Below are 121,896 nucleotides of genomic sequence, written 5' to 3'. Positions count from 1 at the left end.
CTTTAAAATGTCCTGCTCTGCTATGAACACAGTTTAAGACTGAAGATTGACGTATTACTTTCTTTTTTTCCCTTTTTTTTTGACCACCTTTTTATTTATTTTGACAGCCTTTACAGGTGAATATCATCCAATACATTCATTAGGTAGTAATTCATGCATCCATTTCATTGTCATAATTACAATGAAAAAAATAAAATAAATTATAAAAGAAGAGGATGACAACACAACCCTGCAAACCTGGAGTTTTCACAGCCCCCCCCCCCCCCCTCCCACCCCTCCCATGGGTCATGTATTTTAAATAAACATAGAGGCATTTACAGTAAGTCTAAAAAAATAAATTATTATTTAAAAAAATATATAGAGAGAGGTAGCTTTCTAATGAGCAACATGCCTCCCTTTGGTTTCAGGTGAACTACCTAAGGATCAAAATACTTTTCAACCATTCTGAACAGGCCTTCATCATCAGACCATTTCTAAACCTGCACATTGACTCCCTTCCTTGTAAAGCAAACAGCTGTTTCTTTGCACTTGTTGCTTCTTTTATATGAAGGACTCATTTCCTCCTCTCCTCTGCCTGCTAACAGCTGTCGCTGCAGTGAGACAGCTGAACCGACAACAGCTGTGACATACAATTCAGGGCATCAGCTACAATCAGTTGGGGGGTTTTCTCATTTATTATGGTGTTGTGACAAAGTGGCTTAATTTTCATGTGAATTATAGCAAAAAAAAGTGTGATGCACAGAAGGAATAAAGCTATTAAATTGAGAAATGCTTTGTTGGAAACTTTCCCATTGAGCTATTTTCCTGTAACTTATATGGGGTTTTCTTTGACATATTTTGAATTAAACCTTACGGAAAAAAGGGCTGTAGTTGTTTCCAGTCATAAATCTGTAATCAGTCTCTCCAAAACTTGTCTTTGCATATCTAAAGTGGCCTGATGGTTGTAGATTCATCTCAGGAACAACAAATGTGATTCTCATTTGTTGAATGTTCTTCATATAGTGAAATCATTTCCGTGTGTAAATGCTAACAGTAGTTCAAAGTAGACCATTTATTGTGCTAATGGCTCACTTGTTTTTATAAACCAGTAATACATCACAAAGACATTTTCTTTTTTTTTTTGCATATTGCATGTGAAATCCAAGCAATTTTATTAAATTCATGAAATGTTTTAAATTTAATGGACACAAAACAAAATCAATCAAAAGCTGTAGCCTTAAATGTAACAATTTGATTGCTCGGAAGAATTGTACCACTTTGTGGCTTCTGTAACAGGAAGCTTACGTACAAAATGCAAAAACAATTCTGATGTTAGCACAAAAATGTTGTATTTTTCACCCTCATACTATCTCCTTTCTAAACCTAAAAAAGAACTCTCTTCATTCGTATTCATTTTCAGGATCTCATCAATGTTCTGTTAATCCTTTAAGACAATTCATAGTTGTATAATGTTGACATCTTAAACTAAATACTAAACAGGACTGTGAAAGCCTTTGTACTGAGCTGAAATAAATAGGTACAAGTGAATATACATCACAAATAATTTAACAGGTTGAAAGTTGACTTGAGTTGCTGGGAGAAGAGAAACGTGTGGCGTTCCATCTGCCTCGTCATGCGGTTCTCCTGGTTCCCACTGTGGTCATGATGTACACTCAAAGTCCAGCATTTAACCATGACAAAAGTCAGCGTTATGATCCTGCTTTTTTTTTCCTCTCATAAAACCAATCTGAAAAATAATAATCATGAGTGAGACAAGTTTTACAAATATGTCAAATTCATAAATGATGTTCTTGTCTTAAAAAGTAGAAATGCTATTTCAATCTTAGCATGTACTCACACCAGATACTTTAAATAAATCCAACTCACCAAATTAGCTGACCCTATCTCACCACAAAAGCACTGTCCTGGACCCTGGAATTAGAAAACTGTGAAGAAGAGAGTCAGAAACCATGAAGGTCAAAATACAGTTCATAGAACAACCAAACTCAGATGTTCAACAATGACACTTACGCCCAGTTCTCTGGGAGACTTCTTCAGCTCCAGCTCCTTACAGCAGAGCACTGAGAAGGGTCTTTCTTTGGTCTGTGAGTTCTCCTTGAAGCACAGACTGAATACCTTTGCAGGCAGGTAAACGTCCCAGTCAGGAGCGTGCTCTTCTATTAGCTCATTGACCATCCTTAAAAAAAAAAAGAGCATGAGGAGTTAAAGCATTATTTGTGAAAAAGTGTCCTTGATCACTTTAAAAAGGATAGAAAATACAGGCTACACTTGACAAGAGCTACTGTACACATTTGATCCCACTTGTTGATGTAACGTACTTGTCATTTCCTCTGCCATTAGATCTATTAATAAAATACAGATATATAGTTACATGGAAGTTATTAATGTGTGGAATTTTCTGTGGTGACAAAGCTTAAATATGTCTTTTACTGGGTTAGACGTCTGCAACTTCTTAAACATCACATTCCAAAAAAGACTGATGGCCAATCATCTCAACCACACATTTAACACCAGAATCATTTGCATTCTAATGACTGCAAACAGCTATAAATATTGGAACTGTTTCACTATTTTTTTTTTTTTTTTTTTTTTTTTTTTTTAAATCACTTTAAGGACAGACCTGTCAATCAGCTGCTCTGTGATCACATCTGCGGTGCCGGTCTGCTGATGATGGACGACAAGAGCAATGGTGATCTTCAGCTGCTCCTTCAGTTCTTTGTTGATCTAGAATGGAGACACAGTAAGTCGAGACGTTAGCTGATGAGGTGATAATAAAACACAGATGTTTAGTTCTACAAAAAAGGTTCTGATGTCAATTCAGTAAAAGTTGTTTGCAGTCAAAAACAACAGATTGTCAGTCTATCCACATCATTTTGGATAAATGGTAGAGATAGGGGAGCATCTCATGCAAACAAATAGTCAGCACTTATGTGATCAGGTAATTATCCGGTAACATTGTTTGCGATGCTTCAATTGAACCGACCAATGACAGACTTTGGCTGATGTAAGGCATCTTAGTTTGTTTGTTTTCAAAGAACCTCCAAGTGAAAAAGCAGGCGGTTTATGTTGAACTCAGATTCACTCGTTCAAAACTGATACGACAATTAGGAGGACAGTTTTCCAAAAAAGCAGCACTTCAGTCTTTAATGCACTCACTTTTTGGACCATGTCATGCGGCAGTCTGGAGAGGATCCTGAGCGGGTATCCAAAGTGGGCGATGATTTCCACGATGTGCTTCGCTACATGTTCTGGGAGGAAGGCCTCCAAAGGTACAGCTTCTACCCACTTAGAGAAGAAGTCTGTCACAGTCAACATGTATTTGTGTCCGTTTAGAGTCTCTGGCAGCTCTCCTCTGACATCCAGACCGAGCCACTGCCACGGCTCTGTCACCTGCAGACAAAACATTACATCATGTGGAAATACTATGTGAATGAAGAAACTACGTCAAGCCTTTCAAGCTTGTTAAGTCCCTTTAAGTGAGACGTAACACTGCTTGTTGCACTGGCAGCTACTTTTACTCATTACAAGCAATTCAGGCCTCTTTTTTTTTTTTGCTTGCAAATATACGCTCAGTAAAATATTAGATTTTAGGGGCGCTGGTGGTGCAGTTGTTAGTGTGCACGCCCCATGTATGGAGGCTGTCGTCTCACGCGGGCGGCCCAGGTTCACATCCCACCTGTAGCTTCTTTCCTTCATGTCATTCCCCACTCTCTCTCCCTGATTCCCTCCATAAAAAGCCCCAAAATATCTTGAAAATCTTAAAAATAAAATTAAAAAAAGATTAGATTTTAAAGTCTTACCTCGATCATCTTTTCAGGATCTTTACATTCTGCCTGTGGAAGTTGCAATAAAGTATGGAATTAAAACACTTTGTTTGGATAGAAGTTATTTTATAAAATACAATTTGATGTCATTTAGAATCAACAGGATTACTTACACTTAAATCATCGTCTGGAGCCCACTGAACATCCTGCTGGTGCATTCAGAGAGATACAGAAAACATGATTTAAATATAACAGTGACAGATAATCAACCGCAAAACAGAAGCTAAAAATATGGCCGACAAAGGATTTCAATATGATGTGTGTCACGCTGCATGTAAATAAAAAGAAGCAACTGTTATACTGTTTAGATCAGGGGTGTCCAAAGTGCGGCCCGAGGGCCATTTGCGGCCCTTGAGGGGATTTTTTTTTGCGGCCCGTGACTTCAAATGAAGAATCAGAAGATTTTGACCCGAGGCCTTGGTTAAGATTGGCACATTATCTTATTTTTCTTTTTCATGTTAACACGGGCTGAACAATATTCCTCAAATGGAAAATGTTCAGTAACATGTATGTTGTTGAGTTTTTAAATCTACAGCTTTTTACTATTTTCCACATTTTTTTGTAAACTATGAAAAAAACATATGCAAAGTTTTTTCAAACGAGCAGACTTTAGTACTTTAACCATTTAATGACCTGAGCTAAATGCAGAAAGCTTTTCCAAAAAAATGAACCACGTTACAGGCTTGATCCTGAGAAAAAAAACAGTAAGTAGAACGAAGAAATCAAAATATTTGATTTCCTTTTCTTAAAGGGTTTCTTTCATGAGCCTTTCGATTCTGATCTACAAAGCCTTACTACTTTTCCAACTATATTTTAAAAAAACAAAACCTGTGGCCAGCGAGCGATTCTAACACGACAATTTTGGCCCGCAAGAAAAAAAAGTTTGGACCCCGCTGGTTTAGATCATAAAACACCAAACACCTGTGGCACGCAGTAATCTCCATGGAAGAAATGTGGAAATGACTCAATCTTCATGAGTCCTTCGTCGACTATAATCCTCCATCTTTCAGGCCTGTTCTGCTCTTCGTCTCTGCAATCAATAAAAGGTTAACTCAATATAGAGGCAACACATTTCAAACAGGTGAGATCAAAATACAAAAGGACTTATTATCAGTATTTAGCCTCCTGCTTTTTCTGATTCAGTCGTTTTTTCCCCCCCTTGATTTCTCTTTCAGGATGAAATTATGTTTGGGAATGACTCAGGGAAATCCACATATGAAACTTACTTCTTTTTACTCTAGCTTGTGTTTCAACATACCGGGAAGGCTCTTCTGTCTGGCTGGCCTCTTTGTTCTGGATGTCGGGCTTTGATGTGGAGCGAGTGGTTGTTGGACACTGAGCTGAACTCGCCTTTGAGGCTTTCACAGCAGGCGGCTGGGTTTACAAAAAAGGAGAAGCAGAACTGGTCGAACAGCTTGAATAATAACAGAACTGTCTGTGAACTTCAGTGTTTTAGAAGTTTAGTAAACAACAAGCTTTTCTAAAATGACAGCCGAGTCACAGCTGGTGGCAGTTTGGGTTTGTATGCAATATGCTCTGACCTTGTTTTGCTTTCTTCTCGGGTTGATGGGAGCCTGAATCAGAGGAAAGAGGACAGCACAACATGTGGCATCATCATTGGAGAGAATCAAAACTACTTCTTCCACTTCGCTAATGTTCTGTTTTCACAGCATGACTTACACACCTTGGTTTTCTGTGTGTCAACAGAAGGAGAAAATATGGTGGGGATGGCATCGTCTCTTAGTGTCACACATTTCCCTGTTCTGTCGATGTGCTGCTCCTCAAAATGATGACTGCACAGCACCGAGAAACGAGACGGAGTCCAGTCATCCCACTTCATGTTGTTCAGCCATTTCTTCAGTTTTCGGGGGTTGTATAGTGGAAACCTACAGCGACAAATATAACTCATTAAAACAGCACTAACATCGATGTTTTTTTTTTTAATGTGACGCATAACTCAATTTAAAACTGTCCATAAATCTGGTTCTTCACAGAAATATAATAATTAAATGTTTTTAAAAACGCTGATATATTATTATAATATATAAAACCACATAAACAACAAAAACTGCACAGCTCTAAAGATAACTACGTTTACACAAAACAGCTGATGTTGTGAATGCTGACTGACTAGTGTTAGTATTCTGCAAGCTGTACTCACTTTATTCATTTAACAACAAACAATACTTACTTAAAAAACTTAACAGCTGATTCGTGGGAGTTTTCGCAGTTGTATGCACATTTATATCTCCCCATTTCGTTCACAATTAAGATAAACTTACGACCAAACCGAGGGATTTTGTTTCTGGAGTTATCGGAAACAAGCAAGTAGCAATTCCACGTCAATGTCCGGTAACCTTTCAGAATAAGAGCCTCACACTGGTGTTATTTAAAGTGAAGCAGCATGAACAAAATCCTGCAACAGGGTAGTATTTAGCTCAAGATATATTTTCCTTTATTGAATCTTGTCTTTAACCTGGTTTATGTAATTAATTCACAGCACTAGTGCATCATTTTTTTTACTGACAGTGAATGATCATTTCCGGTAGTAGTCTATACAATCTGGAGGCCTTGACCACACTTTTCTTTTTGTTCTTCTTCGTGAGTTGTTGGTTGCAAATAAATGCGCAACACCTCCCCCTTGTGGAAATAAGACAGAACAGCGAATGCAAAAAAAATAAAAAAATCCAACAATAATAAAATGTAAAATTATAAAATTGAAGAATATTCAATGAGTTATACGCTAAATAAACCACCTGTATATCAATGTCATTTTTAACTCATACAGAATCAAACAAGAATTGCATGAAAATATCAATATTTATTAAAAATGTTGGGGAAAAAAATGAAATATTAACATTTTCAAATGGTATTAGATGTTCTTGCTCAGTTGCTTTTAGTTTTCCATTCGACCCTCCACTCATCCCAGTCCAACAGATTTCTCTTTGTGTCCCATCCCGCTGCTTCCACTCCTGGAAATAACACGATGTTAAGTAACTGTGAGTATACGCTATGTTTCTGTTGGTAACTTATGATTTAGAAAGGAAAAAAAAGATAAGATGCTGATTTGTAGTTTTAAAAAATGTTTGTCAGTGTGTGTTTACCTTTGAGAAAAGGACTGAAAACAGTGTCCATCACCTTGTGACTCTCGTGCACCATTTCCCAGTGACCTTTAAAAAAAGTGTATAATGAATAAAGGATGATAGAAGCTTTTTAACATGATTTAATAAATTAAAAACACAAGTAAAGACTCACTTTGCTTTGGTTGTTTCAGGGTTTCTCTTGAAGTTGAAGTGATCAACTTGCTGCTGAGCCAAACAGCTTGGCACACTGCTCTGATTTCATCATGTACTGACGCTTCTGGCCGCAAACAAACACAAACACAACCTGGCGGGAAGACAGATTTTAAAAGAAGTAAAATTATGTCACATTCCTATTCATTAATCACACAGTTTTTGCCTGAAGGAAGATGACATACCATTTTGAACTCCTAACAGGTAAGGCATGTTGTTTTGCTCCAACGCTAGATTAAGTTCCTCTGGCCTACAAAACAGGGAAAATTATATGAAATATGTTAACATTTTTATTGTTTGCATGAATGTATTTATTTGTCATAAAAGCCAAAAATAGAGCACATAATTACCTCTGTAGAACCTCCTGAAGCCTCACTCCAAGTTTGATAGGCACAGTGTTTCTGAACTCTAGTGAAAAACAGGAGAATCAATCATATTCAATGCACATTTCATAGCTTTGGGTCAAATGTGTCACAAACTAACAGCACAATCAGAAAATGTATGACTCATACCGATGAAAACTGGTTCCCTTTGATTGGCCTCTCGTGGGCTCAGGATCCGTTTGTCTCTCAGGTACTGCCGCAGAACGATTGAAAGCCGCGCCTCGTTGAAGGTTTCCATGACGACCGACCGCACGGCCTTGTAGTTGGCAAAGAGATGGAGGACGGTGAAGAGAAAGAAGAGGCTGAGAGTCAGTCTGAGAGAGGAGAGAAAGACAGAAGAGGAACATGAGCAGATAATGTAAATGACTCTTCAAGTAAGGCATTGTGTAAGATTCAAATATTCAACATGACAGTGCTTACATTGGATTATCAGTGACCAGGGGAATGAGTATCAAACTAACCAGCAGTCCAGCCAGATTGACTAGAGTCTCCTGTGGAATTTAAAAACACAAATATTAGACACACTGCCTTCTCAGAAAACCTGTTTTGGGAAACATGGGAAAATGGCCAAAACAGTGTACATTACTTCAGTAAGTAACCACGCTGTTCAATGTGGTTTGCTCCACACTAAGAAACAAACACAGGTCACAGAAAAGTCCCAAAAAAAAATATCAACCTGACTGCCGTCTTTTGCCGAGATGTCAGCCATGTTGTCTCTGCGAGCCTGATGAACAGTCAGAGCAGCTCTGGTTGCACCGCCTGCCACTCCAACGATGGACTTGTGAGGAAAAACAGAAATAAATTCACTAAGTCAGCTTATATTTATCTGCAATGCTTACATTTACATTTGATCAAAATGATTATTTCACAAGAGGGTCCTGGCAAAGACCGACAGCAGCACATTTTAACAAAGTTACAGACGTAAAACTCGGCGCTATTACAAACACAGACCAACATATCCTGAGTCACCGAGCAGAAGCTCATCATTCAAAGCATCTACAGCCTGACGCACGTTTCTCCAGTGCCTTTAATCGACTATTAAAAAGATTATTTTTTCTACCCAGCTGAATGAAACTATTGACAGTTTTCCTACCTTGAATATCCCAGCTGTGCACACAATCAGAATGAAGAAAGCAGGAAAGTATGGAGCCAATATCTCCATGAACATGGCAATGTCGTTGAGAACGTCAGCAAAAAGTCTGACAGGAAATCGAAGAAAAGCTCTTTAAATGGCTTCTGGAATAGGAATCTAAATCACTTCATTTTGAATCAGTCACACACACCTCCATTTTTTGGCCTCTGAGTCCAGTTTATTTCTAAAAGAACAAAGACACAAAGGAACAGATCGTGAAGAGAAAAAGTGCAAATAAAGAGTCATTTGTTTCCTAAAACTGGAAACTATAAACCTACCCTTTCTGCCAAGCAAAGAGGATTCTTCCCAACATGCCAGTTCCATCTATAGAGGACACAATAAGTGAACAGGTTTTTTGATTTTTGTATTAATTGCACAAAAAAAAAAAACATAAACATAATAGATCAATGGAAAAACAGACAGTACATAATGATTAGTTAATTAACAAACTATACATTTTGAAAGAAATGTGCTGGAGGAGCCAAAATGAACCCAGAGGGGCTTGTCGAGTGGCCCTCCTAAAGAGAAACATGTAACACAGAGACATATTATTAATGTAGTCCAAGCAAAAACAATACAGCTAACAAGAACACATACTCAGTAAGGTGTAAAAGAAAGCAAAACAAGAAAGAGACAAATTAAAGAAGAGGTGGGGAAAAGGAAAATAAGCTCTTATGGCAGAGAAAGATTATGATGGCGCTTTGGTTAATTGGCCAAGCAGGAAATGAATGGTTGTGCTTTTTAAATAAGTTGAGGCTGGTTCACCTATGAAGATGTAAATGTAAATGTTTGATATATTGTTAGTGATCACCTCTAAGTAGCCATGTGACTGTGGCTGCAGCTACTGTTGCCTCTTGGTTTCCAACCCCGACACCTTTGAGAGAGGCCTGAGTGGCCAGAGTCCCTGACAGCGAGCTGGAGAAAGCCTGACAAACAGAGAAGGAGTGTGCAGGAAGAGTTTCAATCTGCCGGTTAAAGATTCCAATAGTTTAATCAAACAGTGTGTCGTTGACTTTACCTGCACAGTGTCCCAAAACTGGTACTGCAGGTAATCGTTACTGACACTCTCTGGGTAGCCTTGAGGCAGAAAAACACTCTGCAGAAAAGAGTGAGTCAAACGGGAGTCAAGAGGAGGAGCCAAAGTAAAACAAGTTAAGGTGTATGGAAATGTTGGTTACTTTTAAAACTCCAACAAAGGTGTTTCCTCTGGATTCACTTTCACCACCATCTCTTCTCCTCTCCATCACTCCATCCTTGGCTGAATACTTCCAGGACTCTGCACTGCCATACCTCTCTGTCGCCAGAACCACATCAGTGTCTTTCTCCATAATGACGATATGTTTGGAGCGAAAGCAGAGCGGTGCTGAAAATGTATACAAACCGAACAATTCTCGCAGCCTGGAATAAACCGAAGTGTGTTTAACTGAAGCGCATTTTGTGCTCTGCAGAAAGTGAGACAGGCAATACGTGTCTCCTATCCTGTTTTCATTGCAGCACTTCCGTGTTTTTTTTTTTCTTTCTCCGCCCTCATTGTGGGGGCGATTCATCATTGGTTCATTTAGAGTGGAAGGCGTGGCTCCAATTTTAGTGTTTTTTTATTTATTTATTATTATTATTTTATTTAAAGGAACATCACAGTAATATGTTTAGAACAAGAAAACTTGACGTCATTAAGGTACAAGTGCCAAATCAAACATGTAATAAATCAACACGTCGACCTTGAAGATAAGATTTTAAAAAAAAGGTAACAAATCGAAAGGATGAAGTTCCAACTCACTTTATTTAATGATTGTTTTTTTTTTGTTTTTTGGAAAGCCTCATTATTATAGTTTTATTTTTTATTTTTTATTTTTTAACATTTACGTTTTTGTTTTTATGCAGTTTGCATTAATGTAAATAACAATGGGTCATTTAAAAAAAAAATTACAGGTGAATTTCAGGTGAAGAAGCACTTCTTGAGAATGGATGTGTGAGTCAGGACAGATACCATCTGACTGATGGTATGACTCAATAACTCACCTTGATGACATCACCTTTAGCTTCCTGTTATTTGAGCCAATGCATTTAGACTAGAGATTTACTCCAGTCTCGTTTTCACAAGCCCTCTTTTCCCAATAAGGGTAGATCTGACTGTCTGTCATGCTGGCAGAGTTCACAGTGAGTGGCGTCATTTCTGGAAAAATGCAGCCAGGTCGTCATCAACTGTTGAGCAAAAGGGGAGGAAATATTTCTTATCTCTGGGTCATAGATCAGAGGGATGACAGATGATAGATACTACAAAAAGAGGGCTGATGGGGCCAAGAAAATAATGTATAAAATGGCAGAGATTCACCAAAACAGCTCCAGTTTGTTTTTGTTTTTTTTAAAAAAAGGAGGAAAACTTAGGTTTAGAAAAGAATGAGGCACACTGGCATCTGTGACTGTTTCACCCCTGAGGCAAGACAAGTGCCGACACACCTTTCCCAAGTCCATAGGAATGCAGTATGGGAAAGAAGTGAGGGAAAGGTTGTAACATTTTACAGAATGTGAAAATGTGCCTGAAGGGGAGAGAGGAAGTCTATAACCTCCAATGTACAAGGAACAGAACATGAGAGCTAATGAGTGAAGGAAGGGTTCGACAAGTGTATGTGTGGGAGGGAAGGAATAGCAGAAGAAGGAAAGAACCTGCACAGAAAATGGGCGTGGAAGTTTCACACAAGAGAGAGAGTTTCACTCCCAGCTCTCCATTCGGTTTGTCATTTAACAACTTATACGACTCCGGGCTTTCATAGGGACAGGGCGGCTTCAGAGCTGATGTGGTTTTGAGCTTCGACTACAATGACAGGAGTGGTGTTTGGATGAGCACGTGCGGGAAAACGTCCCTGAAGCTTTCATTACTAAAAGGACTTACACTGTGGGGCAGCTGAATTTTATTCTGATACAAGAAGACAATACACCTGCTTCTATCTCATTAAGATCTCTACACTTGACAAGAGAAGAATTGGCTTGATTTACAAAAGGAGTGTTTTGAGACTGAAGAGATTCTATTGGACATTGAACAGGTTTGTAACTTTCTGTGGGATTTGAATTATTTTATGACTTTTGATTGTGTTTGAAAAGTACATTTTTTTTAACACTCTTTGTAAGAACCCCTGCTTGGTTTATTTAAGAGACAGAAACTCAATTTATCAGCATAACTTAAGAACTCCAACACGGGAGGGCAGTGTACAGAATCATTACCTCTCTCTTACCAATGATTCACAGGTCTGTGCAACATTACACGATGAAACTATTATTAACTCCTTGCTGATGTCTTTTCTCGGGGTCCAAACACGCAGAGCATGCTGCTGTGACGCTGTTTGATCAAATTTAAGATTAGATATCATTCTTTTGTTTTTTTGTTTTCATTTGTCATGACAAGCTGACGACCAAGCGGGATGTTTTGACATCTTTGTAAATGTGATCGTACAAGTTTTTCAAGCTTTTTTTTTTTTTTTTTTTTTTTATGTAAATTTTCCCAGGGAACACTTGATGCTGATCCTATTGTTGGACAGTTCAGTGGGGACTTTCTGTTCCTTTATGGAAATAATACTCAATCGAGACAAATTCCCATGCTCCAAAGGGAGGACACACTGTCTGATTGTTTACAAGAACATGTTGAGACTTGTAATAAGACATTTATTTTACATTCTTGTTGCCTAGGAGACAGGTGAGTGTAGTGGTAAACAGAGGTCAAAAGGTTCAATCAGGGAACCCACAATTCTGTTTTTATCATTGAAATATGAAAAACATTTGCAGACTGGGTAGAGAAAAGGAAGTAAAGGCATTCAATATTATGGAGTAATTTAAAATGTTGGCACCCAATTCATACTTTTATTGATTCTGGAGGTAGCCTACATTCTAAAGTAATCTCTAACTTTGGGAATCCACAACAAACATTGTGGGCTAACAGCAGGGTTTTGGTGAAATGCATGCAGGGTAATTCCAGTCGTATTCAAGTTCAATGGAGGGAGACTCTGACATTCAGACACAATAGAGATGACGTCTGGATTCATGTTATGACAGTCATAACGAAAGCAAGAATAAAAATAGAGCAGAAGAGATTACATGTGCTTGTGTCACTCTGTGATTCAAAATGTTACACATCAGTCTACTGCGTATGAGAAATAGTCTTAAAAAACACACAGGAGTTCCTCTGAGACCAAAGGCCATCGGGTAGACACATTTTAATAAACATTTACTTTGAGAAGTTCACAGAGTTGAAACAGTTCCTGTAACGTCTCTTATCTATCACGCTGTTATCGAACATGCACAGACCATAAAGCTGTTCTTTAATGTATAGCTCTCGTTTGCACATCACTCAAAATATGAAGAGTGTTAAGGTAATATGACATCTTAATCTTTCCTCAACATGCTCTTTTGTTTTGCAGAAATGCCTGATTCACCTCAGACATGTATAACGGTGGCTGAAGAGGTGCCACTGAATCTCATCGCAGGGTCAGGCAACACACAAAATAATGACAATAATACCCATGAAGCAAGCAGCAGCACTGGACAGCGCACTGCCTCCTTCTGTGACGACACACACCACAGGAAACTCGCCATCTGCAGCATCATCTGTGGGATCTCCTGCATCGGGATCACGGCTCTTATAAACTCAGTGAAGGTATCTTATTGTTCGGCTCATTTACGTGTCACCTGTCGGTCAAAATGTCAGAGCCTAAAGCTGCACATTCCACATTCTTTTCTTGTTGCTCCAAGCTACAGCTGAGTGACACATTTGACAAATGGAAAGTTACTTACAAGTTTATGGTGTCAGTGAACTTATCACTGACTTTACTCATTTTATCCCATCCAGAACATCTTAAATCCATGCTAACATGCCCAAATGCACATAGAAGAAATGATTACTTACCGTAAATGTTGCAAAGAGTTTCCTTCCAAAAGATATTTCAGCAAAAGAGGTGAAATATCTCCTTTAGTGTCATATTACCTGTAAAGTACAGCTGAAGCAGAAATAAACATTTCATTTATAGAGTTTTGGTCTTTTAGGTAAAATAATTCCCGCTTTGTGGTTCAACAGAAAGGATTTGAGGACCTTAAGAGACTCCCTCTTCATGATGTGAAATGAGTCCTACTGACTTGCTTTGTTTGGTTGAAAAAAAGATGAAAGACTTCTAAACAAAAGGAGAATTAAATCAAATGTCATTCCCAAATACATTCAAATATTGAGCACTATAATTAGTTCCCTTAAAAGGGAGATCAATTCAATTCAATTCAATTCAAAAAACTTTATTTGTCCCCGGGGGGCAATTCAAAGGCACACAGAGCAGTAAATTAACAACAATGCAAGTAAACAAAACATTTTAACCTAAATAGAAAGTGTCAATTTAAATACAACTTAAAGCTTAAACTTAACTTAAAATACAAAATATAAAAGAGTAGATATAAGTGGACAGTGATCAGACTAACAGATGTAAACAGATGTAACCAGAACTATGTGCAGTAAACGAGAAATAAATATATATATACAGAGCTATGTGCAGATGTCTGATTTTGCACATATACACATATTTTGGTCTAAGGCATTTACAAACATTGAAGATTATTGATAAAAAAACAGCTATAATAGTGAATTTAAATGGCCGAACAAGACTTAAGTGTAATTGATTTTGTCAGTTGTGTTTGTGTCATTATGTCTTACTTTCCCTGATTTGTTTCTATTTATTTTTTAAATACTGACTTTGCCAATCCTGAACAGGCCGAGAAGACAAAAGACCCCGAGGTGGCTGCAGAGCATTTACGAAAGGCGAAGAAGTTTGGCATCATCTCCATCATTATATGGGTTTCCATTCTGGCTTTAACTCCCATTCTGATGGCACTGATCTCATATCTCCTCTCTCTGCGAGACTGATCACCTGTGATCAACCTCTGCAGAGGATGAGGAGTGGGATTGACTGTGCAGAGACACTGACTGCTGACAGGACTTCCTTCTGAAAGCCACAAAGACATGAAGAAACTGGCACTTACAAGAAGCAGAAAAACACTGCCCAGTTTACACGTTTCTACTCCACTTTCTTTCTATTTTTTTTTTTTTTACATATAAAATAGTAGTAAAACCATTGACATGTTTTTTTAGATGCTGTAATATTTATTTAACAATGTATAAACATATGGACAATGCAAAAAATGAGTATATAAAATCCAGCATTAGCTAAAGTATGAGACATGACACTACAGGACATTTACATGTTATATTAAAGAGTAATACTATTACTCCCCAGTAATGACCGTCTCATCCATATGTTTGCACCTTAAAATACAAAAGTTGCTAAATAAGTGAATCTGTCAATATACAGAGTATCAACATAAACGTGATCATGGAGGATTGGGTCATTACTGGGAACAAAACGGCAAGGCAGTGCTCCATCATAACATCATGAGGTCTTGCTCTGGTTTCCAAACTGTTCTTGGCATTATTGCATTGTTACCATGTTCATTTTATAAGTGTCAGATGTATTCATATGTTGTACTTTTATACAAACATAAAATAACAATTTTATAACAAAAAAAACTGTTGTGCTTGGAGTAGCTTGAAGCATTATTGACATGCCCTAAAAAAAACAAAAAAAACAGTCACATTCACAAATACACCTTCAAAACATCCATTTAGAAACCAAAGAAGTTTACAGTTAAGGCAACCTGATGGGGAAAAAAATTGGCAAAAAAAAATAATTTAAAATCTTGTTTAGGCAGTCAAGTCAAGAAGTTGTATTTGCAATCATATAAAGAGAGACACCACAAAATAACCCAGAGACAACCAGCGTGGAATCTAGGAATCTCCCATCTTGATTAAAAATGCTCTGTGGAGTGCTGAAATGTTTCAAACATAAAATCTACAAACAACAAAACACCACATCAGCGATGACACAAATAAATGACCGATAAAACAGGGTCTGCCCTGAGCTCAGCAAAATCAGTCCTTGGACAGAAACGTGGTTTTGAAATCAGTTGCAGCAGATACAAATCTCTCTACGGCTTTTTGTTTGTTTTTTTACGAGTTCTAGTCTGCATTCAATAGAAAATAGCTGCCTTTCAAAATAACTTAAAATGCTGCGAGGTCACTACTACTTACATCATGTAATGCTGTCTTTCAGATGAGAGTGCAAAAGAGAAAGAAAAATCTGTAGTCTGCTTTATCATCCTTTAAAAGACAAATCAACCAGAGAGAAAGTTAGATTTCTAACATGCTGGGAACGTCTGAGACTTATAGCGATAAATAGAGTTTGATTGTAGTCAGTTTCAGGTATGGCAGAGAGAAAGAGGCCAGTTGAAGTATGGGCGGCAACAGTTTGAGGGCAGCGACAACAACAAAAAGAGTCACTGTATAATGCATTGAATAACTATGTTTACAACCAATGAGGAAAAACATGTTTGGTGCTATGATGTGTTTCTTTAACTTGCCAGCTACAGACGCTACAGACTGAGAATTAATTTCTTCAATGATTACTTGTCACCACAACACAGACATTATACGCTGATTGTGCATATAAAAAAAAAAGCTGGAAGACTCGTAAGAATCTTCATATTGGAAAAACTGTTAGTCATAGGAACAGCATTATCTCTTGCACTGTGTTCTTTAATGGCAGCCATTATTCAAACTTTGAATAGAAGTCTGTCAGCTGTCTTTCTGATCGTGCATCAACCACAAATTCAGCTGATCGAGCTTGGCACAGAGAAGCGAGTCCACATCCTGCACGCTGAAGGACGGTTCGTCTTTAGGGAAGCCCCCTCGTCGAGTCCTGGAGGATGAGTTACCGGACTTTAAAACACCAACAAGAGGCTTCTTTGGTCTCCTGGTCTCTCCTACCTCCAGAAACTCCAAAAATCGTTTGAAACGCCTCTGGCCGAACAAGGACTCTGAGCCATTCCGGCGATTGAGAGGCATCTCAAATATAGTCTCCAGGCGGCTAAAAGACAAATGATGAATCCTGATCAATAGGTGAACATAGGAAGTTACCAGCTATGTGTAAGTTATCTCTTATATTATGAGGAAAGTCAACAATAGAGGCTACAAAACCGGCTACCAAAATTGCTGCACCTCAATTACTTGGTGCATAAACTAACTAGTTTAGAAGTAAGGTCATAACAAAGAGACGATGCAAGTCATGGATTAAAGAAAGAGTTTCATTGTCCTGCTAAAAGATGATATCATTTAATTAATAAATTAGATCTCTACCGGATTCCTGTAAAGCTAAATGGTATGCAAAAAATGCAAATAAACACGGTTGTAAAATAACTGCTGTTTGACCTCCCAGTATAGTTGTATGAAATGTCATTATTTACACCTCCTCATGGGGCACGTCTTCTTATGGTGAAGTGGTTACCTAGATAAACCTCTGTGGTGCAAACATTATTATTTTAGAAATGCAAAAATCCAACTAATAACCAAGTTATAAATATATTATACAAAGGCTAAATTTGAACTGAGAGTTGATGCAGCAGGCTGCAGAATCCTTCAGTACTGCAGCTGATTGGCTTAATAAAATGATCATTCCTTTAGTGCCACCCTCTGGTCAAACATGTGACAGTGTGTGGAAAGTGAAGCTTGAGCTGTTTCACCTCCAAACTGCACACTTATTTTAAGCACGTTTTCAGCGTCATGTGTGTTGAAACTGGAAAAGTGACTGAATTAAGTAACCCGACAATTATCACACGTGCTACGCATGAGGAACAAAAAAAAGGAGCTCCTGACATCTGGAGAAAATGGAAATACTTTTTACAAACAGAAACTTTACAAATTATTTGTTAACCTTTATGATGCACAAGCATGTCTTTGTGTTTATGTGCATCGTTCAACATACATTAGTGTAATGTTGACCTTACCTTTCAGGTGGTTTGCTGAAATTCTTATTGGTGTAAATTTCCTCCAAACTGAACTCCTTCTTTTTCAGCCTGTTTGAACATACATAAAAAAACACATGCTGTAATAATCTGCCTGATTATTGATCAAAGAGTGTTCAATAGTAAACAAACATACTGACAATGACATACATTAACGCTCGATAGTTTTCAATGAAGGGACAGATTGTGACTCAGTACAAGCTGTCCTACTTTCAATCGTGATAGAGGAATTGTATCAAAGTTTACACTGATTATTGGACATCAAGTCAATAACATTCATCAAACTACAGCTTCAATATTTAGAGTCAGAAGAGAATTTCTTTAACAACAAGACTGCATCCATATAGATCTGAAGTACCCTGACATTTAATACCAGCTAGAAAACTGTTGTTTAAGATTGCTCTTTGAACTTGTCACTATTCACCATTAACTTGAATAATGTTTAATTAAGGGTTGAAAATTATGGATGAAAAAAAAAAGTGCTTAATTTTTCAACTGAGGAACCCGTGCAGAATTCCCCTTCTCTTTGTCTACCTGAACTTGCTAATGTTACTTATGGGTGTCTAAGAAAGTGTGGTAGAATTGTTGAAACATGACTGACCCACAGCTAAGCTACTGGTTAAAAGTACCAAAGACATTAATGTGTGCATCTTTGAGTTTGGATGTTTCTGTCACACATACAGAACCCTTGATCTACAGATTACACAGACACCCACTCATGTCAACAGGGTACTTGCCTGATGGGTTTGGGCAGGCCCATGGGTGTCAGGTTGTTCTGAGGTTTGGGTAATGTTTTTCGAATTCTTATAGATGACACCTTCCCTCGTTCCTCAAGTTTCTGCACCACCTGTGATGAGGAAAAAAATAGTATCCTTTTGAAAGCATTCCACAATGGAGTTGTGACAAAAGCAAAGTGATGTCAGGGAAAAATAAGTAGAACAGGACAATGACAACTCGCTCCAAGATTACCATCAAATGTTCTGGTAAAGAATGTCTGCAGAAAAGAAAGCAAAGAGAAACAAAGCACAGCAGAGTTGCTGAAGTGCAATTATGATTTCTATGAGCCAAAACATCAAGTGGTACTTAATGTGTCACCACTATTTGATTTCTTGCACTAAACACCGACTGATAGTTAATATTTAATGACTTTTAAATACTTTACAAATGTTGTGCATTTGACCAAAATAAATAGTAAATAGTTTCAACAAAACTCAAATAATAATTGGATGAATGGCACGACTGTTGTAATAGACTAGGTTTAAAGTCATCCAATATGACTTACTAAACTGGAAATAAGGTCGATATCAGGACAAACACATAAAACACACTAATGACATGCTGGTGTCATGTCTGTTAGAGGACATTTGGCATAAAAAGTCCCCCCAAAAAAATGTGGGAAATAATGCATACCTTGATTTCAGAATCAGAGAAAGCCTTTTCCTCCCTCAGTGCTACATCTTCAAACTCCTGACTGGATGAGCTTGTGTCTTCACCGTCATCCTCTTCTTCACTCTGTCCTCTTCTCTCAATTTCACACTCCATGGGATTCCCACTGCAGAGAAACCAAGAGTTAGACTCAATAATGTGCTGAACACTTGGTACTATCATGAAACATAGTTTTACAGATTTTACCTGCTACTAGAGTCCATGGTAGCACTGGAGGAATCAGTTCTTTGGAGGAATCCCGGGAGGCGCCATGTGAAGGGGCTCTGCGGGTAAATCAAAGAGGACAAAGGAGAGGAACCATGGGAGGAAGTGCTTGGGCTGACTGCAGCTCCTCTGCTGTCTGCCTTCTTGGAGAGGAAAGCCAGGGGGCTTGAGAGGAAAAATGATGCAAGTGCTGTGAGGGAAGTGGAGGGAGAATGTGCAAGACTTGGAGACAGGTGCTGGGTGGACGAGTCGTACGGGACAGATCTTCTGGATGGGTACACCTCCTTACGGAGGCAGAGAGGGGCGATCTCCCTCTCCACTTCTAGACTGCAGACCGTGTGTCGACGAGCCCTCCGCAGGGATTTGTGGGAGTGATGGACAAAGGGTGATTGTGAGGACTGATGCTGGTGTGGTGTGTAAATCCTCCTGTAATGAGGCGAATTCAGAGCGGAGGTCCAGGTCGTGTCATGGTGACGGATAGAAGGGATCTCTGGGCAGGAGTAGCTGCGTAACAGGCTCCTTGAGGGGCTGCTCTCTGATGAGCGTGTAGCCAGGTCTGCGTCTTCCATAGTGATCGAGTTGGTCACCTCTGCACCTTTTTGTTTTCTACTCTGGAAAACCCTACACCTTCTACTTTTCTTATCTGCTCTCCTGGGCCTGGAGGTAACCCCTCTTGCTGTAGACCTTAGACTAGAGAGGATGGTGTTGCTGCTGAAACTGGCTTCAGCATCTGTGGGAAAAACTTCATCTGCCACGGTAGAGCTCTTTTCTTTTTCATCCACAACAGGCTCGACAATATAATCTAATTTTACATAACAGTCTAACTGATTCTGGGGAGGCGCAGAAACGGGTTGAAGTGAACTTTCTGAAGGTGTCATTTCAAAATACACCGGGTCCACTGCCATTTTAGCTTTGCTTTCCTCACAATGGTTTTCTTTGGTTGTCAAACGAACATTTTGGATACATTGCTTTGACTCACCATTCCCAGCCGACCCAGATGATTTCACAGCACTTCTTAAACCTTTATTTGGTCTCTTGGACGGCTTGTAAGGCTCCGTTTTCCTGCTCTCTTCCTTCCGAGAGGCATTCAAATCTCTGGGTGTGAGTTCAAACGGCGTCGCTAAAAGTGTTAAAGAGGAGGTAGAATCTGTTGTGCCATCTGATTCTGTGGTTGAACCCGCTTGGTTTGGTGATTTCCTTTTTAGTGGTTTCTTTTTTATAAGCCTGCTCCTGCTTGGGCTCTGGAAATGCTTTATATCAGGACGGAAAAGGACTTCTGACAGAAGGTCCTGCTTGGGTTGGGTGATAGCAACAGTTGTTTCAAGATCCATTCTATTATCTGTGTTTCTATCAGATTTACAAAGATCTGTAGTTGTCTTCAGCCTTTTGCTTAAACCACAGGGCGTCGTCTTTCTTTTTATGCCCTTTTGGATGTTTTTTGCCACACCACTTTTATCCACTGAACAATCCATCATCGCATCAGGGGAATTTTTACTCTGTGCATTTAGCACTTCTTCATTTATTGCAGAAAGTATTTCTTGTGCACCTTTCCCTTTTGAATTTGCTCTTGTTGTAACAGCGGGTCTTTTTCTAGCTGGCTTTAGGGTAGCTTCAATATCCACACAGTTATTTGTACAATCATCTTCCGTTCTTGGTGATATAACCCCTGTCAGCATGCCACCGTCCGGAGCCACAGTCGATAACTCTTGTGTTTTGGGAGCCTTTGTATCTGCAGTCGTTCTTTTTCTCTTAAAGCCCTGGTAATTCAAGTTTTGTTTCCGCTCTCTCTTCCCTCTCCCCAGATCTGCAGCTGAAGTGGTTTCAGGTTCAAGCTTAGACTTCAGCTGCAGAGTTTCCAAAGTAGGCTTCAAAGTCCGTCCTTTGGTACAGTCATTTATATTTTTTCGGATGGTAGGACGAACTAGACCGCAACTTTCTATTTTTCTGTCGTCGTTGTCTTCCCCATTAAGGTGAGGAGAGTCCTTCTCAGGCTGAGAATAAGAGCCTGAAGAAGATAATGACGGGGACTTGTCATCATTTGATTTTACTAAATTAATGTGAGAAAGCTGCTCATTGATAACCTCTGAGTGAGTCTCCTCTCTGACTTCAGATGCTACAGGCTTAGAGGCAATTCTTCTTCCTGTACGTTTCCTTGGCTGTGGTTTCCGTCGGACAGCTAGGTTGTCCTTCTGGTCCTCCACAGATCTGGTTATCTCCACCGCTGAATCGTGTGAGGCACTTCCATGGACAGAGGGTTGTAGAATTCCAGAATCTGAAACTTCCTCAGACATAAAGTGGGGTAAGGGACTGTGTTGCAAAGGCACAGGGTCAGGGAAGTCTCTTTCATTCTCAGTCATTAAACATTCATCTTGCAGTTCAGGCCTTGTGGACCACTCCACTTCAAATGATAACCTTTTAGAACATTTTACAGTTTCTGTGTTTTGTGCATCTTCCCCTTCAACAACGTCCGGATTCCCATTCTCTCTTTGTGGGAGAAGACGAAAAATGTCATTCTGCTTTGAGAGATCCCCATCAGATGTCCCACAAGGCTGTAGCTCACACTCATCAAACTTTTCTGGATGGTCTGCGGACGGGGGAGGACTATTCGCTCGGAAGAGTTTCACAGGACTCATGACGATCTCTGTGAAACTGGCCATCTTTGACTTGAATGACTGAATCAAGGGGCCAATCACCCATCCTTTTGGGACGGACGCATTTATAACACTGTGTCCAACTGACAGTCCAGCACACGTGTCCATGGCGGCATGGTTCTGTATGGTACTATCAGCAAACTGCTCTTCTATAGTTCCTGCAGCAGGGACATTTGGTTTATTCTGTGAACTCCCTTGGTCCGTTGACTGCCTATGATGAAAACAAGAGAGTGAAATGAGACTTTAAAGACAAAAGACAAGCACAAACAAAGTTATAATGCTCATTTGATCAGAGACATGACAGCGCTTTAACTCAAACGCTTCTTTTTAAGTGAACCATACTTTGTAATTGATACTCTCTTCATTACTTAAGTCTTTTAATTTAATGAATATTTATTTACAGTGGAATCAAATTTATGTTTGAATCTGCTTTGGATTTGAAGTTTTTACATAATCAGAGATTAAAAATAAACAGAGATTAAAAATTGAATCTGTAGGAGTCTGGGACTACAGGATCAGGGACCAAAGTGAAAAGTATTCTGGGATATAATTAAAGAGAAAGGAAACTTAAGGATATGTTGTTTCATTCTGATAGGACTAGAATTAGAAAAGGAAAATTATTGAAATTAAGTATCTGCACCAAATTCAGGGTCTGGGACAAATTAAGAGAAAAGTTCCAGAAACTAATCAGTATGGAGTCTGAGACTCCAGGATCTGGTACCCAAGACAAAATAATTTTGAGGAATTCTAAACACTAAGTTAAATTATGACTTCCAAATGTAAACTTAAGTGAGAGGAGACTGAAGCTAATGTCTTATTTTTGCTTAATAATATTCTGAATGTTCTGCATGTAACCGTGTAAAGCACTTTGAAATGCTCTATGTATGAATGGTACTCTTTAAATTAACCTGCCTTTTACTATATTAGTTACCTTTCAAAAAAACAATACATGACAAAGTACACGAGTAGAAACTGAGGACCTGTTTGAGCAGTTCTCTCAATTAAACACCAATCTGAACATTTATGCTTCCAACTGACCCACTTCATGAGTATCAAGCACCACAAGCTGAGACATATTAGCTCAATCACTTACCTGTTGTTCTGCTCTGCTGTAAAACTGAAGTCACACCCTTCCTAAAAAATAAAAAAAGAGAAAGACATTCTTTTAGAGAAGGTTGAGGAATAATAATCATGATTGACTGAGCACTGATAACACTTTGTCTGTTCACATGGAAACTTGTCTGGTGTCTTGCACCCAAAATCCACAGAATGACATACTACAACACTGAAGACAATCTGCAGGGAAAATACAAACATGTGTGGATGAAGAGCAACTTCCCCTGCAAACAAAACCCCGCACACTTAAGGGTGTTTCACTCTCTTCATGTTCTGTCTAGGTCACTCTAACACCTCTGCTATCTCTTGCTCGTTCATGTCATGTTTTGGTTAATATTCTGATTGCATATCAGTTCTGTAAACAAAGCTTTGGTTTTTCTATTTACTAAAGGTGTCTCATTTATTATCAAACACTAAAGAGTTTTAAGAGGTTCTCTTCATACCAATAACTGCCATATTACTTTATTTAATAGTAATTCATTGGTGTTTGTTCCTTAACACTGGTATTAGCTCATCTCATTTTGACTAGACAAGAGAAAAAGTCATTAATTAAAGATGTACAGACACTGTAATGTCTGTGACCCTCACGTTTGTGAGTCACATTAGACACACGACTGTCTTTCTGCGTGGATGCAGCAGACCGTGAAGGAGGATTAAGTCGCTCAATTAACCCTCACACCCGTACACTGTACAGATCTCAAATGCTGACATACACAGACCTACAGTAAAGCTCCTGCAACAGATTAGACGCCGAAAGCTCTAAGACAAGGACATGTCTATGAAGCGCACGCAGACAGGCTGTAACGTAGGGACTGAGAGACTGAAAGAGACACCGAGAAATAAGAGGATCCAGCATGACAAGATGAAAGAACAAACTGACCTCTTTTTGTTCCTCATGTTCATGTGTGCTTTCAGCTCTTGGCTGCTCAAAGTGGGGCACTTGTACCTGCAAATTAGAAATACACACAAGCTCTGCATCAGCATTTTGTTGTTTGTTTGCGAAGAAACTGAACAACATTTAGGTGAAACTCCTACCATGCTGCCTGTGTCCCTCTGTCTCTTTGAGGGTGACGGATTCTCTCTTGATGGTCTCTGCGTTGCTTCACCGCCTGTATTGCTCTGCTTATTAGGGCTTTGTGCTTGAATACGACAACTCCTTCTGTGTCCTGATATTCCATCATTTGCACAGCTGCTGAGTTTACAAAAAGTCAAAAGTCAATTCATCCAGAAGTCAGCATTGTTTGTTTCAAATGCATTGTGAGAAGAAGACATTGCAATTCTGCACAATGCAAACGTCTGTAATCAGAATGTCCCTTACTCTTTTACTATTGTGTACTGCCTGATTGAGTCAATTTTTTGTGCCTGAATCTGGATTACAAATTAATCCAACAAAAACAACAGTTCTAGCATTAAACATCCCCATGCATTATTTTTCACAAGCTTTGTTTTAAAAACACAAAATGTCCAGTATCCCAACCATTAGGTCAGTAAGCTGATATATTATTGTTAACATGGATGAAAGTCTAACTAAAGAAAATGAATCAACCAGTAAAAGAGGTATCTGTGTAAGGACTTGGGCTTCTTATCTGATAAATAATATTTGGATGAATGCAGAAACCAGCTGATGATAGCTCACAAACCCAACAAGATCAATGTGTTATTTGGTTTTCCATTAAGTTACAAACATAAAAAAAACAGCTCATGTGACCTGACACCTGCTACTGGAAACTCTTACTTCATAAAACAAATGTAACAGACTTTTAAATTCAGATGAAGAGGTTTATGCTGCTTTCCTCCTCAGATTTCTCCTCAGAGACAATCCAAATGTGTGATAATCAGGTATACTCAGTCCTTGGTTAAGTCCTAACTCTTATAAGTCTTAAATCATAAAGTCTATCAAGATGACAAATGTGTAAAACAGCAAGGCAAGGGAAATACAGCTCCAGCAAAAGAAACCAAAAAAGGTGCAAGGGCAACTATACCTGGGAGTGATGGAGGAAAGGGGGAGGAGAGGTGGTGGAGGTTCACTGTGGGGAGGTGTACTAAAAAAACTGTTTGGGGGAATAGCATCTTCATCCATTGGACAAACTATCTGGGGGAGCGGGTCAGAGGAACAAGTCAACATCCCTTTGCTCTGTCTCTTTCTCTTCCTTGTCCCTCTGTAAATAACATAAGTGGAAGAAAGAAAACATGCCGGGTATCATATCAACAAGAAAGAAAATCAAAATAGGTCTCAACATGGGGCTCCACTTACTTCTCTGGTCTCTGGGAGACAGGTTTTAATCTAAAATGGAAAAACAAATAACATTGACATAAAACAAGTAGGGGCTGCAACGAATTATAATTATTTTTAATTAACCCATCAAATCCTTACAATGCAGTGGATGGATTTATAAATAAAACAAGAGAAATAGTGAAGGATTATGATCACTGTTTTTAACAGCACATGGGGCCTTTTCAATAAATCCTATTGTGTCAGTGTTTCCCTAAATATTTTTTTTATAAATGATCAAATTAGTGGGCTTTTTTTTCTGTAGACAACTAATTAAGTCATCTCGATTTGTTCTGGCTTTTTAAACATCACAGAGATAAACTTAGAGATTTAATAAAGTGGTTAAAAAGGGGGGAAAAAAACAAGAATAAATAAGTAAAGATAAAGCAATAGCCTTTATTTACATTTACGTGCATTCAGTTTTGTAACACTAGAAAATGTTTATTGTGCAAAAGACAGTTATAATCTGTATTTTACAAGGAATAGCTTATGATAATGAATAAGGCACTTTGCAGCAGCACTGAGGTTTGGGTAAAAAAAACACACAACACCAGTGTTTTGAATTTGGTGCTCTGTCTTTGCCAGTCATCGTCGTTGGCACTTCACACGTTAACGAAAGGTTTGCTTCACGATGAAAAACCAGCCGAACTTTTAGTTTAGCTTTTCTGAGAGTAGAAACAAACCAACGACGCAAAGCAAACTAAAAACAAAGTCATTACAGTGAACGTTATCAATCAAAGCAAAGCGGCGGCTAGATCAAAAACGAGCAACGTCTACTTACTGGAACGAACATCATTTAAAAAAAACTTTCACATTTGTGATGATGCGGTTTCTTTTTTACGTTATCTGTCTCTGTTATATCTACGTTAACTATCATTAAAAAAACATACGAGCTAAACATTTTGAGTCATACCTAAGCTGAGTTTTATTGCAACTCCCGTCGGCATGGTTTGGTCTATAACGCTGATATTGGTGTGCAACATACAGTTTCTGAACCAGGCAATAGCCGTGGCCCGGGAGCTGTCATCTCCTCTTAACCTTCAGTGCGTTTAACGCGGGGTAGCTGGACACATCCCCAATCTTGTAATTTAGTCGCATATTGCTATAAAAGCGAAATAACATTACAATAACATACCTGACACGTTTAGCTGAACCACAGCGTAGTATTCCAACCTCACCGTAAACAACACATGCCGGACGGACTGCGCCCCTACACAGCAGCAGCAGCAGCAGCAGCAGCGACTCGCAGAAGTATCCGTTTTTTTTTTTTTTTTCAACAACAACCAGACATACGGATCAACCAATCACAGCACGAGTTATTTTTCCGCCCGGCAGGCCCCAGTTGAAATCTTGGACCAATTAGATGCGATTTTGAGGCGTCGACGATGATGAGCAGCCAATGGGAAAAGCATAAATGGTTTGTAAGATTTACGATCTTCTTTTATGTCCTCGGGTGACCTAGAATCTTAATACACAATTAATTCCTAAATGAAGGCGCTGAAATTATAGTAAATTTAAATAAGAGCGACTCAACCATTTGAAAAAAAAAAGGTAATGCAAAACGCTTCTTTGAGCATATCAGACCTGAGAGTCAATTATTTTTTTTTTAAGATTAATCAGCCATTCTTTTCCACACACTGAACATTTTGCATAAAAGTTTATTTATTTTACAGCCTGTAGCCTAAAAACAACACATCTGCAGTAGCAAAGGGTCACATTAAACACTTTTGAATCACTAAACTTTAGGTTTTTTTTCTTTAAACACTATCATTTTCTTTTGATCAACTCAATCTGACCCTAAAATTTAACAAATTAGCATACAAATAAGGCATTTATTTCAGCTATGATACCATAGTGTATGGGATATTCTGCTGGTATAAAAAATATATATATATATACTGTATATTTCATCAGATTAAAAAAAAAATCTAGGCAGTAATATTAGTGATCCCATTAAAAGTGGATATTGTATATCCACTTTTAAGTGATACTAGTACTACTTCTGAATATTTCTTAACATGTGTGCAGTCTAATTTTGTCCTGAACATCTTAAAATGTAATTCCCTGAGAAATTTAAATTTTTCTGATGTACCTGCTTAACTGAAGAGTATTCAAACTAATATAATTATCCCAATTACGCCGTAGTGAAGTTAGCATGGCAAATGGAAAGGCTATGGAAAGTTCACCAAATGATCACAGTTAAATCAGTGATCTATGAGTCTGAAAACAAACACACGTGATTTGGTTCTCAGGAAAACAAATGGTTGACAGCAATACCACATATATGAGTTATTTATTTAAAAGCAATGTACAGAAAACAAAGCCCCAGTTAAAATGATGAATTGTCCACCCTTTGAAGTCAATTAATGAAAAGATTGAAGGGCAACTTTATTGCTGAGAGTGAAGGTAGTGAGTTTGCCACTGCTTGACATGAATCATGTGTAGAGTTCAAAGTCTAGTCTCTTGGAGTTGTAGAACTGAGATCCCTCCTGGTCCTTCCTCCTGCAGTAAACACCACTGCTAAAATAGCCATCATCCACCCAATCCTGCAAAACAGACAATAAGAAGATTATAACCCACCTGTCCAGATTTAGGTTAAAGGTGACAACAAACCTGCAGCCAAAGAATGCAGCAAACAACATAATGGGATTTGTTAATTTGTTCCATACATACGTCATCAAAAGAAAAAAAAAAGTTAATGTCACTTAAACTGTGACTCATTTTAACTTTGAAAAATCAAAAACTAGCAAATCATGATCCGATTCTTAATAATGTATCACATCATCTATATTTGTTCACTACAGGCTTACACATTGCTGCCATTCCAATAATAATAATAACACACAACACAGCGATCATTTAGCGGATGATGTGTGTGTGTCAGACAAACAAGGAATTCATTCAGGATCTATACCTTCAGTCTTTGGAGTGTACAAAGCGCTCTGTAATGGAGTGTGGCTCAGTTTACAGCAACAGACTGCGGCAGGCTGTAACATTACTGTTATAGACTTTTAATCAAACTCAAAATAATTAATCGATTAACAAAATAGTTTTTGGATTAATTGAATATTTGCCAACTAATGGATTTGTTGTTGCAGCGTTTAATTAAAAAAGGCAATATACATTTTTTTTCACCCAATCAATAAAATTTGCCACCACCATCAGGTGTCGCCCTGATGTTGCATGAATTTACCTCCAAGTTTGTTCATATCATTTTTACACTTTCCTACAAAACCAGAAGAATTCATCTAAAACAAAGAATAAAATTTGTCGCTGGTTCCACTGCCTTTTGCATGATAAGTACCGTGTTTACTATTCATAATGTAAAGTCAATGTAACAGAGAAAGAATATCTTTGAGAAGCCCACTGGTGAACAATATCACCCAAAAACTAAAGTTCTGCTTTTCTATTAGAAATTGGGATAGGACATCACCTGCATCTGCTGACTGGTGAAGGGGCCGTAAACTTCTGAATTGTCCTCATTTTCCCATCTGTACTCCCACAATATTTCATCAGTCACTGAGGAGACAAAACCTGATTAAACAAAAGATCATTTGTGATATTGAAATGAAAGTTATTCAAGTAAACTGTAATCACCTATTTTGTCTTCTTCCTCCTGTTTATCCTCCGAGTTGCCAAGTGTCTCGTCAAATTTATCTGCAAACATGTCAAGTTCATCACCTTCTTCATCATCACCATCTCCGCTGGCTCTTTGCCTAACAGCTGGTTGCTTGCTGCTCATGCTCTTCATCAAATAAGCCAGTTTCTCGTAAGTCTGCTGATAGATCTCAAACATCCCAGATCCCACCAATCTGTCAGCTAGAGCAGTGAGCCTGTCGAGCTTCTCTGCATCCCTTTTAGTCTCCTCTGTGGGTTCACTCTCTTCCCTCAGCTTCCCCTTTTTCCGTCCTTTAAGGCCTCCTAGCCGCCGGAGAGCAGCAGCGACCGTCTCCCCAGGATGCATCAGTGCCACCACAGCTTCAGTGAGCTGGTGCTGTGTGTAAGAAGCCAGCGGGTCCTCAGCAGGCTCTGCCTCTTCGTCCTCTTCATTTTCTTTGTCCACCTGCTGCTCTTCTCTCTTTTTCTCCTCCTCAGCCTCATCTTCATCACCAACTCTGCGTGTCCGTTTGGCACCGAGGCCTTTCTTCTTTTTTTGGAAAGGCTGTTCCTTTACTTTAACCTGGAAGAAGTAACTCGTATTATTGCACGCTGCTGGTTTAGTTTCTTAACATGAAGCAAAAGTCCTTAAAATGCAATTACCCAGTCAATGTTGTCAAGCCAGTTGTCTCTAATCTGTTCTTCCTTTTTGACAAAATAGTTTCCCTCGGAATCAAAGTACCCTTCCTGCATCTCCTCATCCAGGTTGAACGGTGTAATAGAAACTCCCTCGTCAAAGTCAATTGTTGCTCCCTCTTGGCCTGAAAACAGTTAGTATGGTCAGGGGTGAGATGTTTACAAATACTCCATACACAAAACATCATCTTTCCAACCTTGTGGCACTTGGATGAACCAGAAATGAACTAAATCGATACAAAGAAAACAGTTTGTGTGAAGTTTGCTTCTTTATCACTTTATTCAAAATTGTATTATTGAAAAACACTGAAGAGAAATTAGAGTTGCTCGTAAAATATAAACATGTCCTAAAATGTGTACTTAATTACATGGCACAACAAAGTAATTAAAAACCAATTACCCCACGATAACCACAGCTGAAGTGATTAAACATACCTTCAACATCATCACTGGCAAGAACATCATATTTGCTGCTCTTTGTGTCGTCCCCTTCGTCCTCTTCATCACTGTCAAGGGAATGTTTGACATTAAACCTGGAGCCTGGTCCACTCACAGCCTCGCAGGTCTAGTGCAAAAGTTAATGAAAGACAGGAAACATTATGAATAACATTATCTACTAGGAAGGTAATACAAGAATCTCTTCATAGCAGCTTAAGCATTTGGTGGGTGTAGGGAGGGGGGCGGCCTTGAAATCTAGCTGGCCATCCAAGAAATCCTAAACAATGATTGGCTTTTTTAAATTGTCAACGGTGGGACTAAAGTTCAAATAAACTTTTTTTGTGTATCAAAAGGCTGCTAGTAGTTTATTTCTACTTTTAAATGAAGCCCCCTTTTCGAGATTAATTGTGGAAAAACAGTCCTCACGTCTATTTTATTCCACACATGCACAGGAGAGGAAAGAGTCCATCATTTCTGTGCAACAAAAAAAAAAATGTTGCTATTAAAATGTATTTCGGACATTTTTTAATCGTGAGTTAAGCTAAGAATACCTTTATGTTGCATCTCTATCGTGTCACTTTTTTTAAAGTTAAAAAATACATGCCACCTCTGCAAAGGTCCCGTGGCCACCCCGGTCCAAAAAAAAAGAAAAGCACGAACACGCCCCTGCCATACATGGATAATATTGTTAGCCTTAAGTCTTATTTACAGTATTTCTTCGGACTTTTAGTGTCGTGTAACGAGCTCATTTGAACGATTACACCTGTGATAAATGAATCATATGATAATCATAGGCAATGACGTTACCGGGACTTGTGCTACCTTTTTGTTTGGGAGGTCGTCATCCAGGTCGATCTCCCCGTTCCCGTCCTCAAATGTCACTTTCCTCTTCGGCATGGTGCTGCAGAGGGCGAGACGGAGGCTATTTGATTACACAAACGCAGCTGTGGTGAGTCGTTTTTTTTATTACACTTTCAAAAGAGACAAAAGATTCTTGTGACGTTTGTAAAATACGCGCGGTTATAACAGGACTCGTGTTAGCTCGGTGGCTAAAATGTTAGCCTCCAGCTTTAAGTCGTGCACACATGCAAAGCGAGCGTGTTGCGCAGGGCCAGAGCTCATGTTTACACAGCTAGAGTTATATGACTTGTGTCATCTGTCGGGGTGAAAGACAAGTAAACGAGGCAGTAAACCGTTATTTAGGGAGTAAATGTGGTCAAACCTGGCGAAAGTAATTCAAGCGACGTTCGCGTTTGTTTCTTCTTCTTTGGTTTCTACTTCATTTTCATGTTTTCTGTAGCGTTTGGTAAACATGGTACGACTTATTACCGCCCCCTTCTGGTGAGGAGGGCATGTCAGATGTCAAGCGTAGGTCCTAAAGGAGTGCTTTTAATAGAAAAAAGAACTGACACTTAATTTAACATGTTTAATGATTAAAGTAAATCCCCAAAATAACTAAATCTAACAAACAAAGTCAGCCTGACATCTTTCTTACATTAATAAAACTCTTTGATCGTGCGAGGCTATTTGAAAGAAACTCTTTTGGGCTCTTGGGATTATTTTGACACTTGATTCAAACCGTGAAGACATGGTGTACTGACCCCACATTTTAATCTTGGGACTCTTTTTAGATTTTGAATTCTTTGAGGTCCATGAGGATTTAAAGGATGAGTGTGTGTCCAAAATAGTTCAGCATCAAAGGAATTACACACTATAAAGGTCAACGTTTTTCCTTCCCTTTTTTTTTATAGTTACAAAAATAATAGCGGAAAAGAAAGAGCCACACAACAGAGGCGATAAGTTGAGACTCCTGACCCTCAACAAGCAACAATTAGTTGTATTTTTTTAACTTGTGCAACCACTCTACCAAAGGAAATCTTCTCTAAACCCTGTTAGATTAAAATAAAACGAACAGCTGTAATTTTCAAATAGTAACTCAACTGCAGAAGTGAAAGCGCTGAGGCAAATATACTTCAGACCGCAAACTCCCCTTCAACATTGAGCATCTCACTTCCAGGTAGCAGCTCTTGTCAGAGAGGTTGGTTCCCACTACTGGTTTGGGCCAATCCAGGAGCGTAAGGTAGACGCAGGCGTAAGGGAGAGAGAATATAATGTGTCAGGATTTTGTTACAAGGAAGTGGGTCGAGTTATTTATATTTCAACACTCGTCCTGTCGTACCCGTGGGAGAACCAGTGTTAGTAACCTGAAACTATACTTTCAAACATTGTCCGGTTCTGGATGCATCAAACTGATAGAGAGCAATTGGCTTTATGTTTAGGAACACTACGGAGCAGGAGAACAATATCTGTAGATGTAAATAATGTAAAGACTGTGTGGGAGAGTGAAGTGACCCTGCGGGGCATTCAGCATTGGCAGAGGTAAGTCTGACTCACTCTTTCCTATTCTGTCCCTTCTGTCTGTCTGAGTCAATATACAGCAAGACAAAACATTTATCTATCTATCTATCTATCTATCTATCTCTCTATCTATCTGTCTGTCTGTCTTCAAGATTTTGGATTGTAAGTCGAGTTACAATCCTTATCTGTGTTGTAGTTTAACTACAAACATCTCAAAATTGTTCATATATACGGCACATGAGGGATTATATCAGGTGTGCTAAAGGTATGATGGACTGTCCGCTGCTCTCAAGCCTTAAGGATTTCAATCATACACTGAAATAAACTAAAATGAAAGGTGAACTTTTTATTTTCAGCATCAACGTTTTCTTGGAGATCTTCTTCTTCGATCTACTTCAGGTTTGAGATGTTTTTTTTCAGAGTAGTTTTTGAATGTTAAAGCCGTTTCTCTGCTGCAGGTGTTGGGATGAAGCTCCATGAGAAGATTTTGACACATTACCTCTCGTGCACCTCTCCAGTGGATAAGGAGGGATATCTCTACAAAAAGGTCGGGTTAAAGAAAACATGTACACAACATGAATTAACATAATGCACAGGTATGTACTAATACCATAATCATGCTTTACTTTGACGTCCTTCTCCATAGAAAGAGAGAACAGCAACCTACCATCGGCGCTGGTTTGTCCTAAAGGCAAACCTGCTTTTCTACCAGGAGCGCCCGGCTGACAGACACCTGCTGGGTGTCATTGTTCTGGAGGGGTGTTCAGTGAGGCCCTCTGAGTCTGAGGGACAGTTTGCCTTCTCCCTGGTGTTTGAAGGTCTGAAAACGTACAGATTTTCTGCAGGTGATCGACAGATTCTGGAGAGCTGGGTGAAAGCTTTGCTCTCAGCCAGTCACTGTTACCTCTCCCTGCTGCTGAGAGACCTGCGAGTGCAGTATGAAGGTGGGGCATGTTCCTGTGAATAAACACTGAGGGCTTTGGTGCCTTTTAATTAAAGCGCCTGTGAGAAGTTTTTAATTAGTTAGTACAGATTGAAATGAATAATTGGCAATAGTCAACTGACTTGTTCTTGTATAGTGCTTTTGGTCTTGAATACTACTGGCTGCATTTTATTTTACTCATTTTCATTACTGTTACTTTCTAAAAAAAAAGTTATAGTAGAGAACAAAGTTAGAAGATTGGTACAACTATATGTCCATCAAAAAAAGAAGGCTGCTTAGGCGTTGTAGCATAAAGAAAAAAAGGGGAAATGGCTACTCTGGCTGAAGGTAAATCCACCTCGCATCACGGGGTTGTTTCCTTCCGAGAGGAAGCCAACAAATTTGGGCCTGAAAAAAAACCTCTAAATATAGAGAAAATTCAAATGTAAGTGGAAAATGAGCAAAAGTGTGATGCTAACAGACCATTTTATTATTATTATTTTCTTAAGATAAATTTATTTGAAGGCAAGTTTGCCCATATCCTTTTATTTGTTGGTATCAATCGTACTTTCTTGTTGGCAAAGTTGCTGTAATGTGTTTATTTCTCCATACAGGAGCTCTTGTTGTTGTTGTTGTTGCTGCTTTACTTTACAATTGTTTTGATTGATTCATTTTTTTCCAACTAGACCTTTGCCAAAGGAGCTTTATTAACAGTGATATATACTGGTAATAATGAGTTCTTCCTGTTTTCCATGTGCAGAAGCTAAACAGCAACAAGGCCCTGGTGACTCCCATCGCAGCTCATCCGTCAGTGGCCTCAAACAGTCCCAGCTCTTCCTCCCTGTGCAGGGCTCAGCAGCAGAGGTCAGAGAGGGAAGAAGCTTCAGTGCTGGCATGGTTTTAAATGCACCTTCAGGACCCTCCAAGGTGGTCACTAAAAAGTCCCCTAAACTGTGGCACAGGAGAAACGCTCACGTCACACCACTTAATGGACCGGCACCTTTGTACGGAGAATGGCCTTTGGTGGGCTTCGATCCTCTTGAGGAGTTCAGCAAACTTCATGACTATTACGGGCAGGAGGTGAAGAGAGCGAGAGAGGAGTGGCTGAGGAGTCGACAAGCGAAGGAGGAGCGCAGTGAAGAAGATCTCATCGACCTGGGGTGAAAAAATAAACAGACAGTTTAGAGACATTTCAGGAGGAAGTTACAATGTGTGTTAAAAAAAAGGAACTGAACCTAAAGTGTAAATTATTCTGTTACCATGACAACATATTTAGAGCCAGATATATCTGCGAATATGCTAAATGTTTTAGATTATATGTTTAAATCATGTTTTTGTTAGATTTGTTTTTAGAAAGTTGTAATTTCCTGAAACATGGTGGCCTTAAAGTGTCCATGGAACAAGATGGGATGGGGATCACTACCTTTTGGACCAGAAACAGTGTTCTGATAGGCTTTTTATTTACAGCATTCTGATGAATATCACAATAATGTTAACAGTGTCTCTTTTCTATTTACTTGATTACTTGTCACAGTAAGCTGCGATGGTGTCGAGAGAACTAGCACGCACCAAATCCAGAAACTCAAGCAGCTAAACGGAATGAAGCCATCATTAATTTGCACACAAGCTTTTCCTGCGTTGGCACGGCATCATGTCCTTCATGATGCCTCGTCCCTGTTTGTGCCCTTTTTCTCATTTCATTGTAAACACATGCTATTTCCTGAGCAGTGTATTCTCATGTGCTGCAATATGCTAATTCATCAGTGGTACGAAAAGGCCCTTTGAAGCAGTATTAAGCTTACAATTCATATATTTTTCATCTTTACGTTGAAACCTGTGCACTTGCTTTAAAGATATATTTACATTTTTTTTGAGCAGTTATGTATTCACATGTTAGGCATTTATAAATCACACCCTATAGTGTATGAAGGCTGTCTGATGTATTATATATTATTGACTGCATGGAAAATAAAGTACAGCCATTGACTTAAATATATCATCATTAATTTGTTGTTATATGCAGCCAAAGGTGAAGATAAACTGATGCATGAAAACATGTGGTTTAATAGGTAACATTAAAAGAAATGGGGTTTTGTAAAGGTAGGATTTTGTTGAGTAGAATCCTTGAAGATGGCGTTGAATATATACTACATTTCGAGCGACTTGAAGAGAAATGTGTGCAAAGCAAAGCCAAACTTGCCGTTTATGTTACTGTGAAAAACTTTATTTATTCAGAGGCAGAGATTGTGACTGGGGGATGTTAACAGCAGAGGGCGCTGCTGGCACAGTTTATGGATTCTGGGCTGGACTGATTCAAGGAGGTTTGTTGTCTTTCCTTAGCATAGGAGTAACATTAACTATACTAGAAATATAATACTCAGGTCCCGTTTCTTTAATAAAATAATAAAAGCATGAAAAGCAAAAAAACAAAAAAATTGTAATATTAAACAACAGAAGGCTACTAATTTAGAATACAACAGCAGGCTATAAATATGATGGAAAGAAATACAACTGCAGAGTGAAAAAGAACTATTAACTGTGCAAAAAAAGGGACTTTCCAATAAATGAAACTTTTGATTTATTATATGGTTGTAAAATTTTGCTTAGGCAGAAATATTTATGAAAGCATGTCTATAAGAAATGCACAGCCGACTTTAACAGTTCATTCAATTGGATCATTACAACACATCTGTCTGAAATGTCCTGATTACCTGTGAGTCTGTGTTAATGAGACAACTGCTTTAGAGGCAAAAACAAATAAAGCACCAGTGTGTAAATGTTAACAAGCTTTGAAATGAAGTCCATCACTCAGCTGCCATGTCTCCTCCATGTCACCAGAGTGGACAAAAAGCAAAAGGTGACTCTTACTTATTTAGTTCTCAAATTTAAATATATGACAATTCATTTCATGCATATTAAATGGGCTTGAATAGCAAAGCAGGGTTACCTGAGGCTGGCAGGTAATCAAACGCTCTCCTGTCACTGCGCTTCTTTATGGTGGTCTTCAACTAAAGAAAACAACCCGGCAGCTTCTTCACATTCCGGATCCTGACAGACAGACATACCAGTCACCTTAAAAATGATGGATGGCTTCAGAGGAGCGTGCCAATACGTGTCACGTTACAGCAAAGGCCCCCAGAAATGCACACACATCTGGATGGAAACGCGTCGTCAGGATAGCAGCGCGTAAACACATTGTGATGGGACCATTCTGTTATTTTACAGCCGCGTCGAAAAGGTCAGTGACCGGCAACAGCTGACACACCTGCGAAAAGTTTCACATGCAACAGCTCATTCGTATAATTGAGGAATCAGGATTCATTAAATGTAGAAATAAGCTCACCATATCTGCCAGTCAATAACCTAATGGCAATGGATCCAATATTAAGGCTTCTTAAAAACATAATCATACGTTTTATAACTAGAAACAATGAAGATTTGAATGTTAAAGCGTCAAATAAAACAAGGCTGGTCTATGCTTCATACTAACTTTCCTTTTTTAAATGCAAAAACGTGTTGTTTTTTTTGCAAAGACATTTTTGGGGATTTTATTCCTAAGTAATTTCTGGTTAAAAAAAAAAAGAAGAAAAAAATAGTAATTTTCTTCTGTATACACAAATTCTTCATGTGATTTTAAATGCTGAATGATATAAAGTTTCCCTTCATTTGCATACTAATGTTTTTTTTATTAGTTCATTATAAAAAGGTACTGAAACATGTGGGACCAGACTAAGGACAAGTGCTGAGACATATTTCATTCTTGCAACAAGGTGGTGATACACAGGTGACCCCGGGTTGAAGGTCAAGTGGAGGCCTGACAGCTTGGGTCAGGTCTAGGTGTCAGGACGGCCTCTTAGTCAAACGAGCTTCTGTCTTATCCATGTTAACGTTGGTAAAGAGCAAAGGAGTGACTCGTCTTTGACCATCTGACTGCAAAGAGATCGGAAAGACAAACAGCTCCGGGCAGAGGGCATCGGGGGCGAGGGGGGGGGGGGGATAAATTCCACTAAGGGCATTAACAAAGTTGCTAATGAAATGAGAATGGATTATCTGTGAGGTAAATTTGGATATAAAAACATGAAAACACTAATTAAGGGGAGCATTTCGCTCTGTGAGGGCCCGCCGCATTTGCAGACTGCCAAGTTTATTTAGCTATTTTGGTCCCGCTCAGCTGTTCCTTTTCTGTTCTCTGGGAATGTGTGCTGCCATCAGCCTGCGGAGTAATCCCCTTATATTTAAGGGAGGGTGGCCTCTGCAAGAAGGGAGGCAAACAGGTGGGAAAGTGTTCATATGTGTGGTCAATTACCATATACACACACAAACACACACACTTTTGTTGTGGTGTGGTGAGCGAGAGGCTAATGGTGCATTCACTGACTGTGACATGTTCCGAGTTCAAACCACTTTCCTGTTCTCGGAATAAAAACAAACACAAGAAATCTGAAACACAAGGTGATGTTTTGATATCTGAGCAACTTCTGGTGGTTATAAATGTAAAATATCACTGCGCCATCCTTGTCACAGTAGTAGAAAGTATCATATTTGAGTATCACAATATAATTTTTATTCATCTTCTTACAAGTCTGCTTCATTTAAGAGGCAGTTATTGTAATGAGTTCTACTCCACATCTGTCTGAACATTAATGTGTAACAAATTACGTCTTATATGAAAAATGACAAACATGTAAATTATATCTCACAGCCAATATATAAAAAGAAGTTTCTGGTTTGAACTCCATGTCACATGTCAGATGTGTCCGATGATGTGATTCCCCATTTAAACTTCTCTTATAAGTTAATTGAAAACATTCGGAGGCCCTGAGTGAGAAAAAGTTTTTTGCCCATCATACACTGGTGCAATGTTTAATGTTGTCTCATTAAATACTGGAATGGATGAGTATTTTTTTATTGCTGTATTATTGCTGTAATTATTAATAAAGGCCTCATTTCTCCACAATTTACATCTTTAAGCACCAAAGAAATCCACCTCTTATTTTGTGTATTTCTAATTGATCTTTTTGTTGTTTATCTGTGTTGTTTTTATGAATTTTGGATTTTTCTTCACAATCAAGCAAACGGTGTCAATGATCACTTCAGGCAGTAACTCTTTTTTCAATATTTTTAAAGTGAATTGATTACAGTCGTCATAAAGTAAAATTTCCATGGACTGCATGTGAGAGAAAATAAGACAGATCTAAAAAATACAACGACATAAATAAAGAAAAAGTGTAGTGGATGAATACAGGTGTATTTAATCAAATGAAGTACTTATTCTTTTATATTTATACAAAAGATGAAATACACAGTGTGTAAAACATACACTCTCAAATACACACCTATTTCCAAGGATAACAATGAACCTCACTTAACCTTTTTACCTCAGTTATTTCAAACGTTGGCTCCTGCAGCAAACATTAAAATACTCGCTCGTCCATTTTGCTTGTTGTGTAAAAAGATCTTTTCAATTAATCTTGGGAACGAGTTGGATGCTGTCATGCAATCATAACTACATGTTTGGAATGAGTAATCCCGAATGCGACCTTATCGTCATTACTTTGTAACTATTTAAAAAAAGAAAGCCGACCTGTGCACATACAGGGTAAAAGCAGCATCAGTTGCTGAGGGTATAGAATGCTTGAATCCCAGCCTGTGATATAGCAATGGACATCACAAACCAAAAATAAAGTCAGCGAGTGGCTGATGGGTCTCTGCAGATCGAAGAGATCAGAAGGAGGGTGGAGGGACATAGTCCTCTGGTCCAACGGACATTTATGTCCCGAATGTCCTTATTAGTCCACGTGGGACTGCAAACTTATAGCAGGGTCCCTCCACTATCAGGTTTACTTAATTCCAAGACTCCTGGGTCTATTTCTGATCTCCTGTAAGGTGATACGCTGTCCCACCAATCTGTCTCCTTCACATCAGTTTATCATAGACCATCCTCTCTCTCTCTTTTTATCCCCATCCAAACTTGAGGCTGTGGCTAAAGTTAGATTGGCCTGTGTAGGGGTATATAAGCCCCCCGGGATGGACGAATAACGCGGCTTCACCCTGTCTTCTCCCTGTTGATCATCCATACCTCAGCTCTTACCGTCTCAAGATGGTGAGTACCACAGTTCCCTCATCCCTGCTGCCTGTGCTGCTGGATATATCTACAAGGGAATCTCAGCAGCCCTTTGGAATAAACTCAACTTTTTGAATTTCTTTTCATTTTTGTTGAAGCTTGAAATTATATTAATGTTAAAGATGGGATCGTTGTCATCATAGACCAACCGATTAGTGTGGATTTTTGCAGTTCTTGTGATGCATTGTTAAGGATGCTTTAACTTTGTGTCGCTGAATTCAGATTGCATGCCAAGTCTTAACATCCACAGGGCCAGATTTAAAGCCCCTTCTTAAACCACATGCATGTGATATTGTCATGTCTGATAAAATACATCTTTGCTAATTTGAGGTCCTAACAGTGGGGTCAAGGCCTTTTTAAGATGTTGAGACATGATTGACTGACTGATTGGGAGAGAAGGAAAAAGGTTGTTCAGCATCACAAAATTAATTCAAATCCTTTAGCCTTTTCTCCCATCTTTGTTTTTTTTTGTAGTTTATCATTGAAGGTGTCTTAAAATTCTTTATATATATTTAACAAGTTTAAAGGGAAATCATCCTCTTATACATTCTGTAGTATACACTCCTCATTTTAAGGGGTTAAAAGCCTGTACAGAAGTCAGTATCATTTCTGTGTTTTAGCCAGGAGTTGTCTCACCTGAAGATTCTTTCTTGTATTTGTCCTCCAGGCACCAAAGAAGGCTAAGAGGAGGGCAGGAGGAGGAGACAGCGGCTCCTCCAATGTGTTCTCTATGTTTGAGCAGAGCCAGATTCAGGAGTACAAAGAGGTGAGGATTGTCCGGCCAAACAGCAAAACTCCATCCCTGCAGGACCCTCTTTTCCTTATTGTGCTGCATCAATCTTGGCAGCAGTAAAGAAGAATTAGACATGAGTGAATGACAAATATGACAGACAGTTTCTGAATGGATTCTAGTGTAATTTCAGATAACTTTCTTGGAGATGGTGACCAAATTTAGAGTTTGGTTAAGCAGCCTTTGGATCCATTTTCACAGCAGTTGCTATTTTGTGCCCCCCCCCCCCCCCCCATCTCCCCTGACAGTTTAATAAGCGCGAGAATGTCATTAGGAGGGAGCTCTGAAATTTCTGACACCATCTGAAGCTCTCCTCCAGCTGTCAGTCAGACGTCTCCTTAAAGCTTGTGGTGAAGGCTGGGAGGCTCCGGAGAACAGCTGGACTTGAAAAAGTGTTTGTTTAATGCAGGACAGAAACATTAAGAGAGAGAGAGAGAGAGAGAGATAAGGACACATTTTTAAAATGTATTTGTCTTAATTTCCCAAACAACTTTTGATTCAGTGAGTAGAGAAAGAAAGATCAATGAGTGTGAAAGTGAGGTTTTACTGGTGAGTGTTACAGCTAAGTAAGGTCCGGGGATTTTATAAGGATGGGCTGTCAAGACATCGGATAATGATGGCGTTTTTGGCGGAGGGATATGTGCTGCGAATAGAAGGAACATTCCTGCTGCGATAAGTGATACGGGTACTTGAGTGCCACTCGGGGAATGTATGACTTGATGATGAGGATGATCTAAGCGCCTCACGCAGACGGAAAGATACCAGCCAGGGGTTGATTTTATATCTGTAGGAGGCTCTGCGTATGTGTGTGTGTCTGTGTGTGTGTCTGTGTGTGTGTGTGTGTGTGTGTGAGATGAGAGAGGCTGTGTTCAAGTTCAAGTCCAAGGGGTTATCTTAAATTTCATCAACGTAAGTTGCACTGAGTGAGCAGATCAGACAGCTGTTTGAGAAATGATACTTCCCCAGATTAACATGTAAGGAAAAACTTGGGGCCACCTCAAGCAACCCCACCCCCACCCCCCACCCCATCCTCCAAAGGCGCCAAGTCTATTCTCACAGTTTACATGCCCCCCCCCCCCTTTCCCCTCCCCATGTGTCCTCTGTGCTTCTTTTAAGGAAAACGTTGCTTCTCTTCTCTTTAGGCTTTCACAATCATTGACCAGAACAGAGATGGTATCATCAGCAAAGATGATTTGAGGGACGTGCTGGCTTCCATGGGTGAGCTGGATAAATCTAAACCGGAGAAACATGCGTGTGGTGATGTGTGTTTAAAAGGTATAATGTAGTAATCTGATTGTTTTGGGTGGGTGGGGGCTTTTCAGGCCAGCTGAACGTGAAGAATGAGGAGCTGGAGGCCATGATCAAGGAGGCCAGCGGCCCCATCAACTTCACTGTCTTCCTCACCATGTTCGGAGAGAAGCTGAAGGGTGAGCGTCTAATTTTACAAACTGTCCCTCACACACACACATTGATGTGACAGTGACATGTTAGTGTTCACATCAACATGTCATCCCTCTGTAGCATATTACATTTGTTATACTCATACACTTAATCAAATCTTTTCATCATTTTACACAATGGAATATTTAAATTACTTTCTAACCTCTTCCCATCTCTGACCAGGTGCTGACCCCGAGGACGTCATTCTTACAGCCTTCAAGGTCCTGGACCCCGAAGCTACTGGATCCATCAAGAAGGAATTGTGAGCATGCTGAATGATGTTGTTTATGACGCACTTCCAAATGGGGAGAATTCAAATGTAATGCCTCTCTGTTTGTCCATTCCAGCCTTGAGGAGCTCCTGACCACTCAGTGCGACAGGTTCAGCAAGGAGGAGGTAAAACCCCGCCCACCTTTAAGAAGGATACTGCATGTTCCTGTAGACTGGCTCATTAGTCTCATAGCCTTTATGTTAAACAGTAAACGCTACAGTTTTCATTTTCTTTCATGAGTTAGTTTAAAAATCAACATATTATCTCATCAGTCTGTGCAACAAACCTATTTTATGACACTTTTCAGTTGATTTTAGAAAAAGAAGGCCGATTTAAGTGAGGCCCTTATGGACATACTGTTATGGAATTAACTAAATAAAGACGACACAGGTATAATAGGGGTATTATGGTTTTCAAAAGATGGAGATTCACCCAATTTTCAAAGGGGAAACTGTCAGTTTTCAATCACATTTCAATCCATCGATTAAGAGTAAGAGTTTCTTCTGATAGACTAGTTCAAATGTAGAACTTCATAGGTCAATAGGTTTTATATTACTGTACATTAGTTTGATTTTCAGGGTGGGGTATATTTTGAAATAGGTCCTGAGGAGACATTCCTAGTGTGAGACTTCAGATTCCTCATTTAAAGTGATTTTTCAGATGAAATTGTCGAAATTGTCGCTTTAAACTCAATCACATGCATGGTGAATCCCGTCATGCTTCATTTCCAACCCTCTTATTTTCTCCCTCAGATTAAGAACATGTGGTCCGCCTTCCCCCCAGATGTTGCTGGCAACGTAGACTACAAGAACATCTGCTACGTCATCACACACGGAGAGGAGAAGGAGGAGTAAAGAGAGAGCTAGAAGACAAATAAAGACAGCAATCCCTTTGCTATTCTGCTTCCCTGCCCTTTTCTTTCCTCCTCTCCCTTCACCCTCACCTTTTTGTGTAAACCCATGGGCTCACCTGTTCATGTTCATACCAAAGACTTTGTCACACTGACACATGAAAGGGTCGATGCCTATGAGGTGTCTATGTTTGCTTATGGGGAATAGGGGTGATTTTCAATAAAATTATCCTGTAACATCATTTCCATCCACAAGCTTTTCTCACAAACCTTTTCTTTCATTGCAACCATTCTTCTTTCCTCTCACTTCTTCATGTCTGCCTGCCCTTCATCACTTCATCCTGAGGTGTTTGTGTGAATGAAACGTGTTCCTCTGCTCCTCCTCGGTATCTGAGGAGAGGGGAGGTTTACAAAACTTGAGGACTTCATTCCATATTCTGAAGATGTCCTCTTGGGTGGAGGAGGTGGGAGGAGGGGAGAGCTTTTTGCAGGTTGGAGAGGACAAAAGTTGCCTCCTTAAAGCGACGGCAACTTTTGTCCTTGAGAAATGAAAGAAATGAATGAAGGAGAGGAGAGAAAGGATCGAAAGAAAACATTCAAATCTTCGATGTCTTTCCCTCCACTCCTTCATGCGTCCATTAAATCCTCTTCCTTTTCATAAGCTGTCTCAACTTCAGGAACTGGAATCTTCCTCACCTTTCCTCTGTAATGAATAAAAGGGACAAACTGTGAATAAAATCTCTTTCCTTTTGTAAAATAGTGTCTCTGTTGTGGCTCTGGGGGACAGGGTTCAGGGGAGGATATAAGTCTAGTGAAATGGATCCCTCATTAATACATATTATTTAGTGACCTCTAGTGGAGCTTCTTTACACCTGCAGGTACAAACACAGGCCAGAGGGATACATCTGATCAATACAGATCAGCCCCAGATTAAATAGAGGGCCACTTCTGCCAAATATCTGTGCAGAAAAGAAATAACTGGCTATTAAACAAACTTTAAGTGAAATCTAAGAGGCAATACATGATAACGACCATATTCAAATGAACCAATAAAAATAAATAAATAAATAGGATTTATTGGATGCAAATTAATAAGATGAAAAATACATTAGGATATAAATGCCCATTAAAATAAATAAATGAGGAATTAATAATTACAGGTCATTTAAAGAAACATAGTTTGTCTTCTCCTACATCACTGCAGGATTTAGTTTAAGTAATATGAACTTCATTCTTACACATTTGGTTATTTATATTATAGTGATAGAAATAACATTGTGTATTTTTAAGGCAGTGGCAGCTGACTGTCCATGGTTAAAAATAGATGAAGGTTATTTAATCTACCCAGATTCATAATGTTTCCAGGAACATGACCAACAGTTGCATAAACACACACACACACACACAGTAGTCTCAGGGTTGAATTCTTTGCTACTAGTTTAATAGTAATACACAAAGAGAACATCCTCCTCCAAGAAACACAAACACACCCTGATGATTTAATATATTATGGTTTATTACTCATCACAAATGTCATTATCATCAATTAAATACATCAGTTGTAGATCTGAAGGAATGAATTCAATTATCTATGGATTTTATTTCACTTTCGCTGAGAGAGAGAGAGAGAGAGAGAGAGTGACGTGTAAACTTAAAAACATGAAGAAAAGACATAACGGCGTGGGGAGGATAAAACAGCTGTAACGGTGTTGTTTTTCTTTTTCAAATATTTGCATCCTTGGGGTCATTCCCCAAATAAATGTAACCATAGATACGGTTTTAAGACCGATGCAGAAATGTACAAAGGACCTGCAGAAATGTAATCCTCAATTCATCCACAATATTGCAGATCTAAGCGCTGATTCGACAAGCAGCCAGAGATGAATTTGATCATTGAACATATTGCTCATAAAATATTTTCATCCACGGGCCTGAAAGTGTGCTCATGGAAAAAACCAGAGCACAGAATCAATTTTTTTCCATGCCAACGATCTATGGAGGATAATTTGCATAGATGTGTTCAGTTCATCCTCACTAATACTACACTAATCTGTGCCTGTGACTGCACGTGCGTTCAAACAGAGGAGCAGGGTGTGATCATTCATCTATTTGGATGAAAGCCTGAAATAAGTGAGAAGAATGGAAATGGATGTTGGCTACAAAGCTACACGCAAGTCCCTCTAATCCTTGACTACAAAAACAGTACAGTATAAGAGCATCAATGTTTTTTTGTTTTTTTTGTTGGCTATCAAATGGTTTCACACAAACTACCTGGCACTACTCACCATATACTGATGAGGTTCAGTGCGTTTTAATGTATGCATAAATATCTTACAGTACAGGACACTGAGTGTAAATAGGTTAGGGAGTTAGTCCAGAAGTTATTCTGAATGTTACATCACAACTAAGTGAGACTGACATACTTAAGATCTTGAATCAAAGAACTATTCCAATCTCCTCTTAGTATATTATACAGTACAATTAAGACCTTTGACTTCCAAAACGTATGTCTGAATCACCCTTTGTTCTTTCATTTCACCACTCTAGTCTGTTTTAATACTGCACTTCAGTAAACTTAAAAGTTGACCAAACCAACAGTGACGATGAAGACAATAGAAGCCAAGAGTTGCATGAAGTTTGTGGCGTGAAAGCAGAGGACTCAGCATGTGCAGAATTAAAAAAAAAAAAAAAAAAAGGACCACTCAAATAATCCCTCTGTGACTACATTGTGTGTAGTCAGCCATCATTCCAGTCAACCAGGTGTCTCTCGCTCACATAGAAAAATAGTCGGATCAAAAATAATAATAATAATAATTCATAATATACTATATTTGATTAAATTAACCACTTTGTACATAAATACATCAGAGCCCGAAGGTCAACGATCTGAGGTTCATGCTACATTGGCACACCTGGCACCTCTACTCAAGTGGCTTCCTATAGGTCCTCAAGGCACAGATTTCAAACGAGATGAAACCGGCCTGTTTGAGACTCTCGCTCTCTACGTTACTACACTATCGGAGTGGTTGACTTCAGTGGTGCCTTGTGTCTAAACTCACAAGTGCATCCTTCATTCTCTTAAAATCACATTCTAACGGGTCAGTGAACCGAAGTTCTTATCCATACTGAAGTTTGGCTAATTTTAACACATTTATTTGGGATTTTGTTCGTCAAAAGCGAAGTAATACTTATTTTAGAAATGGACATGTGGTTGATTGGATTTATAATAATGTTTTCCAAAAACGTCAATCAAATGAGATTAAAATTGAGGCCTGAAATAAAATAAATCCTTCAACACTCCCATCCTAAACTACCACTGATAACACCGCTTCATGGTGTGTGGCTTTACTTTGAACTCATCCCTCTTTTTGTTCATCAACATCCTTCTATTCTCATCAGTTGGTTTTATTCCAATGATGAAATAATGTGGGGAAAACACAAGATAAAGCGACTGTTTGATTTCATAGAAGAAAAAAATCGTCAAAGGGAGTCTATAACCAGATAGGCCACACATAGAACTGTAACACACTTCACTACACTACTAAGGCACACACTCACTCACAACATTTAACATGACAATAAATACATCCTCAACATCATCACTAAGAGTTCTGTCCACAGTGCCTGCGTTGGATGCAGAAGGGTTTTCTTCTCTTTTCTTTTTTTGTTCCAGGCATCTTGAAAACACTGTCCACAGATGAGAACTGACAGGGCATAGGGAACACAAACAGGATCCTATGTACTGTAGGTAGACGCACTGTTTATTTACATGCTCTATGGCACCACTACTCAACCTGCAAACAATCCCTCAACCCTCCATTTAGTCGATGTTTGTCTAATCACTGCCATCAATGGGGTAAAAAGAATAAAAAATGAAAAAAGGGAATTTAAAAAAACTAAAAGGTAATGACTGTTATAATCTGAACAAATATTCAGACTCACAGTATGTGCTCCAGTTGAAAAAGGAAAATTGTCCCGTCTTAATAACACTCTGAAAAAGAAAGCATTGAGCAAGAGGCAGAAAGCCCCCTGAGGTGCTATTAAAACCATGATCCAGTTTGCTCCACCATAGTCCCTGGGCTACATACACCAAGTCTTCAAAATGATGTCATTATACAGGAAGCCATCCCATTTTTTTTATTAACTGCTCTTTGTTTCTGGAGTTTTTTGTTCCCCTGAACTCTTCTTTTGTTCAGTGTCCCTTTTTTATGATCTTTGAGTGATGGGGTGAAAAACTAGGCCGAATCTCTCGCTGCTGTAGCTCCATTTTTGTCCTCAGCATCTCCTCCCCCTTTGTCCTTTTTCTTCCCCCCTCTCTTCTTCTCCTTTTCTAGCCTCTCTTTCTCCTTCCTGAGCCTCTCTTTTTCCGCTCTTTCCTTCTCTTTCTTTTCCTTCAGTTTTTTCTTGTCATCTTCCTTTTCCTTCTTCTTGTCTTCTTTGCTCTTCTTCTTCTTCTTTCCCTCTTCCTCCACAGTTTTGGCCTCGGCCACTGGCGATGCTTCTTTTTTTAAATCTGGACACGGTGGCAAAGGGGCGTTGTTTGCAGTAGGAGATGGGATTGTCTGAGTGATTTGCTCAGAGACAATCACTGGGGCGGGGGACAGAGTGTTGGGGGGTGGTGCTGTGCTTTGTGATGGGGCTGAAGAAGCAGACTGGCCTTGTGTTGAGGCGCCTTCTGAGACCTCAGCAGACCCATGTGATGAAGCAGCCGCACCCACGACTAAGGGGCTTTGAACATGGGGAGCCAGTGCTTTCTGACCTGCTCCAGGTGGAATGGGTGGTTTATTGGCGATGCCTCGCCCTGGGCTTGATGTTGCAGCAGGTGGGGGCTGATGTGGCAGGCCATCCATCCCTGACGGCCCTGAGAAGGAGCCCTTTTTGATTTGGGAGTGGAAAGGAGACTTGGACTTGCGGAAGCCGGGGAGTGAGAGCAGACTGGAAGAAGCCCTAAGGGGTCCTGGCGGAGGGATCGAGCTTCCAAGGAAAGAAAAGCTGCCGCCAGAGCTGATGGAGGCGGCACGGCGTTTGTACTCATAGATGGCTCTCGTACCGTGTAGGCGGCGGCCTGGCTGGTGTGTCAGTTCCCCCCTTGACTCCCTCCACTTCCTTACCTGAATGTTGCATTCCCTCTCGATGAGCGACTCCGTCACTGGGAGTGTGATAATCTGGATGTCAGATCACACAGAGAAGAGACAGAGGAAGTGAAGATTAGCAGACTGGCCATTACAGGACAAAATGACTCATTTCGCTGAGTAAAAACAGAAACAGGTTTTGTTTACTGGGAGCTGACAGAGAAACACTTACCTCCTGTACCAGTATGTCCTCTCTGATAGTGTCAGGGGAGATGTTTCTGAGACGCTCCATGGTTTCATACATTCCCTGTAGTTCCCGAAGCTTGTCCACAGAGCCAAGCATCTGTTTCAGTAGCACCAGGCCAACACGAAACACTATCTTCACCCCTAAAAGCAGAGAGCTATGTCAGTTTTCTGTCAAACAACAAAACAATAATAAACTGTGTTTAAGATATACAAAAAAAACCTCTGATCTTACATTTCTGAACACAGAATATCACAACAGAGAAATACTTCAGTGTTTCCCCTAGGTTTACAGCGTTGGGGGGGTGGGGACAAGCTGACATGCCGACACGCTGACACAAACACTTGAAGGAATCTTGGCGTTCATGAGTTACTTTTAATGGCAGCTGTCCTTTTCTATCAGAAAGGTATCCTTAAATGACTTCTTTCCCTGATTTCCAACTCTATCCACTATCCTATCTCTACAATAAAAGGCACAAAAAGCCCAAAAATAAATCGGCCCGCTTTTCTTCTTTCTTCAGGCTGCCCCCCTAATATAATGGTAGGGGAAACACTGTACTTTGTTCAAGAAATAAAGAATCATTACTACCAGGTGGTGTACATTGAGTCACAAACAAAGCATGTCCCCCCTCCCCAGTCCCCCACTGGCCTTCACTCACACTGCTCCAGACCAAAACAGGTCTGGGCACGGATACCACTTAGAATAAAATAGAATAGAAAGTTCATTTATAAAGCACATTTCATTGCAGGTAAGCTCAATGTGCTTTACATTGAGGAACAACAGTTATTTTTTAAAAGACATCCAGTGCACCTCAGAGACATCACATAGCAACCCAACACCAAACAGCATAAAATAAAAATAAAATAAAAACATAGAAAACCATACTGCACATACAAACAATGACACCATTCTCACACACACACACACACGCTGTTTGATAGTGGCTGCAGCACAGTGAATTTTCTCTAAAAACGGAGACATGAATGCAACTTTACAGTTTTTTGGCATATTTTGAGTCGTTTTGGTCAGATCACTCCCTCTATTATTATGCAACCTCTGATAGACCATACGTCATGTGCAAGCTATGCCCCTGTGCTTGTGCACATGCATGAGCATGAACACTGCGCCAAAGCCCACCTCGTCCAAGCATGCCGGGTCAAGGAAGTGTCTAGTCAAATGAACGACTTCAGGGTCAAACGTGCTCGGGCATTGTACGGATTGCCTAGAGTGTTCCCTAAGAGGTGACTGAACTTTATAGATATAGGTGTTACCTTCACAGAAGAACATGTCCCATACACGCAGTACACAGGACCATGGCAAGGTGCGTGAGAAGATGCACATGAACCATTCAGTCATGTAGAGAATCGGGTCAATCTTGAACTTCTTGAGATGACGGTATGCCATCGGACAGGTACGTCGTAACAGGGAGAAGAAGATCTCGCCATCCAGCTGAATCGCTTCCTAAAAGACAGAAATGTTGATTCAACAAAGCTGAGAAAACCAACATGAGGGTCTGACAGACTCCAGTCTTTGTTCATTCACTCACCAGTCCAGCGCTGTAGTAGCCAGGAAGGTACTTCTCGCATATCTGGACGAGGCACCAAAAAGCTTGCTGGAAAACAGCCAGATTACAACACATAAGTGAGGGGAAAAAAAACAACAAACAACAAAAAATAGTTGAGATGAAACACAAATGCATCAATTACCTCTCATATTTTTTGCTTATTTTGAGGTCTTTTTAAAAATAGAACAATGAATGCAATTAATTGACTTAATCTTCTCTTCCTTTCAGCTGTGTATTTGTTGAACTCTCTTTTTTTTTTTTTGCTGCTCCCTGGCAGCAAGTACATCGACTGTTTTAGAGTCATTAGTATCTAGCAGTCTTGAGCATCACAACATTATTTGATCCCACCACAGAAACCCTCAGACTGACATTTTTAAAGTAATCTGTCGGACACAATTAGCTCAGGTTTCAAACTGCAAGAAAAAGCTGCTCTTTGTGATCATCCTGCTTTAAGAAGGTCGCTGGTACAGAGCGATAGAGCTGTAACTTGAGTCCTTACTGCATCACATACGCTTGATTTTTTATGCAGGACACCTTGTCTGCTGTTAGCCTGCTCAATGTGGTTTCAGCAGTGTCATCAGTCTGCTGCTTGTCTATTTATAATGTATGCAGTAACCAGAAAGAGCCAAATCTTGTTTTGTCTGCCAGCCTACTCTTTTTCTTCTCATGAGCTGTCTCTTTAGTATTGTACCGGCTGAGGCGGAATACACCAGTGTTCATTTGGCCAACAAATATATGAAGATAAATATTTGGCTGTTTTTACCCAAGACAAAGAGTAGACATTGACAAGCTAAAAATAGATCTTTGATAATAAAACTCTGATGACTAAAACGTTTTGTTTCCTTTAACTAGATGATACGGGACTTTAAAAAAAAGCAGAAAACCATAAAGGAGGATTCTTGCTCTCTCCACAATTCCCATCACTAAACAACACAAATTTATCACAACACCAAGACGAGAAAAAGACTGGGAGTTTTATGACCACTTCGCACCAAACTATGGCTCACAGAAATAGTTCAGCCCTAAACAAAGCATAATATTTATGATCAAGCACTACAACTCAAGAATGAACTGCATGTTGCAATGTGCAACCTTATGAGGTTAACTCCTCGTCTTTTTCTTTGATCAAATTATACAGTATACCTTAAACCTGTATCCTTCTCAGTTCCAACCCTGTGAAAACCTGACCAAAACTCTCTCACCTCAGCAGGCATATGCATGAGCAGCACTGCAGCCACAGGAGCCTGGGCCTGGCAGTAGCCCTCGTCAGGTCGGTAGATAGTGTAGGCCTTCAGGATCCGATACAGATCCTGTTGCCTGTTGGAACAAAGAACTAAATCAACCAAAAAACCTAATACAGCTTGTTTCGACTCAATGCAAAATTGAGATAATGCAGGGCCTGGAAATAACTCTTAAATTGGAGGCTATTCCCATCATGACTTTTAAAATGTGTATGTATGCGTGTGTTAAAAAAATGGACAGAGAACTAGCCGGTGCTCAAGTGATCCGGATCTCTTATTTTGACGCTTTGTTTCTGACCAGTCGGTCCTATACTAAAACATTGCAAACTTGTAAATTCATGCAGGATTTTACCGCATTATTAGTGCCAGAATTTCCTATTTTGTGTTTGATTCCAAAAATCCCTTATTAGTACAATGTTCTGTATGACACTACATTTTTTTCTTTGTGTTGATGTACAGCAGATTAATGGTGTGTCTGTTTTTTTTTTTTTTTTTTACCCATGGCCTCCTCGTGCAGCAAACATCTCATGGAAAGGGAACTGTCTGTGGAGATCCTTCTCTATAATGTCCAGCCATTTGGCTTCTCCCTGCTCTCTCTCCAGCTCCTGAAATAAAAAACAGACACAAGTTTTTTGTTTTTTTTTGTATTTAATCTTGTTATTTCATGGAGTCAGTTTCCAAATGAGTTATTTAAGAAGATAAGACTGCAGAGCCTTGTATGAAACAACATGTGAGAGTCTTCTTCAGACAGCAAATACAAATCCTACTGAGACCCAGACCCAGCTGAGGCCAGACCCCTTGCATTGTGGACACAACCAGGCAGGATTACCAGTCCTGATAAGAGGCTTAAAGCTCTTTAGGTCTGCGCCCTGTCTCTTTAGCACCCCTGGAGTTGAAATGACTCAGCCACAACTTCCTATTAATATGTTTCACATTCAAGCCAGTTACTAAATCCAAAACCTTCAGCTACTTCCCGTTCCTCGTTACTGTGTAAGTATATTTATGGCAGCCTGGAAAGCACGCATTTTCAGACATGAAAATGTAGACTAGATGACGTTGAGTAGTTGCATCAATACTTTTGTTTTTAACATTCATCCTATTTTCTCCTTTTTGTCTTAAATACTGGGGGGAAACTGTGCCTGAATCAATGCGTAATACACAGTGATTTTGAATTTGTGTTATTTGATTTAACGACAGCATCTACCTTACAGATCTGTAAACCCCAAAAGAATATATTGTCGCAGTGATACCTCAAATTTTCCAGGGTTGGCATCCAGGAGGTCCTTACTGTTGGACAGCAGCTGCCAGGCTTTAGCTCTGAGAGAAGATGGAATCCCTTTCCTGCAGCGTATCTTCACCTACAACATACGACACACACACACGGTAGTAAGCCTTAGCATATTGTCAGGTAGAAAAAAAATCCAAGTTTATCTGGAAAGGCTGGTGTGGCATACCTTCTGGAAGCGATGTTTAGTCCACTTATCCCAATTGTGAAACATATCAAGCCATTTGACCTCCCTCTGTCTGGCAACTTCAACTCGAAATTCCTTTTCTCTGCAATAGTGAGAAACATAACATGTCCTCATCAATTACAGAAATAGGAAGTACTTTGTTCTTTTCACAGTCTATATATTGCACTCTGAAATGTTGATATGTAGAGATTTCTAACTCATATCTGATGGCATGAATGAATGACCTAATTTTGTCCTTTGTATTCATTTGCACAACATTACGCTGAAATGCTTAAATAAAGGACATCCTTAACATTAACGACATGTGACTGCCACTACTTATGGTAAATCAATAACATTTGAATTATTCAACAGCGGAAGAGCAATTAGCGTGAGAAAAGAAGGAGCAGGTCTAAAAAAAAGGGAGGAAGAGAGCAGATGGGTGTGAGGGTTGATATCGCTGAGACACACAGACAGTACGTACTGAGTCACAAAAACGCTCTCAGCATTATCTGAGTCAGACCAACGAAAGATAAAAGATGGACAGATGTGTTTAGTGCTGCAGCAAAGGAGAACAGGGCGGGAAGGGAAAGGGTAAGGGGAGATGAAGATCTCTTCAATGCAAATGGATGACAGAATGAATAAGAGGTTTAGGAAGGCAAAGTGACCAAATAAAAGGAAGATAGTTAAGCAGGATTTACATTCATCTGTGTAAACTAATCTAGTCACAATCCTACTGCCTCTTATATTGCACATAGTGAACTCGCAGCAAGGAACCTTAGTACAGAAAGAGAGAAGTGGCTTTTCCATCCTTCAAGCAGCCACGCCTAGCATGTGCGTCTAATTAAAGAATCTCTAAGATCCTAGCTGGACATAATGGAATCATGCAGTGGATGATCAATATTTCGCACTGTGGTCTGGAGAGTGAGTAATATCTTAATGTCCTGAAACTTACCCGCTTTCACTGTACTGATTCCCACCAAGGAAGCCATATTTATCAGTGCGTCTGACAGTCAGGCCATTGATCTCAGAGTCTGAACCCACAGAGCTGCCATCATCTCCCAGCCCAGATAGAGACTCCAAAGTCCCCGACATCAGGCTGGCTGACTCAAGGTAGCTGAGGGTGTCCGGGGCTGGCCGAGGGTTGGGATTGGGGAGTGGGAGGACAGGGGCTGGCTCGTTGATAAGTGGAACAGTAGGGCTAGGGTGTTCTACTCTGGTTGGGGTGCTGGGCAATTCTGCTCTGTTTACTTCACCGGGAGTCTCAGGCTTTGGAGAGAGTGGAGGAGGCTGACTTTGGGGATTTTGTGCTTGTTGAAGTGGCTGAGGTTCCTCCTCAGCTGTAGATGATGCTGCTGTGTCGCTGGATGCTGGAGGAGCAGGTGTGGGATTTGAAGCTGCAGAAGTTTGGGGTTGGTCCACTTTAAGTTGACATTCATCCATGACAGGATTTGGATTGTGGGTGACATGCACATTAGGGTAAAGATTGGGACCAGGATTGAGATCAGGAGAAGGGGATGCCATTTGCGATTCACTTTGTGCTGACGTCTCACTTGACTGTATGTTGGTCTCTGTTTCAGTATTCAAGGGCTCTGGAGCTGCTGAGTCACCTGTCATTGGTTCCTGAGCTCCAGTCCCTGCATCTCCCCCGACTGATTCCTCTCTTTGTGGAGCAGCATCATGTACCGTTAATGTGAAAGGAGTCTCAGCAGCGAGTTTAGGAGGACTTGAGGGAGGTTGGAGAGTCAAAGGTGGTCTTTCGGACTGTGCTTCAGGAGTCTTCCCAGTCAAAGCTGTGTCATGGTAGAGGGAAGACTTGGGTGAGGGCATCTCCCTTGCAGACTCTGGAGCAGGGCTGTTGGGAGTAGGGATTGCTGATGAGGGTGGCGGGATGGAAGGAGCTGCATGTGGATCACCCAACGCAGGTGGTGATGGGGATAAGGTAAAAAGTTCAGCCATGGTTCCGCTATAATCGCTCCTTTATAAAAAGAGAAAGAAAATGATGGAAATTAGTTTTATTTTGCCATAAAGCAGTTTAGTAACATTCCATGTTACACTAAACGTGTTCCATAATGGATGCCTCCGACGAATACGCCAGATCTTTTGGCCTAATAAAGACCTCCAACAATGAAGCCGGAGCATCACCAAGGAGATTACGAGAGATGGCTAGGACACGTGTTGAGGATGGTAGCAGGACCGCATCGCAAAAGTCGCCTTAAGATGGACACCACCAGGCAAAAGAAAACCTGGGAGGCCAAAAAAACAAAAAACACCTGGAGAGCGCTCATTGAAGCCTTACGTCCCATAGGGGACGAAGAGGAGTAAGTAAGTTTAGCAACATAATTATTGTACACAAAGAGTGGTCAATTCATTATTGATAACTCCATAAGCAGAGTCTCTATTCTTAAAACCAGATAAAAAAAAAATTGGATGGGATAACACCAAAAATTAAAATGACCAAACATACATTTTTCTCATACAGAAAAATGACTTCTCGATAGAATTTGATTTTATAAGCAACTTTACAGACAGGAAATTAAAACCTACAACTTTACACCCAGCAAGGAACACATCGAAAACCTCAAATCCACAACCTTTTTATATATATATATATATATATATATATATATATATATATATATATATATATATATATATATCATAATCAGCTGTACAACATGCTGCCCACGACATCTATAACATCTTACTTTTGACAGAGCAAAAAGTAAACATTGCTTTCTAGGTATGGACTCGCACAATTACACTATCAACAAAAGCACAATCCCAGTGATCCAGCAGGTTTGCTGACGAAGCAGGTTCATGTCTGTGGTGGTTGCAAGCCGCAATTGGTGACCTGCTAGCAGCTAATAACATCAGCTACATTGTTGTCATATCCTCTGTGGAGGCCTCACTCGGGCCGTCTGAACTTCCCGATTCAGCACACAGAGGCAATTGTTTACTAATAGCTAATAGTCAACACCCACACACCCACACACCCACACACACACACATACATAGTCTGCCAGGCCCTAACCGAGCAGCGTCCACGGCCTTGTCCACCCTACCGCCCCCTGGCAACTACAACTCACACTCGGCTGTACAACTCACCCACGACCGGCGTGTCACAGTGATCCGTCCGCCTGGAGAGCCAGGGGGTTCCTGTTCACACGTCCCCCCTGCCACAGCTCCGGCTCCGCAACCTCCTCCGTTAAAAAAAATGAAAACACACCAAAAAAGCGAGACAGGAGAAAGGAACCGCAAAACAAGGGAGGGGGGGGGGAGGTGAGGACCCTGGAAGAGTGGAAAAAATGTCCTGCACTCGGTGAGGTAGCTGGCTAAGTTACCAGCTAGCCGAGTTAGCTTATTTTAGCATTAGCGCCGACAGTGTCCTGTTTCTTTTAGCCTAGCCTAGCAGGATGAATGTTTCCGTTACTACATCGGTGAGACTTTACGCGACTATTCTCGCCAAATTCATGCAGCGTTCAATATAATTTTCATTCTAAGGCAAAACTAATGTTCTTTGTTTAATTTATCCAAGCGCATCGATAGGGGAACATCCAACACCCGCAGCCTGCATTTCCTACTGACAGCTACGTGCGCGCTCCCGCCAGTGTCGGCGGGTACATGCACGCTCCCTGCACAGGAACCTCCCTTACACAGCAGGAATATGGTCGTTTACTTTTAATAAACATTATTACTTTACATATTACATTAATATGGTTGTTTACTTTTAATAAACATTATTATTTTTAATAAACAATATGGTCGTTTACACTTAATAAACATTATTACTTTACATATTACATTAATATGGTCGTTTACTTTTAATAAACATTATTACTTTTAATAAACAATATGGTCGTTTACTTTTAATAAACATTATTACTTTTAATAAACAATATGGTCGTTTACACTTAATAAACGTTATTACTTTACATATTACATTAATATGGTTGTTTACTTTTAATAAACATTATTACTTTACATATTACATTAATATGGTCGTTTACTTTTAATAAACATTATTACTTTTAATAAACAATATGGTCGTTTACTTTTAATAAACATTATTACTTTACATATTACATTAATATGGTCGTTTACTTTTAATAAACAATATGGTCGTTTACACTTAATAAACATTATTACTTTACATATTACATTAATATGGTCGTTTACTTTTAATAAACAATATGGTCGTTTACACTTAATAAACATTATTACTTTACATATTACATTAATATGGTCGTTTACTTTTAATAAACAATATGGTCGTTTAGTTTTAACTTTTGTTTACTCTTACGTTTAATATTTCGAATTTCAATACTTTGTACTCATATGTCGAGATTTGGACTTGAATTGATCCATAACACTACTTAACACTCAAATACAGAGGTTTATAGCTGAAAAAAGTGGTTTTAGGGTTTAGGTACTCTTTAAGGTTGCCTTTGGCATACATTACTGCTTTTTGACTTTATTTCTCCCTCGGGCCTCAGGTGTGTTTTAATTTGACCCTAATCGTAGACATTAAGAACAGAGTGTCAAACCATTGTTTTTTCTTGTAAAACACTAATAACCAAGATACAAAAACGTCCATTAAGGTTTCTTATAAATCCGGAAAAACAATACAGTTTGCAGTAAAAACAAAAATAATACTAAAAAACGCAGAAATATCGCTTACTATTACAGCTGTTCCTAAATTAAGTGAAAGTCTATATTCTTATTTTGGGATATTTTGGGGATACATTTGAATATTAGATTATGTTCGGGGTATTTTGATTATTATTGTTTACATTTATATGAGTTATTTCCATTCGTTTATTTTGCTACTTGGGGCATAAAGGTGGAGTCTACATGGGTGTGTCTATATAGCCAGGTAGCCAGGTGAGACTCAGGTAGGCACCTAATGGGTTAATGGTTTTTTACTAGTAAGCCTGGACGCAATGGCAGGATGACAGGGCAAGAGAGACAGCAGCGTTTTTTGTTGTTTGTTGCCTGCTTGATGTCTCTGGATAAAATAAACCACCCTAAAACCTTCAATCATCATCTGGACAATGGACTTATTAACATATCCTGCGTAAGATTCGCCCTCTAGGTGCCTCAGTGGCTTGGTGAGTTTGCGTTAAGTTTATAATTTGTTTGGAATTTTTGTTATTTATAGACTGTAGATATCTCCACTACACTTACTTTAATGTTCAAGTAGCCTAGTCTTCTCTTGCATGTTGAAGTTGCACCAGTAGGTGGCACAATCCACTTTAATGACAAGCCTTGTATTGCTTCAGGATGTCATATCATACAAACCATATCTGGCTTTATACGTTTCAATCATCAGTATGGTGCTGAAGACCTTTATCATAAGACAAATCAATTAATATTTTTTCACCAACCCAAGTGCCACAAATCAATATTTTGTTTTTGTTTTGGAAGAGCATAGATGTTTTGCATGGAGATTGTGAATAATTTCTCTGCTCTTTTTTGAAAGAGCAGGCATGTTTAAATGTTGTGTTGAGAGTTGCCATGGAAAACCAGAAATGGGGGACACCCAGACATAATTGAAACATTGTGAATTTAAAAGGGAACTCCCATATATTTTGTCTTAGTCATATAAACAAATGCTGTCCAGCTGGTTGTCATAGAGTCTGGAGACATGTTTCCACAAGAGTACAAAGTGGAAATCAGCCCTTAGTACTGCTGGTAAACAAAGTTAGTTGTATCCATGGAACTCCAGAGAGGAACTCCCACTAAGCATGAGTTAATGGTAAGGAAACCATTGCACATCAAAGAAGAATCAATCATCATGACTCTGGTCTCCAGATGAACAAACTTGCATTATTACAAATACACTACACATCATCATAGATGCAGTAATCAAACAAGATCAGTTACGTAAAGGCAAACAGGAAAATGCAGCCTCTCCCTGAAACATGAATCAAGTGCATAATAAAAACAAACAAAGCAGTGTAGAATATAATAAATTATCTTTAATACAAATTACAAAATAAACTATTGTACCAAAAACGATACATTTCTTAAGATATAAAAAAGTATGTTTCAATTATGCAACATAAAGCATTCATAAGAATACAATATATTACTAAATACAGATATTTAGTCCATATGTATGTAGATAATGCTTGTCAATTACTTTAACAATTGTCATAATTAACAAAGTTGAACATCTATATAGTCTGTGAAATGAATCCTGTGGAATTAAATAATTCATCTGACTTTCTTTTAAATAAGGATAAAATGTTTTTGCCTCATCGAGCAAATGCTTTTATTATGTTTCCTGTATAACTTAGCAGTTATAAGTGAGTATAACACAGACTAACAAAAGATTCAAATGACATTTTTCTACCATAAATACTGTTTGCTTTCCTTTACTTTACGCTGTAATCTAAAAGCTCAGGACTTCTTTACACATCTATCAGGAGCGCTGCGTCTCTACATAGCAGCTCCTGATGTGTGTTGTAGTGGTTGAGGTCACATTAAGAGACTTTGGGTTTATCCAGGAAATGTGTCAACCCATTTCTGTGTGTGGGCACGACATTGATCCCAGTCAAACAGCGGGCGGTACTCAAAGTGACGTAGTGCTTTGTTTGTGGACACGGTGAAGGAGGTACTTGCAACGGCGAAGGTGTAACCATTAAGCAACGGTGTATAGTTAGTAAAGGGGCTCAGTATCCAGCGGAGCATGTCATTAAACACAGCCAGGAACCAGAGCAACATTAACGGCATGCGGACCCTCCGGAAGTTAAATGCGGAGAGGAAAAGCATGTTGAAATCCTCATAGCTCTTGTAGGGCGAGTCATCGTAGCAAAAGAAAGCTTCACCTCCGACAGCCTGTGGGCGCTCTCTCAGGGCCCGGGCTGCAAGAACATGCATCCAGGCAACGTTACCTAGTTACACAAACAAGAGGGAAAATAACAGACTGTGTGAGGTTAAAGTAATTCAAAACATAGTGGAAATCCCAAAGCAGTTACATTTACAGTAAGATTCTACAGTTATTTTACACACTTTACTTTTAATTAGATTTTGTGTTTTACATCATTTTAAACACTAACTTAACTTATTAGACACAGACTTCTGACTGAAGTTATACCCAGAGCCGTATGCTGATGAAAACAGCTTCCTGTCAGTACCAAATTATTGATAAATGACCACCTTACTGATGTGTGGTCATTTATCAATAATAAAAACATCAATTTGGTGACGAAACATCTCAAAAACAGGACTAACACATTTTTTTTTAACCTTTTTTAATCTTACAATAGTGCCCTTATATAAATCAAGGGTTGTGAAATTTAACAATATCCCCCTTAAAACTTCCACATTGTGCATAAGGACATGAAGAAGTGTTTCTTCATGCCTCTTTCTTCATGCCTCTGACCACATTTCACTGACATCATCCTTCACGTCACCCGTGTGCATGTTACAACAAAAATCGACAGTGCCTCATGCACTTTAGAGAACATGCATCCTTTTATAGAGCTTTTCTGTGACTTAGTCTTGTGACGTGTTAGGCATGCTATACATATTTCTTCATGTCGGCTGTCACTCATGCTCACATGCAGGTTATGTGATTAATTATCTGGTAAAGAAGCAACTGATACCATGACTTAATAAAAACAACTGGGAAGAACTGAAAATAGCATGTCATATTTACAGATAACTTCATGACATCTAGCAGGAGATCTATTTAATGACGTGTTCACACACCTGTACAGATTGTTGCTGGATGACACTATTCACATGATGTCACAACCCAGAACATCTGTATTACTTCTCGTGTTTAACTATCTGTTATTCTTTAAAGCTACAGCGCATGCGCTTTTCACTCACTCGCAGGCAGTTGCTGGGGAGTGAGCTTAAGAAAGCCATCTGTGTATTTTTAGTTCACTATCTAAACCAGCAGCAATCTCTATCAACTGCAAAGGCAGTGTTCTGTTCTGTGAAATGCACAGGCACTTTCTGTGAAAACCGTACTTCTGCTTTCAGCCCGTGTGAAAATAAGTCAGCATGCTCTGCTTTTATCTTGTTCTTCTTTCAAGCCTTTGCATTTAAGAGATAAAAATAGAGCTGAGGTTTGTTAGGATCAAACGCTACATTGAAGAGACTTGCCTTAAAGCTAGTGGATATGACACACTAAAAAAAAAAACTAAACTTTACCTGCATAGACTCGTCCATGTTCAGTTTCATCAGGGACACCCCCGATGATCAAACCTCCCCTTTGTACACCCTGCTTGTAGAAGTCCTTAATTAGCTCGTGCCCCTCGCCATAGATCCCTGTCGGCCTCAGGGAGCATGTGTTTAAACACTTCCCACCCTTCACCTGGACAGGAGACAAAAGCAGGATTTGTTGTCATGAATTCAGACAAAGAAAAGAGAACAACAAAGCAGACTGTAGCTTATCTTATTGTCAATAGCTAGAGTCCCAATACAGTTAGACCACAAAAGGGATGATCTAGTGTTCTGTGGCAAAGTTGCACAAGTAAAATTCTTGTTATGACATTTTCAAGCCAACTAGACACACAACAGTTACAAAACACACACGAATGTGTAACCCAGTCTGAAGCTTAACATTAAAAAGATGCACTCAAGAATCTGATTCTTAGTATTTAATCAGATTTTTAGGAATAATATTTATTGACATGCAGAAATTAATATATCTGGAAACCAATGTTGTTGTTTTTTCAATTGTACATCTGCAGTTGTTTTTAAATCAGTTTCATTGCATCGTTAATGTTTTATGATTCTTAGTTCAACACTTTGAGGAGCTCCCAGAGGGCGTCAGAGAAAATGTACCCAACAGTGGATTGTGCTTCCAATAAATCAGCCTCGCTGTTGCCTGGCTGGATGTTAATTAAAATGTCAGTTGAATGTTACCCCTACAGAGTCCGTTATTTAACAGATAAATACTATAAAAACATGGTACCTTGGTGCCATTAGCTTCAAGTACGATCTTCTCTGCCTTTGCCTTGGTCTTGGGGTAGGGCATGGTGTGGTACACATTGTAAGGGGTGTCTTCATTGCCCCTGTAAGAAAAAGACACAAACAGTCACAGGAGCACTCAGGAGAAAGCAAATAGTGCTTTTCTTGACCCCGCCGCATGCATGAGAGGAATGTGTTCCAATGAAGCCAAATGGAAAACTGGAGCTCAGAGAGGACACTCGCAGAGAAGGAGGGAGAGAGAACCAAAGAGAGAGAGATAGGGGGAAAAAAATGGTCATTATAGGAGGCTGTCCTGTATAATCTTTGAATCTTTCATCTTTCCACTTGATAGTGTTTCTCGGCAGAAAGGCTTCCTCCGACAAGAGCAGACAAAGGATCATTCTCTCATCCTGTTACAAATGATCTGTTACAGACAAAGAGAGAATGCTAAATATGATCCTGAGGTACAGCTGTAGCTATGTACTTCCGGCCTTAAGGTAGTGCAAACAAACACACACACACACACACAAACTGTGTGGAAGAATATGCTGATTCTTGCTGAAGGTGGATAGAAGCTGGAAGTTTTCTGAAACATTTGTTTGGATTCAGACGGTTGAGTGTAACAACTTGATAATTCTGCTTCATAATCAGCTTGTTTTTTTCTTCAGTGCCTGCTTTTCACCTTCTCTTTACGCTCGATTATTCTGCTGCTTTTGCATATTCTACTTTAAAAACATCCACTCATTTTCCCTCGCACAAACTATCTTTCAGAGAACACCCTGGTCATTTAGATTTTAGAGTGTGTTAACAACAATTTATCTCCATTTATTTTCATTCCTTGGTCAAATCAACAGGAAAAGGACTCCATGTAAAGCACTCGAGCTGGATTTTCCATCCTACACACACCTGTATATTCTCACAGCGCTTGCCCCACCACTCCCTGAACCTATACCAAAGAAACCTTGTTAGACAGAATCAGAATATGTATCTCACATCACCACACCTCTGTTTGTTATCTCTGTATTATTATTTTTGTTGTGGTTTCCAGGCATGCCTGATCCAAAATGATTCTTTATTACTCGGGAATAAACAATGCACACCCTTGAATAATGCAGACGCCCTTGGAGACAGTCAGTATACAGCATTCCTTAAAATGTCAGCAAACAGAGGAACACTGGTGCAACATTAATCAGGCATGGGAGTACATGTCTGATGTGCACAGCTAAAATGTGGTTCTATTGCTGAATCCGAAATTAATACCTGTCAAAAACACTGGTGTTAAGTGTTATGTTACACAGCTTCCTTAAACTTCAGTTTTTAGCTCAGACTGAGCAGTGACTTTTGTTTTTTTTTTACTTAATAACATGCAACTGGTAAAGTGTGTCTGGAGAGAGGGGAAAAAACATGTCACAGTGAAGGAAAAACAAGCCTCCAGTTAAATATCTTTTGAATTCCAGACTCTTTAGATTCAATTCCAAACCCTTGATTAGGTCACTAAAGCAGCCTCTCACTGTCAATTGCGTCTCCACCCCACCCTATCTTTTCTGTACAGACTTTAATACATTCACGAGAAAAAAAAAAGAGAACGTAGAGAAGACTGAGACCACAGAAGAAGAAAAAAATAAACATCCAACATATTTCCTTAAAGTTGGAGTGAAATGTGCAGCCACGTGTGCTCAGTGAAGAAAAACACTCTTGGACTTGCACATAGGTCATGATGAGTATGATTGTACAGTGTGTTCAGAAACTAACTGACATGAAATTATTATCTCAAGGCTTCACCTGACAAAATGATCTCCTTTCACGTTCGGGCCGACCACCTCCATGCTGCTGGTGTACAGCAGGGACTGGATGCCACACTCCACACAGGCATTGATCACATTTTCCGTTCCTAAAACAGAGAGAGTCAGTACGTGGTTAATTTAAAAAATATATAGCAAATTAGCCATGACTGCTTTCAATACACTTGGATTCCTGAAGTTTAGAACAGCATGCAGGGATGAGCATCTTGAAATGAAAACAAGATGCATGAGAAAATTAGATGCATATGTAGATGATCAACAGGACACTTGTGTAAGAGAGAGGCATCAGACTCAGACCCACAGTGTATTTTAATAAGCTAAGAGGAAAAACATGTCTTCTTAAAACCTGGTCTTTGTCAATGAAAGTGGAAGGGCTGTGTAATTAAATATAGTTGTCCCAAAGTGGAGATAAGAGTCTTATCCTGTATTTATTATGTTGAAGGTCTAACAGGGGAGGAGGACAACTTCCACTGTTAAAGTCCATAACATAACGGCCATATTTATGTCTGCTGGACTATGTTGTAGAATTGATCCTTCCTTCTCTGCACAGTCACTCCCTTTCTTAATCACTCAGCAGCTGTGAAAAACAGACAGACAGACACAAATATAAACATACCAAGAATAGCTATAAAAAGGAATTGAAACATAAAACCTGCTTAAAGTGCTTTAAAGATGTTGCAAATAAAGAAAACATAATGAATGTGGTAATGGGGTAATGGCTTCATTTTTTTGATTCTAATCTTACTCAAATCTTTTGCGATAAAGATGAAAACAAGTCCCACTTATTTTCAAAGTCAGTGAGGTGTTAACATTTTCCCCATATGATGTAGCTACATGACGTGATTCCAATTAAAACGAGTGTATCAGGAGACTCTGGTGCTTGGCATGCATGAATATCTGGTACTGAACACTGTGTGGCTCACAGGTGGTGAAAATCTCTGGTATGTACTAGAATTTAGGCAAGAAACCAGTGTCTGGATACAATTATTAGTCTCTTAACTTTCTGCACCTGCAACTCTAACTTGTTCTGGGAAGCAGGGTGAAATTGTATCTCTAAGCCTTAGGAAGAGGGAGTTAACAGTAATCCCGAAACATAAAGAAACAAAAGGCATGTAAACCTCTTGAGAGCAACCACTGGCTGGTGTTTTTAAATTCTTGTAATATTTGCAAGAATCTAGAGAGAACCACCCAGTGTAACAGAGGTCAGATTCAACTCACTCCCTCTTCTCGTTGGCTTCATTCACTCTGATTTAATGACATTAGGTGAAAATTCATTTGCTTCAAAATTCTTTCAAGGTGTTATGTGACAAGCATACAGACAAACCCAATAACAGATAAAGTTGTTATTGTCTTTTAAGTGAATCATTGTAGGCTATTTAAGGCCAAGGAGTCACCACAACCCATGACATAAACAAAACCACAGAGAGTGGATTTGTAGACTGTTTAAATGACTCAATGCATCCAAACCCAAACTGCTACTTTAAACATTCAAAAACAAGTGAGCAAGAGTATTTCTAGGATATATGTTTTAGACATGAGGAACAAGTAAAGTCATGGGTTCAAAGGTTAAATGTATTATAAAAGGAGTCTTTTTATGGTTATTAAACTACTTTATACTGAAGGCCTTATATGGTCAACAAAAGCAAACCCACCAATGAGCTAGAGGAGCACTGACTATTTTCTGCTTGTCATCACTTCCAACAGGTCAAATTCCAGCAAAAATGATTAACATCAAACTGCTGAATGAAACTTTGTGTTCATTTTCCACCAACGTCCACTGGTGAGTCGTAACTTTGACGGTAAAAATCAAGCAAAGACAAGATCAGAGAATATTTAACATACATGTACAGGACAGGACCAGCGAAAAAAATGTACCGCTTGGCCCACAGGGGGGAATTCAAATCTGCACAGAAGGAAAATGTAACTAAAAATCTCACTTCTTTAAAACAGTAGCAATTTTAAAACCATGTAAAGCTCTATGTGTGTCATAACAGCATGAGAGTTCACAATAGCATGAAAACCTGTTATATAATGCTTTCAAAAACAAACTCCTCTCATTCTTTCTCTCTGAGTCAGCCACCACATCAATCAATCAACCCTATGTTCAAATACGACACAAATTACAGCATTCAACAGGATTTATCCCACATCATTCTTCAGTCGACTGCTTAGCTATAGCTACAGTGAAGGCAGCGGTTTTGGATGCATCAAGTTTTATGCTAAAGCATTATGTGTGCATTGTATATAAAGTAAGCCTACACGACTTGAGCAGAATATGCTGTTCAGTATTCAGGAGCTTTTTAGAAAACTACAAAGGCTTTTTAGGCCAGGTGGATTCAGTTATCTGAACAAGTTCGCTTGCCAGCTTCCATCGTTACAACACCTGTAGGTTTGCAGCGATAACAGGTCTCATCTGGTAAACCGAGGGGTGTCCAAAACGGCCGTGTGAGGGTGCCTAAAAACTGCCTACCTTCCCTGGTCAAAACAAACACAGACCACTGTAACTTAAACATTTATTATGTAGAAATAATCAATCTTCTCAATGATGAGTTCTTCGGCTTCTCTATCTCATATAGAGGCAAAGTTGTGAATTTCAGTCTGTTTCAAAACCAGCTAAAAACCCCCTCACAGGAGCTATAATCTGACAGAAGCTGATTACTAGCTTAGCTTCATCTGACTCCATCAAAATGGTGTGAGTGCACCACCTAATACCCAGGCCTCACTCCAATAGGTTGAACGTAAGCTCAGTGAGAAAGCTTGTTTACATATTTATTATCTCTTGTTTATGTGGATTGCGAATGTTCAGATAACAATCATGATGAAGTTTTTGATTAATCATGCAACTAGAGTTTTTAGCTATTTTTTTTTTTCTTCTGGTGTTTCCTTATGAGAGGGATTCCTGTCAGGCTTAAAAAACAACTCCTTTGACATCTAAAACCCAGACTAGTGAAGATGATAGGATGACCACTTTCAAAAGAAGGGGAAATGTAATTTAAACAATAACTACAATTATATGCGATGAATTCGTACTGGGTGGAAACCAGTGGGCTCCATGGCTGGCATTGTTAGTCCATAACAGGCGTGGGTTTCGCCAAAAATACATTGTCCATAAAACTGAGTCAGAAGTTTCCGTTGCTTCCCTTTTGCTCAGAAACTCCACCAAAGGGCTTGGTTTCCCTGACATTTCTCTTGTAGGATGGGTGCAACAGGGGCAAAAGAAGATTTTTATGGATCTGGCTCTGACTAACAGACAAGACAAAATATTATTTAACAAAGTGAAATCTTAGTCTTGGAGATATGTTCAGACATATCGAGCGTTTGCTCTAGTAGATATGCATACTGTACTATAGTCTTTGTGTTATCATTTGATCATCACACCCTTGAAGTCTCACCTGTGACGTTGACGGAGTAGATGACAGTATCTGGGACTCTGTGCCAAACATCCACCAAGCTTGCACTGTGGATAACAACGTCAGCCCCCCGGGAGGCCTCTAACACGCTGCTGTAGTCTGTGACGTCGCCCTGAATGACCACTACCTTTGTTTTTGCTAAGAGGAGAAAAAACAGGAAAACAAAATAAAAATCATGATGAACTCTTAAGAGATCCTGGAACAGGTCACGCTTTCCTAGAAACTCTACAGAAGCAAATAAACAGGAAAAGCACTTGAAAGAGAAGTCTAAATTGTTTACCAAGAGATGAGAAAAAAACACTTAGTTTTGCGTCATTCACAGCATACACATGTTTACTGGGATTTCATGAGTTTTTTTTTTATAGGTCACAATGTCTAGAATCTTGGTTGTTTATGAAGGCCATGCATGCCCCTGCGGTTTATGCACTGACCTTGACAGGCTGATAGCAAGAGATGGGGCAATCATTTAGAAGGTGTGGTATTTGACTGGACTTTTGAACAGTGAGTTGATATCCTCATGCAATTCAGAAATTCTGCAGTTCACATGCCCATGTTTTATTTCACCAAGTACTCAGTTTTCTGATTACAGATTTTAGCTGACATTAATTCACGTCAGCTCTAAGAGAAACCACATACCAAAAAAATGCACAGCTCACCATGTCATTATCTCTGTGCTGTGAAGCCTTCAGTTAGTTTTTCTGATACTAAGCCCTCCTGTTACTGTTAGCTGATCTCTCAGGGGCACAAAAGAGCCCTGCATCAATAGCAGGCCTTAGTCCAGTCACACAATAAATGATGAAAGCTGAACAAAGCCTTTTCCACTGCGGGACGGAGGTGCCACACAGGGTTGGGTCCTTTCCAATACAGACCCCTTTCAGAGAAATCACATGCTTTTGTTTAATTATTGCAATTCATGCAATTTATAACAATTCTCCGAGGAAATGCAGTTTTACATTGATTCATTTGAGGTGTGTCGTTTCTCCCGTGTTAGAATGAAAGCACATGTGAAACTCTTCAGGTCACAACACAATGTAAATGCCATGTCCTGTTCTAATGTGGTCAACAAATGGAGAGAGAAAAAAATGAATACTCTGTTAGGCAAATGATACAATGACAAGTGACAACATCTTTGTCCTGACACAGGATATGGGAGAAAGCTTTCCTGGATTCACAGCCCAGCAGTCAGGTCTGCAGACTGACCCAATGGCATGCAAGGGAAATGAATGTCAGACTTTGTCAGGGTTCTAGCAATGAAAAGACACAAATATTTTTTTTGGTACACAGCATCTACAGGCTACATTCCTTGTACTATAGAGTTTGTACACATAGTAGGCCTATACAATAATATAATAGACTACCAGACCAGTCCAATCCATACTGTACTTTTACTGTACTGTAAATCTTTTAAATCACTTCTTAAAACTCACTTTTATAGACTTGCTTTTATGTGATTTCTCCTTTAAAGATCTATCTCTTCCTTTTATTAATTGTATTGCGCTTAACCTTTTTATCTTTCTCTTCTTTAAATGTTTTAGCCTTTACATGTATCCCTTCCTGTATTAATTTTACTGCTCTTAGTCTTTTTTTTTAAATTCCTACTCCTTCTATCGTTTTAACTCTTCAGCTCTCTGTTGCTTCATCCATTTAACCAATGTCCCGTGAATCCCTTCTTTTCTTTTTTTTTAAATCTTCATTCTGTGTTTACAGCCTGTGATGTGATGTCGTCCCACTCTCCCTCAATTTCAATTTTGTTTTCCCCTGATTGATTTTAAACTAATTTTCCTTCACTGTACTGAACTGCCTCTCCATACCTGCCTGTTGACTCCACATCATTCCTGTTATTTGCATTTTTACAATGTTGACCTCTGTTCTGTTGTGTATTTGCTGTATTTGCTCTGTCTGTCACAGCACTCTGTAAACATTTGTTTTTAAAAGGTGTTATATAAATAAAGATATTATTATTATTATTATTGTAAGACACCACGGAAACATAAACCGTTACAAAGGCTGTGGCAGATGCATTAAAGCCGACTTTAAGTGAAATGAAAATGAACTGAGCAACGACTTTGGGTCTCGTATTTTGTCGTCGCGTAATCTTACCTCGCTGATACGATGAAGCTTCAAATTAAAAGAAAACAACTGCAGCGTTTTGACCACCGCGAAGCCATAACATCGGCTTACCTGTGCTGAGTCCATCTAGGCTTGAATCTACGTGTTTGTCGAACACCCGGATCTCCACCAGATCGACCTCCTTCTCCAGTAAAATCTTCAGCAAGTGCCTGCCGAGGAAACCGCATCCCCCGGTGATGAGATACACGACACCCCGCTGGTTTTCAGACATGCTGAGAGACTCCGGAGCAGCGAGCAGCGAGCAGCGAGCAGTGAGCGCGCTGCGTGTCAGCCACCTCTCTTTAAATATAGACCCCCCTCCGAGCGTGGGCAGAGAAGGCGGAGACTGCACGGCTGCAGATTTTTGCAGTGCGTACAGTTCAGGTACTGTTAACTTATTCAGATCCGGAAGATGTCAACAGGCACGCTTCAGCATGCACGTAACAGCTCTGAAAGATTTGACTTATAGCAGGGACATTGTGTGAATAGTGTAAACAGCCTACTGAAGAAAAAAATATAGATATAAAACAACCAAAATGACATCATGATAAATCCTTTAATTTAGCTTCACGGATTCAACGAACACTTTGGTAAACATTCAATTTCTCTAACAGAAATATCCACGTAGGCTGTGTTACCTACAGTCGTCTCTGTCTGAGCTGCCACGTTGTCTTACCCTTGACTCTTGCAGACCAAAAAGAAAAACCCCTTATGCAATGAATGAACAACCAAACTTAATGATCCATAAATAAATCATTAACATCTGTTTGATAGCCAGTTCACTTGTCTGTTCGGTTTTGATATAGTCCCCATTCTTAACTGTGATTTAATGATTAATATATTCATATAATTTGTCAACAGATTGTTTCCAGAGGTTGTGTTTGAAGTAGATTTCTTCCCATGCTGGAAACCCTTTGTTTCGTATAAATTGCTTATGATGGGCCTACATCAATAAAGCATTACAATCATGGACTAAACCTTGAGCAATTCCCTAACTTTTTTTAAAATGTAAGTTCATTTAGCTCTAAGTGTGTGCAAAAATGGGACTAGCTTTGTCTAACAGTGTTTTGTTTATATGCAAACACTTGGGCAGTACATTAAAGGGATACCTCGCCCATTTGCATTAAGCTTTGTATCATTAGAAACCTGGTAGTATTTTTGAATGGTCGTGCATCTCTCCCTCATTTTCCCCTGAGATGGGAAATCTTTGTATTTCCGAGTCTGAAAAGGAGCTTCCAGTGACGCAAAATTACGTTTTTTTGCATCACTGGAAGCTGTTCCGGTTAGCCGGGTGAAACTACAACGCTAGTTCCTCATATTTTCGACCGCTGAAGCTACAGACCAATCACAGATCAGTGGGTGGGAACTCACGCCCAGAATCAAAACTTAAAGTCCGCCATATTGGTTGGTAGCTATGCTAACAGGCTCTATGGAGAAAGCTGATAATGGTGAAAAAATATAAATATAGCGGCGAGACGGCTGCTGCCCGCCGGCCGCTCACCGGGACACAAGACTGGCCTGTCGGCAGCAACCGTCTCGCGGCTATATTGCTATATTGCTGGCCACGGTAAGGACGAGGAGCCCGGGCCGGCTCGAGCTGGGGCGGACTGGTGGTGTCGGTGCTCTCACTGTTTGCCTATGGACACAGACATAGAGTCTGTTTTCTGACAGGAATTTACAAGATGCCAATTCCTTCTGGAAGAAATCTCAGAATCAGTTGAGGAAACGGCCTCATGTGTTGAAGTAAATATGTCTGTTAATGTTTTTAGTACTTTATTTCTACTGCTATATTGTGTATTTTGGAGAAACTGTAACGATCGAATTTCCCTCTGGGATTAATAAAGCATTTGTTGTGGGAGTGGCCTGCGGTGCTGTGCATTCTGGGATTAGGTGTCTTTCATCCACATGAGCCAAAAAGACACTTTCTGCCTTTTCACGGCCAAGAAGGCACCAGCTTCAAAATGCATTTCACATTTCTACTACATATTTGACCCAATGTCAATACAGATTCATGTTTCAACGGGTGAAGTATCCCTTTAACAATGGACAATGATCAAAGGGGAAAAAAAAGGGAGGAGGCCAACATGACAATTCAAGGTGACAGTTAGCATCTTAAAATAATAAGCGTTCCTGTACAGGTTTAAACAAGAACCAGAGTCTATTTCTATGGTATGGCAGCTATGTGTGGCTTTGCTTTATGTAAGACACAGCAGTGCTTTGAGCTAAATGCTTCAATCTGCATGCTTACATACACACACTTAATTCTAGCAAACTGATGTTAGCCAAGTATAATACTTCTAGTTTAAGTTTGATATGTTTACATGTTACAATGTGTTAACTAGCACAAATCACTTTTGCCCATAGACCTATAGCGTACCTGTTGAGTATGAAAGTAGACCAACAGAAACTAAGACCTGATAGTTGCACCAAATGAAAGGTCAAGAAAAAAATGAATCTGCTGAGCATGAATGTTTATACAACATTGTATGGTAACCATATGGAGTAGCCCAGATGCTGAGGATTTTCAGTCTGGACCAAAGATGGGGACTGATAATGACATGCAGACAAACATCCATAAAGTCATGACATGACATTAGGATGGCTGCTAGAATGATTTTCAGAAAAGTTATGGAAATGTAAAGCCCCCCCCCCCAAAAAAAAATAAAAAAAATAATAATAATTGTGATAAAAGCCCCTGAAACTTGTGGTTTTAAACACTTATTAACACTGCCATAGTGACATGTCATGCAACTGTTCCACAAATCAAATGACGGTTTTTCTAAAAAGCCTGTAAGCTTAAAATGAATGAATCAGTCATTTAACTGTACTGTAAAACTTAAAAAACATGACACCTACCCCTCTCTGAAGTTTATTCTGCATGACATAAAAAGAAAGACTGAAATGTTTTCTATACAAGGACAGAGTATCGCTTGAAATAACAAAGTAAACTCTTGTTGAACTGCAGTTTAAAAAAAATTAAAAAAATCCAGCCGTTTCCACTTTAAGTCAGCCTTCTATGACTCAGAGGAAAACAGTAAATTGTATTTCCCTCACAAACAACCTGAGTGGCTTGCACCTCGTGTAGAGTCTAGACCAATGGCTTGGCACATTTTTGTCAACCACATGTTAAGAGGTATTTCCTGCTCTGGTCACCAGCTGTGCTGTAAACTCTGCCAGCTCCCCTTTTCCTGTCATCAACTGACTGAAACCTTGCTAGGGCAGATTTTTGGAACTTCCTCTGATGTATTTAAACAGGAAATGTATACACACCGTGATATCTGATTTCAACTTTTTCAAGGAAGTATTACCTTCCTGAGGAAACACGTTTCACCAGATCGTGGTTTCCTTTACCTGACGTCAAAGCTTCAATCCTTCCGAAGGACATTAACATTTATTGAATTATTTTTTTGATGGTATGAAAATGAATCCTCAAACCCTAGCAAATCTTCGGTGTGTCTAAAGTACTTAAAACATTTCAAATAAGAGTTAACTGTTGGAATAATCACCAGGGCTGAAAATGTGAAAATGTGGCAGTAATGTGAAAGGACACAATGGTTCAATCAAAGGTGAATGTTATGTGTTACCACCTGGCTCATGGCAGGTAACAAAGGAGGGAGGCCACACAGAATTACTCATTCAAACAATAGTTTAATTAACAAAAGTGTCACATATATGAAGGTCATCCAGTTGACAATAGATCATAGACATAAATGTACAGATGTTTGCAGCATGCCCCAGCTGAGAGAGAGTGAGCACATCTCTTGGGCAGGCCTAAATAACCTTCTGAAGGCCTTACTCAGCTGAGCAGGCACCGACTGACGACCCTCCCAGCTCCACTCACATTCCAACTCCAATCACCTGGTTAGAACACAAGGCCGAGAGACGGGAAACACAAAAACAGACAGACAGAGTGGGGAGCAGAAAGGGAGGGGTCGTCACACCCCCGCCCTTAAGATGGGAGTCCTCACTGGATTCCTCAAACATTACACATAACAATTAACAACTCAACTTACACCCCAAATTTAGAATTTAAAGTGAGCGATCGGGTGTCAAGTACTATCAGGTATAACTGTTCATTTTAACTTGTGACTTCATACAACCTGCAAGAACTCTCGATCCTGACTGCCAGACCAACCTCCCAGCAACCTTGTTACCTAGGAAGCACTTAAAGAGAGACTAGCCAGAACAGACAAAGATAAGCTGCAAGTACATTAAAACACACAAATCAACTGCCATCGCCCAAGACACGGCATCCGCCACGACACTCTCAGTGCCCTTTACATGTCGTATGTCTTGTAAGGTTGTAGGAAAAGACACCAACGCATAAGCCTTTGGTTTCTATTGGGTTGTATTTATATCAAATGTGTTTTCCCCTCTAAATTAATCAAGTTTTTGCAACAAACGACTTTAATCTGCTCAATTTATGCTCGCGCACAGACATAAACAACAACAGCAGTACGCCTCGATATTCTGTTATAGTTCAGTACTGAAACAACAGCAAGCAGCTGCAGGCCTACAGATTAACAGATATTCTGTAAATGTAGGCCTACATTAACAGATAGTCTGTTATTTATTGGAGTTCAGCACACAATCCGCAGCAAGCAGCTGTACATTAACATATTTAAAACGGAGCCAGGAGAAGCTTCAGTTTTGATGCTCGGCATTTTGATAAAAGAAACCAAAAGATAGAGATACTAGAGACCAAAAACAGACATGAACTGGGTTAAAGGTTTTAAGATGGACTCAGTAGTTATATTTCTCAGAGGGTAGGCACATTACAGTTAGCAAGAAAGTGTGACCAGCCTTGGAGCGTGGCAGAGGACCATCACAGTCGACTATCAAACATTCAAATGGTTGGTCAGCAACCGGAATCGGATAAAGGGGTGCTGACTTTATTACCTGATTAGGCTTACCTGTCAACTGACAGGTGTGGCAGGTTTTAATAAAAGGCAGAAATGTCCCTTTTTAATCGAGGCCAGTGAAAGTGACGCAGCACCCTATCGTAGGTTTTCTTTTCCCCCTAAATGGTCCGAAATGCCACCGTGAGCAGTCTGGAGAACAGCCGAGTGTAATTTAGCAGGCAAAACAATCTGCAACACTTCCTCCCCCCTCAAAACGGTCTCCTTTAGGAACCCACTTCCTTACCAAGATACCATCTCTAAGACAATAACCATGTACTGTACTCACCATCTGGAAGAACCTTCCCGAACAGATCCTGCAGTGTTGGATCATTTCTTTGTTCCTTTACAAGTTCACTGCAAGACACAGGCAAAGGAAAAGCAGGCAGGGGAAAAAACAATTATTTTTTCTTAACTGGAACTTCAAAGTCTGAAACCACCACCATCACGGCTCATAGCACGTGTCACTGCCCCCGTAGGAATCCCTAAAGTAGATGTTTTTTCAGAAGCTTCCATCCGAGTGTCTGGAGGTTTCACCTGTGCAGGAACATTAGGCCGTATCCGATTTCCCGCCAGGTCATTTCCCAGGATTACCTGGTCACCAGACATGGGTAAAGATGGACGCACTCCCATTACCACGTCCCCTTTCACCAGGTCAGATGACAGTGTTAGTTTATGCTGAGGAGCAGAGAAAACAGTTAAATCCATTCCTCTGACATCTACACAGGAACCAGTGTCTGTCATAGAAGAGAACGTTAACACTGAATCCATGATAAATGAATCCAGCGCTCCTGGATCTCTTAAAATGTTAACTTTAACTCTGTTCTCACTTCCAACTACTGAAACATATCCCTCAGAAACAAACGCTTCATAACCCGGGTCAATAGTTTCTGTCTGACCGTGTTCCATATCAGCAACCTCGATCACAGACCCTGTTGAAGGCTTTGTGTGTGTGCCTGCACTGCAGCTATAGCACAGGCCTTCTCTACATCACTTATAGACCCAGATGGCTTTGCTGATAACCCCCCAAGCTTTAGCTTTTTCCTTAACACTGGACACTCATTCCTCCAGTGACCTTTACCTTGGCAGTAGTTACAGACACGACTAGGGTCAAACTTTCCCTGTGAGCCATGGTCAGTTTCCCTGAACCCTTACTGGAGGTTGTCCCAGCCTGTCTCTCCCCGAAGCTAGAGTCTGCACGACCCCTGCTCTCGACGAAAGACACCTTGTGGGTCAATGTAAACTCATCTGCCAATTTGGCCGCTTCTGAAACCTTGCTTACCTTCTGTTCATTTAAGTAAGTCGCAATGCGGTCAGGTAAAGTGTTTTCAAACTGCTCAAGTAAAATGAACTCCTGCAAATCCTCCAACGACACTACTTGAGACGCAGTACACCAACGGTTAAAATGGGTTGCCAGATTACGAGCAAACTCAGTGTAGGACTGTTTTCTTTCTGTATGAATCTGAATCTCTGTCGATATGCTTCAGGTACTAGCTCGTACGTTCTTAGCACAGCAGCTTTGGCCAGCTGATAGCTGACACTCAAAGCTGAGGAAGCCTCCTTGGCCTTGCCAGTAAGAACACATTGAAGAAGCAGGGTACGTTCAGCATCTGACCAATTTCTTGCCTCAGCTAACCGCTCAAATAACAAAGAAAATGTCAGGGTCCCTCTCATTAAACCTCGGCACTAACCTCAAATTAACAGAGACATCAAATGACTGTGGAAGAGAAACAGTTGCTGACTCAGCTGGAAGCTTTCCCTCACTTCTAAGTTCGAGTTCATCTCCAGAGCATGTTTGTTGTTCCTGCAGAAGAAGCTGTTTCTGTTGATCAAAAGTCAGTCCACCCCCAATACCAGTGAACACAGGAGCTGTGGGAGACACTTTACCTGACACACTCACATTGGGGAAAAAACATTAGACACAACCGTCATTTCTATCTGAGCACTTCTACTCCTCTCCTCGAAAGACAAAACTTTTTTTTATCTATTAAGTGGGCCTCTAACGCTGCCAACAGTTCATCTTTACTTCATTTTTTTTGAAAGATCAAAACAATGAAGATCAGCTACTCTCAAAAGCTGGTCTTTTTTTTTTAATAAGAGTTTAGCAACTCCTTACTTGGAAACTGAATAAACTCTTCAACTGACGCCCTTTTTCCAACATTTACCCCAGTGAACTTTTTTTTTTTTTTTAACTTCATAGACAAGCCAGAAAGGCAAATTTAAAAGCAAAGTTTTCCAATCACTTCCACACAGGCAGCTTTACTATGGAACCTAATCCCTCTAGCTGACTGTCTAACCAAACCTAGCTGCCTCACTCAACCCTAGTCTTCGAGCAGGTCAGCAGCAGGATGAATTAAGCACTGAGCCCAGCAACTCGGTTGACCCCCAGCAAGCTGATTGTCAGCTAGACAGTTCTGGAAGTTCCCCCGAGCAATGCTCTAACCACCTCCTGCACAAAAATAACAAATTAAAACAAAACAAAAAATGTCAATGGGACAGCTTATGTCCACCATTGTTACTGCCTCACAGCAATTACGGTTCCAAATGACGGAGCAGCTAGTCCAGTTGGAAGTTTATGAAAACACACTTTCAATTTAACATTAACTGGCCACAGTGTATGAAGAAACATTTGCACAAATAAAGACAGCCACTAACAAGACTTCTCTAACTCTGAAAACCAGTGCAATCAATCTTTCTGTGTGAAACACAGAAAAAAGCCATGCTGGGATGGCTAAAGTATAACCATCCCGGCATGAAAAGATCCCGGACGAGCCCCCATTTGTTACCACCTGGCTCATGGCAGGTAACAAAGGAGGGAGGTCACACAGAATCACTCATTCAAGTAATAGTTTAATTAACAAAAGTGTCACATATATGAAGGTCATCCAGTTGACAATAGATCATAGACATAAATGTACAGATGTTTGCAGCATGCCCCAGCTGAGAGAGAGTGAGCACATCTCTTGGGCAGGCCTAAATAACCTTCTTGAAGGCCCTACTCAGCTGAGCAGGCACCGACTAACGACCCTCCCAGCTCCACTCACATTCCAACTCCAATCACCTGGTTAGAACACAAGGCCGAGAGACAGGAAACACAAAAACAGACAGATAGAGTGGGGAGCAGAAAGGGAGGGGTCGTCACATATGGTAAATGGATCAAGACTCCATCTACAGTTTTAAATCTGTACTGAACCTTACAACATAGAGTCGGCTGGTTAGGACTTTGATAACTACTTGAAATGAAACTTAAAATTGGAAGAATGTTGATGCTATCTAACCAGCGACTCTGAGCAGCTCTCGCCTCACACACCCCTGCTCCAATCACAAGCCTCTCCTCAGACCTTTACAATCGTATAGCATTTCAACACAATGATGCTGTTGTCGGGAGTTGGACAAATAAAATAAAGTCTTAATTTATTTAAAAAATATTTTAATGCACCATTAATAAAGGGTCCAACGCATTAATACAAGAGAAATATTGCAAATAATATTAAAATAATCCTCAAATTAAAAGGAAAAACAATAAAAAATAAAAGAATGGAAGGTATGTACATGTTTCCTCCTCATGGAGAGAGGGAAAGGAACGACATATTTACAGCTTGAAATCAGTGTGTTTCTACGAGAAACAAACACCTCTACAATATTTACATGAACTTTGATTTTTTTTTTCTTCCTTTCATCTTTTTATCCTGTAGTCAATAGGGTTGGTTTGTACTGAAAGGCTTTCATTGCAACAAAAAATATTTTACACATTTTTCCTGTTCGGGAGGGAACAAAATAAAAGAGTCTTCTGCTAGTCGAGATGACAGTTCAAACTGTGGACGGCCATGGCCATGTGAAAAACAAGAGAGACAGCACAAGGGACGTCTGCACCCCTCTGTCTGCAGCCTCTAAAAAAAAAATCCTGCTGACACTTGTCTACAAATATCTTCCAACCATCTAAACTGCAAACAGAACTGAAGTAGGACATTTGTTTGAGTGAAGCTGATAGGTTTTTCCGGGAGGGATGCTTTGCATGGGGTTAATGACTCCACAAATAAAATAAACACAAATTTATCATGGGAGTCAAATAAAACAGCAAAAAAAATAAATGTACTTAACTAAACATTTGAAGAGACCTGATCTAATAAAATAATGTGCCTTTTAAAAACATTTTTAGCACACAGACTGACAGAGTTAAACCTTTCCCACACTGTTGAAGCAGACCTGCAGGTTGCATATTTGATTAAACAGTTAAGGGAAGAAGAACGTGGAATTCACCATCTATAGAAGTACTTATCTGACATTTGCTGAGTGAAACCAAATAAGTAAATACCAGGGAAGTAACAACTAAACACAGAAAAACAGACAGACGGATCCTACAAACACTTCTGTGTTCAAAACCTTTCGATGGTGAAGCTTAAAACTGTGGGGGGGGGAAACAAAGAAACAAAAGAAACAGAGTGATGCTCTGATGTGATACTCCCACAGACAAATATCTGCAGCCATGTAAAAACAAAATGCACTTTTAGGAACAAGTTAACTTATATTTTCACATTTGGTAGAACAAAAAAGAAATGTTCAGAAGGCTTTACTCTCGTTCAGACAGAAGGTTGTGGCAAATCAGGAGAGTAACGCACAGTGAAGAAGGGAAAATAAGTTTTATAGGGCTGGTGATTCACAAGCCACTGAAGGCAGTGGGTGGGTACAGTGAGGTTCATTTCACTGTCAGATACTTACAGCTAAAGCAACTAAATACCATTAATAACAGCAATAGTAATATTAATGTATAATACTATGAAATGAAATTAAAAACAAAAAAATGCTCAAAAACAATCTTCACACTTGGAAATCTTGCATAACTGAAGACCAAATTGAAGTTTTTTTTTTGTCTTAAAAGTGCGCCCTTAACGAGCGATTTTAAAAACCCTGAATTTGTCTGATATTCCTGTGCGTCAGTGTGCGGATTTGTGTGGGTAGAGGGGAGGCGGGGAGGACATTGGGGGGGCATTGAAATTGTGTGGATAACGTGATCTGACCTACGGACTAGAAGAAAAAAGAAAAGAAAAAAGGAAAAACAGTGTGGTATTTTGTGGTCTATCTTCTCGGTCTTCATTGTGTTCCTTCAAACGAATATTGGCATGGACATAGAGAGACCTTTCATGCCTGGCTGCACGTCCAGTCAAGTCCAACAATACTGCCACAGAGAAGCAGATGGTGGGACAGAGGCCCTCCTCATAGCTTTTGCGTTTCCAGGTAACACAAAGCCCTCGTACACTGCCTTGTGAAACTGCCAAGAGAATGACAAGTGTGCAAGAAAAGTGCAACTGTGTGTGTGTGTGTCTTGGTTTCCTGGCTATTGTGAGGACAACAGTGAGGCCACCTGGAGGAGTGGAAGGGGGTATCAGAGGGTGCTAAACTATGAGTAGGGTGAACCAGTGGGGTCTGGCAAGTGAGGGAGAGAAGCTTGTCCGCTAGTTCAATGTCCCACGGCAGTTCTCTGTTCCACACAGGCAAGGGATCTTGTTGTCCTCTAGGGGGAATTTGTAATCGTAGGTGATCTCTTCATTGACAGCGATGGCCTGCTTGGAGTAAATCACAATCTTTTTCTGGGACTCTATGGTGATAACCTTGGCGTAGCAGTTTGGCTGGAGGGACAGAGCAACAAGAGACAGATGAGAAACAGCTCCAGAGATGATTTACAATCAAAAATTAGCCACGTGTTGTAGCCTGTTGGCCCGTGATGCTAAAACATGACAGATGTCTGTGAGTGTTGACGGAGGATGTTGAGACTTACAGTGCAGCAGTGGTTGATGAATCGTGCCAGGTTGCCACACTTGGTGGCATCTATAATTGTGTCATGGTCCACTCTGAACAAGTAGCTGCTCCCGATGCCCTGCTGAGCGTACCGCTTCTCTCGATTGTCTGCCACCATCTGGACACAACCAAACATTGTCTCACTGATCATATGTTGACACTAAACCAACCAATTTCTAAAATGTATCTTAAACATTGTCTTTTATTTAGAGTTATAAACACGCTGTCTGGAATAGTTTTGTAGTGTGAACTATATTAAACTTGTATATTAGCCGTTATGCATACTGTGATATAAAGTCACTATACTGACTGTATAGAACGTCTGGAATATTTGCTGTAAAAGCATCACTAGTTCAACACATAACAAGGGATTGTAGGCATTACCTGTCTGATGTTTTGACCCACATACTCAATGACCATTTCATCAGCAGCAATGGGCTCCATAGCAAACAGACCCCACTCGTGGATCCTGCTGCGTCCAAAGCGAAGCCTCTTCTTGCGAAACTGCAGTGGAACAGAAAAACATGTGTTGTAAAATCACATCCAAGCCAAAAGTGTACTGGCACACAGTGCATGAATGCAAATGCATTGTTTCAGATGAATGGGCTTGTAGGTGGTGTGAAAACAATGGTTCATCAGTGATATCAAACTTGTCATGAAATCTTTATGTATCGTTTTTTTATTTCTACTCTTCTGAAAGACTCACATGGGAGATAGCTTTCATGTTATCAGAGTGCTCCAAAGGAGGCAGTTTTCTCCAAGCTTGGAGTCCATACATGGGACTCCAAGCGCACTACCCACTGCGCCACGATGCTGTTTAATATTTATCTGTAACTGATTGAGTAAATGAAATTACACGGTTGTATAGTTAGTACCTTGAGCTGGTTGAGTTTGAGCAGGTCAGAGTCCATGACAGCCGTGGTGCCGATGACAGTGAGGAGGCGCCGCTGCTCTGAACGTCTCTCTGATAGCACCCGGTTTGCAGCCTGTTAGGAAAAAAAGACAACAAGAGCTTTACAAAGTTGCATAATATGTGTGTTATCATATGACCATGAGATGAAGGAGACTGACCCAGAGAAGCACTTGATGAGCAACAACCATGTTAGCGTGTGTAAGGGTCATTTAGAAACCAAATGACTGAGTAAGCAGATAAGACTGTGAGGAGATAGCTGACAGAGAAGTGGATGTAACTTCATACAAAGTATGTTAAAACATGTCACACAAAGGCTTTTTATCACTGCATAACATAATAATGATTAGTCAATTAAAGACAGGATATGACTTTTGATAGGAGAAATATTAAACCAACAGATCATAACGAAAGCCTGAATATGTCAAACATGATTTATAATGTGATACTGATAATGTTAGATAAAGCTGCTCCAGCCCACTATTTCAAACCAAAAGAACTCTTTCTGCTATTACTGTCTGAGTTCATATCACTTTGTAATCTACAACCTCTCCTTATGATATATCCTGTATCTTTTTATAATGTCAAAGGCTGTTATATCACCTCTTTGTTTTTAATAATAAAACAATAATAGCACCTTTTTTTTATTTTTTAAAGCTGTATATTATCCCTTTGCCTTTATTTCGATAGGACATAAAAAAGTAAAAAAGTGGGAAAGAGTGGGGAAAAGAGCCAAAGGTCAGACTTGAACCCGAGTCACCCGCTTGGAGGACTTTAACCTCCATGCAGTTGGCGACACCTAACTGCAAGGCCATCAGCGGCCCATTTGTTTAGTTGGCAGTGGCCAAATTTAGTCAACAAGTGGTAAACACAACCTTTTGTGTCGATTCGGTTTTTTTAAGAGGTCATTCAACTTTATGTGTACCAAGTGTTGAATCAATAAGTTGGATATGTGCAGAGAAGGCAGGTGGCATTCAAAGTTGGTCCAAATCCAAACAGAAAAGCTGTTTGATTAAAAAGACAGAGTGCTTACCACCAACCAAACAATGGATAGCCCTTTTGAAGCACATGGTTCTATGAAGCACATGAAGACACCATGAGCCTCTGCTTTGGAAATATTGCCACTAAACTTACAGACCACTAGGTAGACATTAAAACATCTTGGGAGTACAGTCTGCAGTGCACAATAGAGCTGATCCATCAAAGTTGTCTTCTGTTTCATCTGATTTAGTGCTGAGTCATGGATAGCTATATCTAAGGGTAATGACTTATCCTTTTTGTGTCCTTGTGATATGAAGAAATGGGCTTTTCTTAATATTCATGAATACAGCAGTCAAAATGTTCAACACTTCAATACCAAATGTTTTAAAATGACAATATCCAATTTTTCAATGATCCATAGTATTGAAAGGTATGAAAGCTTAAGAACTAAAAATCTTCAGTCATAGTTGGTTATTAACCAAAAGCTAACACAAGCCAATGAAACACAGCGCTGTCTTTTTCCCAATCTTTTTCCAAATTTGGGATGCCTAGGACCTCTTTGTTTATGTTGCCATGGTGTCAAAACAGGTAACATATGTGTTTGGTTTCTACTGATATCATATCCAAGTTTAAAATCCTGTTATCGCAACAATGCCAGTTACCATCCTAATACAAGAGTGGACAAACACATTATTGTGATGCCCAAAGAACAGCTAAAATGATGATGTTCAGCCACGAGTTATCGAATCATCTAACTGAACAGAAAGTCAAAATCTAAAATATTTAACGTTACGAAGCCTTTAGTCATCAGCTATTTGGAAAAGCCACATCACAGGTCAACAAATCCACCACCCTTCTTCTTTTCCTTCCTCTCATATGATCCAAACCCCCAACTGTCAGCTAATCTAAGCCAATTCCTGGCAGGCATTATCAAGAATAATTGTAACCCCTTTTTAATAATAACATTCAGCAACCAGGGAACCCCCCTGAAGTTTGTTTTCAGAGCCAACACAGAGCTGAACAGTAACTCTTTCCACATCATCTACCCAAGGCACATGTGGGTTTTTATTCACTTTAACCTACTTTTGTAACACAGCAACTGTTTAACATTTTACAATGAACCGTCTCAGCAGGGCTTTGCACGCAAACATACAGGGGTCCTACAGCTTTTTAAGAGCAATAATCTATATTCTCATGCGGGGTGCTGACGACCTATTGGGAAGGTCAGTAACTTTTCTAATTTAGTCATAGTCTCCTGATGAAAATGTCCTTTATATTTAGTCAGATATTAGTCATTTGTTATTGATTTAATTTAGTCAATTAGTCACTGACTAAAATAGAAGATATTTTTGTCCACAAAATCAGACGCGAGCTTTAATTTGTATTATCAGAAGCTCCAGGAGGCGGGGCTTCACAGACCTCCAGATGAGAGGCTCCAGGCTGCACATTGTCTCGCACATTGTCTCGCACATTGTCTCACACACACACACCACATTGTCTCACACACACACACACACACACACACACACACACACACACACACACACACACACACACACACACACACACACACACACACACACACACACACACACACACACACACACACACACACACACACACACACACACACACACACACACACACACACACACACACACACACACACACACACACACACACACACACACACACACACACACACACACACACAGAGGGGGTACGTGATAATCGTCACTTGTAATGTAGTTTTTGTTTCGTCACATTTTCGTCAATTAGATGATGAAGTAATATTATTTATCAAATTGTCAAATAGCAGAGTTTTGTCTCGTCATCGTCATAGTTGACTAATTTATAAAGACTTTCGTCAACTAATATTTTCGTAATTTATTTCGTTGACGAGATAAACACTGTATGCTTACCAAGGCGTCAACATTCTCCACCTCCCGGATGACCTGCTCAGGAAGATCCAGGTCCAGATACACATCCTTCTCTTTGCGGCTGATGGCGTAGTAGCCCTCACTCCTGGCACAACCGGTCACATGCTCACGAAGCTGTCCACCTGCATTCTTCTTCTTTCGCCGAGGGTTCGGCAAATTGGTTAGTGCAGCTCAAAGGTCAAGGCAAATAGCAGATAACCGAGCAGTGACGTGAAGCTATAACAAATCTATTCACTTAAAAAATATAAAGATGTAGAATTCTACACAGACACAGGAGGCAATCATTGATAAGGATATTTGTGTGGCCGACCCAGTGAGTATCATTGAGCCAGTCAGAGCTGTGGTCGTCCTGAAGCAGCTTCTCATAAGTCCTCCTCAGCAACGTCAAGTCTTCTCCATCCAGACCAGAGTTCCAGATGTCGTAGAGGATGGTCATTTGCTCAAACTCACTGCGGTTTTCATACTTTATGGCTAATGCCTCGGGCGCTGGGATAGGCTTAGGCCAGCGCTGGGATGATGTTACCCCAGCCTCCTGCAGAAAGAGGCGCTCGCTCTTTCTCACGTCTTCAACCATCTCGTCCTCAGTGTCTGAGCTGGACAGCTCCCCAGACTCCAGCTCCTCCACGTCCACATCATCCCCCGAGTCCTACACAGAGGCAAAGGATTGTTACTACCAATGAGCTGTGAATGAACCAACTATGGAAAAGCAATAAAGTTGTTTTTCCTCCCTTCATCATACCATCCTATCAATAACTTGAGTGATATTTGTCTTTGCAATATTGTCCATTAATGTAATTTGAGAGATCACAGTGAAATTTAACCAGCAACATGTTATCATCCTCAGGTAAAGGTATCTGACACATTTATAGGCAGTCCCTGAAGGCATTCCTGACATATTGCATTGCTGCCTTAAGAGTTTCTAGTCTGTTGAATGTGTTTACTGACAACTTTTACACATTGAAAGCCGACATAACTTCATGAATTACGTGAAAACACACTGAACTGATGTTACTAAGTTGCCATGAGAGAAAAAAAGAAACTGTATAAATGTAACAGTGTCTAAATCGCACAAATACGACAGTTTAACTAAGTTTGAAATTATGGTATATTGACAACCCTACACTGAACACATTCGACAAAATAACAGTATAGCTATAGATGAATCCAATTTCTATTGTGTCGTACGCATTGTTACCTGTGACACATCCACAGGTATAAGATTTACAGGTATAAACCAGAACTGACACGCACCTCTCGTTTCCGCTTCTTTTGTTTCTTGCCTGGCAGCTCCTTCTGCTTTTTAGAGTGATCAACCTCAATGTTCTCTTTGTCTTTTCTTCTCCTTTTTTTGCTCTTGTCCTTTTCAAGTTCCAAACCTTTGCCGACCCCGATCTTCTTTGATGAGGGAGAAAGAGCTGCAGCCTGAGCTACAGCCTGACCTGCATCCTCAGACTCACAGAGCACCCCGATTGCAGGCAAGTATTCTCCTGTATCTCCCCTGGGTGGTAGTGCATCTCCAATGACCTCCTCTGGCGCTTCAAGCACCCCAGAAATAGAGTTGAGGTCTGCTGGGAGCAAGATGGAGGAGTCTGGTTTGGAGGAAGTCCTTTTGGTAACAGTTGGTACTGTGAGAAGAGGGGGTTTGCAGTAGTTGTGCTCCATAAAGACAACTACACCCTCTTGGCTCATTAGCAGAGACACTGACCCTGATGAGAAGAGGTCCTCCTCCATCTTCTGTTCCTCTGCCTCATCAGATGTCTCTGTCTCCTCGGAGTCCCCAGCATCAGGGTCCATTTTCAGGGCTACGTCAGCCAGCACAGACAGGTCAGTTGTTGAAGCTGAGGCCAGCTGTAGGAGGCTCGATGCCCCAAGCTGCTCTCTGAGTCTCAACCTCTGCTCATTATCATCCTCATCGTCTTCCTCTTTGAGCGAAGAAGCAGAGATGCTGGTCGTCCGAGGCCTGCCTCTGGACCTTTTGTTGACGGGAGTTGGAAGGGGGGCCTCATCATAGGCCAGCCTGCACATTGAAGCATGATCCACAGGCAGGTTCTGCACAGTGCGCCACACCAGAACAGTAGGCGCAGGGGATTTGGGGGACTCTTTGCCTGCACCTCTTTTTCCAGGGGATTTGACAGGGGTGGTCTGAGGAGATACAGGTGGTCCCCTTTTGTACTCGCCAGCATCTTGGATTCGTCCAGGTGGGGGCACAATGAGCGCATTGCCTTCCCCGGGTTTGGAGGCAAAGGGGAGAAGTTGGATGCCCTGAGTGGCACGAGCTGAAGGGGTTGTGGCAGCAGTGATGGGGGAGTCTGCTGCCGGCCTGCTAGAAGAGACAATGGGAGATTCAACCGCCACCTGCAAGGGAGCCGGAGATAGCGGTGCAGTCGGCAGCTGGGTTTTGCCGTCGCTCTCGCCAGTGGAGAATGAGACAGTCTTCCTGCGTTTCTTCAGAGGTGGCACCAGAACAATCGGAGAGGAAGGACGTGGGTATGGGGGCGATGAAGGGCGCTTGGTAGGAACTGTTGTATCTCCCTTGCTGTCCTTGGTTTCACCTGTCAAGAAATCTGGTTCTGAAAAAAAGATTAAAAAAGAAATACATAAGATAAGAGCAGTTGAAGCCAAAGTTCACAAGGTGTAGTCTCATTGTAAACTCTTATATTATTAGTTAACCTTGTATGTGGTTGATCAACATTTTGCATTTCTTCAAGTAAAAGGCTTCTTTTTATAATGATGTAGATTTTAGACTGACCTGCTTTGATATCAGTCTTTGGAACAGCAGCTGTGTTATTTTCCCTGAGAAAAAAAAAACACAAGACAAAAATTGAAATGATGAAAAATACATGTACGGTAATAACTTTCAATTCTCAATAAGCCCTCCAAAGGGTAAATCTCCCTCAGTGTGGTTAAAATAAATCACAAGGACTGAGCAAGGATTTCCTGTGTTACGTGCATACCTGTGGTGCTCTTTCTCAGTCATGCTGTCCATGGTTGAATCGTCCATGGAGTCCGGCTCTTCAATCTCTGCCCTCCCTCGTTCCCCTTCATCCTCATCTTCAGTCGATGAGGACGAGGAGGACGCAGAAGACGAAGAGCCCTCAGAAGATGAGGAGAGGCTCTCGTCATCACTGTCAGCACTAAGGGCATCATCTTAAAAAGAAATAAAAACAGATAGTTGGTATAATAACTGCCTTAACTTTAAGTCAGAGTAATAAAGACAGAAATGAGGTCAAAGGTATTAACTCACCATCAGATTCCTTTTCACTCTCTTCTTCATCCTCCTGCACATAACAAGGTTGAAGTTAAAACATGACTAGACAGCTGTGAAATGCTGCCATCTAGCAATCAGTTTGTAAAAGAGTCAATTATCACACAGTGACATAACACATAATAATTAACTTACTATATAATTTATACACTTGAAAATAAAGGAGTTTCAAACAAAACACTCAAGCACATTTCTTTTTCTCTGTGGTCTAAAAGTGCATTTTATTTTTTATTATTGATGTGTGTTCATAAAAAATATACCTTCTCTGTTGAGGACCCATCAGACGTTTCTTCACCCTCACTGCCAAGCTCCCAAGGTTTACGACTTCGTGGCTTCTTCTTCCTCCTCTTGTTGTCCCTTTCAGCTCCACGCCTGTCTGCCTCTGGCATTCTCCCTTCAGTGGCTGGAAACAAGACAAACATTCAAGATTGATAACAGCAGGCCTATTAATCTAACCCCTTCCTTTAAAAAGTCTTTTTAACATCTCAGCAAACCTTCGTCATCCTCGTCTGGTGGGGTTGAAGGACGCGGCCTCTTCATGTCTCCCTCCTGAAGCTCCTGAGGTTCTTTCCTTTTCACCTGCATGATTGAACATGAACCAACAAAATGACACAAGACCAAACACTACAGCATTCTTTTTGTATGTTTGACCTTCACTAAAATTAGCCCGTAATGGTTTATTGGTTAATTATGCTGGAGTCCTGGCAGTATAGCTGAACAAAAAGTATCTGTAATTCTAACCATGGAACAGTATTGTTAGGTGACATTGCAGGGAAGGTTTTTAAATCAGAAAATAAAAAACAAGGTTCAAATTGAAAAAATGGTTTTCGGGAGAGCTATGTCTTGGTAAATATACAATTTACACTTGCCTGTGTGTGTGTGTTTGTAATCATGTGTGTAAATGCTGTTATTTTAGTTGATCAAATCAAAGTTTGGATTGACAAACATGAAGATACAATCCAAGATACAGTATGTCTTTACCTTAAAGGAAGGCAGTCGTAGGGCTCCTCGGAGAGAAAATCCTTCCACGCCACCACTCTTTGCCCAATCTACCAACGACGTGAGAGGCTCCCGAGGACGGTTGACCTTCTCCTCTTTTTTCTCATCCTCTCGTAAGGCAGACACCCCCCTAACCATTGTCTGGAAAGGCTTGAGGAAGAAAAACAGATACAATTTAGAGTTCTTCACCTTTGCCTTTTTTTGCCACAGCATATGATCAGTATATTCAGCAACATCATTTTGCTACCTAGAGGGAGGAAAAACAATTCAAACTGCTGCAAGTGGTAAAAGTAATGACAGAAAGCAAAAAAAATCCCCTTGCTGGTTATAAGACAGAGAGATCCTTTATGACTATCTTTATTTAGTGAAATAGTAGACAGAGAATAGGCAAAATAGCTCACCATAAAAACAAAAACAAAAAATCAACAGCAAAATTAAAATGATGACAATGCCACCATTGTGTGATTGGTCATCCTTACCTTGGCCTTGGTCTCTTTCCTTTCCCACCACTCATCAAAAGTTGCAAAGGCAACATTCTCCACCATCTTGCGGTTCAGGTCCCTCTGCATGATGTTCTTCATTTCCTGGATCAGAGTCGCCAGGACCATCTGGACTGTGGCTTCATGTGGATTTTCAACCAGCATGGGCATCTCCTCCCCAGGAGCCCTATACTCGCCTCCATCCCCAGGCAGCATTGCATAGCCAGGTGGGGGCATGTAAGAGGGGTATTGTGGTGGTATCACATGTTGCGGCCACCCAGCATGGGGAGGAGGTATTCCATGATGTGGAGGTGGTGGTATCTGAGTGCTGTGTGGGTCGACGTAGGGGTAGGGCATGTGGGGTGGCATGTAGCGGTGGTCCTGGTCATAATGAGAGCCCGCCCCACTACCCTCTTGGTCCATGTAAGGATGGTGTGTGTGGGGTGGGGGCATAGAGTGGAGATGGTAGGAGTTGTAGTCTGCGGTGGCTGCCTCACCAGGACCTGGGGTGCCGTTGGATGACGACATGCGCAGCTGGTGTAGCCGACTTAGCATGTGGGTTTGCATTTGGAAGGACATGGGAGCTCCGCCGCTGTACTGATTCATCATCTCCATGGAGGTGGCGTAGTCGTACATGTGGTGGGGAATGGGAGGGGGGTACTCCGGGTGCAGTTCCATGTGCGAAAGGGGAGGGATCCCTGGAGGAGGTGGGGGCTGAAGGGAGTAACCAGGAGGAGGCGGAGGGGGCAAATGTGGAGGATAGGAAGGTATAGTAGGGTGCATGGAAGTGCCAAAGTGCTGTGCTGAGTCAGAGGGTGAGGATGAGGGGTCCGTTGTTTGGGATGGCATGGCAGCCTGGGATGAAGTGGGCGAGGAACCTGAGGTGACTGTGGGCTGGTGGGTGTCCACCGTTGTTATGGGGGTCTCCTCCTCCTCATCTGAGATCTCCATGTCTTCACCTGAGGAACGAGGGGAGGACTGAAAAAAAGAAAAAAAACATCTAGGTTAGGAATCTGCCTGTGTGTGCACAATTCAGCACACTTTAATAAAGAAACAACACATTGAATAGTTATTTCCCAGGTTGTCAACAATCTTTTTGTGTTTTTCTTGGTAGTAAAAGCTCCTGTGAAGAGATTTTAAACTTGTAATGAAACAGACTGAAATATATACCAACGCCTCTATTTGAACTAAAAAGACAAATGAGATCATCAGCTACACTACTTATTTTTTATATGTAAGAATTTGGTTCGGTGCGCTTTGGTGCCCACCTAAGGTCCCTGAGAGAAACTGCACTGATGTAGAGTCTGCAGCCGGCAAATACTTTAATGAGAGAAGTCAAACAACGGTGTCAACTGACAAGGTACAGTAATATAACCGGATTTTACGCAAATATGACCGCAAGTGTCTTCAGCCTGTTGTTTGCAAACCGTTTGAATGTGGAGTTTGTGTATGTGTATTTAACTGTTGCCATGATATCTATGTGCTGCGGCTAAATTGGTAATTTATTAAGCTAGTTGAGATTGGATGGTAAGGTTCCAAACTTATTAAGCTAACTTGAAAATCGACAAGGAAAGAGACAACTTCTGTCATAAGACGGATTTAAGTATTCAGTTATATGAAACCTTAAACATGACTGAAAGATGACTTGCATAACGATACAGCCTAACGTTACATTGCAATCTGTTATTCATAATATCTGCAGGGATGTACTCTCTGCTTCTGGCTCGGGCCACTCTCTCTTTTTCTTTCGTAGCTTCATTTTGTCACCATCCGCTTCCTCTTAGCCACAGCCATTGTATCAAACAGTAGAACGGCTAACTGGCTTCTTTTTATAACTGAAGGCTTCTGTTCGATCTAGTGCCGTAAAGCCGTACACACTTCTCGCGACGTGACCTCGGCCTGCTGCCAAGTTGACATTGTGCATTAAAAAGGCAATTTGGTCATGCTGCGGACATGAGAGACGCCATTCTCCCTGTTGTTAGTTTTTGTAATATCAACCATTGAAACGCCTATTTAAACTTGACAAAGTTAGATATTGTTGCAATAAAAAAATGAGAAAACCCTACTTACAGACGACTGGATCCCCACAAATAAAAGAATTACACTTTGCCTAACCTGAACCCAGAAGTTTCATTGTGTGCTTTTTTTAGTTACCTGACTCCGTCCGTTGTAAGGTGGTGTGTGTGCTCCTGTCCTGCTCAGTGTATCAGCAAATCCAACCTGTGAAGATTCCTCTTGCAAAGCTCCAGTCCCAGTGAGGCCAACCTGGGACTGGGGCTCCTCTGGAGGCAGAATGTGGGCAGAGAAGGTTGAAGAGGAGGGTGTTGTGGCTGTATGTACAGTGGGACTCTTCCTACCTTCTCCACCCTTTCCACGTTTCCTTCCCTTATGGCTGTCTCGGTCTCTTTCCCCTTTCCTCCTGTGGTCCTTCTCCCCATTGTCTCCCACCTCATTGCCACTTGTGCGCTCCCCTCCTGCATCACCGACCCCAACTTTTCGCTGTCCTCCATCCCCACGAACCCCCCTCTGCTTCTCCTCTTTCCTATCTTCCTCGTCTTCTTCATCAGAGGCAAGGAAAGAAAATTTTGCCTTTTGTTCCTTGAGGAGCATTTCAATGCGGGAGTCAAGGCTGCTGCTGTGATAGACAAACGGTAAACTCTCGTTGGTGGAATCTGGCTCAGGCGAGGAAGAGTCACGTTGAGGGGGTGGTGGAGAGCTCGAGGAGGAGGGAAGCTGTTGGGGGAGGGAAGAAGAGGAAGGGGAGGTAGAGGAAGACGCAATGGATGGGAGGGGAGGGGAGGAAGGGGGAGGTGGAGGCGTCTTCGGCGGTGCGGGCGGTGTGCTGGGACGGCGTTTGGGCTTTGTCCACTGCTCTTCGTGGGCTGGACTATCCTGGTTGAAGTCTAGTGTTCCAAGTGTCTCAGCTACAGCTGCTGCAATGACAGAGGCTGGCGGGAGTGGTGGAGGTGGCGGTGGGGGTGGTGGCGGCAGAGCACTGTGGTGTCCAGTGTTGAAGTCTTTTTCAGCACCTACTGAAGGCTGAGCGCTTCTATCAGCGAGGCCTGTGGCCCCTAGACGAGTGGGAATATCCAATCCCTGAGGAGGGGCTGTGGCAGGCTCTTTGGAAGAGGGGTACAAAGAGTATGATGAGGGGGGAGGAGACATGCTGTTCGAGGAAGAGCGGTAAGAGTTTGAGTTGTATCTGGGGTCAGAGCTGTTCGACAAATCACTGTCCCGGTCTCTGTCTCGATCTCTGTCTCGGTCCCTGTCCCGGTCATGGCTGCTCCTCCTGCGGCTGCTGCTGCTGCCGTGGTGGTTGTGTGAATGGTGGTGGTTGCGGTGTCTCTGGTGGCTGTGCTCACCCGATCGAGAGCCCTGGCTGTCTCGCCGATACCCCCTCTCGTCCCTGCGATCTGAGTGATGATGGGAGTGATGGGAATGGTACTTTGAGGAAGAGTTTGTGTCTTGCTGGTGGTGATAAGATGACCTTCTGGAGCCAATCGCCCCGGCCACATAACGGCCCCCTGAGTCTCTGTCGCGGTCCCTGTCCGACATCGGGGGCTGATCATACTGGGTGGCAAAGGGTGGTGGAGGCATTGAGGAGTGGTGTCCGACGTGTGGCCCAGGCCCTCCAACACCGGGGTATGTGGGGTAGCACGGTGGCTCGTTGGAACGGTACGCTGGGGTTGGCGGATACATAGGGCGGCCTCGATTATACACTGCAGGTTCCTGTGCATCTTCAGAGTAGCGAGACACTTTGTATCCTCCCACAGTAGATGAAACTGCAGAAGACGAGGAGGAGGAAGGAAGCATGTCCTGCGGAGGGTATCCGCTGCCCAAAGTGCCAGTGTTGTAGCCAGTATGCCTGCAAAACAAGGTAAAGAAGATACCTTAGCATTATTGATATTGGGGATGCATGGATTGTGAAATTCAGGAGAAAGACAGATACTGTTTAAAATAACAACTTAGGTGATTGTTGATTCTTATGATTTTTTTCATTTGTTATAATTAATTAATTTTAGTCAATTCTTTGTGTCTGTTTTTTATATGAACTACGTGATTTGATGCATTTAAATTGGCAATAGACCCTCCCCTGTCTTACAAATGGATCCTTCCCAGAGAAGATGTAATATTTTCTTGCCAACATTTTCTTTCACTTTTGACCATGAAAACAAATCAGAGTTTGTGAAACAGGTGACTTCTTCTGCCCAATAAAAACACATCTTCTATTAATCAGCAGTGAGATAAATTAGCTTGTCCGCATTAAAGTTGATGAGACACCACAGACACACACTACGGACATTGGTACCTGCCACATTAGTAGCTGATTGGCCAATATTTGTCAACAGAGCAGATACCGACGTTCAGCTGATTCATTGGTGCATCCCTTATATTTCCAACATTACAGCTACAGACTCCCACTCTACAATTGATTTCTTCAGTCAACACTGCTGTTTAAAGCCTAAAACAGCCAAACATCATTCAAAAATGATTGATGTTTTTTCTACAGCTGAAAAGTAATAACTAAATTAAAACAGTAATAATTGTGATTTTGATAAAATGCAAAGACAACATGCATGATAAGAGGAATGGATTTTGATGTCTGATACACTTTCGTGTGACTTTTTTTTACTGATGAATTAGTGTTAAGTGTCTCAGCTTTGACTGAGGGACCTGAATTAGTGTCTTTCTAAAAGGTGCCACTATGTTAACAGTAAAGTCAACACATGCTTCAAAAACTGACCTGCCCCCGGTGTAGTTTAAATCTTGTGAGAAAGGAGTCCCAGATCTTGAGCTGTGAGGTGTTCCGCCACCCTGAGATGAAGCAGAAGAGCCTGGGGTGAAGGGGCCAGACATGGAAGAGGGGGGCGTGTCCAGACGCTGTTCACCAAAACCAGTGTCTGCAGAGCAGGGGGTGACACTCCCTGATGTAAGAGCCTGGACCCCTGCTGCCAAAACTGCAAGCTCACTTGAGAGCCTTCGCCTGATTTCTGATGACTGTGCAGCAAAAAGGTATGAGTTAGATTTTCTAAAGTAAACATCTGTTGTCAGACTAAGATATCCCCTATAGAGATATAGATTTCACTATAATATATTCATATATATGTTATTAGCAAGTCAATCAAATATAACAAAGTATGAGAACATCATTTCTAGAAACACTCTTATAACCTTAAAAAGCTCTTGAAAACATCAAAGTATCATATATCAACTTAAGTAACAATCATGCTGTAACATACTGTATCAGGCTGTGGCTGTGGTTGTGGCTGTGTCGGGGTCGGAGGCTGGACCCTGTCTGTCAAAGCCTTCCCTCCCAGGGGCACCGTCTGAGGGGTGTAGGACCCATTTACTATCAGGTCATAATACTTCTGCCTTTGCTGACCTGAGAGTAAAACAAAAGCAACAGAAAAATAAATAAATACAACTTCTCAGCAACAGATATAAACTATTGAGATGTATACAAGACAAACATTAACCCCTTTTTCTTTTCAGCGATTTGACTAGTTTGTGATTTAGCAGAATATCTAAAAACTTGATTTCAGTTCTCTATTTTTACAAACTGAAGGTTTCTCTGATTAAATTGTAAGGTAGCACATAAATCAAAACCGCTTGTACCATTTTACGGATTAAAAAATTCTTACATTTTTCTTTTTAAATTTAAACTCTTGAATTATTCAGGTGTAGTGCCACCTTGAAGAGAGAGACTCTCTCGGCGATGCCAGTCAAGTGACCTGATGCACATCATGCTGCCACTTTTGTGTTGTTTGATGCAAGCCAAAGCCGCCAGTTTTCTCAATGTCAGTTTTCCCATAATGTTCATCCCTAGTCTGAATCATCTCTATAATAAGTTGTACATTATAACCAACTCTTATTTCAGAAAGCCTCAGATAGGGTGTTTACTCAGCTTACCTTTAATGTCCAGTTGAGCATGAATGATGTTGCCCATGACAGAAGTATTGTGCAGATGCTTCACTGTGTCTTTAGCTCCTCTGGTGCTGGTGAACAACACTCTGGCCAGGCCCAAGTGCTTCCTGGTCTTTGGGTGAAACAGGATCTCCATCTCCTCCACCTCACCAAACTTAGCACACATTTCTGCCAAGAAGGGCTCCTTGATGTTATCATTGAGCCTAGCGAAGGTCACCTCCTTGAGGGGTATGGGACCCACATAGAACTCATCAAGCTGTGAAGGAAAAGGACCAAATAAGAGGATGATAGTTTGCCCTTCCATTGGATAAAAGCTGCTGCCTTGTGTGAATTTAATGTTGAACCCCTATTCTCACCTTAAACTTCGGCACTGGCAAAGACATTTCGGTGTACCTGGACCACAGTCTCCGGGGTCTAGGGTCCCGCAGTTCACCCACAGGAGGAAACCCGGAGTCCTGAGCAAATACATGTTTAGGTGCAAGTTCAAGTTCGATAAATCCAAACACATTATGAACTGGAAAAGCAGAAAAATGAACTCACGGGTACACTGAAATGGACTCCATCATATCTGTAGATTTTTTGAGTGACCCGTCGAATGGTTGGATCCTGGACGAGTTTGTAGCTCTTCCACTGCAAACTGACAGCTTTTTGTGAATCTGCCCCTCCTTCTGGATCCATCCTACAACTAAGTGTCAAAGGAAAATAAAGGATTTAAGTCAGTGCAGTAGCTACTGTTTGGGGGCAGTGATGCTTTAATTGATGAGCTGCAAAATAGAACTACAAAATAGAACTACAATAATCTGAAATGCTGCAGTAATTAACAAAACCGCCACAATACATATATATATATATATAAAAAACGGCGGGCAGTGGGTTCATTATAAGATTCAAGATTCATTTTATTTATCACATGCTCATACAGATGTGCAGTGAAATGTAAAAAGACTACATATTACTTTACAGATTATAAAAAAAGTAACATGACAGGACGGTGAGCTGCGTCACATCTGTAAATCCAAAAAACATGAACTTCTCTTAAAAAAAAAAAAAATACATCTGCCTATAATTATTTTTACAGCAGAAAAAGAAAGAAAGAAAAAAAAAACAATAAACAGGATAACAATGAGGAGATTCACAGCGACAACTAAGACGATGCACGCTGTCAAAACAATGAGCAGCGTTACGTCACTGAGCAGTTAGTTCAGCTAGTAGCGCCAACAGAAAAAAAAAATGCACATAAACCGTCTTCCGACACGCAGATTAATAAAGCTTTAAAAAAAATATTGATCCCAAACTATTCCGCATGAGCAATACAATCGGAAGCGGCTTTTTCTTAAAACGCTAATTCACGATAAAATACTTTCTCGCCTCAGCTATGGTGAGTTAATTCTGCCGTTGGCTAACGTTAAAGCTAACTAGCAGCAGCACCAACTCAGGAGGCAGATTTCTGATCGTACGAGCCCTCCGCACGCAAACATAACATTTTATCAGTGTTGTTATGTTTTTTTTAGAGGCTCCGGTTTGCCCCGGGTTTGTCTAAATTCAGACCCCACCTCTTCCCGAGACCTACTGCCCCGCTCATCCGAAAGTAGCAACCCGCCGCTACCGTGTAGGCAGCTCCAGCCAGGCCCGGGAGGCGGGCGGTGGGGGGGGAGAGACGAACAAGAAAAACAGAGAGAAAAGGACACCTCCGAGCCGTCGCTTGAGCACAACTTACGAGTCAAACCGACACCGCTATCATTCCGGTCGCTAGTCAAGACAACAACGCGCTTCTCCGGGGGTGTGAAGCCATTGTTTTTCCGCTTTAAAATCCCGATATTATTGAGGGAGCCGCCATCGCACACAAACCAACCTGAAAGCCTCGCCTGTTCTCCATCAGTGTACGCGAATGCAAGCCTGCGCTTCCTCACCGGCACTTTCGCCAAACACCCCCCCCCCCCCCCTCCTGATAAGTGAAAATTTTAATAGGACAAAAAGGCCACTTATCTCAAAATCACACCTTTATGCTTTTATATTTACACAATTAATAATAAACGTATTATAGCAGCATAACTGCCCTCATTTTTTTTTATTAATGTCGTTATCGTACAGCTGAATAATCGTGTTTGAATCTGCTCATGCGAATCGAAGCCGACGACGGTGATCATCGCGCCCCCTTAAGGCTGATCAGTAATAATATTTACAGTCTGTGGTAACAACACAGCAAATGTAAATTCATGATACTATCTATACAATGTGAAAAGAGTGAACAGTATTGAAATATGTTGTGTAAATTACATGACATTAAAGGAAATAAATCCTTAAAAATTTTACATTTAAAGCATCATCAGCCAAGTATTCAGATCTATTTATCCAATCATCAAAAGTCAGTGTTTTACTGCTTATACAGTGAATATGTGTTGGAAGAATTAGGCCTACTGGGGAATAAACATAAGCAGCAGTTAAATGTTGTAACTTTTTTTTTTTAAACTACTTTATTATACCATAGACCGTTATTTTAAACCTTGGTGATAGTTTGTTTATTCATCTTATGGACATGTATATATTTTTTTTTAATTGTAGCATCCTTTATCATAGTTAAATTAATCTAGTTAGTTATTAACAAGTAAGATAAAGTCTGTGTCTTAACCCTTTAGGGACATGATAGGAGATTAGACAGAACGTTACACACAAAATATGAATAACTAAGATTCTATGTTTATATGTGTATATAAAGTAAGCACAGTGAATGAAATCAAATCTATTTCTGCCAAATTTAGAATGATTTTAGTGTCTGCTGTACCTTTGAGTGTTAAAATTACAAAGGTAGGTTGCTATGAAGTTGTGCAAATCAGTTCTGATCTCATTCAACACTTTAAATAATTCAAAGGAGCTTCAAAGTAAGTTGACCGTCTTCATTTGACTCCTAATTAATTATAGTTTAGATGTAGGACATAGTCAGACTTACATCCTGATACACATGGTCATTGTATCTATTTTAGCCTGGTAACCACTAATGTAACCAAATCTAGAGCAGAGACTGCTGACACAATCTAGGAGTTATATTTAGCATCAAGCCTTGCCCATTCTGGTCTTCCTTATAGACCCGCACTCTTCTAATGCGAGGTCTGAGTCTCAGTTTTGATCACATTAACTGAATCAGGATATTTATTGGACTCAAAGTAAGTCCTCATGAAGTTACTTGACTTTCTACCATTAAAAACACAATAGAAACAGGTTTATTGTCAGATTCCAGTGCATTTTATTGTTGTTCAGATATTCATTAGAAACAGCCAGCAAGAAACCAATCTCATAGCAGATATAAATAAAAAAATTGAGCTCAGGATTATACAAATGCTTATAAATACCCACTGAAACCACAGACGTTTTTGAATTCCTTTTAAAATGTGGTGCAATACCACCCAATAGTATGTTCTTTCCCAGCAGATTAGGTTTTAAAAAGCTCAAAAAGCTACACAGCCTTCAGAGAGCGCTTCAATTTATTTTGAGAAGATACCTGGACAGAAAAAAAATGCTGAATTATAGGTGACAGATTTGAAGGTGAAAAAGTCCTTCTCGCTTGATACAGACGGTTCACACTCAGTCGTTAAGGTTAAGCCAAACGGAGCAGTTGGTGACAGACAGCTAAGCTTAACAGAGGCACATGACGTCTCTTTAAAGCTGGAGCGACTGGGAGCCAGAGCTGCGGACTGTGGTGAGAGAAGATGGAGGAAACCGTCTGTACTGAGCACCGCTTTTACGTGTGCTTGTGTCACTATCCCTGTGGTGATCTTTCACATGGCTTTCACTTTGATTTGCTTCATCTTCATCTGCTTCTTCTCGATCTTTTTCTGTTCGCGGCGCTGAGCTGCCTCCTGAAAGAAAAAAGGAACAAAACAAAAAAAAAAGTTTAAAGATCTTAAAGTCAACAGTAAAAAAAAAAACGTTGTGATTTTGTTTGAATGTGCGTACAACTTTGAAAAGGCACATGATTCATTATCATAGATAATAGATGAATAGCTTGGAGCAATTCTCCTGTTTGTAAAATAATGATGAAGTATAACAAGCAACTGGTTTAGTTTAGCTTAGCCTAGTCTTCTCACAACGCAAAGCGCTTTTACACCGCATGTCACACATTCACACACTGATGGCAGAGCTTATTAGGTAAAGTGACCATCAGAAGAAACTATTCCCTTTCATGCAGTGGGAACAACTTGGGGCTAAGTGTCTTGCACCGGACACTGGTTCTGCTCGAGGTTTCTGTCTCTTAAAAAAGGACGTTTGTTCTTGCCACTGTCACTTTGCTAAATGTTGCTTAGTGCTCATGATGGATTAATGTTGGGTCTTTGTAGATAATATAACAAAGAGTTCGGTCTAGACCTGCTCTTTTGTTAAGTGTCTTGAGATAACATTTGTTATGAATTGGCACTAAACAAATAAAGATTGATAGACACAGAAATGTCCTTTGATTTGCTTACTGTTGTTTCAACATTTCAGTGTCTGTGAAGGAAGAAGTTATAACGTGTTGATAAAGTTTAAGATGATGAAGAAGAATGTTGTCATTTTTTAACAGAGCCCTGTTTCTCGCTGGCATGCCAAACTAACTGGTTGTTGGCCCTAGCTACATATTTGCCAAAAGAAGTGTTGAAAATTAACTAATTGATTTTAAGGCAAGACAGCAGGAAAAAAAGCACATTTCCCAAAAGTAACAATTATTTCCTCTAAATATATTTTTTGTGTTTGTGCATTTGCTTCTTTCTGGTTTCCCACCTCCAGGCGGCGTTGTCTCTCAGGATCCTCCTCATTCATGATCCTCTCCTTCTCGGCTCTCTTCTTCTCCTCGCGGCGAGTCTGTGCGGCCTCCTGGCGCTGAGCGTGCGTCTGCTTCAGGAAGTTCTCCTCCACGCGGGCGCGGTTTCGGTCCGCTTTCATTTTGCCCTGAATAAACAGGAGCGGAGGGATAAGGGATTCAGAACTTTCACTATGAATTCTGTTTTTAATGACACAAAATATCCCCAATAAGTGAGTGATGATTCAAAGTGGTGCAGGATTGAGAGTCTTCTGCTCACCTCTCTGTTGAGACGGAGTTTCTTGACCTTATCGATGCTGTAGATCACCATGTTCATGAGAGGAAGCAGAGAGTCCATGTCTTTGGGAGAGGTGTTGCCCATGCCAGGCACTAAACACAAAAACATTCAGTGTACATTAAACACATTTTGAAAACCTTGTTATAAAGCTCTGATGTATTACAACAGGAAAGACCGAATTCTCACCATTAAATGTAAACAGCAGCGTCTTCTTGGTCTCAGGCAGCTTTAAAGGCTGACCCTCCCTGAAGGAAGCACACGAGAACTTTAAGTACCCCAAATGAAAAAGTGAATTACATGTAGGGGAATAAAACGACAAACAGACTGAATAAATACTTACTCCTGCATAATTTTTGGACCAGAAAATTGGTCCGAGAAATGGATGGACTCGATCTTGTCAGCATGGTTGGTGATGTAATGCACCATCTAAAGATATATATAAAAAAAAAAACATATAAGACATGTCAGAGAGATGCGTTACATAACAGAGAAGTATGTTGTCAGCAAGATCCGACTCTGTAGTGCCCTTTGTGAGTTTACCTTGTTGTCCATCACCCCATCTGTGACCTCGCCCATCTCGCTAAGAATAGCCAGGGAGTCTGGAAGGCCGTACTTGGCCCCAGACTTAGGCTTGTCCCCGCAGAACTCACTCTATGGGGAAAAAGGGCATAGTTCAATTATTAATGACAATATCAGATGTGTATGGGGTCTCTATCTATAAGACTACAAACGGACCAAACCGTTTGGCTTGTAACTATCTATATCTATACAATTCTTGTATAACAGACATGGAGGATAATTACCAAGTCCTGCATCTCCTTCTGAAGCTTGGCCATGGCCTTCTTAGTACCAACAGAAAACACAAAAGTGTCCATGTCCTCTTCATTAAGAGTCACTTTGATTTGCTAAAAAAAAAAAAGGAAAAATCAAACAGACCAAAAGACATTTGTGAGACAATGATTACGGCTTCTAGACTACTTTACGTAGCACAGGCCAGTATATCTGTAAATGCTCCACTTCACAGACCTCCACACCAGCATAACTGAGGCCTTATTTGAAAGCTACGTACCACTTGATCACAGACTGGCCTCATCATCCTGGCCAGAACGTTAAGGAGGTCCTGCCTCTTCAAAAACTGTAATAAAACACGGAGAACATTACACGACTGCATATTTAACAGGGGCTTTAGCGCACACCAATAAACACAACAAATTGCCCGTACCTTGAGTTGGATCAACATCCCTTCACAGCACACACGTCCGGAGCACCACAGGTTGTAGATGTGCTCATTTTCCTGGTTCAGCTTTCCAGTGCTAACTGGTTCTTTACTGGTGCCGTCATCACCTAAAAACACAAATTATTCTTAATGAACCCAAGATCTGCTTCAAAGTGGATGTCACTATGTTATGCATTTGGGGCATAACCAGCAGGGACACAAACACACACACACACACACACACAAAAATGTTTAGTAATATGTCACACCCAGCAGTTGGCTGAACTGGCCGAACTCACCCACTAGTGCAAAGTTGCTCTCTAGAAGTTCTCTGTGCGAGTTGAACCAGGCATGAGCGAGGCGACTGTTCTTGTTCTTTCCAATAATGTAGTTCATGATGTAGGCCAACAGGCCGGTCACCATCAGGATCTCCATGTAGTAACTCTCCCAACTGTTCTGCAGATGTGTAGGGACCTGCAGAGAGGAAGAAAGTGCTCATCAGTACTACAGTCGGCCTATACTGGTATCAATACAATGACTATTTGACATTATTAGGGGTGGGAATCACAGTGTAACTTGCAATGCCATGTGATACGGTCATGACTCCTCCTATGTGAAGAACCACGAAGAGGTGACAGGTTGAGTAAAATTGGCAGGGAAATCTGTTTAGACCTCTGTATTTTTTTTTTTTTTTTTTGACACGCCAGAAAAACTGCTACTGACATTGGATCAAGCTCCAATGGTTGATGGGCTGATGTCTGTCAACAGGGCTGTAATCATCCAATAGAAATATCTAACAGATGCATCCCACTTATACAGATATGTACAATAAATTTGTATCAGGTGATAAGTCAACTAGGGTGATCCATCTGCCTAGCTGTAGGTGGCAAAATGCATTCAGTTGCCAAATGCTACAACTTCAGTGCTGCTATCGTTGAGTTCTCATGACAGACGTTAATTTAAACTGTCTGAATCTTAAATAAAAGAGCCAAATTCCTCAGCCAGCAGCAACAGAACAGTATTTCTACTTTACCTAGCACTGATGCAGTACTGCATTTGTCATAAAATAAGCTGTTTAGTAAATGCAATCCACAATCTTGATGATTTTACAGTACAGATTTCAGCAGAAATTGTGTGCACTTTCAGAGACAGGGTGGGTAACAATCAGCAGCTGACAGTATGTGAGAAGATCTCTTCAATAAGCCTAGCTTACTTCGTGGATTATGAGGTGGTCTTTCATGGAGTGGCCTGTCTTCTCCATGTCTCCAATCCCCTCAAACTCCTCCTGGTCATATTTGCTGTACATGTCTTGATCCTGAGGAAAGAGGAGGGTGAGTTAGCCGTTTAACAGATTAAAACTCAATACATTTAAACCTTTAAAAAGGACGGCACTATACCTGTGTCTCTGAGTCATCAAAGCCATCCAGCCCGTCCTCCAGCTCCACAGTGGCTTCATCTTCATCCTCATCCTCCTCGGGCTGCGACGCCTGCGGCACACGGGGCGGGGGCGCGGTTTCCGTCTCGGCTGCCGCATCTTCGTTTATGTCCTCGAACTCAGCGAAGTCGTTGTCGTCGAAGTCCGCTATGTCCTCGCCGTCGTCAAAATCGTCATTGTAACGTCCCCTGGAGACGGGAAAGGCCAGGAGGAGCAGCAGAGCGGGGATCAGGAGGAGATGTGTTCCTCGCATGGTGGCGCCTGCAGCACAGGAGAAAAACAGAGTGAAGGAGGATCACATTTCAACTATGTCGCAATACACAAGAGTCTTGTGCATTTGATGTCTTCAACATGAGGCCAATGTGGTGGCTTGTATATCACAGGGGCCTTTGGTCAAGCGTCAACCTGCTTGATGATCACATTATGACATTACAACATTACACAGGGCAGGGTCTCTGACAAAACTGTGACAACCGTGCCCAGGTTTATCCTGATTCATGTTACAGTGACCGGGTTAATCTCTTGTGGCACACATGGGGCAATCATGACAGTTCCCTTCGGACCGAGCCTACCTAGAAAACATGCAAAGCAGAAGAAAGGGAAGTCATGGTTTTTTTTTTAAGTACAGGAAACATTTCAGGGTCATCTGCTCATTCAAAGTGCTGTCAACTTTGTCATTCCCCAAAAAAGGACAATTCTACAATAAATCAGAATAAATACTCGTGTGGCAGCAGGATTGAGAAGCTCTGTAAAAGTTTAGGAGTTTTACTATTTGTGGGTGTGCCTCAACTCAAGTGGTGAATAATCAAGCAACAACAAAAAAAAAAAAACAGGGGCTAGCTCTACTAACTTTGACTAATGGTCTAATCTGACACGCTTTATAACAGGTTACAGTCTGTTTTCTGTGTAACTACAGGGGTTGTTAAGTTAAAAATGTGTACTTAACTAACTACACATGTAGGATTAAACCACAAGCCGTAATCATATGTCAGTGCCAGACCCATCCCCCAGCACCCTCTCACTTTATCATTAGCTGTTAGCAAATCTGGAATTAGCATGCTAACATGGCTCAGTGTTGCGAGCAACCAGGCTGAAACAAAACTAGAGTTGTTTTTTCTGTTTAATACAACTTTGGAAATAAGACGTAGTCACACGTAGACATTAGGGAACTCACCTGGATAATGCGGTGACAATAAAAACGTGACTCTGGTTGAGCTCAAGTAGCTTCAACTGTCCTTGTAGAAATGTTACGCTTGAAAGCTAATTCACTACACGACATGGGATCAACCTTTCAAAGCTGAAGTATCGCGATAGGACGCGTATGACACGTCGTTTGTGCCAGAAGGAAAAACTCTCACTGTATGATGGGTGATAAGTGCCTTTGAGGAATGATTTGTCTGATGATATTGCAAACGTATTGAACGTTTAATAGAATATTTATGACAGGCATCTGTAATTTATTTTTTTCTAGCCAAAATGAGCATTTCAGACATTCATAGGGACATTCTTCCTATTTAAGTGTCATAAATAAATAGCCTATAAGCAATTTCAGAATTGTGTTCTTATGGCAAAGGAACTTAAATACAATAATCTAAAATATATTAGAGAGCAATGGCAAACAAGGTGTGCAAATGTAGGCTATCTATTTTTTTTCCATTATTGTATTTTTCCATTATTGTATTTTTTTATTTAACTGATGTAAATATGTTTGATTTTTTATATTTATTTTTAATAATTATATTCCCGTCTCCTGTTTTCTTGAGCTGCTGTAACGCAAAGATTTCCCCCATGGGGTATCAATAAAGTGTATCTTTATCTTTATCTATAATTTCATTCTTCATTAATTCATCCATAATATATATATAAATATATATATAAATATATATAAATACATAATATAAATATATATATTTATATATCCATAAAAGCATTTATCATAATTTAAATTACTTTCTTACTGGTCAAATAGCCGTTATTATCGAAATGTTTTTTTATACAAAATAATTTAGTTAGAGGTATGCTTGGAAAATGATGTATGTTAGTGAATTTTTGAATTAAAACATCTATATGAATTGTAGATTGATTTAGTTTTAAGTAGTGCTTGGATTAAGTGCTCGGATTCTGGAGCTTGTATGCTGTGGAAATACATTATGGTCATGTTAAATACAGTTAAATATGACATCAACTAACCAAGTTTTAGTTATGACATGCAATCAAGAGATACAATTAGATATTGTATAAAACACGTTTAAGGATGCCCTCCGATGGTTTATACGTTGATGGTTGGTTTAAATGTTGATTTCCTATAAAACAGGACGTATATTTTATTAAGCCTTTGGTTGCTGCTCTTACAATTGTAGGTTTTTAGTCAAGGAAAACATTTATTTTTAGGGAGAGTTGTTAAGTGAATGAAGAAAAGAAGAAAGCATATTCCGACATAAGAAAAAATTAAAATGTAAATATTACTGGCCTCTAACTCTCTATTTGCTAAGTGAATTGTAGAATTATTTGTTATCATAAGACACTTACCATCTAGTGGTCACAGAGCGCAACCATAATGTTGGTCAAGTTAGACATTATGACATAATCGGACATCCGGTCAAATGTTCAAAATAAACCTCATAAAAGACAAGGGACGTAATTTACTTGTAACAAAGGTAACACGTCAAAACAAGATTTATATATATTTTGAAAAACATGCTCTTAATTCTGTTGTCGAAATTCAGCATTACTGACCCCTAGGTTCATATCATCATAAAAGAGCATAAGAAATGTAAATACAGTACATTAACAAAGGAATCAAATCACAAAAGTTCAGTAATTAAAATTAAATTAAAATACAAAGAGACATTTGCACCAATGTTTCTGAAACAAAGGGATACCTTGTGTCACTAATGTGGGCTGAGCGAGAGATATTATGATTACATTTTCTGCTACACATACATTTATGCATAACATTTCTCAGTACAGCATGAAGCAACAAGCAACAAGACAATGTTAGTATCTTAATAATATTAATAATTAAATGACAACTACAACTGTTCCATTTCATTCTACGTAAGTTCTCAGTCTCAGTTATTTCAGTTTTACTGTAATTGAACCAAATGTGAGCAGTATACAGTGCAGTATAGTGAGCTCTACAAAGCTCTGTTTTAACATTGTTCATGCACATTAGAAATATGATAGTTTCAGTTCAAATGGAAGAATAGTTCAGACAAACTGCGAACTGTGGCTCACTTGGTAGAGTTGTCGCCTCTGAACCAGAAGGTCAAAGGCTCAATCCCCAGCTGGGCAACATGTCCAATGTGTCCTTGGGCAAGACACCCCAAATTGCAGTGTAAAAGCACTTTGAGTAGTCAGAAGACTATATCAGCTCAAGTCCATTTACCATTTACCAAGTCTATTTAATAAGAATAGAACACAAACCATACTGATGTTGATGTACTACGTCAGGGGTTCCCAAACTTTTCAGGTCGTGACCCCCAAACAGAGGGTGACAGAAACTGGGGACCCCAGACTGTTCTTTAAGGTGGTTAGTTAGGTATATAACATAGCGACAGCCACGCACACACTAATAAACCTATGCAAAAACTAGGAACACAAAATGATACAACATCCTAAAAGAATTAAAATTTTAATTTCCATTTCACTTAATGATACTGTCTTATATGACATTGGACTACTTTTTGTATATTTACAAAAAATGGTAAAAAGATATATTTATGCACTTTTAGTTTTTTATGGAAGGCATCTTGCGACCCACATTGGGGTCCCGACCCCCACTTTGGGAAGCACTGTACTATGTTATTCGCCAAAAGCATGGGGGCAAAAAAACAATAAATGTGAGAAAATGTTGAATCCATTTTCTTAATAATAAATAATAATTACAATTCACCAAATTATGAACAAATAAACACATTCAAAAAAAATCAAAGTGCCCCGCAACCTGTTTTATTTTGAAACAAAAAGCCGGAAGTCGTCGGGATTGTTCTTCCCTTGACGGGTCTTTTGGTCGTAACGAGCAATGCTACTCTTTGTTAAGTAAAGTGGCGAGAATTCTTGCTCTAAAACCAGATCTGTTCAATTAAATGGATAGAATCGCCTAAGCCGATGCCATTTGCTTCTGCAAGATAAGTAACTGGTCAACAGTTTGCTTGCGAGACTACTTATTTCGTAGTTCGCTGAAGGCTTAGCGTGTTAGCTGCTCAGACAACAGCTGCAGTCCGAGAGGATGTCGCTGCACGGCAAGAGAAAAGAGATCTACAAATACGAGGCGCCATGGACGGTGTACGCGATGAACTGGAGTGTGCGTCCGGACAAACGCTTTCGTCTAGCGCTAGGAAGCTTCGTGGAGGAATACAACAACAAGGTGTGTTTAGACTGTAAACATTCATGAGCTAACACACTGTTATTAAGATGAAACCGTGAGGGGAGCTTATGCTAATGCTAGCTGTCCTGCGCACCACCCATGCATACGTTCACAATGTCTGTTTTGTTGTTTTTCCCCAATTAAAAAAAAAAATACTAAGTTTTACACTTAACTCTTTTGTTAATATTCAGCCAGTCTGCCTTTTCCATTAATAGTAATTTCCCTTAGTGACAATGTACGTAACCAGTGCTATTTCTTATTTTTTTTTATTTTTTTTTAATTTTTTTTTATTTATTTTATTTAACCTTTTATTTATCCAGGAAAGTCCCATTTAAAACCTCTTTTTCTTATTTATTTTTTATTATTATTTGTATTTAACCTTTATTTATCCAAGAAAGTCCCATTGAGATTAAAAACCTCTTTTTCTTATTTATTTATTTATTTATTTTTTATTATTATTTGTATTTAACCTTTATTTATCCAGGAAAGTCCCACTGAGATTAAAAACCTCTTTTTCTTATTTATTTATTTATTTTTTATTATTATTTGTATTTAACCTTTATTTATCCAGGAAAGTCCCATTGAGATTAAAAACCTCTTTTTCAAGGGAGTCCTGGCCAAGAGGCAGCAAAAGTTACACAGTCACACTCACAACATACAGACAGCAATTAAAATTATAAATAAAAGCAATTAGCAATTAGAATTATTAAAAAAAAAAAAAAAAACAGTTACAAGTAAAGGAGGTCGTCTCAAGTGCTCTCAGTCTGGATTTAAAAAGCATTCAAAGAAATCAGTTCAGTTATTTCTGACCCTCGTTGCCTCGTTAACGGTCCTGTAGACATTAAATAACAGATACTGTGTTTCTGCTCAGGTCCAGCTGGTGGGCCTGGAAGAGGAGAGCTCAGAGTTTGTCTGCAGGAACACATTTGACCATCCTTACCCCACCACCAAGATCATGTGGATCCCCGACACTAAGGGTGTGTACCCCGATCTGCTGGCCACCAGTGGAGACTACCTGCGCATATGGAGGGTAAGCTTTCTGATTTTATCTGACCAGCCTGGATTTGAGATGATGAGATTCAACTTTATTGTCATTACACATATTCAAGTATAGAGTAACGAAATGAGGTTTGGCATCTTACCAGAAGTGCAAGAATCTGTGTTATGTACAGTAATTAGAAAATTTACAGATGTAGCCAAAAAAAAAAGTGAATTATTGGGTATATATGGCTGGATTAATAGGATGCTATAAATATACATAAATGCTATAAATATAAGGGGGGGGGGGGGAGTTCAGTAGAGAGACAGCTCTGGGGAGGAATCTGTTCCTGTTCTGTGATTAAATTCCACAAACAGATTAAAGCTACAATCAAGTGCTTCCAGAAGGTGGTCCACGTTATTCTTCGTTTATGTGGAGTTGTCCACTGCCAGCCACATCTTCGCACTTGGTGCTTACTCTCTGCTTCTTTTGTTTATATCTTGTATGTAATGTACAACGTTTTTGCCTTTGTCGTGCAGGTCAGCGACACAGAAACACGCCTTGAATGTTTGCTGAATAACAACAAAAACTCAGACTTCTGTGCTCCCCTCACCTCCTTTGATTGGAATGAAGTTGACCCAAATCTGCTTGGTAAGAAAAAGCAATTTATTGTAAGGAGGATGTAAATTGTTCTTTGATCCTCTTGAATTTGGTGTATTGAAGCATGGCGGTTCACTTCTTTTTTTTAGGCACGTCCAGCATCGACACCACGTGCACCATCTGGGGGTTGGAGACCGGCCAGGTATTAGGACGGGTCAACCTGGTGTCTGGACATGTGAAGACCCAGCTGATTGCTCATGACAAAGAGGTCTGTATACGTTTCTGTCTGCTACATGATGGGCTTCTGTAGAGGACCTGAAAGAACATTCAGCTCATTGTCTGCATGTGTCTGCGCAGGTGTATGACATCGCATTCAGCCGTGCAGGAGGTGGAAGAGACATGTTTGCCTCTGTCGGAGCTGATGGATCCGTCCGAATGTTTGACCTCCGGCACCTGGAGCACAGCACCATCATCTATGAAGACCCCCAGCACCACCCGCTGCTCCGCCTCTGCTGGAACAAACAGGACCCCAACTACTTAGCTACTATGGCTATGGACGGCATGGAGGTAAGATGGCTGTGGTTTTTTTCCCCCAGCTTGTAGACTGTGAAATGTCTTTTATTATTTAACTCAGAGCTCTTTAAATTTCCCCAAAAAATCAAAAAAAAATCAAAAAAAAAACAGAAAAGAATTAAAGATTAGATATGTGTTTTTCTCTTCTCTCTTGTGTCTGGCATTACATTTTTCTTTTTTGTCATAGGTGGTCATCCTGGATGTGCGTGTGCCTTGCACTCCGGTGGCTCGGCTGAACAACCATCGCGCTTGTGTCAACGGCATCGCCTGGGCCCCTCACTCCTCCTGTCACATCTGCACTGCAGGTAAAGGCACTTACAGATCTGAGGATAACAACAATCGATCAGGGCAGAATACAACGTTTCAGGCATGCCATATAATGCAACAGTTTGTGTGCCTTTTGATGTCTTGTTATTTGAATTAGGTAATCCCACTTTCAAAGAAAATGTAGAAACCCATCAAGTTTACAACTCACTTTAACAACACTTACTGCCTCTTCTTTCTGATCCAAACAAGATGGTTGCCTGAAAAATGTATTGCAACATGACCATAGATATCAATTATAGTGGGATGCATATTAACTACTTTTTAACATTACAATTAAAATCTGCAATAAGTTAATTGTGTAGGAGCTTTCTAGAGATTATTTAAGTAATATCTTTTGTGACCTGTGACCTAGGGCCCGATCGATACCAACATTGGGGAGTACAAAAAAATCGGACACTGCTTTATCGGCCGATATATTTCTTAGATCTGTGTTCGATCTGAAGACGTAGATGTAGATATACACCTTGATTGCGTTGATCCCTCAAATGCGGTCATCAAACGCTTGTGGAAAAGATATTTAATGAAGACAAGATGGTCACTCAACTGGGAAGTAGCTGCGCTTAACACTCCGGAGAATTCTAATACCGTATTTTCCGCACTATAAGGCGCACCTTCAATGAATGGCCTATTTTAGAACTGTTTTCATATATAGGGCGCACCGGATTATAAGGCACATAGAATAGAACGTGTTTACAACTAAACAAGGCTGGGAGATATTGTGAATATATAAATATAAATACGTAGTGCATTCACAATAACTCAACGTTGTTCAAACGTTAATGTGCATATTCACAATATCTCCCAGCCTTGTTCAGTTGTAAACACGTAAAAGAAACACAGTCTGATACCGCTAATTCAAACGCTCACTTTTTCAGTTCATTCCCCGTCCACGAATCCCTCGAATTCTTCTTCTTCAGTGTCCGAATTGAACAGTTGGGCGAGTACGGAATCCAACATGCCCGGCTCCCTCTCGTCATTATCCGAGTCAGTGTCGCTGAGCGCCGCGTACAACCAGTATGGATCAACCAATTAACCAATTGATCCATATATAAGGCGCTCCGGATTATAAGGCGCACTGTCGTTTTTTGAGAAAATTAAAGGCTTTTAAGTGCGCCTTATAGTGCGGAAAATACGGTACTTGTTGTTATCCATATTTCACAATCTGCTGGTGACATAACTGCTAGTTCAGTGAAGTACACTTAAATGCTGTTTGATTTCTTCTGAAAATCTGAAATATTGGTGCATATTTGGGATAAAATGTGCCGATTAACATATCCAGCTGGCAGATTAATCGGCCGTGCTTTTCTTCCCTTTATCTGCTCTCAGCTGCCCTTCATTCATTCATTCATTCATTCATTCATTCACTGTTTCTTCAGTAAAATATCTCTTGATGTCTCTTCTTTCGTCAGCTGACGACCACCAGGCTCTGATATGGGACATCCAGCAGATGCCTCGGGCGATCGAGGATCCCATCCTGGCCTACACGGCTGAAGGGGAGATCAACAATGTGCAGTGGGCCTCCACGCAGCCGGACTGGATCGCCATCTGCTACAACAACTGCCTGGAGATCCTGCGCGTCTGAACCCATGAACACTTCATGAAGAAGAGCAGGAGCGTTGTTTCCGATTTGGACTTAATTTTTCAGTCCTCGTCCTGCGCCACTGAGAAGGATGAGGTCACAAGTGAACTTCCTGAACGTGTTTGGAGTGTGACACCACCTGCTCCAACAATAACCTGGTTTACATTTTCTCTTCATCTCCTCCCTCAATTCTTCTTTCTTAAACGTGTTAGAGCTCTTATTTATTTGCTCACAAGGTAGTGTCCATCTTCATCTGCACCGCAGCTGTAAGAAGCTTAGAGCAGTTATCTATTAAAATCTACTTTTTATACTTGTTGGTGTGATTTCAGCCAGCTGTGAGATTATCATGAAGGGTTTTGATGTAGTGTGTTTCATCTTGTTTGATTTGTAAAGATTGATGCAAACTACTGTAAGTGGCAGAAGATGACCTCTTTATTGTACCAATTTGTTGTAATGTGGACTCAAAAGATCAGTACATGAAAGTCTTGTTTAACCCTGGTGTGATTAAAAGTTTCATCAAGATGGTGTCTGTCCAGTTTGATAGTATGGAGGCTCAAACGTGTGACCAGTGCATTTATTTTGATTGTAGAATAACCTGAGAGGGATTCACAAAGTCACTATCAGAGAATCGTGTGATTTTAGTCTGGCTGCTGATGCAGTGAGGCAACACTCATAATCTACCAGAGCAATGTCCCCCCCAGCCTTTTTATCTTAGACTTACTCTCTGCTTCTTTTGTAGAAAAAAGTGTTTGGAAAGCTGCGTTTTCTTCTTTGTGTTAGAGTAAGTTGTGAACTGGGAGTAGAATGGAAAAAAAAACAAAAAAAAACGTTCAAACTTTGTCTGCCTCTTTTTCTTTGTTTTCAATGATTAAAGGGTCGTGTCCTTGTTGCATGCCATTACAAGGCGAAATGTACATACATATAAATATATCAACCTCAGATGTTGATAAGCCAAGTGTTCATGTTTTAGCTTTTTCATAAAGTTTATTATTGAATTTACTCTAATAAATTGTATTTCTCCATGTCCTAGGAACAATATTGTCAGTGTGTTGATTTTGTAAAGACAGCTTTTCGATGACAGTCAATACCAGTAAAGAAAGAACTCAATAAGTCATGCTCTGAACACGACTCCAACAGGAGGGCAAGTGAAAAGTACTGGGGCTCTTACAAAATGAGACTGTAGATATTGAAACTTCAATTTAGCTGCCTGTCTGCCAGAGACAAAAAATACATTGATAAGCTCAATATTGTCTGTTTTACCTTCTTACCTTGCATGTTGATCTGCAACCTGACTCAAATTTTGAGCAAAAATGTAATGATGATCCGTGATCTGAATCCAACTTTGACCCTGGACATGATGAAATTGTTTATTTAAAAAAAAAAAGAAGATCAGCAGGGACCTGAATCAAACGGAGGAAAAATATTGATCCTGGACCGACCAGGTGCACCTCAGTTGTGCAATCTCCTGGAAAAAGAGCTGTGAAGACAAAACAGATGAGGGAAAGGAAAACACAGAACAGAGGAAAACAGCTTAACATCAACCTTTTCCGAATCACCAGATAAAACCCTCATTTAAGATATAATACGTCGTACAAGTGTCTGGCTTCAACCTACATCTAACCACATGACTGTCAGCATGCCACAGTTTTCCATCTCTACCTACTAACGCCCGGTGTTTTACTGCTGATAAGCACCCCCATGGCTATTTAAATGTTACTGTGATCATGCACGACCTGAGGTGACGTATACTTAAATGACAATAGAGGGGGCATCCGGATTTGAACCGGGGACCTCTTGATCTGCAGTCAAATGCTCTACCACTGAGCTATACCCCCTGACGTGCCAATAGAACAACTAGTATCAGACTTTATAAGCAAATATGGGTGTGTGGCTTCTGTTTCTATTGTGTGTTTGCATAGGATCGCGTGTGTGTGTTTGCGTGTGTGTGTGTGTGTGAGTGTGTGTGTGTGTGTGTATGCACCTGCACCGTAGTTTAGAGATGTGCTCATGATGTAAATTGAATACGTCATTCTTCTAAATTTTAAATGAATATCCTTTTCATTTTTTTTATTTTTTATTTTTTATTTTAATTTTTTTTAAACTTTGCTCTGTTTTATTATAAAATTTAAAAAAATATGTCGTCTAATGATAATTCTTTATTTTATATAAATTATGAATCCTGGGTAATTTTTACTCACAAGACAAAGAAACCAAAAACATATTTGAAGAACCTCTGTGCACAAATGAAAAGTTCGCCTTGTTTATCATAATTTAGCTTTAGGAATTTAGTTTCTTTAGGAATTATTGATCACTTTTTGGGATCTATGCAGTGTTACCGGCTATGGGTGTTACTCATTCTGATGTTCAACCACAAGGTGGCGCCAGAGCCCATATTATAAATTAGCTGCACGAGTCAACGCTTCCTCTCATCGCCGATACTAAGAACCATTTTGAGGACCTTTCCTGTCGTCGACTGTCTTGTGTCTGTTGGTTTGATGTTTTTTGCGTTATATTCAGAACAGGATCAAAAGTGCATCAGACAGTCAGCGCAGAGTCAGACCCACCCGTACATAAAAAAACAGACACACATCATGGAAAAAGGCAGTTTATTGCAACACAAACAAATATAACCAAGCTTTTAAAGACAACATACTGCGGTATTGGATGAAATTAGATAAAATAAACATATGTGATAGCTTAAGACTTGATAGAATCAATCAATAGCTGCGCAGATTTAAACATACTGAAACTGTGTTTGATTACTACAGCAGGAATGATGTGCATTTTCAAGGTTTGCAGTCCCCAGCTACCACTTTGTTACACTCATTAAAACCTCTTTAAGTGACACAGTCCTCTACCTCACATGGATTATCTGTTTCTCTTAAATAGGTCATCACGTCTCTGCATCCAACGAGAGATTTTCTGGTTACATGATAAAAACATGAAATGGAACAGGCCCCTTAAATGCATGTTTTTCATGGGAAGAATACTGATATTCAAAACGGGAGCGAGATCAGGAAGAAAAAATAAATAAATGATGCTTTGGAAAAGGTAGGAACTGCATGATCTTGGACGGAGTGATTCACGGATAGTACAAAAAGCGATTGTGGGAGAGTTTGAGCGGATAAGGCAAGGAGAAAGGAAAGAACCAAGAGATGGATCTTTTCTGCTTCATGGTGACTTCCCTCTAATGTGTACTAAACAAAAATCCAGAAATGGTGTCCTCCCGTTGTGTTGTCGTGGAGATGTGTGGTATTGTGGGAATAGGGTTATGGTCGGTCATGGTCAACGCAGCATCACCAGGCAGACAGGCTGGGGGGTTAAATCTCTCTTGCTGTTGTGGGGCTTGAGCTCCTAGCTGGGAGAAAGCGCAGGGCTGGGTTCGGTGCTGATGCTGACCAAACACTCGCTGGACTTGAGGCTGGCCAGGGACTTGGAGCTCGGTAGAGAAGCCAGGGAGCCGCACAGACCGAGCATGGAAGGAGTGTCTTCTTTTCCTGTTGGGACAAAACAGAGAGAAAGAACAGTGTAGTAAAGCTGCTGATCATGCATAGTTTAAGCTGCCCACATGAAACACTATACACAAGATTCAAGCCTGCCTTTGTATGAGGACGTATGTTCATGTGCATGGGTGGCTGCCTCTGAAGGCCTTTTATACAGCAGAGGAATGAGCACTAATATATTCCCCACGCAAGCAGGATTACTGTTACTTAACAACTTTTTTTTTTCCCTGCACTGGAATTTCAGTAAACTGTTGCTAAAACTCAAAATTTAAATACCTCCCACAACATAAAAGTGCACAAAAGTATAACAAATCACAGAACATTTGTAACCTCCAAAATATTGCAGTGGGGAATGTCATTCTTACCTGCTGCACTCCAGGCAGCATCTCCATTCTGTCTCCCATCTATTTTCTGGCAGTCGGAGTTCAGACCGACTTCATTGGTGAGCTGTTCCAAACTGTGAAAACTCCTCCTGGACGTGAAAAAAACTCATCATCATCATCATCATGGTAAAAATAACTGAAGCAATGATTTGAACATTAAGTGCATCTGAGAGCACTTGCTTATTTTGCCTGCTGCGGACATTGTGTCAGGTTACCTGCGGAAAAGCTTGACATCACCCTGGTTGTTTGGGATGGTAGACCACTGGTTGACCAGCGGGATAGAAAAATCTTTAGCCAGGTGGGAGGAATCACAGGGCATGAGGGCAGAGCTGCATGGAACACACAGTACAAAATGTTCAGTTTAGATGGGATCATTTAAAAGCTCTCCGTTTGTGTGGATTTTGGCGCCCTTTTTGACAATACAGAACATCTTATCTCTTTACTGATCTTGTCCTGTACAGGCTGAAGATATTTTTGAAAACAAAGCGTGTATATTTTTTGTAGAAGTAAATCAGTTTTCTGATTTAAAAAGAAATCTTCTCCTGCTTTCTTTTAAATAGCAAACGTACCGCTCACTGTTAATACGTCAGGATATTTTCTCTAAAACTTACAGCTGCATCCAGATGCTTGGTCATTTTAAAAAACTCCATACACATACACACACTGTACGGCTCTTGTAAGCTTCTGTTTGTTTGTGAGCGAAAGACCAAATGAAGGTATTTCAAACAAGGAGTGATGAGGTCTGGAGGCTCATGGTTACAGTTGGTGCTTTTTAATCAGGCTAGTGTTATGCAAAGTTTTGGTGTGTGTTCTTGTGATTTCTTACAGTTGTGCCTGCAGCTCCAGCACAATGGCTTCCAGCTCCTTCTTCTCCTGTTGACTTTGGACGCTCAGCTCCTCCACCTTAGCTCTCAGACACTTGTTCTCTGTCTCTACGTTCTTCAGCTGTGACTCTCGCAGGCGGACCAGCTCCTCCAGGTAACCCTGCAACAGGACAATCAGGAGAATGTGGGGTTTTTTTGTGTTTGAAACCAGGGAGAACGTATACGGCATTAAGTTGCTCCTAGCAGTTTGTAGTCACCTTCTGGGCGTAGACGATCTTAAACCTTTGCTCCATCTTGCGACACTTGTTGCTCCAGCTCTCCTCGTCGGTCACCAGGGGGATGTAGGGATGCTCTGGGACACTCTCCTCACTGTTACTGCTGTCCACACTGCGGCGGTCGTCCTCATCGCTCAGGTAGTCGTAGCTGCAGATCAGAGAGGCAACATTATCTCAGAGTAGCGTACATACATACAGAATAGAACAGCCGGAAGCAACTCACCTCTGAGTAAACTTCAGGTAGGGTGTATAGTCAATAACAGCCGGGGATTTCCCATCCAGAGTCTCTCCCTTCAAGCAAAAACTGTACAGAAAAAAAAAGAACACAAATAACCCTAAACATGGAGTTGGAAGCCTGCATGAGGTTGTAAGACTTTTTTTTTTACATCGATACGATACATATATTTAGAAAATAAAAATAAAAATTGGTTTGAGATATCTTATGATTTAAGTATAGTCTGTTGAAGAGCCATATCTTCTTCTTACTTGGACTATTCAATTCCATCCATTAAAAAAACCCAGTAGAGGCTACTTGTGAATTAGGACAGCCTGTGCATCAGAGTTTACTGTGTGTGTGTGTGTGTGTGTGTGTGTGTGTGTGTGTGTGTGTGTGTGTGTGTCTTTACCTGAAGTCGATGGCACTCAGGCCAATCAGCATACCAGTCAGCACAGTGGCCTCCTCTCTCAGCATGATGGCTCCATCATCGTAGAACCTCCTGTCAGGGAGAGAAGTGGTTATCATCCGTTATATAAATGAAACGTATGGCATTGTATTGTACTGCATCCTACATGATGTGACACTGATACGCCGGTGATTCTTCTACAATATATTGGGTTTTCTAAACGGACCAGCACTTTGTTCTGAGGCAAAGAAAGTGATGTTTATATTTTCTTTAGCTTTTCACACTAAAAAAAACACCAAGAAGAAGATAAGCAGACACCATGAAAGTGTAGCATTCCAGCAGCAGGGGTCATGTAGAATTAGGGATGCATGATATGGGTCTTTTTTCAGCTCATACTGATTACTGATAATTGCATCTTGTGGCTATTACCAACAAAATAACCAATATTTCATATTTTAACCATTTAAAAAAAGTTTTCCTAAGAATACAAAATGCTAAAATGTAAGGAGCACAGACAGACTGATTGGTGCAAAGCTGTTAAAACCCTTGTTGGTATCATGGTGTCTTTCCTTCCATAGTGTTTGTCACAGTATTCTTATTAAATAAGTCAGATCCCTGTAGAACAGTTCTTTGATGGCTCCACCTCATTAGCTCTAAAAACTCAAATCTGTCACACAGGTGATATGGTAAGCCGTTGACGATTTTGTACTGATGTCACACTGAAAGGCTGATATCACATGATAATATATCAAGCATCCCAACCTAGAAAAAAGAACTGGGCTATAATGAATAAAATCAGATATGAGCAGATTCTCAACTGTAAGATTTAGTCTGACCTGGTTGTTCTTGTGTCCCTCAGAGCAGTGGATACATATTCAGACAAACGTTTCTCCATCAGCGCTACTCGAATCCAAGCACGCCCCTGAAACACAACATACAAAGTGAGTGGGAACAGAGGGGCCCTCTTTGCTGCTCTGTCCTGCAATATCTCACACAAATACACACTCAGTCTGGCACACTTTTCCGGCACACAAGTATCCTTGCCTTGGCTCCTGATGTGCTGATGTTCTCTATGTTTTCGATGCTTGCAATGCAGTTGTTCTGCACCTTGCTGCATGCCAGCCGGATATATTCCCAGAAGCTGCGCTGTCCGTCTGAGCTGAACCAGCTCCCCGAACCTGGTCGAGAGCGCACATCAATGAGTCAGTTATGCTCCGACAACAGCTCACACATTCATCACGCAACAGCAAAGTTAACATTCCATGATTAAACATTTTTTTTACCTTTTTTTTGTTTACATCATGAACTACACAGTGGATTTCCCTTTTATATCTTACATACCTAAGTTTGTACTGTCTAAAATGTGTAGTACTATAAACTGATTTGTCTATCTTTTCCTGTGCCGCATCATGTTACCTGCAGTGTTACCTTTGAAGCGGTGGCTTAGTATGTGCTCTAAAATGGCAGCAAAGTTAATGAACTCCTCTGATGAGTCATCTATGGGCTCTGTTGTGTACTTTTCGAGGAGAGTCTTTACAGAGAATCTGAAATAGAAGAACACAGAGAGAGAGAGAGAGAGAGAGAGAGAAATTCAAACAACAAGGCAAAGCAAAGTTCACAGCAATAGAACAAAAATCTCATTTGCATATATGTGAAGGATTTTAACTTTCACTTGGTTGTGTGCCGCAGGAGCTGATGATATGCAAACGTGTACTGTACCCATGCAGACAAATGTGGTACTGTATGTGAACCCTACAACAATAGCGGGGAGAAGGTTTTTTTTTTTTCTTTTTTGGGAACCACGCCATCTTGTCACACTGAGGTCACCCCAATTGTCTTGTGTACAGCACAATGTACCCCTTCAGTGCTTTGGCAGTGTTATCGTGAAAACAATACAATTAACCCCCTGTCTTTCTCAGCCTTTGTGCATGCTGTGCTTCCAGGTCCCTTTGGGTCTTGTCTCTCTGAGGGACCGGCAAGCATCAAAGGATGATCAAATAATTCCCTCCCCCTCATCTATACATTGTGCTCTGATGTATTTAGGGAAGCCGCTGTAGCTTTTTCTGTTTGGTTTTTGACCTCACACGATCACCCCGCTGCACTACAGGGAGCTATGCAGCTTGAATGATAGGAGCTGGGTTTCCAGGCACGGGCTCGGGCTGACTGCCACCGCTACAATGGGCAACACTAGTATTACAGAGGGCAAGACTGCACTGGCAGTCGGAAGCACCTCCATAGCCAGGGGAAAGACTACCGTCGCTTTAGGCAACTCCTCCATCTTCAGGGGAGTGACCACCACCTCCATGGGAGATTCCACTATCCAAAGGCAAAAGACGACTCTGGCTCTGGGACGGGCCAGCTTCAGCCGGGGAACCACAACAACCTCCTTCCGGAAAGCCTTGATGTCCAAGCGCAGGACCACCTAGATGGAAAGGACTCCTGAAGCAAGGGCTAAGACACCCAAGGAAGCCAAGCAGTCCAAAAAAGACTCTAACAATGAGTGGAAAACCACATTCTCGTCAAGCAAGACCTCCTTCACCAAAGGCAGGGTTTCGATCCTGAGGACTAAGTACGCCATCTCCTGGGGCAAATCCTCCGTATCCTGGAGCAGAACAACCATAACTTTAGGCAACACCGGCTTAGCGGTGGGCAAAACCTCTGTTACACGCGGGGAGACCACGAGCTGTCTCACCACTCTGACCTTTACCCATGGGACCAAGTCTGTGTCCGTGTTCAAAACCACCCTCACCAGGGGCAAAGAAACCCACAGCAACATCTACTGGGATTTTCATACCTGATTCCTGCACACACTTACTAACCAAAGGATATTTCAGTCCGGTCAGTTTAAGCAGGTCAGTAGTAGTAGTTTAAAAACAGCTGTTGATGTTTGTGATCAATGTGTTTCAGGAATAAACAGTGTGGCATCAAGGTCAGTGTGGTATCATCTGCTGCCTTTTTGCACAGGGTACAAGAGGAGATGTAGAGCAAATGGGTTTTCAATCAAGAGTGAGACCTTCCGTAGCCATGCTGAGGGTGTTATGCAAAGTGACAGCGACGAGATGATGCTTTATGGTGTGTCTACGTTGAAGGGAGGGAAACTGTGATACAACCATGTGAGATATTTGTGGAGACACAATTGGCCGTGTGTTTTTCATCAGCACCATTGTCCTGTTCATTGTGTATGTTCGGCCATCAACATGCCTACATCTTTGGTGTAAAGTGGTATTTTTTTGTTTTTGTTGATGAGATTGGTTGATGTTGTGAAGTCTGCATGCATTTCCATAACTATAATGCCCCATTGTCCACAGTTATGAACCAGAAAACCTGAAAGCTGGTTGATGTAACAATGCTTATAAAAGTAACATGTCAAACAATGCTTGGCTTGATTGGTTTGTATATAGATCCGAGTTATTCTTTGATCTAAACATGTAACTGGTATTTAAAAAAAAAGACTCAAATGACCACACCCATATTTCTAATGGAAGGACAACACAATAACAGGGAAATGTGCAATCAAAGCCTCGACTACATCTGGAGAACATAGAGACATTTATCCTTTCTATTATCAAATCTGACACTGAGCGACTCATTACACATATGGTGTATACGGTCATACACATAGGCCATGTCTTACAATCAGAGGCTATAGGGAACAATGGTCCAGAAGAAAGTGATGTCACCGCGGATAGCTCCCTTTGCAACAATGTGTCCTTCAACCGTCCGGTGTCGTCGCTGCGATGGGACAATCGCTCCACTGTCCCAGTCCGCCCAGATAGGCTGTGGCCACCTACGGCTGCCTCTGTCTATTCACAGGGACACATGGGTGGTATGTGGCCTTCCAGAGCCCACGTCGATCAACTCAACGAAGGCATTATGTTACACGGGGGTCGTGCTATCCACGCTTAGCATTCTGGTGTGCTCTGGATTGCAGCTGATGTTACTATTATCCCGTGGGGCTGAGCAGGGTGTGCTGCATGAGCGTGTGATGCTTTTCATCGAGTAAGCTCCGAAAACCTGCCGTCGAATCTGGGTCAGGAAGAAGAGCTTCTCCCCAATGGGCAACACCAGCTTCAGCGAGGGGAAGACGGCCCTAACCCTGGGCAACACCACCATAAAGAGGGGCAAGAGCAAGCTGGCTATGGGGAGCTCTTCAATCACCAGGGGCAGGAGCCTGACATCTCTCGGCTCCTCCACCATAACCAGCGGGAAGACCAAGATCTCCCTGGGTGGTGCCTCCTTCAGCAGAGGCTCTACCACCACCTCTTTTCGGAAAGCCCTCTTCCCCAAACGCAAGACGCTTTAGGTGAGAGGGAACTTGATCGTGGGGTGGGGGGACTGGCACAAAATGTCACAAGAAAACTGCACCATCACAGAAAACATATGGACAACACTACTGCATCTCAACAGGGTATTTTTTCCCTGAGAGCGACAACTGGATTAAATTTACTTCTGGAACTTTGACTTTTTTTTCTTGCCGGATTTATCAAAGAAACAGGTCAGTTGTGTCTTAATTCCATCTTATTAGACCAAGTATGTCAATCAGATTTAAAGGTTTAATAGAGCTCAAGCATCTTAGGTAAACTCCAGCATGGCCCAAAATCACACAAAATGATCCTCTATGCAGATGACGTTAGTTTGTGAGTAGGCTCAATGGGGCCTGGGCAGAAATGAACAAATATTGTCTAATTTACGCTCCCTGCAGAGGTATGTTATAGATCACTCCTTTGTCTCAATATGTCTTATCAGAAAAGAGTTTCCCCTTCAAGTTTTGCTGCATATGACTTTGACATTTTTTAGAGGATCTGAAATCTTAGAGGAAACTTGTCTGAAAAAACATGATTAAAACTAGTGATTCACTTCCTGTTTTTGCTGACTTCCATTAAAAAAACAACCCTTCATGAAATCAAGAAATACTCCAATAAGCTCAGAGCAGAGCCCTTGGATAACTGTCAAGTTTCCCCATTGGTTCCCAGGGCCCAGTGTGGGAACAATTGTTTGTTAGCCAAGCTACCCATATGTTGATGTTATACCTATAAAGTAATCAAACCGTAAAAAAGTACACCTAAAGGCCTCTCTGAAAAGATTAAGTGGATGCTTTCTTTCAGAGTGCCGGTTAAGCAGATGTTTTTTTTTTTCCATTATCTGAAGTCCTTTGATCTGAAAGGGAATCGCTGGCACGCCTCAAATGCAAATATATGGAGTGGAATGGCAACATGCTCTTGGTACGATTTGACACTGAAAAACAACTGCAGGTCCTTCTGACAAGCTTCTTTTGTGCCCCCTCTCACTCAGCCTGGATCGCTGCCAGGCCCACTCTCAGCTCATTTGAAATGCCCTCTTGTTCTCCTCTCTCTCCCCTTTACTGTACTTATCTGTCTGATGTTTACATTGATGAAGTATGTTTGAACCACAGCATCACCTGGGATGAGCAGAACTACATTCAGCAGCAGTGACACCGTACCTTAGCACACACAGATTCACAATAACTTCCTCAGCTTTCATGTTTTTCCTCCTCATTCCCTGTAATCATTTCCCTGACTCCTTTCCCTCTCTTTCTTATTTCCTGTTTCTGTCTCTCCCTCTCTCTTTATAGTCTTGGCATAAGCAGCAGGATCAGATGACACAGGCGGACTCCTCACTGGCTGCAGCATTGTGTAACACCAGCCAGTGCTGTATTTTTCATCCTGGGCTGTCAGGGGATCATTCTGTCCTGTACTGGATCAGCATAAAAAGTCAAGAAAAAGAATGCCATGAGTTTTGATGAATTTGAAGATGAGAATGAAGATTTGGGTTCAATTTAAAGAGACTAAAAGGAGTGAAAATGCTATTGCAGCATGATGTGTATCCCTTGCTCACTCTAAGGCCCCCTCTGTGGAGTGTTCAGGCAAAGTGTTTTATGGTCAGCGGAGGTGTAGAGGGATAGGTGTGCAAGATGTAGAAAGGCTGTTGGGCTGAGAAGTAATGAGAGGGTAAATCAGACATTTGAAGTTGACAGGGGGGGGGGAAATTCACCGAATGCCATGAAGAAATTGCTACTGAGAGCATACGTAAGGGAGATTCCAAAATGCTACGTCAAACCACTGAAACTTCTGTTGTACTCAATTGTGTTGGTAAAGAAAAAAAGAAAAGGTGCAGCTTTAGAAATCAAGGTAAAGCTGAATGCTGGAAAACACTTATTCCACATACAAAAGTTCTAATAAACTGAGAGAACTATGAAACTGGTACCTCTCACTAGCAGAGAAAAGAATGAGCCTCCCACTTGCAGAAGCATGTGCATGAAATATTTAGTTTACTATGGCACAGAAGATTTCATTTTCTACTCTCAAGCCACGCCCGGGAAGAGCTCAAACCTTTGCCAAGATGCACCATAGCCCTGATTCTCCCTCCTCTCTTTCCCTGTTCCTTTTGTTTACTGGCAGCAGCTGGAGGGATAAACA

At 40.5% G+C, this 121,896-nt stretch overlaps 12 protein-coding genes, 1 long non-coding RNA gene and 1 other non-coding gene across 22 annotated transcripts in view; 4 read left to right on the top strand and 10 right to left on the bottom strand.

Moving 5' to 3' along the window:
- Positions 1 to 1,036: 1,036 nt before the first annotated feature.
- Positions 1,037 to 6,217, bottom strand: zgc:153292 (uncharacterized protein LOC100003014 homolog). 2 transcript variants are annotated; one of them, XM_020645713.3, is made up of 12 exons: positions 6,016 to 6,217; positions 5,509 to 5,710; positions 5,366 to 5,398; positions 5,083 to 5,198; positions 4,746 to 4,854; positions 3,938 to 3,970; positions 3,801 to 3,833; positions 3,157 to 3,390; positions 2,621 to 2,724; positions 2,011 to 2,176; positions 1,867 to 1,925; positions 1,037 to 1,726 (listed from the first exon to the last, which is right to left on the bottom strand). In XM_020645713.3, the coding sequence occupies exons 1-11, from the start codon at positions 6,078 to 6,080 to the stop codon at positions 1,881 to 1,883; spliced, it is 1,140 nt and encodes a 379-aa protein (XP_020501369.3). In that variant the 5' UTR covers positions 6,081 to 6,217; the 3' UTR covers positions 1,037 to 1,726; positions 1,867 to 1,880. The 2 variants fall into 2 exon arrangements, with proteins under 2 accessions (XP_020501369.3, XP_020501368.3); XM_020645712.3 differs by having other exon boundaries at positions 3,938 to 3,973; positions 6,016 to 6,172.
- A 408-nt stretch (positions 6,218 to 6,625) lies between these two features.
- Positions 6,626 to 10,147, bottom strand: rusf1 (RUS family member 1). Its single transcript, XM_020645732.3, has 14 exons — positions 9,811 to 10,147; positions 9,651 to 9,728; positions 9,444 to 9,558; positions 8,911 to 8,956; positions 8,784 to 8,816; positions 8,594 to 8,699; positions 8,177 to 8,278; positions 7,921 to 7,991; positions 7,630 to 7,814; positions 7,468 to 7,525; positions 7,303 to 7,367; positions 7,080 to 7,211; positions 6,929 to 6,994; positions 6,626 to 6,796 (listed from the first exon to the last, which is right to left on the bottom strand). Exons 1-14 carry the CDS (start codon positions 9,958 to 9,960, stop codon positions 6,711 to 6,713), a joined length of 1,293 nt encoding a protein of 430 aa, XP_020501388.2. The 5' UTR covers positions 9,961 to 10,147; the 3' UTR covers positions 6,626 to 6,710.
- Positions 10,148 to 14,739: 4,592 nt separating this feature from the next.
- Positions 14,740 to 26,435, bottom strand: prr14 (proline rich 14). Its single transcript, XM_020645719.3, has 11 exons — positions 26,340 to 26,435; positions 25,187 to 25,216; positions 24,915 to 25,091; positions 23,968 to 24,124; positions 23,813 to 23,878; positions 22,910 to 22,950; positions 19,148 to 22,027; positions 18,926 to 19,067; positions 18,253 to 18,362; positions 17,498 to 17,566; positions 14,740 to 16,581 (listed from the first exon to the last, which is right to left on the bottom strand). The coding sequence occupies exons 3-11, from the start codon at positions 25,055 to 25,057 to the stop codon at positions 16,290 to 16,292; spliced, it is 3,900 nt and encodes a 1,299-aa protein (XP_020501375.2). The 5' UTR covers positions 25,058 to 25,091; positions 25,187 to 25,216; positions 26,340 to 26,435; the 3' UTR covers positions 14,740 to 16,289.
- Positions 26,436 to 27,480: 1,045 nt separating this feature from the next.
- Positions 27,481 to 31,266, bottom strand: cd2bp2 (CD2 (cytoplasmic tail) binding protein 2). Of its 2 annotated transcripts, none has more exons than XM_020645723.3 (7): positions 31,158 to 31,266; positions 30,758 to 30,836; positions 29,933 to 30,062; positions 29,465 to 29,622; positions 28,802 to 29,384; positions 28,638 to 28,723; positions 27,481 to 27,750 (listed from the first exon to the last, which is right to left on the bottom strand). In XM_020645723.3, the coding sequence occupies exons 2-7, from the start codon at positions 30,830 to 30,832 to the stop codon at positions 27,640 to 27,642; spliced, it is 1,143 nt and encodes a 380-aa protein (XP_020501379.2). In that variant the 5' UTR covers positions 30,833 to 30,836; positions 31,158 to 31,266; the 3' UTR covers positions 27,481 to 27,639. The 2 variants fall into 2 exon arrangements, with proteins under 2 accessions (XP_020501379.2, XP_020501380.2); XM_020645724.3 differs by having other exon boundaries at positions 30,758 to 30,857; positions 31,158 to 31,217.
- On the top strand, positions 30,747 to 35,207 carry pheta2 (PH domain containing endocytic trafficking adaptor 2). 4 transcript variants are annotated; one of them, XM_065964788.1, is made up of 5 exons: positions 30,831 to 30,884; positions 32,215 to 32,314; positions 32,752 to 32,840; positions 32,940 to 33,237; positions 33,976 to 35,207. In XM_065964788.1, exons 3-5 carry the CDS (start codon positions 32,760 to 32,762, stop codon positions 34,377 to 34,379), a joined length of 783 nt encoding a protein of 260 aa, XP_065820860.1. In that variant the 5' UTR covers positions 30,831 to 30,884; positions 32,215 to 32,314; positions 32,752 to 32,759; the 3' UTR covers positions 34,380 to 35,207. The 4 variants fall into 4 exon arrangements, with proteins under 4 accessions (XP_065820862.1, XP_065820860.1, XP_065820861.1 ...); XM_065964789.1 differs by lacking the exon at positions 30,831 to 30,884 and adding an exon at positions 31,903 to 32,130; XM_065964790.1 differs by lacking the exon at positions 32,215 to 32,314 and having other exon boundaries at positions 30,747 to 30,884.
- A 3,966-nt stretch (positions 35,208 to 39,173) lies between these two features.
- mylpfa (myosin light chain, phosphorylatable, fast skeletal muscle a) lies at positions 39,174 to 43,447 on the top strand. The gene is made up of 7 exons (XM_020645702.2): positions 39,174 to 39,318; positions 40,007 to 40,105; positions 41,272 to 41,347; positions 41,452 to 41,556; positions 41,753 to 41,831; positions 41,917 to 41,965; positions 42,593 to 43,447. The coding sequence occupies exons 1-7, from the start codon at positions 39,316 to 39,318 to the stop codon at positions 42,692 to 42,694; spliced, it is 513 nt and encodes a 170-aa protein (XP_020501358.1). The 5' UTR covers positions 39,174 to 39,315; the 3' UTR covers positions 42,695 to 43,447.
- Positions 43,448 to 44,185: 738 nt separating this feature from the next.
- LOC109992921 (TBC1 domain family member 10B) lies at positions 44,186 to 55,863 on the bottom strand. The gene is made up of 10 exons (XM_065964387.1): positions 55,371 to 55,863; positions 53,218 to 54,240; positions 52,266 to 52,365; positions 52,062 to 52,169; positions 51,310 to 51,416; positions 50,773 to 50,887; positions 49,553 to 49,618; positions 49,278 to 49,467; positions 47,995 to 48,149; positions 44,186 to 47,855 (listed from the first exon to the last, which is right to left on the bottom strand). Exons 2-10 carry the CDS (start codon positions 54,219 to 54,221, stop codon positions 46,926 to 46,928), a joined length of 2,775 nt encoding a protein of 924 aa, XP_065820459.1. The 5' UTR covers positions 54,222 to 54,240; positions 55,371 to 55,863; the 3' UTR covers positions 44,186 to 46,925.
- Positions 55,864 to 58,223: 2,360 nt separating this feature from the next.
- Positions 58,224 to 68,797, bottom strand: hsd3b7 (hydroxy-delta-5-steroid dehydrogenase, 3 beta- and steroid delta-isomerase). Of its 2 annotated transcripts, XM_020645699.3 has the most exons (6): positions 68,587 to 68,797; positions 66,388 to 66,543; positions 62,976 to 63,084; positions 61,198 to 61,297; positions 60,432 to 60,594; positions 58,224 to 59,161 (listed from the first exon to the last, which is right to left on the bottom strand). In XM_020645699.3, exons 1-6 carry the CDS (start codon positions 68,744 to 68,746, stop codon positions 58,767 to 58,769), a joined length of 1,083 nt encoding a protein of 360 aa, XP_020501355.1. In that variant the 5' UTR covers positions 68,747 to 68,797; the 3' UTR covers positions 58,224 to 58,766. The 2 variants fall into 2 exon arrangements, with proteins under 2 accessions (XP_020501355.1, XP_065820747.1); XM_065964675.1 differs by lacking the exons at positions 66,388 to 66,543; positions 68,587 to 68,797 and adding an exon at positions 63,133 to 63,557 and having other exon boundaries at positions 62,976 to 63,102.
- Positions 68,798 to 76,825: 8,028 nt separating this feature from the next.
- setd1a (SET domain containing 1A, histone lysine methyltransferase) lies at positions 76,826 to 95,585 on the bottom strand. 2 transcript variants are annotated; one of them, XM_020645689.3, is made up of 21 exons: positions 95,560 to 95,585; positions 94,248 to 94,392; positions 94,064 to 94,162; positions 93,693 to 93,963; positions 93,023 to 93,165; positions 92,527 to 92,780; positions 89,937 to 91,647; positions 87,783 to 88,760; positions 87,286 to 87,453; positions 86,799 to 86,883; positions 86,565 to 86,707; positions 86,284 to 86,317; positions 85,994 to 86,186; positions 85,789 to 85,832; positions 84,291 to 85,609; positions 83,337 to 83,685; positions 83,022 to 83,203; positions 80,084 to 80,194; positions 79,593 to 79,712; positions 79,189 to 79,326; positions 76,826 to 79,039 (listed from the first exon to the last, which is right to left on the bottom strand). In XM_020645689.3, exons 2-21 carry the CDS (start codon positions 94,383 to 94,385, stop codon positions 78,866 to 78,868), a joined length of 6,654 nt encoding a protein of 2,217 aa, XP_020501345.2. In that variant the 5' UTR covers positions 94,386 to 94,392; positions 95,560 to 95,585; the 3' UTR covers positions 76,826 to 78,865. The 2 variants fall into 2 exon arrangements, with proteins under 2 accessions (XP_020501345.2, XP_020501344.2); XM_020645688.3 differs by having other exon boundaries at positions 95,425 to 95,572.
- A 1,339-nt stretch (positions 95,586 to 96,924) lies between these two features.
- ccdc47 (coiled-coil domain containing 47) lies at positions 96,925 to 102,754 on the bottom strand. Its single transcript, XM_020645674.3, has 13 exons — positions 102,599 to 102,754; positions 101,387 to 101,685; positions 101,203 to 101,304; positions 100,289 to 100,463; positions 99,996 to 100,117; positions 99,843 to 99,908; positions 99,577 to 99,678; positions 99,314 to 99,424; positions 99,114 to 99,199; positions 98,960 to 99,018; positions 98,756 to 98,865; positions 98,457 to 98,624; positions 96,925 to 97,561 (listed from the first exon to the last, which is right to left on the bottom strand). The coding sequence occupies exons 2-13, from the start codon at positions 101,675 to 101,677 to the stop codon at positions 97,481 to 97,483; spliced, it is 1,473 nt and encodes a 490-aa protein (XP_020501330.2). The 5' UTR covers positions 101,678 to 101,685; positions 102,599 to 102,754; the 3' UTR covers positions 96,925 to 97,480.
- A 2,654-nt stretch (positions 102,755 to 105,408) lies between these two features.
- Positions 105,409 to 110,373, top strand: dcaf7 (ddb1 and cul4 associated factor 7). Its single transcript, XM_020645759.3, has 7 exons — positions 105,409 to 105,793; positions 106,665 to 106,823; positions 107,312 to 107,423; positions 107,522 to 107,640; positions 107,730 to 107,939; positions 108,133 to 108,250; positions 109,682 to 110,373. Exons 1-7 carry the CDS (start codon positions 105,656 to 105,658, stop codon positions 109,852 to 109,854), a joined length of 1,029 nt encoding a protein of 342 aa, XP_020501415.1. The 5' UTR covers positions 105,409 to 105,655; the 3' UTR covers positions 109,855 to 110,373.
- A 1,241-nt stretch (positions 110,374 to 111,614) lies between these two features.
- On the bottom strand, positions 111,615 to 111,686 carry trnac-gca (transfer RNA cysteine (anticodon GCA)). The gene has a single exon. It is a non-coding gene; the product is annotated as a tRNA-Cys (tRNA).
- A 754-nt stretch (positions 111,687 to 112,440) lies between these two features.
- Positions 112,441 to 121,896, bottom strand: part of LOC109992898 (RUN domain-containing protein 3A-like) — a 13,279-nt gene continuing 3,823 nt past the window's right edge. Inside the window, exons 2-11 of one of the 2 annotated variants that reach the window (XM_065964347.1) lie at positions 116,876 to 117,003; positions 116,504 to 116,637; positions 116,296 to 116,381; positions 115,463 to 115,552; positions 115,060 to 115,140; positions 114,819 to 114,984; positions 114,564 to 114,721; positions 113,953 to 114,066; positions 113,720 to 113,826; positions 112,441 to 113,348 (exon numbers count right to left, since the gene is read on the bottom strand). In XM_065964347.1, coding sequence (XP_065820419.1) covers positions 113,206 to 113,348; positions 113,720 to 113,826; positions 113,953 to 114,066; positions 114,564 to 114,721; positions 114,819 to 114,984; positions 115,060 to 115,140; positions 115,463 to 115,552; positions 116,296 to 116,381; positions 116,504 to 116,637; positions 116,876 to 117,003 — 1,207 coding nt within the window. In that variant the 3' untranslated portion in view covers positions 112,441 to 113,205. The remainder of the gene's footprint in view (positions 113,349 to 113,719; positions 113,827 to 113,952; positions 114,067 to 114,563; positions 114,722 to 114,818; positions 114,985 to 115,059; positions 115,141 to 115,462; positions 115,553 to 116,295; positions 116,382 to 116,503; positions 116,638 to 116,875; positions 117,004 to 121,896) is intronic. The other variant, XM_020645680.3, reaches the window with a different exon arrangement.
- The window catches only part of LOC109992900 (uncharacterized), a 3,880-nt gene continuing 1,752 nt past the window's right edge, over positions 119,769 to 121,896 (top strand). The window contains exons 1-2 of the long non-coding RNA XR_010668827.1: positions 119,769 to 119,954; positions 121,053 to 121,896. The exon at positions 121,053 to 121,896 is cut by the window's right edge and continues 1,752 nt beyond it. This is a non-coding gene — a long non-coding RNA (uncharacterized lncRNA). The remainder of the gene's footprint in view (positions 119,955 to 121,052) is intronic.

The sequence above is a fragment of the Labrus bergylta genome, chromosome 16, assembly GCF_963930695.1.
Source record: "Labrus bergylta chromosome 16, fLabBer1.1, whole genome shotgun sequence".
Lineage (NCBI taxonomy): Eukaryota > Metazoa > Chordata > Actinopteri > Labriformes > Labridae > Labrus > Labrus bergylta.
The sequence above is the reverse complement of the archived record's forward strand: the minus strand, read 5'-3'. Positions and strand labels throughout refer to the sequence as shown.

What these genes read in the sequence shown, in the direction of transcription:
- LOC109992921 (XM_065964387.1), bottom strand. Translation starts at nt 54,221, where the DNA reads ATGGCTGAACTTTTTACCTTATCCCCATCACCACCTGCGTTGGGTGAT. An exon ending in AATCAGTACAGTGAAAGCGG is followed by an intron (nt 52,366 to 53,217) that starts GTAAGTTTCAGG and finishes TCACTATTGCAG; the next exon opens with AGAAAAGGAATTTCGAGTTG. An exon ending in AGGACATACTGGTACAGGAG is followed by an intron (nt 47,856 to 47,994) that starts GTAAGTGTTTCT and finishes TCTGACATCCAG; the next exon opens with ATTATCACACTCCCAGTGAC.
- pheta2 (XM_065964790.1), top strand. Translation starts at nt 32,760, where the DNA reads ATGAAGCTCCATGAGAAGATTTTGACACATTACCTCTCGTGCACCTCT. An exon ending in AGGGATATCTCTACAAAAAG is followed by an intron (nt 32,841 to 32,939) that starts GTCGGGTTAAAG and finishes CCTTCTCCATAG; the next exon opens with AAAGAGAGAACAGCAACCTA. An exon ending in CCTGCGAGTGCAGTATGAAG is followed by an intron (nt 33,238 to 33,975) that starts GTGGGGCATGTT and finishes TTCCATGTGCAG; the next exon opens with AAGCTAAACAGCAACAAGGC.
- cd2bp2 (XM_020645723.3), bottom strand. Translation starts at nt 30,832, where the DNA reads ATGCCGAAGAGGAAAGTGACATTTGAGGACGGGAACGGGGAGATCGAC. An exon ending in ACGACCTCCCAAACAAAAAG is followed by an intron (nt 30,063 to 30,757) that starts GTAGCACAAGTC and finishes CTTTTGCACTAG; the next exon opens with ACCTGCGAGGCTGTGAGTGG. An exon ending in GGCTTGACAACATTGACTGG is followed by an intron (nt 29,385 to 29,464) that starts GTAATTGCATTT and finishes TACTTCTTCCAG; the next exon opens with GTTAAAGTAAAGGAACAGCC.
- zgc:153292 (XM_020645712.3), bottom strand. Translation starts at nt 6,080, where the DNA reads ATGGGGAGATATAAATGTGCATACAACTGCGAAAACTCCCACGAATCA. An exon ending in CTCCAGACGATGATTTAAGT is followed by an intron (nt 3,834 to 3,937) that starts GTAAGTAATCCT and finishes CAACTTCCACAG; the next exon opens with GCAGAATGTAAAGATCCTGA. An exon ending in ACAGAGCAGCTGATTGACAG is followed by an intron (nt 2,177 to 2,620) that starts GTCTGTCCTTAA and finishes TTTTTTTTTAAG; the next exon opens with GATGGTCAATGAGCTAATAG.
- mylpfa (XM_020645702.2), top strand. An exon ending in GGATCCATCAAGAAGGAATT is followed by an intron (nt 41,832 to 41,916) that starts GTGAGCATGCTG and finishes TGTCCATTCCAG; the next exon opens with CCTTGAGGAGCTCCTGACCA. An exon ending in ACAGGTTCAGCAAGGAGGAG is followed by an intron (nt 41,966 to 42,592) that starts GTAAAACCCCGC and finishes TTTCTCCCTCAG; the next exon opens with ATTAAGAACATGTGGTCCGC.
- setd1a (XM_020645689.3), bottom strand. Translation starts at nt 94,385, where the DNA reads ATGGATCCAGAAGGAGGGGCAGATTCACAAAAAGCTGTCAGTTTGCAG. An exon ending in AAAGACTGATATCAAAGCAG is followed by an intron (nt 85,610 to 85,788) that starts GTCAGTCTAAAA and finishes TCTTTTTTTCAG; the next exon opens with AACCAGATTTCTTGACAGGT. An exon ending in TCATCAACCACTGCTGCACT is followed by an intron (nt 79,040 to 79,188) that starts GTAAGTCTCAAC and finishes CTGTCCCTCCAG; the next exon opens with CCAAACTGCTACGCCAAGGT.
- hsd3b7 (XM_020645699.3), bottom strand. Translation starts at nt 68,746, where the DNA reads ATGTCTGAAAACCAGCGGGGTGTCGTGTATCTCATCACCGGGGGATGC. An exon ending in CTACTCCGTCAACGTCACAG is followed by an intron (nt 63,085 to 66,387) that starts GTGAGACTTCAA and finishes TCTCTGTTTTAG; the next exon opens with GAACGGAAAATGTGATCAAT. An exon ending in AAAGGAGATCATTTTGTCAG is followed by an intron (nt 61,298 to 62,975) that starts GTGAAGCCTTGA and finishes TTTTTCTTACAG; the next exon opens with GGGCAATGAAGACACCCCTT.
- dcaf7 (XM_020645759.3), top strand. Translation starts at nt 105,656, where the DNA reads ATGTCGCTGCACGGCAAGAGAAAAGAGATCTACAAATACGAGGCGCCA. An exon ending in TGGCTATGGACGGCATGGAG is followed by an intron (nt 107,940 to 108,132) that starts GTAAGATGGCTG and finishes TTTTTGTCATAG; the next exon opens with GTGGTCATCCTGGATGTGCG. An exon ending in CTGTCACATCTGCACTGCAG is followed by an intron (nt 108,251 to 109,681) that starts GTAAAGGCACTT and finishes TTCTTTCGTCAG; the next exon opens with CTGACGACCACCAGGCTCTG.
- rusf1 (XM_020645732.3), bottom strand. Translation starts at nt 9,960, where the DNA reads ATGGAGAAAGACACTGATGTGGTTCTGGCGACAGAGAGGTATGGCAGT. An exon ending in CGGCAAAAGACGGCAGTCAG is followed by an intron (nt 7,992 to 8,176) that starts GTTGATATTTTT and finishes TAAATTCCACAG; the next exon opens with GAGACTCTAGTCAATCTGGC. An exon ending in CCTGTTAGGAGTTCAAAATG is followed by an intron (nt 7,212 to 7,302) that starts GTATGTCATCTT and finishes TCTTCCCGCCAG; the next exon opens with GTTGTGTTTGTGTTTGTTTG.
- ccdc47 (XM_020645674.3), bottom strand. Translation starts at nt 101,677, where the DNA reads ATGCGAGGAACACATCTCCTCCTGATCCCCGCTCTGCTGCTCCTCCTG. An exon ending in TTGATGACTCAGAGACACAG is followed by an intron (nt 101,305 to 101,386) that starts GTATAGTGCCGT and finishes CTCTTTCCTCAG; the next exon opens with GATCAAGACATGTACAGCAA. An exon ending in AGAGACAACGCCGCCTGGAG is followed by an intron (nt 97,562 to 98,456) that starts GTGGGAAACCAG and finishes TTTTTCTTTCAG; the next exon opens with GAGGCAGCTCAGCGCCGCGA.
- prr14 (XM_020645719.3), bottom strand. Translation starts at nt 25,057, where the DNA reads ATGTTGACTTGTTCCTCTGACCCGCTCCCCCAGATAGTTTGTCCAATG. An exon ending in GGCCTGCCCAAACCCATCAG is followed by an intron (nt 17,567 to 18,252) that starts GCAAGTACCCTG and finishes ATGTTCAAACAG; the next exon opens with GCTGAAAAAGAAGGAGTTCA. An exon ending in TTCAGCAAACCACCTGAAAG is followed by an intron (nt 16,582 to 17,497) that starts GTAAGGTCAACA and finishes TTTGTCTTTTAG; the next exon opens with CCGCCTGGAGACTATATTTG.